Raw genomic sequence first — 121896 nt, forward strand, 5'->3', positions numbered from 1 at the left:
TTACCCTGCCTCTGCCCCTGCAGCAGCCTCATTCCTCTTACTCTGGTGCAAAATGGTTCTCCTCCGCCAGAGATACCAACTTTGTGATTTGCCAGGGGGTGCTCGACCCTTGCTCTCCCCCCACAGCCCTCACCCCTGCCCTGCCTCTTCCAGCCCCTGCTCCACTTGCCTTTTCCCGCCCTGTTCTGCCCCCACCCCTGTTCCTCCTCTCCCTCAGCACCTCCTGCATTCCGCTGAACCTCTGATCACTGGCAAGCTGGAGGTGCTCAGGGGGTGGGGTGGAGGGCAGAGAAGGCGCTGATCAGCGGGGCTGCCGGTGGGTGCTGAGCACCCACTATTTTTTTTTTTTTTGCGTCCATGCCTATGCTCTCTCTGGTTCCACCCTGTGAGTCCCTTATAGACTCCTGCTGGTGTCACCTGCTTCTTTTGTTCTCCTCCTGGTAACTTTCCATTACTTCCAAGCCCCCTTCCCTTCAGACAAGAGGAGGAAGTGTCTTCTTCTAGCTAGAGCATACCCATTATCCCATGGTGTTTTACTTTGTATAGAGTGCTGCTCACTCACCCATTGTTTCTGGCCTGGCAGCGACATGGCACACCTGTGGGCTTATTCACAGTGAAGCCACATACATGCAGGCATTCCAGAACACAGTAATTTCATGATACAATTTCAGTATTGCCAACCCTAAATGTTCAAAAATCATGAGTCAGGCTCACCAAAAATCATGAGATTATGTAAAAGTAATAAATTTGGTGTTTTTTATTTGTCTTCTGCTTTTTGAGCCTTTAGCGTGCCCTGGGGTCACATGTTGAAGCTTTCTCCACAGCCAGGAGGGCTAGAAACTTTAAGAATGAAGGCTGAAATCATTGCATAGCCATTTGACCCGAGGAGCTGGGGCTTTAAGGAAAACAATAATTATCATGAGACTTATGACAAAATCATGAGATTTCATAAAATCATCTGCAATTCAGAAGTGGTACAGACAAGAGGTGGAGTGACGCTCAGTACCCCTGGAAGATGCAGCGGGCTTAAACAGCACGCGCATCCAGCACACATACAAGCTATAAGTCAACCCTTGCTTTTGACAAAGGAGAAATGGCCTGGGGTAGAAGGAGTAGGGTTTATCATAAATGCTCATGTTCGCTATGAACCTGAGCCTCCATGCAAACCAGCCAGTGCAACCCCTCTAGACTGAACGAGTAGGGTTCATGGTCCCCACCAGCAATGGCTTACATAGCAAACCATTTACAACTGCCAACTACCATAAAAACTAAAGAATAAGAACTGGGCCTAGCAACTAGATGGCTCCCACACATATAACAGTCCAGACTCAGCTCTATGATGCTCACTTCGTTCTGGCCTGCTGGCACAAAGCAGCAGTAAACTCTGTGGAACTCAGCAGTGGCAGATTCCCTTTGTGCAAGAGAGTCTTCTGGTGGTGAACAGCTGCTGTTGTAGCTCCCATCTCACTCCCTCTCAGATCCCAGCAAAAAGGGGAATGTCCAGGAGACAGGGACATGTCCAAGTCAGCCCTTGCCCTAGTGATCACCCCAGCAACCAGAAATGCTCATTAGAAAAGCCTCAGGGGTTGCAGCTGAATTTATGTGGGGGACCGGGCTAGCAGCCAGACAGCTCCAGGATCAGGGGAGGGCATAAAGATGTCAATCAGTGATGAGCTCCCAAAATCCTAAGAACCGGTTCCCTACCGGGTCCTCAGCGGCACTTCGGTGGCAGGGGGGTGTCTTCACTCGCTCCGGGTTTTCGGCGGTAGGTACTTCACCTGGAGCGAGTGAACACCCCCCCCCACCGCCGAAGACCCGGTAGGGAACTGCACGGTCAGGTGAGTACAAGCTCCACGTTCCTGTCTTCCTCCCTCCCCCCCATCCGACCCCAACCCACGTCCTGCCCCCGATGCCCCCCTCCAAACCCACAACCCATCAACTCCCCCCCACTCCTTGTCCCCTCACCACCCCCTCCCGAAACTTTCCACCCTAATTGCCCCCCAGGATCCCACCCCCCGACCCAACTCGCCCTGTCCCCTGACTGCCCCGACTCCATCCACCACCACCCCGACAGACCCCCGGAACTCCCATGCCTACCCAAGCCCCTGCCCCTTCCAACCGCTCCCAGCCCCGGACCGGCCCCCTTACCATGCTGCTGTGCCACGCGGCTGCTGGAGCTCGCAACCCCACCCCCTTACCATGCCGCTCAAAGCGGCAGGAGCAGCAGAACTGCCCAGAGCGCTGGTGCTGGCAGCGTGGCGCGCTGGGGCTCTGCGAGGAGCGGGAAGAGGGGGAGGGGCCAGGGGAGCCTCCCCAGCTGGGAGCTCAGGCAGGACGGGCAGGACGGGCCGGCCCGCGGACCGGAGTTTGCTCTGGTCCGCCCCTTTAGGAACCAGTTCTACGCCGGCTTCTAAATTTAACAACCGGTTCTTGTGAACCGGTGAGAACCGGCTCCAGCTCACCACTGGATGTCATAAAGCCACTGTTGCCAGCAACCCCTGCATCTTCAGCTGTGCCAGGTGTGGTTCAGTTCTGCCTGGGACTTGGTCCTGAATTTAGCCACTTAGAATGTATGAACGGTATTAGATTGTTAGGAAGGCTGTTGCACCAGACCTACTTGTAAATATGATTACCTCTAGGTTTTCAAGATCTTATATTTGACCCACAGTATGACTTCATTGACATGAGGCTTTTGTGATCTTTGTTAAGTTAGTAAGCAGGAAAACATATATTTTGGTGTAGATTTAGTACAGTTATGTATGTTGAGTTTATTCTTGTAAATTAACACAACTTCCTAACTTCCAAACTGTAATTTATTTACACTGGATGCACTCCTTTCCTTGGAAAGGAACCTCCACTAGTGCTAAAGCGGATGAAACGTTTGTATTCAGTTCACCATGGGTTTCACTGACATGGCAGATTTACAGGGGTCATATTTCCATGTAGATGGATTTGCTTGTGAGCTAATTCTCCTGTGTTTTATTCACAAACATGATTTTTTCCCTACAATATCCATGCTTTTCTGGCCCCCAAACAACAAGTCATTGTTGCCAAAGCAACAAAAATTCTTCTCTCTGTTAATATTTATGTTCTCTTGTGAGCCTGTTACATTTTTGTAGGGCGGGGCTGGAGTATGTTCTTAGTTTATATTTGTGATATTTTGCATAGTTGAATGGTTGGAGGAAGGTTTGGAACAATGATATACGCAAAATAGGAATCCCCAAGCTGATATTTGAAATCTACATGCAAAAACACCGTTTGTCAAATACAGCCCAGACACTGATTATGTAATTTGGATGGCTTTAGTGCTGAGCCTCTGGCTTCCTTCCAGGCTCCTTAAAGAATCCAAATTTAAAAAAAAAAACATGCGCAGCCTTAAAAAAATTAACTGTAAAGCCCTGAACTCTCCAGTGGGAAAATCTATTTTTCCTGTTTTCCATTTTTAGCCATTCTCAGTTGGCTTGTTTGTTTGTTTATATGCTTTGAGATTAAGAGCTCTAAGGTCTCTTAGCTGCCAATTCTAATGCAGAAGGTCTTTTTTAGAGGCACTGCACCTCAGGATGGCTGTACATTGTGGGTGTGTACTGTATGTTCACTATGTGTCCATTCTGTCACTTGGCTACAGTACTATTTGTGCTGTAGTTTAAGAGAAGCATGGTTTATAAACTGTTGTTTCCTCTGAGTCACCTATAGCTATACATCTTCAGCACAAAACATTCTGTTTGCTTTTCTGGCAGCGCAGGAAAATAATCCAAGATTAACAAAAGGTGTACGAAAGTCAGCATAAGGGAAGTAGCAGAACTGAAATAGAATTTTTTACATTCACAGCATCCACAGAGGAGCACGTCTCTGATTTTCAGACATATCATGCAGCAGGGTTTTTTTTTATCTATTTATGTGAAAAGGTCAATAAACATTCAATAAATATTGCAGGAAATGTGGCCACAGTACTAGAGAAAGGAACACAACTAAGCATGTGTGGGCATTTAGGAAAGCTTATGTAACATTTCCTTTGGAAAATAAATAAGCCTAATTTCCAAAACATCACCAAGAATATCATCACTTGCAAACATTTCTTGGGAATAGCCTGCCAAAATTACTAAAAATATTCTAGATATTGAGCAGACATTTTATACAGCTTCCTAATACAATATTTTTGTTCCCTCTTTTTTAGTATTTATATTACAATCATGCCTCGAGACCCCACTCAAGGATCAGAATTCCATTGTACTGGGTACTGTAGCTCCTAAGTAGATAGTTCTTGCCCCAAAGAGCTTACAGTCTTGGGCCCAAAGCCTAAAAAGACTTACAGATGTGCTTACTTTTAACCCATGTGCTTAAAGGTAAACTCGTCTAATCTGCCTCTGCTTCCAAACTTTTGTGGGGCCCCGGGGCCAGAGCAAGTGGGGGGGCCCCTCTTCACCCCTTCTCCCTGCAGTCCTCCCTCCCCTTACTCCTCCCCACGCTCCTGCCGGAGAAATGGGGTTGGGGCATGGAGGCTTGCTGAGCTCCGCCTTCCCGGCGCTCCTACTGGGGAGCGGGGTTGGGGCACAAGAGCGCCAGGCAGGCAGACAGGGCAAGCCCCTGTGCTCCGACCCCACTCCCTGGCAGGAGCACCAGGCGGAGCGGGGCAGAGCATGGGGGTGCCCATGTTTCCGGGCCGGGGCCCTTGGCACGGACCCCATTGGCCCAGTGGCTAATCTTCCACTGTCTGGAAGTTTTTGCAAGACTGGGGTCTTGGTTATGACAAGATGCAACAGGCAGATGAAACAAACAGATGTGAGCAAACAGGGAGCAGGGGGGTGGGTGAGGAAACAGTGAAATAAGCAACTTTTGCATTGCAAGCAGCAGTCACAGCTTGCCACCTGTTTTGGTATATAGTTGGTTCATACTCAGCTTATTTTTGGTGACGCAGGATTTTATTTTTATCAAACTTTAAAAATTTAAATTGTGTACTGGCTTGAGTTTTTGAATATGGCCATCTGTTTGCAAATTAGTGCTGATACCAAGAATGCATCACTTCAGCTCCTCTATAAGAATTCAATGAACAGGAAACATCTTAACTCGTGAGATTTTAATGTACACAAAACTCTGCAGTAAACATATGTACAATTCTCTCTCCAGGGGCTGGCAGAGGCAGTGATGGGTCTTGCAGGGATTGGGAAGGTATGCACCACATCATCCAAAAGCAACCCCTCCACTCACCTAATGAGTATTGTTAGATGGCATCAAAGTTAGCCCTGTCCAGTTGTCCATGACCTAAAAGACTTGTTGATGACTTAGGACAGGAAGGAAGGGTTAATAGCAGAAAATGTGCAAATACAGCATCTCTGTGAGAATGAGGAAGAAGTATTTATACCATATCCTGCCCATTAATAAATTAATTACTCTTACACCAGTTTTATACTTGTGTGATTCCACTGACTTGCAGAAATGAGGAGTGAGGTGGGAGAAGTCCGGAGCGCACACAAGCAACACACAAAATATGCTACTACAGGAATTAGTGTATTTATTTAGATTTTTCAAAGCCGTTTAGGGACCTTAGCTACTCATCCTCCATTTGAAATTAATGGAAAACTGACTTTCTGAATAGTAGTAATGGACACATTGAGTTCTGTAGTAGAATTCTTGTGATGTTGCAAGAGTTTTCAGCTACAAATGTGTACAAAAGGTAGAGTCTACTCTTTATGTGCATTTGTGTGCCAGCATTCAGCTAGGGTTCAAGATTAATCTCTGCAAAAGTACCTGTACTCTTACCCTTCCACTTCAATTCCTCAGCTCCCTGCCTCATGACCTTTTCAATGTCAGCACTGGGTGTCCTAGAAAAATCACAGATAGATAGCAGGGGTCCCATTGGATAATGGGAGATGTTATTCCACAGCAAATGATCCCAGACAATGTATCAATTGTCACATGTCAAAACTAGGCCAAAATGATTTATTACTAGTATTTAAGATGAGTATGGTAGTGCCTAAAGGCTTTAACCCGGTTGAGGCCCCTTTGTGAATGGGGTGGTACAAACATAGTAAATGATAGCCCCAGCTCAAATAATTTTACATATAACTCTTCTCCTAGATTCAAAGTTAATTTACAGCTAGTGTCCAGTGAGAGGGTAAGTTATAAAAGGAAGCAATATGGGGTTTGAGCATTTTGAATCATGTTGCATACAGTGAAATAGATGCAGTAGCTGACATGCCAGAAGTAGTTAAAAACATGGTGGAAGCAATTGATTCCAAAGTAGTGTTACACATTTACACTAATTTTTACACATTCAAACAAAATGCCACTAAATAGCCACTTCTGCTTACCAAAGAACTTAGGCCCCTCTTCACTGTAGTATGTGAAGGAGCGCAAAAACAAGATCATTGTGTTTAAATAGGGCTAGAATGTGGGAATACAAAACATGGAAAGGTGGCTATGGGGTGTGCCCACTTCACCCCACTGTCTAGCCATCAAGAGCCCTTCAATGTCAACAGCATATTGCATAAGCTCCACATGGGACAGGTTCATGTCCTCCCCCTGGAAGGAAGTGCTGGGGAACAAACGTGCTCTGTACAATGTTCCCTTCTCTAATTGTAATTTATGCTGCTTCCCTTTTTAGGAAATGTGATCGCCCAGGTTGGACGGGGACACATGAGCGTTGCTGGGAGCTACAGATGGGACTGAGCCAGCTGTGCTGCCAGTATTGCAGGCAGGAGGAACCAACTGGTGTGTGGTTAGACAGGGGCAGCGTGTATCTGACTCCTGAGCCAGGCATTCTGGCCCTGATTTTCCTAACTGCACCCCAAGTCTGCAGATCTTTCGGGTTATTTCCTCTCGGTGGGTGGCTAGATGGAAAGGGGAGACTGTGGCCTGAACAATGTATTTAAAAGCAGAAGCATTTGCTTTATAAACCAGCCTGTGTTCCATCTGCGCAAGTGGAGCAGTCTAGTGTCTAGAGCACATCAGCAGGCTATTTATAAACAGAAAGCAACATCTTGGTATTCAACCCTACGAGAAAAAAAATGCTTCGAAAATACTGACAGCTGAATGGGGCTTTGCAGAGGGTGCTCGACTGAGTGGGGCACGAGTCTTGATTGCAGATGTCGTGTGCCCGCGGGGAGGCTGCACATTAACACTCACTAACTGCCTCGTTCCGATTCGTGACTCTAGAGCTACAGCGTCAAATTCGACCTCCCCTGCGCACGGAGTCGCGCCCGTTCACACAGGCAGGGGCTGCATCCCCGGTGCAGGCGCTACAATGCTTGGCTCGGCCCCCAGGGAACGCGCAGGGCCCAGCGCGTCCGAGCAGCGCGAGCCCTGCGGCGGGGACACCTGCCGCTGCAGCTCCACTGCCCCCGCGCGGCCTGCCACTGAGCAGCCGCGCGCTGAGCATGCGCAGTAACCACAGCCAAGCCGCGGCCCTCCGCGTGGGAGGTGGGTGGGGGACAGAGAAAGCGCTCCCGAGCGGTGTGTGGGCGGAGCCATCTGGCTGAGTGGGCGGGGCTATCGGAGCGGGTGTCCGATGCACTGTGGTCCCGCTCGCTGGTAGCCTCACTGTCCATGGTGCAGCCGCCGCGCGGGGTCCTCAGTGCCCGCCGCCGCCGGAGGGATGAGCCTGTGACCTCGGCGGGAGTTCGGGCCGCTCGGGGAAAGGAGCTTGATGGAAGCGATGTCCCCGCAACAGGATCACGTCGGGCAGGGGCGCTCGTCCTCTGTGAGCGGGGAGTCCAGAGCCTCCGCAGCCTCCGAGAGCAAGAAGGTGAGAGAGAGAGCCCCTCATCACCCCCCCAATGCACCCGGATCGCGGAGAGCCCCGAGCCCCTCATCTTCCCCCCCCAATGCACCCGGGTCGCGGAGAGCCCCGAGCCCCTCATCTTCCCCCCCCCCCAATGCACCCGGGTCGCGGAGAGCCCCGAGCCCCTCATCTTCCCCCCCCCCCAATGCACCCGGGTCGCGGAGAGCCCCGAGCCCCTCATCTTCCCCCCCCCCCCAATGCACCCGGGTCGCGGAGAGCCCCGAGCCCCTCATCTCCCCCCCCCCATGCACCCGGGTCGCGGAGAGCCCCGAGCCCCTCATCTTCCCCCCAATGCACGCGGGGAGCCCCGAACCCCTCATCCCCCCTCAATGCACCCGGGTCGCGGAGAGCCCCGAGCCCCTCATCCCCCCCCCCCAACGCACCCGGGTCGCGGAGAGCCCCGAGCCGTTCATCCCCCCCCCCCCGATGCACCCGGGTAGCGGAGAGCCCCGAGCCGCTCATTCCCCCCAGATGCACCCGGGTCGCGGAGAGCCCCGAACCCCTCATCTCCCTAGATGCACCCGGCTAGTGGAGAGCCCCGAGCCCCGCATCCCCCCACATGCACCTCGGTAGTGGAGAGCCCCGAGCCCCCCCATATGCACCCGGGCAGCGGAGAGCCCCGAGGACACCCCCATAATCCCGAAACTCCCGGGCGGGCAGGAAGCGCGAGAGCCCTCATTACCTTCCCCCTCCCCCCAATTCCCGGGCATCACTGCGGAGGAGGAAGCGCCGCTTCCCCATCCCTTATCCTATGCCCCTATTCGAAGACGATACGCCCCGCGCCCCATAGCGTTAACGCCCCTCCCTCTCCCATGGCAGCCCCGTCCCCGGCCCTGTCTTTGCAGGATGTCCCCGGACTCCCCCGCGGGTTGGCGCTGGCCGCGCGGTGCAGCTTGGTGTAAAGCTGTGGTTTGCCGGATCCGCTCTGGCCCCGGCTGAACGAGCCATTTATTTACAGTAATCGCAAAGAAGACCCACGAAATCCAACCTGCCATACACTGCGTCCCCCGAATGTGTTACTTAGGGCAAGAGGCTGACACTGCTTGTTTGAATCCAGGGGCATTTGTCACCCTCGGCACGGGTCGTTTCCCTGTGCTGTGTCTGCCTGCGACAGTGATGATTGCCGTTAGCTGTTTTCTCTAGTAATTTGCCATAATGATCCATGCTGTGTCTAAGGGAAAAGCCACGGGGTTTGTTTCAAAGGAGCTGTTGACATGAACGTGAGTGATAGTGGCACAAACCAGAGATGTCCGTATATGTTAGGTGGTGATTGAGAGAGACGCGGTTGAAGGTGATTGTTACTTATTAGATCGAGGCGACTCGGAATAGCTCCTTGTTCTGTAATTACTTTGCTCCTTGTCTGCGCTTTGTCCGGCCGGGGCCAGCGGGGGAGGACTCTGGACGTTGCCCCACGCGCTTTTAAATTGAAAGAAACAAGCAAGGGGTTTCCGGGGAAGAAAATAAGCGCCAATCGTGTTCCATCAGTTACAGGAAAATCGGACACAGCTCATATCCAAAGCCATCTTCAAAATCTCATTTTACTGCTAGAACTAGGGTTTGTTTGTTTCCTGGCCTGATTATGTGGATGCTAAGTTTCCATTGTAATATACAGCCAGTTAAGTTGTCTCTGCCATATTCTCACCACAATGTAAAATAGGATTGCCTTTTTCATTTTAGCTCTGCATATTGTGCATTATTTTTCCATTTGAAGCTCACTGAGAGAACCGAGGTTTCAGAGTGGTAGCTGTGTTAGTCTGTATCAGCAAAAACAACGAGAAGTCCTTGTGGCACCTTAGAGACTAACAAATTTATTTGGGCATAAGCTTTCGTGGGCTAAAACCCACTTCATCAGATGCATGGAGTTTGAATAGGAATCCCTTCTTGCTTACAGAGTTTGCATTAAAATGTCATTAAATTCATGCAAACAAATACCTTTTCCTTAGAGAATTACACACAATACTGCCAGATTGGTTCTTGGGATTATAATGCCTGGCTGGGTTGGGAATGCCCTTCATAAATCTTTCCAGCCCTAATTATATGAGGTTAGGAGGAGAGTGAAACCTTTTTGCTAAAGGACACGCTTGTATTCAATCTTGTGCTTAGGCATGGAACTTTATTGGCCACAAGAGCAGTGCGGAGCTGCAGGGCAGCTACAAATCTTAGTCTCTCCATAATGCTGCTCCACCTGAAGAAACAATCCTCATGGTCAGAAAGCTTGTATGTTACATCTCAATTGTAGGGGCAATAAAAAGTGTTGTATTTTCTATCTGTCTGACAATGAATGCAACCAGACTGAAAGTGCATGCTGCAGTACTGTAACCAGCCACTGTTCTGACCCAGTTCAGTGGCAGCAAGTGAAAATGTATAGATAAAGCAGGTATCCGGGGGTAGCTGTGTTAGTCTGTATCCACAAAAACAACAAGGAGTCCGGTGGCACCTTAAAGACTAACAGACTTATTTGGGCATAAGCTTTCGTGGGTAAAAACCCCACTTCTTCAGATGCACGGAGTGAAAATTACAGATGCAGGCATTATTATACTGACACATGAAGAGAAGGGAGTTACCTCACAAGTGGAGAACAGAATGTCAGCACTGGTTCACCACTTGTGAGGTAACTCCCTTCTCTTCATGTGTCAGTATAACAATAACTGCATTTGTAATTTTCACTTCGTGCATCTGACTAAGTGGTTTTTTTACCCACGAAAGCTGATGCCCAAATAAATCTGTTAGTCTTTAAGGTGCCACCGGACTCCTTGTTGTTTTTATAGATAAAACAATCACCTAGAATATTTTTGGCTAAGACCAAATGTAGTATCAGTGAAATATCTGACACATACCATTATGGGATATCTGCTACACCCCCTTAAACTGGAACTATATCCTGCCATGGCTGTTGGGGCTATTGATCTAATAGACACTTTCCATCTCTAAATACTATGATCTAAAATGTGGCCCCTGAAGGTTGTTTTTTTTTCTATTGTTCCTTCCCCATTTTCTGAATGTAATCTCTGTGCATATTATACCTTGCAACCTGTGAAAGCCCAAATGCCCTGTGAAATGAAGGGGAAACAAGAACAATAGAATGATAGGAAGCTTCAAATGCTGTGAGATTCGAAGTATTTTATTACAGCCTCCTATGTGTAATTCAGCATTTTGGATGTAAATAATATAAAGTAATAAAAAGTGCATTTTTATTAATGGTGACACTTTCCAAACACTCAAGGACAGACCTTGCTCCAAGGAGGTTACAGGCTAAGGGACTTTACCGCCCAAATTCTGCTCAGCCTCTAGCCAGTGCTGAGAGGGCGCAATGATGCTGGTTAGCATGCCCACTTCCCACAGATCCTGACAGCCATGTCAGGATTCCATCTAGTGGAGGCACACAAAGTGGGATATGTATGTTTGAAAAGAAGCAGCTTGTGCCTCTGGCTTGTAAATGCTGCAGATGGCATGTTGCATGCTAGGTGGGGGTAAGGTTGGTCACACTCTCGACTCTGCATATATTGGCTTTTGAGTTGATGATGTGGTGGCTTTTATAGGTCCACGTCCTTAGTGCTCTTTAAGTACTGCACTGGAAACCTGGCCTGCTGCATGAGTGAGGAAGAGGCTGCCTATGATCTTTCTATACTAGTTCAACAGAGGTCAAGGCCTGGCCCTAGTTTTGCATGGAATGGAATCTCAAATGAGGTATCGTTACTGCTTAGATACTACAGTGATACTTACTCTGTAAGTACCTATATATCTATGGTAATTATCTTACAGTGTGCATATAACAGAAGAATGGATGGAATCCTTCTTGTTACAGTGGGAGATAAACTCCCTTGTGTGCTGGTTACATATGAAATTATATGGGAGAGCAAGTTGGTAATAGATCAGTATAGAGACTGGTGACAATCTCAAAGATCAAAACAGGGCTAATGCAAATTGAGAGAGATTAATGCAAATATGATATTTAAGATTAAAGATGTTAAAATGGCTTTAACCTCCTGACATGAACCCTCTTGAAATAAGAGAGACTATCAGTAGTCACTAAATTACTCGTTCTTCTTATCATGACTGTATTTTACTCAGTCTGAATTAAGCTTACTTAGCAGAAATAGTTACGCTCTTCTGTGTTTCTCAGAACTCTATTTTATCTTAAGTTATTAGTTTGCATGTAGTTGTCAAAGCAAATAGAAGGAATGTGTGATTTCTGTTGAACCATAGGGCTGGAAGGTGGAAGCTGCCTATGTTTTGCTCCCAGCTTTGCCATCTACTTGTGTGTGACTTTGAGCAAATAGCAAAAGTTCTGCATGCCTCATCTTCTCTAGATGCAAAATGGATATAAGGAGTTACCTACATCAGAGATTTTCTGAGGCATCGTCAATCTATGTTAGAGACATTTGAAATACTTTGCACTTCTACATTTGATATAGAAGTGCAAACTATTATTGTTGTGCTTGTGAAAAATCCTAAAACGGTTTCTAAGCTGGTGTAAATTGGTATCGCGCCATTGACGTCAGAGGAGCTATGCCAATTTTTTTTGACTGAGGGCCTGACTTTTGAGGGCTAGTCTACACATGGTTTTTGTGTTGATTTGAGGATATTTGTTTCAAAACCAATATAGTTATATTGATGCAACTGTTGTGATCACGGGTATGGCTGTTGCTTACTATGCTAAGGAAGGAAGAATTCAGGTGATGCAGAAACTTGTACTTGGTGGATATAGTTAAAAAACTAGGGAGCAATATTAGAATAAGCAGGGGAAAGTATAACCTCCCCCTTTCTCTGCCTCTTCATCCCCCTGTAAAAATAGGCAAATACATGTTGTTGTTTTCTCTATATACCTGCCAATACCTGATTACATTGCTTGTATGTTGTATCCCTTTCCCATGCCCTTATATTCATTTATTTATTTTGGAGCGTAAGCTCTTTGGGTGCGGTTTATATCTTCCCATAAATTTGTATCTTGCCTAGTACAAGGGGGTCAGATTTTGGGGCCTTTGGGTGATACTATAATAATATTACTGCTAATGATAACTGGAATCCTGGCTGCCTAGGGACACTTCTCACAACACACTGTTATCCCTGTAATGGAAAATTACTGCATATGTTTAAGGTGATATGAGCAATTTTAAGACAAATGAGGACTGAAAATAGCATGTAGTTAAGATTAACTAAATCATTAATGCACTTGCTGCTTAGGAATGAGCCAGTTATATGGCATGTATTGATTTATGATACATAGTACTGTACCTAAGTGCCCAGCAATGTTGCTTTTGTCAAGGGTCCAGGATTAGTGATTCATTTTTGAGGGTGGCCATCCATGGGAAAAGTAGAACGTTATATGTCTGGCGAATAAAATGATGTCCCAGTTCCTGAGTTTCCTGGCCTTGTTTTTTCACTCCAACGTAGTAGCAGTCCTCAATAAAAACTGTAGTCTCCAGTACCTAGGAATTGTATATGTCACATCTTGTTTTGACTGAGTTGCTTGCAGTATCTAGGTACAAGGGGAATGAGTTAAGGAAGCAGAGGCAGCCTTTTTCCTTTTTTATATTCGTTTAAGGCTATTAGAATCCTTTGTCTGCTTCTCATGCATGTGTCTAGCAGATTTCTGTGTACAATCTGTACTCACAGGTAAGCTCTCATTTATGCTCTGTTAGTATTTATGACTCCTTTGTCTCCTCTTCTTCACCTGGAGACAGGATAGTTGCATATTTACATTCTGTAGCCTGACACATGTAACGAAAGGCAGAGATACCTTGGAATCTAGCTGTGACCTGCTCCATCTATGTCAGTACATCAGGGAAATGAATGCACTCAGTACAGTGAGCAAACATCAGACACCTGAGGAAGGTGACATGAGACACATGCTTAGTGGATGCCTATCATAACTTCTGAGACCCTTCCGGCCTTTCAGAAAATCCTGCCAGAGATTAAATTGAAGTTTGGGTGTTTGAGAGAGCTCCCCGTATTCTTTCAAATGATGGGAAGAAACTAGGCTTTAAGATGAATGTAAGAGGACGGGATTCACAGCTTTCACACCCGCCTGCATTTTGTTAGTTCCCCAAATGGGATTTCTGCCACATCAATACTTCCCCAGTAGCCACTTGACATAGACAAGAACTATATGAGGTTTGTCAGTTTTAAACTGCCACTGGGAAAGCTCTGCACTACAGGAGCACAGACACAACTGTACCAAGTGTTAATCCTCCTCTTGCTGTGTGTGTATATATGCATGCACTTGCCCGGTAGCAGAATAACTGGAATAAAGTAGAAGGGGAGGATAGCAAGGAAGTGCTGAAGCACTGCTGGCAATAGGACTTGAATATTTAGCATTCATTTTCGCTACAACCCCTTTCTCCATTTTTTTTGTTAGTATTCCTCCTTCCCACCAACATTTGAAACAACATAATAGGTGAGATCTCCCTGCCAGATTTAAATTAAAGCCATAAGAGTTTTTGATCTAGGGTAGTAGTATGACTGCTGATGCACATCTTTTCTTGCTCATAATTTCTCTTACTGATCTTCTGTATTCCTACCCCAACTTTGCTTTTAGTCTCTGTCTCTTACTGTGCACTCTGCCACCCCGATCATCCTCTTGTGTTGATGTCTCTTTCCTCTCATGCCTCTGTAATTGTTTTCTCCTTAGGGTATGTCTACACTACGAAAGTAGGTCGAATTTATAGAAGCCAGTTTTATAGAAATCGGTTTTATACAATCGATTGTGTGTGTCCCCACATAAAATGCTCTAAGTGCATTAAGTCGGCGGACCGCGTCCACAGTACCGAGGCTAGCGTCGACTTCCGGAGCGTTGCACTGTGGGTAGCTATCCCACATTTCCCGCAGTCTCCGCCGCCCATTGGAATTCTGGGTTGAGATCCCAATGCCTGATGATGCAAAAACAGTGTCGCGGGGGTTCTGGGTACATGTCGTCAGGCCCCTCCGTCAGAGCAACGGCAGACAATCGATTCGCGCCTTTTTATCCGGGTTATCTGTGCAGACAACATACCATGGCAAGCATGGAGCCCGCTCAGCTCAGCTCACCGTCACCATACGTCATCCAGCAGACATGGTACTGCATTGCTACACAGCAGCAGCTAATTGCCTTTTGGCAGTAGATGGTGTATTATGACTGGTATCCATCGTCGTCGTATTCCTCAGTGAGCTCGGTCAGAGGCACCTGGGCAGACATGTTTTGTCTCCTGGAGACTCAGTCCTGCCGGCAGTCCTATTGAACCGTCTTGACGATGATGGCTAGCAGTCGTAATACAGCACTTTCTGCCAAGCACCCAGAAGATGCCGATGGCTATCAGTCATGCTGCACCGTCTGCTGCCAGCTTAAGATGTAAAAAATAGATGGACCAGATTTGTTCTGTATTCATTTGCTTCCCCCTCCCTCCATGAAATCAACGGCCTGCTAAACCCAGGGTTTTGAGTTCAATCTTTGGGGGCAGCCATTCTGTGTGACAGTTGTTTTGTGTTTCTCCCTGATGCACAGCCACCTTTCTTGATTTTAATTCCCTGTACCTGTACGCCATGTCATCACTCGGCCCTCCCTCCCTACCCTGGTCCGTCAGATACTAGTTTCGCGCCTTTTTTCAGACCAGGAGCCATAGCTAGCACTGGGATCATGGAGCCCGCTCAGATCACCGCGGCAATTATGAGCACTATGAACACCACACGCATTGTCCTGGAGTATATGCAGAGCCAGGACATGCCAAAGCGAAACCCGGACCAGCCGAGGAGGCGATTGCAGCGCGGCGACGAGAGTGATGAGGAAATTGACGTGGACATAGACCTCTCACAAAGTACAGGTCCCAGCAATGTGCAAATCATGGTGTTACTGGGGCAGGTTCATGGCGTGGAATGCTGATTCTGGGCCCGGGAAACAAGCACAGACTGGTGGGACCGCATCGTGTTGCAGGTGTGGGACAATTCCCAGTGGCTACGAAATTTTCGCATGCGTAAGGGCACTTTCATGGAACTTTGTGACTTGCTTTCCCCTGCCCTGAAGCGCCAGAATACCAGGATGAGAGCAGCCCTCACAGTTGAGAAGCAAGTGGCGATAGCCCTGTGGAAGCTTGCAACGCCAGACAGCTACCGGTCAGTTGGGAATCAATTTGGAGTGGGCAAATCTACTGTGTGGGCTGCTGTGATCCAAGTAGCCAACGCAATCAAAGACCTGCTGATATCAAGGGTAGTGACTCTGGGAAACATGCAGGTCACAGTGGATGGCTTTGCTGCAATGGGATTCCTAAACTGTGGTGGGACGATAGTCAGAACCCATATCCCTATCTTGTCACCGGAGCACCAAGCCACCGAGTACATAAACCGCAAGGGGTACTTTTCAATGCTGCTGCAAGCCCTAGTGGATCACAAGGGACGTTTCACTAACGTCAACGTGGGATGGCCGGGAAAGGTACATGATGCTCATGTCTTCAGGAATTCTGGTCTGTTTCAAAAGCTGGAGGAAGGGACTTTCTTCCCGGACCAGAAAATAACCATTGGGGATGTTGAAATGCCTATCATTATCCTTGGGGACCAGCCTACCCCTTAATGCCATGGCTCATGAAGCCGTACACAGGCAGCCTGGACAGTAGTCAGGACCTGTTCAACTATAGGCTGAGCAAGTGCCGAATGGTGGTGGAATGTGCATTTGGACGTTTAAAAGCGCGCTGGCGCAGTTTATTGACTCAGATAGACCTCAGCGAAGCCAATATCCCAATTGTTATTGCTGCTTGCTGTGTGCTCCACAATATCTGTGAGAGTAAGGGGGAGACATTTATGGCGGGGTGGGAGGTTGAGGCAAATTGCCTGGCCGCTGATTATGCGCAGCCAGACACCAGGGCGATTAGAAGAGTACAGCAGGGCGCGGTGCGCATCACAGAAGCTTTGAAAATGAGTTTTGTGACTGGCCAGGCTACGGTGTGAAACTTCTGTTTGTTTCTCCTTGATGAACCCTCCGTCCCCGCCCCCCAGTTCACTCTAATTCCCTGTAAACTAACCACCCTCTCCTCCCCCCTTCGAGCACCGCTTGCAGAGGCAATAAAGTCATTGTTACTTCACATTCATGCATTCTTTATTAATTCATCACACAACTAGGGGGATAACTGCCAAGGTAGCCCGGGAGGGGTGGGGGAGGAGGGAAGGAAAAGGACACACTGCAGTTTAAAACTTTAACACTTATTGAAGGCCAGCTTTCTGATGCTTGGGCAATCATCTGGGGTGGAGTGACTGGGTGGCCGGAGGCCCCCCCACCGCGTTCTTGGGCGTCTGGGTGAGGAGGCTATGGAACTTGGGGAGGAGGGCTGTTGGTTTCACAGGGGCTGTAGCGGCGGTCTCTGCTCCTGCGGCCTTTCCTGCAGCTCAGCCATACGCTGGAGCATATCAGTTTGATGCTCCAGCAGCCAGAGCATCGACTCTTGCCTTCTGTCACCAAGCTGACGCCACCTATCCTCTTCAGCCCGCCACTTTCTCTCTTCAGCCCGTGATTCAGCCCGCCACCTCTCCTCTCGTTCATATTGTGCTTTTTTGCACTATGACATTGTCTGCCTCCACGCATTCTGCTGTGCTCTGTCAGCATGGGAGGACATCTGGAGCTCCGAGAACATATCATCCCGAGTCTGCCGTTTTCTCCTTCTAATCTTCACTGGCCTCTGTGAAGGAGAAACATTTGCAGCTGGTGGAGGAGAAGGGAGAGGTGGTTAAAAAAGACACATTTTAGAGAACAATGGGTACACTCTTTCACGTTAAATTTTGCTGTTCACATTACACAGCATATGCTTTCGTTACAAGGTCGCATTTTTCCTCTCATATTGAGGGCCTGCCGGTTTGGTGTGAGAGATCACTCACGCAGTGCCAGGCAACAGATTTTGGCTTGCAGGCAGCCATGGTAAGCCACAGTCTTTTGGCTTTTTTAACCTTCTTAACATGTGGGAATGGTTTCAAACAGTAGCGCTCTCATTTCCCATACCAAGCACCCGTTGGGTTGGCCATTTAAAATGGGTTTGCAATGTAAAAGGAGGGGCTGCGGTTTCTGGGTTAACATGCATCACAAACCCAACTACCCCCCCCCACACCCAATTCTCTGGGATGGTCACTTCAGCCCTCCCCCCACCGCGTGGCTAACAGTGGGGAACATTTCTGTTCAGCCGAGCAGGAACGGGCACCTCTGAATGTCCCCTTAATAAAATCACCCCATTTCAACCAGGTGACCGTGAATGATATCACTCTCCTGAGGATAACAAAGAGCGATAAGAAATGGATGTTGTCTGCATGCCAGCAAACACCAGGACCATATGCTGCCATGCTTTGTTATGCAATGATTCCAGACTACGTGCTACTGGCCTGGCGTGGTAAAGTGTCCTACCATGGCGGACGGGATAAGGCAGCCCCCCCCCCGAAATCTTTTACAAAGGCTTTGGGAGTACATGAAGGAGAGCTTTCTGGAGATGTCCCTGGAGGATTTCCGCTCCATCCCCATACACATTAACAGACTTTTCCAGTAGCTGTACTGGTTGCGATTGCCAGGGCAAATTAATCATTAAACATGCTTGCTTTAAAACCATGTGTAATATTTACAAAGGTACACTCACCAGAGGTCCCTTGTGTGCCCTCAGGGTCTGGGAGCACGCGTTGGGTGAGTTCGGGGGTTACTGGTTCCAGGTCCAGGGTGATAAACATATCCTGGCTGTTGGGGAAACCGGTTTCTCCGCTTCCTTGCTGTGAGCTATCTTCATTGTCTTCATCATCATCTTCCTCGTACCCCGAACCCGCTTCCCTGTTGCCTGATTCTCCATTGATGGAGTCAAAGCACACGGTTGGGGTAGTCGTGGCTGCACCCCCTAGAATGGCATGCAGCTCCGCGTAGAAGCGGCATGTTTGCGGCTCTGCCCCGGACCTTCCGTTTGCCTCTCTGGCTTTGTGGTAGGCTTCCCTTAGCTCCTTAATTTTCACGCGGCAGTGCTGTGCGTCCCTGTTATGGCCTCTGTCCTTCATGGCCTTTGAGACTTTTTCTAATATTTTGCCATTTTGTTTACTGCTACAGAGTTCAGCTAGCACTGATTCGTCTCCCCATATGGCGAGCAGATCCCGTACCTCCCGTTCTGTCCATGCTGGAGCTCTTTTGCGATCCTGGGACTCCATCATGGTTACCTGTGCTGATGAGCTCTGCGTGGTCACCTGTGCTCTCCACGCTGGGCAAACAGGAAATGAAATTCAAAAGTTCGCGGGGCTTTTCCTGTCTACCTGGTCAGTGCATCTGAGTTGAGAGCGCTATCCAGAGCGGTCACAATGAAGCACTGTGGGATAGCTCCCGGAGGCCAATAACGTCGAATTCCGTCCGCACTACCCCAAATCTGACCCGCAAAGGCCGATTTTAGCGCTAATCCCCTCATCGGAGGTGGAGTAAAGAAACCGGTTTAAAGGGCCCTTTAAGTCGAAAAAAAGAGCTTCATCGTGTGGACGTGTCCTTGCTTAATTCGATTTAACGCTGCTAAATTTGACCTAAACTCGTAGTGTAGACCAGGCCTTAGTTAGCCCTCTTAAATTGACTTTATTTTTGGGAAAGTCCTTGTAAGTAAATAAGTAAAAGTATGTTGCCAGTGTAAACAGTAACTCAGTAGTTTGCTAAATATTCACTTGATCTACCTTTATGGTAGATGAGCCCTGAGAAGGACATTTTACATTCTGTAAATTTATGGAGCACACAAACACACACTCACTACAGGCTAAACCTAATAACAGCTGAACTGTCAACTCACGAAGCAATCAGAATAATTCTGATTAAAAGGGGTCAAGAACGGGATAGAAAGTTATAAACAGCCCTGTTGTCCTACTGAAGAAATAGTGAACTTCTCGAGGTTTAATTTATTTATATTCAATGTGTATTGTATGATTTTGAAAAATATTAGATTAAGGCATGCAGAAAACAGAAATAAACAACATAAAGGGCTTATTACCTACTAAGTTATGAATAGCCTAGTGCAGCGTTTTTCAAACTATGGGTCAAAACCCCGTTTTAATGGGGTCACCAGGGCTGGCTTACACTTGCTGGGGCCAAAGCCCGAGCTCCATTGCCCAGGGCCAAAGCTGAAGCCCAAGCCCAACTGCTTCAGCCGTGGGCAGCGGGGCTCAGGTTACAGGCCCACTGCCTGGGGCTGAAGCCCTTGGGTTTTGGCTTTGCCCCATTTCTTCCACCCCCACCTGGGGCAGTTGGGCTTGAGCTTTGGCTCCCATCTGGGGTGGAAGGGCTCGGGCGAGCTCTGTTCCATCTCCTGGGGTCGTGTAGTAATTTTTGTTGTCAGAAAGGGGTCGTGGTGCAATGAAGTTTGAGAAACCCTGGCCTAGTGATACCTGTGCAATCTAGCTGTGAAATATACTCAGAGTGCTGATGCACAAGTAGATCTTGAAAGATAAACTGTTGGGCAGTGAGGAATATTTTGGGGCTTTTTTTTAGTCTTAGTAAAAACAATTATTTGTAAACCTTGATATAGGCTTCCTTAAAAGTCTGTAAACATGAATTAAGTATGACATAACTAAACCATAAGGCATGTATGTCCAGATATTTTTATTGTTACTTCAAACATCAAGAGGGCAGAGTTTGTATGAATGAAATCATTAACCGTTCTTATTGACGTAAAGATTTTATAGAGTGAGTTTTGTTTAAGGCAGGTTTCTTTTCATTAAAAGTTGAAGGGTAGGGTGACCAGACAGCAAGTGTGAAAAATCGGGATGGGGGTGACAGGTAATAGGAGCCTATATAAGAAAAGCTCCAAATATCAGGATTGACCCTATAAAATCGGGACATCTGGTCACCCTATTGAACGGTCCAGATTTCCCATGCAAAAGAGCAAAATCCTCTGCTTGCAGAACAGGTATAGCAGCAATAGTGTGTGTGAAGGTTGCAATAGCTAGCCACTGTGCTTCAATCCTCACCCACTTTTAGAGATGGAGATGTTAATTCAGTTTCCAGACACATACAATCCTTTTGATTCTAGTGAGTGAGTCAACAATGGTGTCTGCCTTTTACAGAGGTGGTGTTTGTGTTGTGGTCACCTATCAGCTAGGGATAGACTGAGTTCTTCGTCCATTTCACATAGATCACTGAATCATCCTCAAATGGTATTGATTTTTCTTCTGGGTTCAAACCATTGGCTTAGAGGCCAAAGGTTCCATATTTCATTATCAAGCTTGCAAGCCCTTCTGTTCCTATCCTCTCCTCAAAAAGCAAGTGTCTTATTGTCCAAAAAACGTCTGACATTCTTGCTTTGTATCTTGCTGGAATACATCAGCAATATTCATTCTGTGAACACACATACATTCTGTGAACTTGATTCTGCTCTAACTTTGTCATTGATTTAAATGGGAGCTGGACCGGATCTTTGATTTCTTTAGTACACAACAAGGTTCACGTATTAATCTAAATATGGTATTGAGTGAGTTTAGATTATTTGAGCATGACAAAAAACATTATGCTAGGATGATCACAAAAGAAGTAAATCAAAACTTAGTTGCATGTTGGGGACTAGGGGTCTGTCTGTGTAGAACAGGGGTGGGCAAACTATGCCCGCAGGCCACATCCAGCCCGTGGGATTGTCCTGCCTGGCCCCCAAGCTCCTGGCCCTGGAGGCTAGCCCTCGACCCTTTCCCCGCTGCTCCCCCGCAGCCTCAGCTCACTTGTTCCACCGCCGGCGCAATGCTCTGGGCGGTGGGACTGTGAGCTCCTGGGGCAGCGCAGCTGCAGAGCCTGGCCTGACCCGGTGCTCTGTGCTGTGTGGTGGCGGCGGCAGCGTGGCCCAGCTCCAGCCGGGCGGCACGGCTGTAGCGCTGCAGCTACTGGTGCTCCAGGCAGCGCAGTAAGGGGACAGGGAGCAGGGCGGGTTGGATAGAGGGCAGGGGAGTTTGGGGTGGTGGCCAGGAGGCGGGGGTGTGGATGGTGGTTGTGGGAGGAAACGGGGTTGAATGGGGGCAGGGATTCTGGGGGGGCAGTCAGGAAGGAGGGGGGGTTGGATGGAGTGGCAGGGGGCAGTCAGGGGCAGGGGTTCTGGGGGAAGTCAGGGGACAGGGAGAAGGGGTGGTTGGATGGGGTAGGGGTCCCAGAGGGGCCATTAGGGAATGGGGGGTTGGATGGGGCAGGAGTCCTGGGGAGGGGGGCAGATAGGAGGTGGGGGCCGGGCCACGACCCCCTCCCTTAACCAGCCCTACATACAATTTATGAAACCTGATGCGGCCCTCAGGCCAGAAAGTTTGCCCACCCCTGATGTAGAACAAGCTGAGGATCAGGGCCTTAAATAGTTTAATAGTATCAGCATTACGTGAGACTGGAGGGTGATGTGTAAAAATATTACATAAATCAGAATGGTAGAGCTATCAAGTAGCTGAAAAAGGATGTCTGTTCATTGCACTAACCTGGAAAAGAATGACACCTGTTTTGCTTCTCTAGATGCGCATAAAAATTATAAGATACCAGATGTAAGTGGTACAGTGTTTAATTATTTTTCCTCACAAAAGAAATCATATGTACAATGAATTTTTGTGTATGTTCTCTACTTAACAAATGCTCTGCTGATCTCTTTCCAGGCCTAATATAATGAAATGCTATGCAGAAATCATAATAAAGTGCTATATTTTCAGTTAGGTTTGTTTTGCTTAAAAAAAAAAAAGCTCCACTCAAGAACTTTTGTACATTAGCTTTTTCACAGAATGGAGATTAATGCCATAATTGAGCAACACAATATAAAGTGACTGTCCACTTAAACTACTAGCCAAAATTAGTTTAATGCCAGCATTTAGGAATAGACTTCCCTGGAGCAGATGACTAGGTTGATACTCAGAGTAAAGGCTGGCAGTTTTACTGCTCATCTTTCAATCAATAAGATTACAAGATCTAATTTGTTAAACGATTTGGGCCGGAACCTATAAATTAGCATAACGCAGTTGAAATCTATGGAGCTATGCTAGTTCATACCAGGTGAGGATCTGGCATTGTTTGTACAGTTTCTTTGCAGCGATAACACTTTAAAATGGTATTATAACCCCAACAGAAAACTTTAAGTGAAATTGAGATTACAGGTTCATTTCTGTGGTTTGAGTTTAAAAAAACAGAAACCCAAGAAACATAGCGATAAGGTAAAATTTAGAAGAAACCCACACTATGAAAGTATGTAAATGTACAGTGACACACAGTACCTTAACTCTGCCCCTTGCAGATGCCAGCCTACCATCTTTGCATGCAGAGTACTAAAAATGTGCATCATATAGGGCTCCGTGTCAGTCACGGAGGTCGTAGAAGTCACGGATTCCGTGACTTCTCGCAACCTCCATGACTTCTGCAGCAGCCAGTGTGGCTGACCTCAGGGCTGCCCAAGCAGCTGGCTCTGGGGCAGCTGCTCATGTGGTCCCCAGGGACAGCCGCTCTGGCTGCTGCTTGGGAGGCCCCGGGCAGGTGGCCCCATTTCCTGAGCAGCCACTGCTCGGCGGCCCACAGCAGCCAGAGCAGCCATTGTCAACGGCCCCCGGCAGCGGTCCCGGGGCGGCCAGAGCAGCTGCAGTTGGCTTGGCAGCCCCCAGCAGCTGGTGCCGCTGTCCACCCCACCCCAGCAGCAGCCCCCAGATGCACCCCCACCCAGCAGCGACCCTCCTTCCCCCCCAAAAAAAGATGTAGTCAGGGGTATTTATAGTACAACTCATGGACAGGTCACAGGCCATGAATTTTTGTTTATTGCCTGTGACCTGTCCATGAGTTTTACTAAAAATACCCGTGACTGAATCATAGCCTTATTCATGGGATATTGATTTTATGATGTTTCATATCTGCATGCCTCTGCCAGTGAGGATTTGTTACCATACTACTTTCCTTTATTTAAAAAAAAGTTACAATTTCATGATATGGACATATGGGATTTGTATATGGAGAAATGCTGGCTCCATGTCTATTGCCACTCCTCCCACTAATCCCTTGCCCTCTGCTTGCTCTTCATTGCCATACAGATTCTCTTAGGTCTCCTAAGTGCTGCCAGCACGAGACCTCAGGGTGTGTATGTGGATAAAAAAAACACGGGTAGGGAAGCTAGAGATAACCGACGTCTTGGGTGCAGCTCGCTAGACTAGGAAGCTGTCTCATTCCCCCACAGAATAGATTAATTAAATTAACTTAATTTTAATTGCGTCCCACTCTCTGTTCTTTAAACTAGGAATCTGTCTAAATCAGTGGTTCCCAAAGTGGGGTTCGCGAACCCCTGGAGGTTCGCAGATCGTTTCAGGGGGTTCACAAGAAAAATTTCATTAATGGCGGCCAGAGGACTCTGCTGGGACCCGTTGCAGGGCAGACATCCCGAGCCCCAGTTTGAGCGGGCAGCCCGAGCCCTCTCCTGTCAGCCAGGGAGTCGGCAGCCCAAGCATCGTGGAGAGCGGGCAGTTTGAGCCGGCAGCCCGAGCCCCTCTCCTGTCAGCAGGGGAGCCAGCAGCCCGAGCCCCAGGGAGAGCGGGGCTGGGCAGTTTGATCCAGCAGCCCGAGCCCCTCCCCTGTCAGCCAGGGAGCCGGCAGCCCGAGCCTCATGGAGAGTGGGCAGTTTGAGCCGGCAGCCCGAGCCCTCCCCATCAGCGGTGGAGCCAGCAGCCCGAGCCTCGGGGAGAGCGGGCAGTTTGAGCGGGCAGCCCGAGCCCTCCTGTCAGCCAGGGAGCCAGCAGCCTGAGCCTCGTGGAGAGCAGGGCTGGGCAGTTTGAGCGGGCAGCCCGAGCCCTCCCCTGTCAGCCAGGGAGCCAGTAGCCCGAGCCTCGTGGAGAGCGGGGCCGGGCAGTTTGAGCCGGCAGCCCCAGCCCTCCCCTGTCAGCGGGGGAGCCAGCAGCCCCGAACCCCAGCACTCCATGCGGGGTGCAGGTGGTAGCTCGGATCCCTGTCCTTGTCAGGCAGGGGAAGTTTGCATCCAGGGCAGTCAGCAGGGGGTCACGCTGAACGTGGGGGGTGGTCCAAGCTAATTTGTCCCTCCCAGGGCACCTTCCTCGGCGGAAGAAAAGCTGTTTGCGAGCCAAACCAGCCAGAAGCACATTGTAGCCAGTGAAGGAGTGTTAAGGTGTCTCAGTAATTGTCCTTCTCTCTGGAGTGCTGATTTGCTTCAGTGAGTGAATCTTCTCAGTTTCTAGTTTGTTGGTTGTTAGCAGTCTCGCTCTGTTATTTTTATTAGAATTTTGTACACAAGTTCAATGGATAAGTGGCTGAAAAAGGAAAGTGTAAAGATGCTGGAATCAGCTAGTGTTTCCTCAAGTCCACACTGTGGAAAATCTAAGTCTAATGATCATGATGGTCCTGGAAAGTCACTTACAAAGAAAAGAAAATATGACGATTATATAAAATATGGCTTTACATGCATTGGTGATCAAGAACATCCCAAACCACTGTATGTGATTTGTGGTGATGTTCTAGCAAACAGCAGCCTCAAACCTTCTCTACTTCGGCACCATTTAGAAACTAGGCATCCTGCACAACTTGACAAGCCTGTTGAGTTTTTCAAGCGAAAATTAGCTGAGAAGAAAAGTGACATTACCAGTTTTATATCCAAAGCAAGTACTGATAATGAAAATGCACTTAAAGTGTCATACTGCGTGAGCTACCGAGCAGCAAAAGCATCAGAAGCCCATACCATAGCAGAGAGCTTGATTGGTCCATGTATAAAAGATGTAGTTCATTGCATGCTCGGAGAAAAGGCTGCAAAAAGGATTGACATGGTATCTTTGTCCAATAATACGTTGTCACAAAGAATTAATGACATGTCAAATAATGTAGAGACCACAATTGTACATAGAGTGAAAAATAGTCCATATTATGCTATACAGTTGGATGAATCAACTGATGTAGCTAATCTAGCTATTTTGCTACTGTTTGTACGTTATGTGAATGAAGGTATGGTTGAAGAAGACTTGTTGTTTTGCCGACCATTGGAAGAACGTACAACTGGAGAAGATATCTTCAATCTGACTAATGCATATTTTCAAGAAAAGGAAATAGATTGGTCTCGTTGCCTAGGCATTTGCACTGATGGGGCCACATCAATGACGGGGAAGTATACTGGATTTGTAGCTCAAACAAAAAAGGTTGCATCAAAAGTCTCTTGGACTCATTGCAGCATCCATAGACAAGCCCTTGCAACAAAACGCATGCCAGAGGGACTGAAGGAAGTGCTGGACAATGTAGTGAAAATGGTGAATTTAATAAAATCATGGCCAACAAATTCCAGAATATTTCACATACTTTGTGAAGAAATGGGTAGTATACACGTCTGTGTGTTGACCCATACTGAAGTTAGATGGTTCTCAAGGGGTAAAATCCTTGTGTGCTTGTTTGAGGTTAGAACGGAAATCCTAGTTTTTTTTCAACAGCCATCCTTTCCACCTTGCCAGCTGTATGGAAAATAATTTCTGGCTCCAGAGCCTAGCTTATTTAGCAGATATTTTCTCAAGAATTAATGACCTAAATTTATCTCTTCAAGGCCTCAATATAACAGTTTTCAATGTGCAAGAGCGAGTTGAATCCCTGATAAAGAAGTTGCAGTTCTGGGGAAGTTGTTTGGAAAACAATCAAACTGAGTGATTCAGTAATCTTCATGACTTCCTGGTAGAACATAAACTTCAGTTGGATCAGTGCACTAAAACCAATATAATTGCACACCTAAAAGGACTTTGCACAACTTTCAGGGAATACTTTCCAGCTATGTCAGGTGATAATGACTGAATTCGCAACCCTTTTGATGATACCACTTTCTCAGCACAGATATTAAACACCAAGGAAAAAGAGAAATTGATTGAGATCTCCTGTGATTACGAACTGAAAAGGAGTTTCAGAAATCTATCATTGATCAACTTTTGGCTGAGTTTAAGAAATGAGTACCCCTTTCTGCCAGAAAAAGCTGCTGCAGTTTTGTTACCATTTTCAACAACATACTTATGCGAGAAAGCATTTTCCTCGTATGCACATCTGAAAACCAAATACAGAAACAGACTTGATGTTGAACCAGACCTGAGACTTTATCTTTCTCCAGTGGTTCCAGACTTCCAAGAGCTATGCAGAGCAAAGCAAGCGAATCCATCACACTGAGGAAATTTAAACTTAAATCCCTGGAAATATTCATTTTTAGGAGGGGGTTCACGAGATGTCACAATTTAGTGAAAGGGGTTCGCGGGCTGTTAAAGTTTGGGAACCACTGGTCTAAATAAATAAAAATTAGAAGAACTTTATAGTTGTGTTGAGCACTACTTTTAAAGTGTTTTCATTTACAAACAGATGGCCTGACTAACTTCAGTCTTGGGAAATTCTCCTTTTTCCTATGGCAAGGCTCTTTAGCGATCTATTTATGTTTTGAGGCCTCTCTCTGCAAGGCTAGAGACTTGAAAGCTTATGTCTACAGCAGTGATTTGGGTCCTATTCTGAACTTCCTGGAGTCTGATACTCATTTATTATTATTCTATGTTACTGTAGCTCTTGGCGGCTCCCAGTCAAGATCAGGGTCCCGTTGTGGTAGGCTGCCTGGTATTGCCAACCCCAAGCATTAAAAAATCATGAGTCAGCCTCCCGAAAATCATGAGATTTTAAAAAAATACTAATCTTTTTGTTCACTTTGTCTTCTGTTTCTTTAGGCCTTTGTGGGGTCACATTTTCTAACTTTTCTTCTCTCCCACGAGGTCCAAAATCTTTTTAAAATCATTGCTGAGACTCTCATTCAATCCCATGACTCCAGGAGCTTGGGCTTTAAGAAAACCACCAAATATCATGAGACTCGCGATAAAACTGGAAGTTGGCAAGACTGAAAATGCCTATAAAGACACAGTCCTTAGTCTTCGGAAGTTATTGGGTGAAATCTCTGACCTGTGTTCTGTAGGTCAGACTAGATGATCATGATGGTCTCTTCTGGCCTTAAAGTCTATGAGATTTGATTGTAATCAGGCAATGTTTGATCCTTTGCACAAGTTCTGAGCTAGAAGAATTCAGCAAAGAAGGTATTTTCTCTCTGTTTTCTGCTATAAAGTGGAAAAAAAGCACTGGAAATCTTTTTTAGGATGGCAGTCTATTAAACTTTTACCTGCATAACTTCAAATCAGATAGGCCTGGGACCAAGTTAGAATTCTTCTAACTTATCAAAATGGATAGTATTTTCTGTAGATTTTAGAGTTGGACCAGAAATCAAGCTTATCATGGAAATTCAACCATTGCTGTATAACAGAGCCTTAATACGAGCAGTGTCTGTTACCAGACAAATATATTATAACCAAACAAGCACACATTGCATGAATAGAAAAGCAAGTATAAAAAATCATCACAGCAACAAATGCACTGCTATGATTACTGATCAATGTCTCCCCGCTTGGCTAAAGAAAGGATACAATGGAGCATTGCATAGTTTTCCCTCTCCGTGAAGAATGTAATAGCTCTCTATGAGCTAAGATCAAGTGTAGTACCTGAACCTGCCCTAACAAGTTTTGTGCTATATTAAGAATACAAATTGTCAGAAGAATCAATAGTCCTCTAAAATGTTTAATAGTGTTCGGTGGTTATCGTTAGCATAAAGGAAGAAAATCCTGGATCACGACTGGCTGAAAACAGTCATGGGATGAATCTTAAGAGTTTTATTTTTGTTTGTTCTCCGTGGTCACCAATCCTGAGATCTGGAACAATGTTAAAGGAAAATTCTAGTGTTGCATATTTTTATATCAAAGCTTGTAAGAACAAACACATGTCTTAGAAGCTATAGATTAGGGGGATCTCTCTCAACCTTCAGTGCATGATACACGCAATCCAAGTGTGTGACAAATGACCAAACTGTGGAACACCTGGGTTTTGCTGCACAATGTGCCACGTTAGACAAGTTATAGTGATTTTGTTTAAACTATAGAATCTGTATTTAAGAATGCTTCTTCACTAGGTGAATTAAATACACCAGTTTTTAAAAAAGAAAACTGGAAAAAACAAATTCTACCATGACTACCAGAGTTGGGGTGGATCCTGGTTGCAAATCAGCAGAGTTGGAACCCTCCAGCCCTTTGGATCACCAGCACAGACCTCTATTAGTTGAGCTAAAAAAGTAACTTATCTTTTCTGAGGGCCAGCCATTAGAGGGGGATGTCACACATGCTTTGCCAACTAATTACTAGACATCAGAATGTCGGAGAGGTCAGGAAATCTAGGTTTTTTTCCTGCCTGTTTGAGGGGAATGGTAGTGGTTAGAACAGTGGTCTGTTTGAAAGTCAATGTAATGTGTACTCGTAAATCCTTTGGGTGCTTTTGAAAATCTCCTCTTTGCGGAAGAATAATCTTATTTGTTTTGCACTTTATTGTAATACTCAACTTCACTCAATAGAAAAATACGCTGCTCTCTAGAACTACTGCTATTTTTCTCTTTTCTCCCTCTTTCTTCCCCGTTCTTTGTCTTTCTCTATATCTTCCTTGTCTGTGTCTCCCCTCCCTTATTCCTTCCCTGCAGTAATCCCCAGTTTCTTCCCTGCCTTCTGTGAGTTCACTGCCATTCGCTTTCCCATTCTATCCAATAATCAGCAATTAAATAGTTAATGCTGACATTTAGTGTTATCAGTCTTTAGAGATCACACTCCAATTAGATTAATGGAGACAGGAGCCGAATGTCTGTATACATTCAGTTAGTGTTTAAAATCTCACCTCTGGTTCTTTTTGTTTCTTTTTTCCAGAAGATGAAGAGTCTGGCTCAAAGACGTCAGTCTGCACCATCTCTGGTCCTCAGCAAAGCACTTAATAAGTCCAGAACTATCACCAGGTGAGTTGATGTATTTTGCTGGTTGTACTTTTTCCAGTTCCTGAGCCCAAATCTTGAGATGTTTTTGACAAGCAATTATTCAAACCAGGCTAAATTATGCCTTCAGGCAGAGCCATATTGAGGAGTGGCAGGAGGTGTCCTTCACTGCTAGCTACATTGGCATAATATCTACTGGAAGGCATAATGCAGCCAGAGGTGCGGCGTGGTGTGCATTAAGAGGTGGCTCCTGCTACATCTTTTTAAAGGCATTTTCAGTGCTGCTCTCTAGCACAGCTGTCCTAATGCTGGCTGATATGCCAAGAGGCAAGCATAGCTGTTCTCCAGCCACACCCAGGCCTGCCTTATTTGAGCTCCTCAGCCCATCAGGCAGCATTTGTCAACCCCATTTCTTTTGCACTGGAAACCAAATCATGGCTGCCTGCTCTGGTGGTGGAATGGGCAGGGAGGGAGGGTGACTGGTTCCCTCTTTCATTCCTCCCCCCCCATGCTCCTAAGCAGCACTAAGTATAATTCAGTACCAGTTGCTGTATGAGCTAAGTTTCTATGATACATTACTGTACATAACTCTCCTCTTGTGCTATCGTGGCATCTTATTAACAATTCAATAGACTTTAAACCTGCAAAGTACCAATGTTTATGAAATAGTGAACAGTCAAGTAGAATGTTATTACGTCAGACTACATGGAGAACCTTACTGAGAAGCATAATTACGGAAAATTAAAGCACAACTATGCAAAGACTCACTTTCTCCCACACTGTGGTGTGGAATTTAGGGAATTAATGTGTGGGCCTTGGAAAATTTGCTGTTTGATCTACTTAATACCTGAATCCATGTTTATCATCCAGTGGAATTCCACAGCACTTGAAAAATCTGAAAAGAATTTGGAGAAAATATCAGAGTTGCAAAAAAACAAAGGAAAGTAAATTGAAAGTACTAGAAGCTGCTACAGGTCTTTTTATTGTATTTGAATCAAAAGGAGAAACAGAGAAAAAACTCTGTAAATGATGTTTATGCTATTTTGTGCAGTCTAGCAGTTCAACATGGGATTGGAAGCCAGGAACTCATGGGTTCTAGCCCCGGCTCTGACACTTCCTCTGTGACCATGAGCAAGTCACTTAACTGCTCTCCTTTAGTTTCCAGGTTACTTACCTTCCTCGTTAAGGAGTTAGTTATGACTCAGACTGTATGGTAACTCATTTTTATTATCTGTTATTTACTATTTCCTCACCATCTTTGCAACTGCCTTAAAATTTGTGATTTCACAAAACACTTTTTCATGCACAATTGAATTTCTCAAAGCAGAGAGGGGTGTGCATCTTCCTGTATACTGTGCGTGGTGACAGCTTGAGGGTGTGATTGGACACACAGGGACAGGCTCCCACAATACTTTGTCTTCAGAGTTTTCCTCAGCTTGTTGGCATCTAGCTCAATGTCTGTCCATCCCTGTAATCAGGGCCGGCTCCAGGCACCAGCTGAGCTTGGGGCAGCAGATTGTTTGAGGCGGCATTCTGCCCAATCCTAGGGCGGCACGACCGCTTTTTTTTTTTTTTTTTTTTTGCAGGGGGCCGGAGCCCCCTGCAGGGCAGTCCTCTTCCTTCCCTCCCCGCAGACCGGAGCAGAGCCCTCCCGCCCGCTCCCTCCCCTTCCCCCCTTCCCCCAGCTGGTCCCCCTGCACCCGTGCTCTACAGGTTTTTTTTTTTTTTTGCTTTGCCGTTCTGGCTGCCCCGTGGTTTTTTTTGTTTTGTTTTGTTTTTTCCTTGGGGCGTCCAAAAAGCCAGAGCCGGCCCTGCCTGCAATGATCCTGTGACTAGAGCCAGCTGTATCCGCAGTAGCTCAGTATCATCTCCTTGGAAGGGATAAGCAAGGGCTCAGCTTAGTTAATGTCTGTATGGTGCTTTCAATTTGTACAGAACTGTATAAAAGAGCTAAGTGTTATGTCCCACTGTCCTCAGATAATGGACTTTTCCAATAGTATGGGTCTCATTTATAATGATCCCCCCAAAAGTCAATCATTAGCCATTTCTACCAACAGAGAGTCCTAAAATTTTAGGACCTGCTCTGTTGAGTTCAGTGACAGAACTTTCCTTCACTATAATAGAAGCAGGCTTGTATCCTTAGAAAGGAATACAAGGTAACCCTTTGGATCGTCCGGTATTTTCATTTTTCACTGGGATTGTAATTTCTATCTTAGCCTATTCAGCTTTCCTCTTCTGTTGCACAAAATGCATTCCTCTTCATCAATAAACTGGATGAGTTTGAATTTCCTGCTCTGCTTGTTGTGTAAATGTTTAACTCTTGTGACGTGTTCTCTCTTTTTAAGAGAGCTAAAGAACAACAAAACAACTGTTTTCTAATCTCCAAATATTTTCTCTCTAAGCTATTTTAGCACTTAGTTCCCTTTTGTTGTAAGCAAAATCCATTATTCTCCTTCTGGCAGTGATCCCCAATGTCCGTACTCCAATACACTTACTTCTTAATGGTTGATTAATCACTTGTAGATAATAAGATCCCATGCAAAGTTGGCATACATCTGTGAGGTATTTTATCTGAATCGTCTCACCTCAGCAGCTGGTTCGCCTCAATATTTGTTGAAATTAATGAGCAAGTGCAAAGGTTTTATAAGGGCAGGAAATACTTAGAAACATGAGTCTGTTCATATTTCAATAGCAGTTTATATATCTCAGGTGTCCTCAGACTACATATGGCACAGCTTAATAAAATGCAAGTGCAGGGCAAACTTGCCTTCAGGCAATGTAAAAGTTATTCACAGTATTTTTTTTCTTTCTTAAAGAAACCATTCTGATGTCTGGAGGTGGTGGCTGTTTTAGCTTTCAGTGAATTACATATCATGGCAATTGGCAGAAATTTAGAGTACAGAAGAGTCTGAATGTTTTATAAGATGGTTGTTATAGTGCTGTGATCTAGGGCTGTGTGGCTGTTACTCTAGATTTACACTGGTATTATTCCATTGATACCAATGGAATTACTCCAGATTTACACCAGAATAACAGTAGAATATGGCCCATTGCCTCCAAAGGATGAAAATATTCCCTGCTATTTTTGGTTTTCTTCTTCTTCTCCATACAACCCAGCCTGTCTGTCTTCACAAAGTAACACTGGATGATCATGCTAGCACTGTTTCACGTATTTAGATGGTGCATTTGAAGTACTTTGAGCATGTTTTACACTAGAATTCTATTGAAAAGACTGCCCCAGTGGATCGTGACCTTGATGTGGAGCGGCATGACTGTTCCCAGGTTCCTGAGAGCAGTGCCGCTGGGAGTCTCGCACTCCGGGCAGGGTCATCCAAAGTGGAAAAGTGAGCTTCTAGATGAACATAGAAAAATAACCAAACAGAGTGAGAAGCAGCAATCGTGGCCAGAGAACACAGGAGACATGACATCAACAATGCTGTACCGAGTGAGACTGGACATACAGAAGGACAGTTCAAGGAACAGCGTGGTAGTTAAACTTTGTTCTGGAAAAAAACAGGTGACGATGAACGACGAATCCAGGGCGTTGGTTTTGTCATCAAAAACAAAATTGTCAACCAACTCGCAGAATTATCAGTTAGCATCAATGAATGACTCATGACCCTCTGCCTTAAACTTGCCAAGAACCAGCATGCAACATTCATCAGTGCATACACTCCAACCCTTGATGCTGATGAGGAAACCAAAGAAGGATTCTATGCCAACCTTGACCACATTTTCTCCACCATCCCCAAAGAGGACACATTCATACTCCTTGAAGATTTTAATGCAAGAGTTGGACATGACTCGGAGCTCTGGAATGGCATGATCGGAAAGGAAGGAGTGGGTAAGACCAATTCTAACAGAATTCTTCTCCTGGCAAAATGCACAGAACACAACCTAATTATCATGAACACCATGTTCCGCCAAAAGAACAAATACAAGACATCATGACAACACCCGGGGTCTAAGTATTGGCATCTGATCAACTATGTCATTGTCCGTGATTGTGATTGTGAAGACGTTTACATCACCAAAGTAATGACAGGTGCTGACAATTGTTGGATGGACCATCACCCCATCTGCTCCATTACTTCCATCAAAACAACAAATGTGGAAGAAATCAACCAGACAGAAGATCAATGTTGAGAGTCTCAAGGACCCAACTAAATGTGACCCTTTCTTGCAGTGCGCCCCTGAGAAACTGATGAATACCAAAACTGAGATGGAGAGCCCCGAAGATCACTGGAAAGCACTCAGATCAGCTGTCTATGCTGTATGTGAGAGAACACTGGACTTCTCAACCAGGAAGCACCAACATTGGTTTGATGAGAACGATCAGGAAATCCAAGATCTGATCAACTGTAAGCACAAGGCCTTTTGTGCTTAGCAAAATGACATCAATTCCAAGCAGAAGCCATACGTCCGCCATCAATTCAAAGCTGAGGTTCAAAGGAAAACCCATGAAATGAAGAACAAGTGGTGGGAGAACAAAGCAAAGGAGGTCCCAACAACTCGCTAACACCCATGATATGCACTGATTCTTCAACACCACTAAAGCCCTCTGTGGACCCAGCACCCAAGAGCTAACCCCCCTTAGATCCAGGGATGGAGTCACCCTCCTCAGGGAAAATTGATCAATGAATGATGGAATGAATACTTCGAAGACCTCCTGAATCATGACTCCAACATTGACAAAAGCATCTTTGATGGGATGTTGAGGGATTAAGTCAAGGGTGACCTTAGAACTTCAACACTCATTGAGGTAAAGGAAGCCATCAAGCAGATGAAGAACAATAAGCCATCTGGACCTGAAGAAATTCCTGCCAAAATCTTCAAAGAAGGAGGAGAAGAACTGGATCACCAGTTTCATGCCCTAATGTTCAAGATTTGGAATTCAGAAGAAATCCCAGCCAATCTTAGGTATGCCATGATCATGACCATCTGCAAGAAAGAAGACAGAGCGGATTGTGGAAACTATTGAGGAATTGTCCTGTTGTCCACTTCCAGAAAGATTCTTGACAGAATTCTCCTCAACTGGCTGCTTCCTCTTACCGAGGAAATCCTCCCAGAATTGCAATGTGGATTCAGACTATCTCAAGGTACCACCAACATGATCTTCACCACCCACAAAGTTTAGGAGAAGTGCTGCAGACAACATCAACCTCTGTACATGAGCTTCACTGACCTCACAAAAACATTTGACTCTTATCAGTTGCGAGAGTCTGTGGAGAGTTCTCCTTAAATTTGAATGCCCACCAAAAATTGTTGCTGTCCTCTGACTCCTCCACAACAACATGTCTGTGATGGTGGTCAGCAACGGCTCCAAAATGGATCCCTTCCTAGTCAAGACAGGAGTCAAGCAAGGCTGCGTCTTGCTTCAACCCTTTTTTCCCATCTTCCTTGCTATCATCTTCCTTCTCATTGCTGACAAGCTCCCCTCCAGACTTGACATTCAAAACAAAAGGGACAGCAAGCTCTTAGACCTCAGTCGCCTCTGATCCAAGGGAAAAATATCACAAAATCAGTCAATGAACTCCAATTTGCAGACGACTGTGCCCTGTGTGCCCACTTGGAAGAAGATCTTCCAAAAATAGTCAACGTTTTTTCTGAGGCCTACAACCAACTCAGTCTCGCACGCAATACCAGGAAAACCGAAGTACTCCACCAACAGCCTCCAAATCACTGGAATCCTGCTCCTATAATTCAGATCAATAGAGAGACTCTGGAGAACGTTGATCACTTCCTTTACCTCAGCAGCTATCTGTCATAGAAAGCTGACATCAATGAGGAAATTCAATACTGCCGCCTATGTGACAGTGCAGTTTTTGGACGCCTGAGAAAATGTGTCTTCAAAGATTGTGACATCAAGAATCAAACCAAGCTTTTCATGTACCAGCCCATTGTTATCCCTGCATTCTTGTACGGTGCTGAAACCTGGATCACGTACAGTAGACACCTCTATATTCTTGAACGATGCCATCAACAGTGCCTCTGCAAGATCTTTTGAATCAAGCAGGATGACCAATGCACCAACATCAGTGTTCTGTTCCAAGTCAAAACCTCCAGCATTGAAGCTATGATCATATACCACCAACTCTGTTGGGCTGATTATGTTCTTTGAATGCCAGACAATTGACTTCCAAAGCAGGCCAGCAGACAAGGGGCAGGCAAAAGGTGCTTCAAAGATGCCCTCAAAGCCAACATGAAGAAGTGCAATGTTGACATAAACCAAATTCAGGTCAATTATACTTGGCCCTGAGAATGGTGTGCATTTGAAATCATCTTGTTTACTACTGGGTACCATTGTGGTTCAATCAAGATTGCATGACTTTCTGAATGACATGTTCTAGAGATCCACCAGAATTTGTGGGTTTGAAAAGGGAATTACTGGGTGAAATCTAATGGTCTGTGTTATCTGTGAGGTCATACTAGATGGTCATTGTGATCCCTTTTGACTCTGAAATCTATGAATCTCAAAACTCTTTTGTATGGAGGACTTGAGACTTGTCTGAAGCCAACTCATTCTTTCAGACAGGAAAATTGTTTGGAGGGATAGGAGACATTAGATGTTAGTATAGCTATCAGGTTTCTGAGCATTCAGTGAGCTCTTGTGAAGTGACACCTGCTCCCACTTGGAGCACATAGTAGGTCTGAAACTTAAGTCTGTATTATCATTATTATATATAATTTGTATTAATGTAGCATCTAGATCATGGAGCAGGAACCCATTGTGCTAGGTGCTGTACAAACACAGAACCAAAAACCATCCCCAGCCTAGAAGAGCTCACAATCTGAGTATAAGACAAGAGACAGCAGATGGATACAGACAGACTGACAGGAGAGTACAAGGACACAATGAGACAATATTGGTCAGCATGACAGGCAGCGGTCTCAGTGCTCCAGCAGCCTAACCATTATCAAGATTTTTTTAAGCATCACAGCAGAGGAGAGTTGAAGGAGGGATCTGAAGGAGAATAATGAGGTAGCTTTGCATATATTTTAGGGAACTCCTCTCAAGAGGGAGGGACAGGATAGGAGAAAGAATGAAGGTGCTGGTTTGAAAGTGTAACAACGGAGGCTGGCATCATGGGCCAGCATTAACATCCTCATCTATTTCCTTTTTCTAATTATCTGTTTCAGCAGAGCATTGAGGGTCAATTGTGAAACTCCCATTGATTACAACAGGTGCAGAGTTAGGCCAACACACTGAGTGCTTTTTGAAAAATACCCCCCTAATTGTTATACTTCTAAATGAAGCTGACTCCTTCTCCCATGAGAAGAAGGCAGAACTCTGGCAAGCTGTAACACACTTATCTAATTTCAGGAGATTTTAGAAACAGTTTCATTTTTGGATCTACTTGACAATTTGCAAATAGACTCCTGCATGTTCAAGTGAAATTGTCAGAAACGAAACACACTGAGTAGCACAGGGTAATTTTGATAGGCTAGGAGCAAAGATTGTGTTAAATTTTTAAACAGTATTTTTAGAAGGCTTATAAAAAGAACACTTCAGTAGACCTCAGAAGGAAATAGATTAGAAAATAGTCCTCATTTGGATTTTTAGGTTTATATTTGAAGATGCATAGGAAAAAAATGTAGATTTAAGGAATTTCCTAGGGGTTTTTTCCTTCCATTAAGTAGAATCAAAGTTTCATGTTTTGTGGAAACACTGCTCCTTTTTCTAAATCACAATAAATGATTCTGACACGTTATCTTTGAAGGGTCCTGGCCAAATGCTAAGTATTCCTAGATAACTAAGATCGTATGTATTATCTAGTAATACATGCCACTTGGCTCTAGGCAAATACATTGTGTTCCCAAAGTCTTGGACAGTCTGTTCCTAAGGTATTAATCAGAAGGATAGTGGATGAGCCAATCTGTGTGACTAGATGAAGACAAAAATAGAGATTTAATAAATGTAAATTGCCAGAAAGCCTTTACTATTCCCTCTTCCCTGGGAAGATCAGTATTCAGTGTTTTATCGAAATCAGGGTGTGAGGAGGAAGGGAATAAAGGCCGATGTTGTTAATTAATGTGTTAAACTTTTATTTCAGTTTGCAACTATGTGCTGTATTTTCATTCGTTCTTTCTTAGATAAAATACAACCTGTGCATGTTTGGTGATGGTTAACACCTCACATTAATATTAGAGTTAGATTCTGCTCCCATTTGACTTCAGTGATGCAGGCCCATAGTGCATATCATACCAAAATATTTTTCAATCATGTTCATGTACAGGAATTGCTTCACTTGGCACTGAGACATAGCCAGCTCTGGAATGTGGCAGCTCTTTACTACAGCAGCATTGCTACCCAACTGCTTAGGACAGGCTGTGAAGAAGAATATTGTAATGAGCAGGGATTATCTTTTTGTTCTTTGTTTGTACGGCGCTTAGCAGAGTGGGATCCTGGTCCAGAACTGGGGCTCTTAGGTGCTACTGGGATACCAATAATAAATAATATTCAGTCAAACTGCAATCCCAGTTGCAGTGGGAGTTTAGGTATGCACAAAATGTGTGTGCGTTACTGATATAATCAAATCTTAATAATTGTATTTATAAAGCAGCCCCAGCCCAAGTGCTGGGGGAGGAAATCTGTGCAAAACTAAAACAGTACACAATATTAACACATCAAATGTAGGGATACTGTTGCAGGAAAAGAGGGCAAAAATGAAGATGAGCAAGAAAGGTAATCTTGGGGCTAGGTGAGGTCACACTAAGAAATACCTTTGTGGGAAACTGGGAAGATTTAAGGCCTTTAAGTGAGGAAGAATTGGCAGAGATGGATGTTGAGTAAACAAATTCCACATTCCAGAGCCCACCACAAGGGAAGGTGTGATCCCTGAAATGCAGAGATAACAATTAGAAGTGGGCTCAGGGATGCGATTTCTGCTGTACCTGGGGCCTACACAATAAGGGCTTTTGAAACAGCAGTGGCAGGTTAAAGTCAGTCTGTCACTTTACAAACAGCTGGTGTGAATAATTGGTTGGTGTTAGATCATTATGTTTGCTCAAACCAGTGAGCAAATGTGTGGCTGTATTCTGAGCTGCAAGTGATGGAGAAGCCCTGGTGAGAGCCAGTCTGAGAGAATTACACTAATTTAACCTCTTAGGTCATCAGGGCAATGGTTGCTGTCACAGAGTTGTCACAGGATAAGTAAGGGTGTGACCTGCACAACTGAAGAAACACCTCTTTCACTGCACGTCTGGACATGGAAAGGGCATTGTCAAAAGTGACCCCAAGATTCTTCACCTCCTGAATTTTTCCCATCAGCAAGAGAGACATAGCAGAGAAGCAAACCCTCTCATATGGATCATCCCCCTCCAACAGCAGAGCTTCTGTCTCCTCAGGGTTAAGGGTGAGATAACTGGCAGTATTGTCCAAGTGTTCCTCCAAGGCAGAAATGGAATTTTGCGGGATTCAAGGGACAGGAAAAACACAGTTGCAGACCTATGATTCTGCATTCCTGGGTTTAGAGTGATTTGTCCAAGAGACATCATATGTATTGAACAACATAGGAAAGAAGAGACATTTTGCAGAACAATGAGAAGGGGAGGGAAAAGTGTAAACAAAAATTCCCAAACCAAAGGATTAACTGCTGCCAACTCTTGTGTTTTTTATCGCAAGTTTCATAATATTGTTTCTTTCTTAGAGCCCTAGATTCTGGAGTCATGTGATAATGAGAATCTCAGCTTTCATTTAAAAAACAAAACAGAGCACCACGCAAGTTTCTAGCCTTTATGGTTATGGAAAAAACTTGAAAAACGGAACCCTAAAGATTCAAACCACAAGGCACATAAAAAAACCGTTTAAAACTTGATTTTAAAATCCTCCCCTGCCTCATGATTCCTGAACACTTGGAGTTTGCAGTTCTGGGTTAAAAACCTGATCCAAATCTTACTAAAGTCAATGGGAGCCTTTTCATTGCTTCAGTGGGAAATGATTCAAGCCTCCAAAAAGAAAAGGACCTGTTATGGGACATACCACTGAATCAGCGCCCTAGATAAGCCCTGATTCAGAAGTGTACTTAAGCACGTTCCTAACTTTTAGCATGTGAATAGTCTCATTGACTTTAGTGGGGCAACTTGCAAATTTACAGTAGTGCCTTGCTGAATAGGGACTTTGCTTAAGTTTGTGATAAGCAATGTACTGCTTAAGCTTTAATGCAAATATGCAGAAAGTGATTGGAAAAATATATGTAGCCACTTCTATAAAGTGTCATTCTTCCCTCAAATGAGCTCAAGATGATCACAATCCCGCTTTACATATAAAGTTTTGTGATTAAGACACTTCCAGAGTACCCCAAAATAATAATAGTATTTGAGCTGATTGAAAATTATTCCCCTTGGAAATGAGGGTTATAAAATTTTTCTGTGGGGAAAATACCTATTTTGGAAGAATTTCCCATTAGGAAGATCAAAATGAAACATTTCAGGCCAGGTCAACATTCATCTCTGTGTGTGCCTGAGCTGCCGTGAAGCCCCATGGGAGTTGTAGTTCCCGGTCCCTTGTGCCCCCATTGTACCGTCTCCCATGGCCTTGCCCTGTAGGTGGCTCCCATAACAGAGCAGCTCAGCTCTTTTGAGCTCTCAGTGGGTTGACAAACTGAAACCTTTTGGATTCAGGAATGTTCAAATTGGGAATTTCCAATTAGAAACTTTTTCTGTTTTTTGTTTTTGTTTTGTTTTTGTTTGTTTGAGCATGAAATTTCAACTTTTTGTCCGGATTCAGGATGTAAACAAATTTCAAAATATCTGAATTTCCCATTGGACAAAAACTCTATTTTTGATTAGCTCCCATTAATATGGAATGCTTTTTTATCCAATACAGACAAATATGAATACACTATAGAACTGCCTTTAAAAAACAAACAAACTTGTGTGTGTATCAGCTTGCTTCTCGACTTAATACAAAGCCACATATTTAAAATAACCTCAAGTAACGATGATAGAGAACAAATTGTGACATTTAGGGCACTTTCAATTCATGTTTCATCTAGATTAATTATGATGCTGGAGTGTGTGGTTTTCTTAAACTGTGCACTTGGACCCAGATGTTATTTTTCTGCAGTACTAGTTAGAGGAAAATATTATTAAAACTGTTAATAAGGAACAAAGGGAACTCTTGGGCCTCCAATGGCCTTTGAATTCAATAGATTGGAGTTTCCTGTTCTCCTCTGCATGTGTTTGTGTTGCAAAATGCATCAGTTATTCATTTATTACATACAAACTGGCTTACAGTTATGTGTTTGCATCTGGAGATTGAAATGTGCTGCTTCTTTTAGACTTAGCAATATGCTGGGGGTTTTTTATTAAAAGGAAAGGAAGAGAGGCAAAAAAGGGAGGAGCTCAGAAGCAAGTTTTCAGAGTGCTTCAAGTTCAGATATAGAAGTTAACTTTACAATGCTGGCCCTTTAGAACCTAAGAACGACTGTACTGGGTCAGACCAAAGGTTCGTTTAGCATAGGTGCCAACTCCAGGGGTGCTCTGGGGCTGGAGCACCCACTGGCAGCCCTGCAGATAAGCACTTCCTCCTTCCCCCAATGCCTCCCACCCGCCATGGATCAGCTGTTTAGCAGCAAACAGGAGGCGCTGGGGGGGAGAGGGGAGGAGAGAGGGCAGGCCGGGCTCGGGGAGAGGATGGAATGGGGCGGAGCAGGGGTGGGAAGAGGTGGGATGGGGCAGGATGTGGGCAGGAAGAGGCGGAGGCTAGGGGGATGGGGTGGAAGCGGGACCTGGGGCAGGGTGGGGGAGTGGAGTACCCTCCTCCCCCTCCCGGTAACTTATAAACACGGCTCCTCTGCTATCTAGCCCAATATCCTATCTTCTGACAGTTGCCAATTCCAGGCACTTCAGAGGGAATGATCAGAACAGGTAATCATCAAGTGATCTATCCCCTGTCGCCCATTCCCAGCTTCTGGCAAACAGAGGCTAGGGGCCCCATCCTGGCTAATAGCCATTGATGGACCTATCCTACATGAATTTATCTAGTTCTTTTTTGAATCCTGCTATAGTCTTGGTCTTCACAACATCCTCTGTCAAAGAGTTCCACAGGTTGACCGTGCATTGTGTGAAGAAATACTTCCTTTTGTTTGTTTTAAACCTGCTGCCTATTAATTTCATTTGGTGACCCCTAATCTTCTGTTATGAGAAGGAGTAAATAACACTTCCTTATTTACTTTCTCCACACCAGTCATGAATTTACAGACCTCTATCATATCCCCCCTTAGTCATCTCTTTTCTAAGCTGAAAAGTCCTTCAATCCAGTTCCCCTTTAGAATTTTGACTGTTTTAAGTCAAAGATGGTGAGTGGTTACATCCCATGAAAGGAAGGTTCTAAACTCTCATTGTACTGTACCCACATGATTTTAGATTGTTCTTTGGAGAAGAGACTGGTCATTTGACAAAATGAGCATCTGTATAGCTCTGATTCTTGTTAATAACATCTCAGTCAAATGACTGTGTTTATGCATAGCAGTTGGGCAGTGACATACCTGAAGAAATCTGGGACTGACAGAGGTCTTTGTGACATTTTGTCTTAGGTAAATAAGGGGAAAGCAACTAATGATATGCAGTCATCAGTGTCCACAGCTATGAAAATTGCCAGTATTAAATATTTGTTGAATTCTGGACTGGTGTGGTGTTGCATCACCTCTCTGGGTCACATTCTGATGGAACATAAAGTGTTGCTGCCTCTAACGAGTTCTAACTATGCATCAAGTACAATAATCTACTTTTTTTTTTTTTTTAAATGTTCTCATCTCTGAGTGCTTCTCAGGTTCCTAGGTCTGCATGGTAGGGTTACGTGTGGACTTCAAGAATATTTTCTGTTTTTTGTCTCCGTAATGGAGGGGGACAGTAAGGTGTGAGTCATCCCTGCACTGACTCATTCCTGTGCTAGGCTTCAGCCAATCTATAAGCCAGGAGCTGGTTTGGTGACACTCAGGATGGGTATGTCAAGGCTGATTCCCCACTCTGGCACTTTGAGTGCAGAAGGTGGGGGCCCACAAGGATTCTAAAAATTTATACTGGCCACTCCAGGCTTGTATTAAACTCCCAAGGTCACAGCTTTTCAGTGACCTTGGATGGGGAGATGCTGCCACCACCCAAGTGCAAAACCCCTTTGAGGACACAGGAAGGCGCACTTGTGAATTCCTTTCTGTGGGGTACCTTCAATCCCTTTCATGCCCCCTCTGGGGATGAGCTGAGAAAGATAAAGAAAATCAGCTGTTGCCACCAGCTAATTAAACAACATGTGCACAAACCTCTTAGGACACAAAAATCCAATCCTGTTCTTAAAAACAAAAAGAAAGAAAATACATCTGGAAACTCAGGCTATTGCTAGATTAAAAAAAAAACACTTACAAGGATTAAGCATCAAGAATAACGTTCTTGAGGTCCAGCTTAAAGGTTACAAGCAAGACAAGCATTTGGGGTTAGCACAGAGGAGTCCACAAGCCATAAAGAAATAAGAAGAGATAAACCTAATCGCGTCTTCCTAGTCATTTCTTGATCTACTTACATATCTGGGATTTGAAATGGGTAGTTTCTAGGTATGATACCAATGATTTTTCATACCTGGCCCCAAGTTTCTTACAGCATAGTTGCTCTATGTCTGCTTCTCCCAGAGAACAACAACAGACAGACAAAAGAGGAGTCTTGTTTCAATTTTAAATAGTTCTAGCCTTCCCATTGGTTCTTTTGGCCAAGTGCCCACTCACTTCCTTTTACCTATGCATTGCAGTGAGATTTTTAATGCTTTACAGGTAGAGAACAGCTACAAAGAAGGATTTTATAGCTAACTGGCTGGCTGGGTCCATAAAATGGAGTTACTCTCCCCTTCTTGATTTATCACAGGATATATAAGCCTCACAGGAGAAACAGCAACTAAGTCTGCTCAAAGTCACTTCATGGCTTGGAACTCTCTGCTGCCTGATAGTGGTAACAGACTCCACAAGCCTTAGCCTGCTCCAGCCTTGCTTCTGATCCAGCCATATTCCTAGTCCTACTCCAGCCTTGCTCTTACTCCAAACCTGTTCTGGATTCCTGATTTTTGGCTCTGACCATTAGGCCTGACCATCCCCACCACAGTTTCTGACTGCGACACTGCTTAGAATATACATGCCTGGGTGCCTTTCCCTCATTCTGTGCCTTCTCCTGATGCTCTATTAACTAAGCTGTGGTAGAAATCTTTGTCAAAAAGTTGGATTTTGCATTGTACCCTGAAAGTAGTCAGACTCTGGATTTGTTCAGCCTCCCCTGGGAACTTGTTTTATCACTGATTCCCTTTGACTGAGAACAGTTTCTCTGGCTTGCACACGCTTTCTCCTGAGTTCTGTGAACAGTGTTTTCCAAGAGGAAAACAGTTGGCTTGGTGGGTGATGTATAAAATCAAATACCCATTTTCACCAAAGAGTCAATAACCAGACACTGGCATAGATCTGGCAAACCAAAAGTGGCAACAAATATAAAAATAGGTGCCATGCAAAAAGTTCTTATCATGCTGCCCCTCAGAGCACAGAAGGCCTAATTCTCCCCTGCCTTAAACATTATCTGCACCACTCTGCACATGTGCGATTGCACAATGGTGCAAGGCTGTGGAGAATTAGTCCCTGTACGTCTTCTCTCCCCCTACCTAGATTAGCATGAGATAGGAATCTTCAAAGAAATAGATCTAGAAGCTCTGTAAAAAAGACTAATTTCATATATAGGAATTGTAAGGAAGTCAACAGATGGACACAGTTAAAACTAATTTGTCTACTGCGGCTCAAAAGGAATCTGGGTCATACACATGCAATAGCTAGCAAAGCCAGAGGTATCAAGTAAATCTCCTCACTGCAAAGGGATCATTCATATCTCATGGGACTAGCTTCAGACTATGGTTTAAAGCCCTTGAAACAAGCCAAAGACAGATTCATTCCCATTAACGCTAAGATTAAGTTCAACAAGGTGGCAATCAAATCTTCAATGGGACATTACAGTTTCAGAGTCCCAGCCAGACTGGCATCACGTTGAAATGCACAGTAGTTTCTCAAGCTAGCTAGAGATGAGGCTGGATCCTCAATTTAAATTTTCGGTGGAGCTATACACCATAGAGTCCCACTGCTGTTGGGTACTTACAAGCCAGTGATGGTTGACAGGTAGCAACAGACTTCAGTGAAAGCAGAAAAAAACTCTTCTCTCCTGATGATGGGGATGGGGTCATGTCTTACTAGAGGGGTGGGAGGAGATGCTGATCGGTAGCTGACCTTCTGCAGTGTGGGTCAGTTCACCCACCGGATATCCTCCTGCCACTGGCATGCACTAACCTTCTTCTGTCACCCTCTCACTCAGCCAGGACATGATCTCTTCTGGCCTCTCTGGGTGATGTGAGACTCCCGTTGACTGAGTCCTCATAGGAGAGGAAACTGGACTGGAGCTCAGTGTAATTCTCAAGCACCATTATCCTCAGGTGTCCTTCCCCTTTCTCACCTGTGTTGCCCAGCTATGGCTCCCAACTAGGGTGACCAGATGTCCCGATTTTATAAGGACAGTCCTGATATTTGGGGCTTTTTCTTATATAGACACCTATTACCCTCACCCCGTCCCGATTTTCCACACTTTCTATATGGTCACCTATATGGACATGCAACCTCTGGGCCCCACCAGTTCATACAACTATCACCATCTCTGTCTTGCTATGTGAAAAGGGCTTTCGGGTGGCTCCACAGAGACTTCTGTCACTCCAGACTAGAACATGTAGGCATCTTCCTATAGCAAGTATCTATGGGAAAGGATAGTCAGGCAAAAGTACAAGGTCATATAATTTATTTGATCAGCAGGCTGTACTGAGACTTGGTCAGGTAGAGGTTGCTTCAGAGGTCAGGTCAAACTTGCAGTCAGTCTACACAGGAACTTATGGCTGGGAGAGGGGGAGGGGGAACCATTAAAACCAGCATGGATGACTAAAAGAGCAGGTGGCCAGTGTTCAAACCAGTTTGTGGAAAGGCTTCCCAAAAGTCCTATAAACTTTCTCACTTCAGTGGGGTTCATAGTAGTTGTCCGCCAGTGGAAACAATTCACTAACGCTAAGTGGAGGAGGGAGGTAGAAGAGAGTTGTCCCTATATGGGCTTCTCCATTATAGCTGGCCTTTTATGGGAAGAAGAGTGAGGATTAAGAACATAAGAATAGCCATACTGGGTTAGACCAATGGTCCATCTAGCCCAGTATTCTGTCTTCCATCCCCTGTTGTCCACTCCCAGCTTCTGGCAGTTGGAGGCTAGGGACACTCAGAGCATGAGGTTGCATCCCTGACCATCCTGGCTAATAGCCATTGATGGACCTATCCTCCATTAACTTATCTAATTCTTTTTTGAGCCCCCATTAAATTTTTGGCTTTCACAACATCCCCTGGCAATAAGTTCCACAGATTGACTGTGCGTTGTGTGAAGAAATGCTTCCTTTTGTTTGTTTTAAACCTGCTGCTTATTTATTTCATTGGGTGACCTCTGGTTCTTGTGTTATGAGAAAGAGTAAATAACACATCCTGATTCACTTTCTCTACACCATTCATGATTTTATAGGCCTCTAACATATCCCCCCTTAGTAGTCTCTTTTGTAAGCTGAAAAGTCCCAGTCTTTTTAATCTCTCCTCATAGAGAAGCTGTTCCATATTCTTAATCGTTGTTGTTGCTCTTTTCTGTACTTTTTCCAATTCTAATATCTTTTTTTGTGATGGGGTGACCAGAACAGCATGCAGTATTCAAGGTGTTTTTTGAAGATGTCTGGGAGACGCAAGAGGGGAAGGGACATCAAGAGGTCATGGAACAGGTTCCCACTGATTCTAACAAGCTTCAGGACATCAGCAGGTAGCCATGTGGCACTGCTGTCACTTCAACCACTCTGAGTTGAGTCTTGCTGTAGGAGCCACCTGCACCAGCTGTAGGTGGCTCTTTCAGTCCAATTAGCTTCCCAAAGCATTCTGGAGTAAGGTTGGGCCAGCAGCTGTTTCATAGACTGTTGTTGCTTTGCCTGTTTAAAAGGCAGTGGGATAAGTAGCGAGGAGGTAGTGGGTGGGCTGACTGTCTCCAGAACAGACACCCTGCTGAGGGTGTCCTCTTGAAAGGAATGGGGGGATGGTGCTTCCTATGGAGCCTGGTGAGCCGTGTTTGGGAGCTCTGAATATCCAAAGAGGAACCATAATGAGAACAGGGTAGTGGGAATTAATCTGTCTTTTCTAAACACAATGGGCCAAGTCCATCTGCACTGTAATGCCACTGACTTCAGTGGAGTTTCAGCAGTGATTTATCAGTCTGATAGGTGCTGAATCAATGAGCTCTGTCACATCAGCGGGCTGACAAACAATCTGGAAGAGTTTAGGTCTGGTTACTTAAAATGAAGTAAGAGATCGGCTGGGGAAAGAGTCAGGTTTGAATGGCCATTTGGACAGACTGGTAGAGCTTAGCAGCCTATGGCAGGAAAAAGTGTATGATGGCTTTAGCTCCTCCTCACTAACTGACACGATGGTACGTGTCCTAAAGGTGGCTGATTCAGGTTTTATAAGATCATATAAAGTATCCAATTCAAGCAGGAAAGGGTTAAATAGTAACAAAAGTGAACATAATATAGAATCCCAAGAGAAGAAAATTAAAGGAAACAGGTAAAAAGAGTGAACAGAACCAGAGTTAATATTAGAATATTTAATGCAGGGATTTATCGCTTAGCAATCCTGTTTAAGGCTTTTTATATTTTGTTACTTTGATAGTTTATAAATCAGTAAGTTTAGTAATTCAAGACTCCTGAAAAGGGCAATCTGCCAAAAGGCCTGAAAATTAACAGCTGTTGAAATCGACTTTAATTTTACCTGTCCAGGCTCAAATGTCTTTTATTGCTTTGGACCAAATGATTGTGTTTTGTTTTGTTTTGTTTTAACACAGTGGCCTATCTGGAGACAGTTTCCATGAGGGGCAGCTTGGGGAGGAGAGCTACTTAGGACAGCAGCTGGAGAATGGAATGTTCAGTGGCTGAAAGGGAATGAGCTCATTGGTATGGGACTCTTCTCAGCCCCTAGCAGCCTGCCTAGCATTAACATACACCAGTTTATTATCTGGTAACCCGGCTAGGCGATTAGTCTGTGGTAAGCAGTTTGGCAGTAATCTAGAACTATTATGGATATTAAAAGTAATTTATGTAGTTGTCCCAAGTCCTGCCTTACCATGCGCTTGTTTCCTGGTAGGCGTGGGCAGTGGGATATGCTAATCATTGCCACAAACAATCCCACTGCACCTTGTAAACAATCTGTGGCTGATTTGTAGCATGAAAAGGGTGTTTTGGTGAGCATGTAAATTCTGCTCCTCAGGGCTGCTGTAAATTGTGTTCTGCATTGACTCTTGAGTGCCCTTCCATGCAGCTGGGATCACCAAAGTGTGGTTGTCCCTTTACCCTGTCATGGGATGGATGGATGGGGGTGGTGTAGAATTGGTGTAGCTGGTTCTACACCACCTAGGATTTGCCTAAGCTAGGGGAATCTCCTATGGGAGATTATGGGCTATGGGCTAAGTCATGATGGAGGCCAGGATCCAGCCCTATATATGGGTTTTTGGTTTTTTTTGGTTCTTTCTATTTTTACTTTGTGCAAAAATCACTTTTTTGTGACTAAGGGAGTAGAAGGAACAAAGAAATCTTTGCCTGTGTAAATAGTGCCTGGAATGGCATCTCCCTGGCGTAACTGTTATGGGAATGCCGCTCCAAGTGGTGCTGCTATGTCACTGAATAAAAATGTAAATTGCAGTTGTGAACAGAGGATCGATTCTTCTGAAGGCTAAAAAGACTTTATTGCCTTCTACATGCAAAGATGTCCTTGCCTAAACTTTCCCTCCATCTTTATAAGTCCTCTGACTTTGTAGTTGATCAGTATTGAAGCTCTGTAGCAGAGTTTGCAGAATATCCACACAGCAAGTATTTGAAGTCTCGAGTGTTCATTAGTGCTTTAAAAAAGCTAAATTATTTTCTGCTGTAAATTGTCCGAGCTCCATCGGAATGTACCGTGCTAACTTGCACCAACAGAATTTGGCCCTTTGTGTTAAACTTGCAGAGTAAACACCTTGCAGCTGTTTGTTAAAACTTTAAAAAAAAAAAAACTGGAAGTGAACCAAGCCACATGTGTATTTTCCTGACTCTAGGCACCACACTATAGTGCGTTCTTGCTGCACAGAGAATGTTGTCATTTCAGCTGTGTAAAAATGACTTCAGTGAAGTTTGTTTTCATTTAAGCTGCCAGACATCAATGGCAAAAGGTGTGGAGATATATTTTTAAATAACATATTTCACACTAATAGCTATGTGAATATTCTATTGCATTTCTGGTTCCTTCACTGCCTTTCAGGAAGAGTACAAAAGAAACATACTTTAAGCAGTTTGACTTTATAACTCTTGCTAGTAATTCCGTGTAATAATATTTTGGCATAATGCAAAGATGAGACTTTAAGTACTTGTACAATTAGTTTTTTCAATATGTAGTTGAATTAAAACCAACAAACCAGTACTGGTCCAGTGAATGAATGAAATATCAGTGATATTTAAAATAGAACTGCATTCAATACATTACATCCTGTTCAGGAAGTAATAGAAATAGTAATACCCCGAGAATAAGGGTGGGTTGGTTGGTTGATTTGCAGTTTTTAATACAAGGCAAATCTCTCAAGCTTAATTGTATGGAAGCTACTGTAAACTGGGTCTGAATGAGCTCTCCCCTGACATCTAGTGTTGAGCTGGGGAAGAGGACTTCAGGAGCTGACCTTGGCATGGGCACACTTACCTTGCCTAGGTGCTCAGCGTGATGGGACTGCTTTGCCCAAATGATCACTTTTGGCTGGTGTTGGATCACAGGTTACTTTGTTATCAGGAGGAGGGGTACTAAAGGGTTGTTATCCTTGTGTGAATCAAGGGCAGCAGAACTGTGTTTGGCATACTCTGATTGAGGGACTCAGCCTCATCAAAACTGCACTCGCTAAGCAGGGGACAAGAGTGCCAAAGCCCAGTGAGTGGTGAGAGGGTGGGGACAGGTACTTGTACCTGGTTGTGTGGGTGCTGTATAAGGGTCTAGACACCATTTGACCCTTCCTCTCTCCAGTGTGTAATAACACAGCTGATTAAGATTCAACTGACAGTCTTGTTGCATACCAACAGAGCCGAAATCACTGATAATCAGGTCTAAGCATTCGGCCTGCTTTGAGACAGTGTCTCTTCCCAGTCTCCATTAGCAGTGAGGCTCCCCCACTAACAGCTGAAATCACCAAGAGCCGTGTTAAGTGGTGGGACCTCAAGACATCCCAGAGAGTGCAGAGTGGAGCAGCGAGTGGCCAGCAAGGTGGCTGACACCAGAGCAAGCACCTGGATGGCAGAGCAAGCACAGGGCTCCCCCCACCAGGGTGGGAGGTGAGCTCATGCAGATATACCTCTAAACTCCGGGTCTTCACTGACCAAGGACAACAGCTATGAGTGGGGTGCAGTGGAGGGAGAAGGGAGAGGCACATTAAAGGAACTTTTGGTTGCTGGACTTCAGAACCTGACCAAAAGGACACTGCCCAACATACTCTGGGGTGGGTCTTTTGCTCATTGTTTTATGTTTATGAATCCTGCTTGCAGCATTTTCCCAAATTAATGCTGGGTTACTTTCCTCTTTTTATTAAGAAATTCTTTTCTGCACTCAAACTCTGTGCTTGCAAGAGGGGAAGTATTGCCTCTTAGAGGCATGCGTGGGGTGGTATGTAATTGTCCCAGGTTACTGGGGAATGGGGCTCGAGCCTGTTTGGTGTTGTATTGTTGAAAAGGAACCCCTAGATACTGAACACAACCTTTGTTGCTGCAAACTCCAACTGGCAGAAGGGTTACACTACCGTATATGACTATGTAATGGTTAAGGAAATCTGCAGTGTGTGCTGCACAAAATAAATTAATTAGCTTTTTGGAATTCAGCACTGGTTTCACAATGAGCAACTTGAGCTATGTAAGATTTACTGCTGACTAACTCTCAAAAATGGATTGGCTGCCCTTACAATGAAAGAATTTTTGTGCTTGTGTATCCAAGTCTCCTGTATTACTAGTCAGTTTAATATTACAGCAGCATTGTAGTTTTCCACAATCACCTCTTCCACTTATCTCTTTCAGGAAAAAAATACCCTTCTGGGCTGATCTTTGTTTATTCTTGGCCTCATGGTGTGATATATGTATTATTATAATATAAAATGTGGTTCAAACTTTATATATAAACCCCTAACTCAATGGAGAGTTGCAATGGGAAAAGGCACCACCTCGTTCTCTGTGTGTTTGTCAAAGATAAATGTGCATGTAGAGAACCATATCTAACTGGACCAACCAACAAAACCAATCTTGACTTGAAGTCAGTGGGAGCAGTGAATGCTCAGCATCTTTTAGGCCCCAATCCTACAAATTGTTCCATGTGGGCAGATCCCTGTGTGGAGTCCCACTGAAGGCAATGGGACCTCTGAGTCCACAGCACCTGGAGCAAATGGAGTTCTGTGTGGGCATAGGGCTCTGCAGAACAAGTACAAGAAACAGGCCTATCTTTAGGGTCCCACCTTTCAAAATCTTATCCTGTATGCAGAAGACCTATGGGGAACAAGGCAGCAGGAGCATAGTGAAGACCTGTCTAGTTGGATATCGTTAGTATTCCGAAGCCATAAAACATTGGCCAGTTTTTCGCCTTTTCCTCCTAACTGATATCTTTGATGGTTTGAGAAAATGAGAAGCTGCTTAAACTGGGCTTTGATAGTTATACGGCTGTTCTTTAAAGACCGGATTACCTGCTGGGAAGTCTCAGGAATAGTCCTGCTCTGTGTAAAACAGTCCTCTGCTGCGCTCTCTAATTCTTTTTGACACAGCAAGCGAGCCTCTTCAGCTGTGAGCTCTAATGACTTATCCACATGCTAGGGGCCAAATTTACCACTGCTGTTCGCAGGCCTGATTCCATTATCTCACACCCGCTTATGCCCATGGTGAATTTGATCCCATCACAGAAGAAACTCTCATTACATTTTTACACCTATTGCATGATGATCTGCTACCATGATATTGTCAAGACGGTCATAATACGTGTGCAAGACATTAGCCAAATGGTCATTTTACTGTTACGATGAAACAGGATAAGTGTTGAGGTCTTGAAATGTTAACATTTGTTTTGAGTGCAATATAAACAGTGTATGGATGGGTACTTTCTGCTGTGTTGTGGGTTTGGAGGTTTTTTCCCCCTCATATGAGGACTGCAATCCATACTAGAGCGCTGCCTTTTGGTTTGTTCAAATACTGTTGTTAATAATTAGTTCTTAGACAGTGACCCTGAATGCAAAACCTCTAGCCAGGAAATATGGGTAGAATTTCTGTGCATTAAAAAGTATTTCTAACAGGGAGCCAACATGGTTCCTAAGCTCCAGTTAGCAGTGCCTGCCTGCCTCATATTTCTTTTAACAAGTCTGGGATTAAACTTATGTTGAAGGCTTCTTCTCAAAGGCAGTCTTGTGCAATTGAGGATATGAAAATGAGACCATAACAGCGCAAAGGTTGTCACGTGCAGTGACAGAGCCAGGTTTTGCAACTTTTTGCAACTGGGTGGTCAATGTGTCATTGGTGGCGCAGGGTCCGGAGGCATGGGGGCTGCCCAAAGCCTGTAGCGCTCGGCTCTTAAACAGAGCCGGAGGCTCTGCTCCTCCCCTGACTCTTCGGCTCTGTTTAAGAGCCAAGCTGCCCGAGCGCTACCGGCTTCAGGCAGCCCCCATGCCTCCGGACCCTGCGCCGCCGGAGCCCGGGAGGGGAAGTGCCCGGCTGGCGGCTGGGGTCTGGAGGCAAGGTGGCTGCCTGAAGCCCATAGCGCTCGGGCAGCTCGGCTCTTAAACAGAGCCAAAGAGTCAGGGGAGGAGCAGAGCAGCCACGGGTGGTGCACACCGATAGCAGGAGCTCTGCCAGTGTAGGCATGCCACTTCCTTGAATGACATTAGCTATGCCAACAAAAGTCCTCTTCCGCTGGCATAGCTTCATTTACACTTCGGGTTTAGTGGCACAGCTATGTGGGCTAAGGGGTATGATTTTTTCACTCCCCCGACTGACATAGCTATGCAAGTGTAAGTTTTAAGTGTAGACCAGGCCTGTGGGATGCCTATTAAACTCTGCTAGCAAGAATTTCCCACCTATTACCACCACCAGTCCACTGGTGTAAAGAGAACATCAGGCAGGCACCAATATTTTTACCACACTGTTGCCTAACTCTGCTCAGCCCTGCTCAGAAGACTTGTGGCTTTTTAAATGGAAAAAAAATGTGTGAAGGAGCGTGGTGGTGGGGTAAGACAGAGGAGGAATGAGGGAGGGAGAAACATTTCCTCTCCCACCTTTCCCACTGGGCAGAAAAAGGGAGGGAGAGAATGTAAAAAACAAAACAAAATCAAATTTTCTATTTGAATCTAAATAAATATTTTAAAATACACATTTTCCTTACATTGAGAGAGCCACTTAAATAGTGCTGAGACAGCATCCCAGCCAACTCTCATGCAATCCAAGCCTCATGGGACCCTGCACCTGCTCTACTAGCAATGCCATTTTTCTCATTAACTAATCGTTTTAACCAGGGGTGGCCAACCTGAGCCTGAGAAGGAGCCAGAATTTACCAATGTACATTGCCAAAGAGCCACAGTAATACGTCATCAGTCCCCCATCAGCTCGCACCCATTCCCAACGCACCCATTCCTGCTCACCGGCGGCCCAGCCGATCAGCGCCTCCCCATCCCTCCCCGCACCTCCTGATCAGCTGTTTCGTGGCATGCACGATGCTCTGCGGGGGAGGGGGAGGAGCGAGGGCATGTCAGGCTCAGGGGAGGGGGCAGGGCCTGTGGAAGAGCCAGGGGTTGAACAGTGAGCACCCCTGACCCATTGGAAAGTTGGCGCCTGTAGCTCCAGCCCCGGTGCTGGTGCCTATACAAGGAGCCGCATATTAACTTCTGAAGAGCCGCATGTGGCTCCAGAGCCACAGGTTGGCCACCCCTGGTTTTAACCAATGCAACAGGGTTTGCCATACACGTTGGGTCTGCACCAGCACACGCTGTTCTAATTCTCAAGCCCTTGGCCAGAAGAGATGAAGTTAGGTCCAAGACTTCTTTTGTAAACAGAGCTTATTTTGTAAACAGATCGGGTGACCAGTGGTGGAGTTAATAGGGGAGCAGGAGAGGCCTTTAGATGGATGTGTGGCACTTTTCAGGCATATTATGCAATACACAAGAGGAGGAGTACAACATACATTTTCATACAGAACAGGAGAGTGAGTCTGCCCCTCACTCATATTCGGCAGCAGCAGCTCCTATCCTATGGGGCAGGGCCAGCTCCCCACTCTGGGCTCTGTGACATGTCATCCAGGGTCCCATGCACTAGGTCGCAATGCCCAGAGTGGGGAGCCCAGCCCCGGCCCTCGGGACAAGTGCTGATGCTGTTGGATGAGTGCAAGGCAGGCTCGCTCTCCAGCCCACCGCACCACCAATACTGCAATTGTAGCATCAGCAGCTGGACACCAGTTCTGCTGAACCAGTTGGTGGCTAAAAGATTCCCTTTTTACATACAGTGTAAAAGGTTAGAGTAACCCTCGCCACAGTGATATGACCAGGTGGACAGGAGTCAGTTACATGGGAGGGGAAAACCCTCCCAAAATGGCTAACACTGGCTCCATCCCGACAGTAACTGTAACACATTTAGCAGAGCTGTAAAAGGGAATAACTTCAGTAGTTATTCTCCTAGCAGCACTGTAAAGGAGCGTGGAGGGATTTTATGTTTGTTGTTCCTGAAACTTATTCACAAAATTTAAAAATCATCTGAAGATGCATCAGGATTTAGGATAGAAGACTGGGAGTCAGAAAACATGGCATGTATTCTTGACTTTACTCTTTGTCTTTGGGAAAGACACCTAACCATGCTGTGCCTCAGATTCATCTATTGGTTAAATAGGAATAATTCTTACCTACCTTTGTAAAGGGCTTCAGTTATACAAGATCAAAATGTTGTTTTATTTCATTAGATATCAATTATGCAAATTTGTGGTGCCTAAACTCTAGGGAAAACTGACAAAAATAACTACCAAGTTCTTATTCTAGAGAGGAGGCTAGAAGAGAAGATAGGCTCTCTGAGATTAACCTAAAGCTCAGATCCAAAGTCCATTGAAGTCATTGTAAAGCCTCCATTGATGTCAGCAGGGTTAGGATCGGGGCCGTAGTTGTTACTTAACAGATGCTATGTTAAGTGTCTGTGTAGAGCAAAATATTGGTATTGTACTCTGTTTCCCTTGTGAATAAACATTAAAAACTACATCTCTGTTGCACTCCGAATGAAAATAAACATCTCAGTACTTACATCGTAAAGATATGGTTAGCTCGGAAACCCTCATGACAGCTATGGGGGTGAGAAACATTGGTTGGCTGTGTTTTTGTGCTTCCTAGTAAAGAAGCCATCCTAATGAAGTGGGCATTGAGATGTTTGTTTTCATACTGAGTGCAACGTCATTGTTTCTTTCAACAGTGAGCTGATTCTTCGTACTGACTCTGAGTAGCCCTTACACCTCAGATTGTAAAGCTCTTTAAAATGACACTGAACAGGTGCATATTCTGATTAATTTAAAAATAGTGAGTGAAATCCAGGCTGTATTGAAGCCAACAGAAAAATGTCCATTAACTTCAGTGGGGCCAGGATTTCACCCTATCATTTGAATTCATCCTTGAATAATTCAGAAAACAGCTTTGTGGACTTTCTTCAAACTTTGCAGCAAAGTTCACCTCTTGACTAAGAACATGCTTTGGAAATTTCTGCCGCAAGGATAATATGTTTTGAAAGTAATAAGCAACTGACAATAGAGAACAGGAGTACTTGTGGCACCTTAGAGACTAACAAATTTATTAGAGCATAAGCTTTCGTGGGCTACTGCCCACTTCTTCGGTGCATCCGAAGAAGTGGGCAGTAGCCCACGAAAGCTTATGCTCTAATAAATTTGTTAGTCTCTAAGGTGCCACAAGTACTCCTGTTCTTTTTGCGGATACAGACTAACCCGGCTGCTACTCTGAAACCTGACAATAGAGAGTTAGAATGGAAATGCCATCTGAACCTTAACTATAGCATTACAGAAGCAATGCTACACAAAGAGAAACAAGTGTAGATGTTCTCTTTGAAGGATATCTTTCTAGAAAAAATGGAATTGGATATTGCAGCAAACAGAATTTGTCTGCCAAACAGATTACTAGAAAGCTGACTATTATTCTATTATTTAAAAAAAACCCTGTAGTAATAAAAGTAAGCAGTAATAAAATAATTTGTAAAAGAACAGGGAAAAAGTCTTTTAAAAATAATTCACAGCCATTGAGCTATCAAGACAGCAATAAATGCCTACATTGAAAAGTGATTAGTGATTTCTGAGTGTGACTATTAAAAGTGGCTTAATTTTCAGAGATGAGCATTCTAAGGTGTACCAAGCTGATCAACCAAAAACTGAGGGTCCAAAATAGCCACTCATTTAAGAAAATTTAGGCCTACAAGTATAGTTAAACTGTGTTTTAATGATTTTCTGACATGAAAGAATGCCAGTACAGTGGAACTTTGGTTTCATTCATCTCCTGTAACAGGAACAGTTCAACTATATGGGTCAAAAATTACTTTCTAAAAGATATTTGTATCAATGCTGGAGAGTTTTCCGCTCCCTTGCTATGGTTGGTCAATGGGGCTTTTGGTTATAAGGGTCCAACTGAAAGTAATACCTTCGATTTTTCTTTGTTTTCAAAGAATGTCACCTTTGTTTGGTGCCACTGGTAAGCAGTGTTGCAGCATGTGGGAATGCTGATTGGGTAAAAAAGAGCCATGGTAGTCAAGGTGCAGGTCCCATTTGGATAAATAGCTTAGGTTTTTGCATATCTTCAAACTAGAAACAAATATAATCTGCCTGACCTGCAACAGCATTGAAATACCTAGTAGAACTTTCTCTGTTTACCTGCGTGATGGAGATTTATGAATGTCAACATGGGCTGCACTGGAAAAGTTCATGATGCCAGGGTTTTTCGCTGATCAGGAGTCTGTATTCATGGACAGGCTGGAACACTATTCCCCCAAATGACACTGTAATAAAGGGAATTACAGTCTCCTCCATTATTCTGGGGAACCCAGCATACCCAGCATATGGCTTGAAATGATTTCCATTATGTACAGGGTTTACAGTTTGGTACAAATTGTACCAAATTGTTCCAGCACCCCTGGATAAGAGGGTTGATTGCATGCAATGTACTTATGTACCTGACTGCTTATCAAATGGGGGAGGGGAAAGAGGGTTGACTCACAGTGTGGATTGATGTAAGGAAATGATCGATGTAGCTAACGATGTATTGAGAAATATTGTTTGCATACTAATTCCTAGTTGTCCCTGATTAGGTTTACCTTTATTATTTGAAATACACATTGTATGATGTGATGTAGTGATAGCAATACACATTCTTGATCAAATAAAAGGCTTTATTTATAAACATTAACTCACTGACAGGCAGGCCAGCTGCCATCACCATACCAGAACAGCATTAACCAAAAAAAGTGCAAACAGTGAAACCATGTACAAGCAGAAACAACCTATTGTTTCATGTTCCCTGACCACCACCCGCTTCTCATTTCCTCTTCTTCCACATTTGCAGCACACTTTGCATGGGGGCGGGGGAAAGAGGTGGTAGAGGCATCCACAGGGGTGGGTGTCAATATGGAGGGCTATATGGGGACAGTTGCTCTGCCCAGCTGCTCAAAAGGGCCCAGTTGCATGGGCCACCCAGCCATGGAGTTGCCTGAGCTGTTTCTGGACTGCCGCACAAGGTACCACAGAGGGGACTCAGGCCAGGGTGTGGGTGCAGCAGGAGCTCATAGTCTTGTGGCCATTTGTGATAGCAGCCACTCAAGCAGTTCTTTTTGCTGAGCTCTGTCATCCTCCCTTTGCACTGTTCCTGTTTCAGGAACTGCAAAGCAAGGATATAAAATGTTACTTTTCCAAATTGAACTTCAGTATATTTTGAGAGGGATGTTTCAGGCCACAGAAGCTCCCGGACACAGCTGGGTTAATCACAATGAAAGAAGTCAGAGACAATGGTAAGTTTAAAAAAAAAATCAAAGCTGCTTTAAAAAAAATTGTAGAACAGTTTGGATTTGAGGGGGCAGTTGGTGGCCATGCTACAGAAGGATTTTCTCTCATTTCAGGCCTTCCACAGTTTGGCGAACATTAACAGTTCTTGTGGGCTCGTGGCAAAGGGAGATGTTGTTGGTCCCATGCTGCTGATGGGAAACCAGCAGTGTATGCAACCAAAGTCTTCCATGTATAGTGACTGAGCAGGTCATCTATAAGTGGTGTGGGCTGGTCAGTTACTGAGGTGGCCCTGGAAAATAAGTCCTTCCCCAGTATGTCACTACCTATCTGGAGTTCCTGCTTCAGGAAAAGTTTGCAGCTATCAGTACCTGGGATTGGGTCAGAATTCAAGAAGAAATTAACAGGATGCTCTGTTAGCTTCCGTATGACTTAGCATGTTATGACTGTATGCAAACACACAGAGCTCCACAGTCATCCTCCTTACCCCTTTCCTCTCCCCCGGTACTTTTCTGGACAAAATTTCAAATCCCATTTGTATGTGGGATGAATGATTTTTTGTCATCTATGAACTACATGGAACTGAAATGGACTAGATTTGGAAACGGAACACAGTTCCACCTTCCCCTCCCCCCATAGTACACTGTTTTCAGGCAGTTCTTTACACTGTTGAGCAGCATACTTACTGGTATGGGACTGTAAGTTTGTTATATTTAAGAAACAGGAATGGCCATAGCAAAAATCATCACCTTTCCAGTAAAAATTCACTTTCAAGGTGTTTTTACTGTTTGCATTTCCTGGTCACCGTTTTGAACTCCCATGGGGTAGAGCGGAGGGGCTGGGGGGATACCAAGGCATTGGCATGTGATCCACTATTAGCATACACATTGCAAGACAGGGCTTCTAACAACTTTTGCAATGGTTCATAGAATGGAAATCCTTCCCATTCCTTTATTAGTATACATTAAAATGGAGCCAGAAACTTATCAAACTACGTGGCGGCTTCTGTTCCTTTTGTGTCTACTACCAGTTCTGCAGCAGGCTGTTCCTCAGGTTGGCTCAGTGCTTGGCACAGTGCCCCGCACGCAGTAAAACACCTCATTAAATGGACATGATGTGGGCAAGTTGCCCAAGGTGCAGTTCTGGTCCCTGGTTTTCTGGTACTCCGTCTTGAGCCACTTAATCTGCTCCCTGCATTGGTCACTGGATCAGTTAATTTATAACACTGTCAGCTTCTTGACTATTTGCTGATATGTGTGGTCATTGCTGCTACTCTTATTAAAGTCCACTGTTGTGCTGGCCTCACACCAGAGATTCAATAAAATCTGGCTGTGCTCCTGAAAAAGTCTACTTCTGGTCAGTCTCCACTGCAAAGAGAGAAGGTTCTCGGACGATGTGTTTGCAGCTCAGTGGTCAGAAAACAGTGGAAGGGTTAAGTGCTGACTCGCTGAGCTGCTGTACTACAACAAAGGGGCTGCTTCAGTTTCCTTGGAGTCAACTGGCAATTCTTGGTATAGAGAGGACAAAGGAAGTTGACCTATAGGATTGTGGGATACTTTTGGCAGACTCCCAGGACCTGAGTCAGAGGGGGCTGCGTCTACAGTGCAAAGTAATAGGGCTTGAACCTGGACCCTGGCTTGACTCTGGCTCAAACCCTCCACCCCCACAGGGTCCTAGGACCCTGGTCTGAGCCAGAGATTTGTGTGTGAACAGAATGGGGGGTTGGGCTCAAGCCGGAGTCTGAGCCCAGGTTTGCATTTCAGTGTCTACACTGCAATTAAACACACACAGCTAGGCCTGTCAGCGGACTCAGGCTTGTGGGACTCAGGCTTGTGGGGCTGTTTAATTGCAGTGTAGATATTGGGGCTCAGGCTGGAGCCCGAGCTCTGGGATTCTCTGCCCTCATGGCATTCTAGAGCCCGAGCTGAAGCCCGAGCCTGAACATCTGTAGCCCGAGCCCTGCGAGACTGAGTCAGCTGACATGAGCCACTTGCAGGTGCTTCACTGCAGTGTAGACATATCTTCACAGGCTTCTGTTTGGTTTGGTTATAATAACATATCAGCATGTTTTTATTCTAACAATTGTCATTACTCACTTCAGAGATAAGTGGGCATTGCGTCTGCATCGCGTGCATCCTGATGGAGGAACTCCGCCAGCCCAAAGCATGAATCACTTCTGCTTCATTTTCTGGGCTGAACACTAGACGAGTGGGTTTATATAATGGAGTCCCTGATAACGTGGCCACAAGTGTTTAATATGCTGAATAACCAAAGTCCGAGGATTTCAAAGGACAGGAGTCAATGAAGTGATTCTCGAGTGTTTCCATAGTTACCCTCCCCTGAAGTACTGAAACTCCCGTTATGAAGCTCTTAACCCAATGTTCAGAACTGACCTGACTGAAAATCCTGGAATATCACAGCTCTTGGTGTGTGGTTGTTTAGGTGACAACTGGAGGATGCTCCCTGTGTCTGAGGTAATAACTTCTCCTGGTTCTAAATACATTCTGATACTGAGCCCCCAGTACTGTGCTAGGACAGAGTTTCTCAACTTAAGGGTCACAAACAGGGGTCACAGCCACGCAGGGTTGCTAGAACAATTTGTATAGTGGGGGTGCTGAAAGCCATTCAACCAAACTGTAAACCCTGTATATGATGGAAACCACTTCAAACCAGGGGGTGCGACAGCACCCCTAGTTCCAACACCTATGCAGCCACCTTGCTCTCCCCCTATTACCGGATGGGTGTGTGTGTGTGTTTGGTCCTGGCTAGATGGGAGAGAAGTGCTGGATATAGAAAGGGTTGAGAACCGCTGTGCTAAGTGTTTGACATGTAAGGAGATTGATCCCTTCCCGGGTGCCCTTGACATCCTTAAGTATTACTGGAGAGGGTGCGGAAGGGCTGTGCTGCAGCTCTGGCCCTGAGAAGGCAGTCTGGCTTAGCTACCATAACTTCAGGGGGCTCCTGAGCAGCCCACGCTGGCACAGCCTTTGGAGAGGGTTCAGCATTCTCTCCTGCACCCCTCGCCAGCCCAGCTAGCTGACTAGTTCAGGGCGAATAGGGCCAGGCCCTTTTTGGGCAGTTAATGCCTATAGGGGCACTAGGAAGGAGCAGGGTTGGCAGCACTCCCAAACCACATTGTGGGAGAAGGTGGGGCTGAAGAGTGGCTCATTGCACCATCCCTCACCTTGCCCACTCACATAGTGACCTACCCACTCTTGCATTATACTAATATGAGCTCTTTCTTCTCTCACCCCCACCTCTCTTAACACTTCTTCTGCATAGGAAGGATTAGGCCCTACTCCCACAAGTAACTTTTTATTTTTTGCACTATTCATTTTTAAAGCTCCTGCTCCTCCCTCTGTCCCAAATAAAATGAAGGAATGATTTTTTAAAATGCAGGTCTTCAGCCACGACTAGGATAAATATGGACTTTCTCTGGCAGCTCCTCACTGCCTCCTTGCAGATCAGTGAAAGTGAGTCACGCTCATGTAGGCTGATCAAAGCGCTTGTCCTTTCAGCACCAGCTGTTGGATTTCCTAAATCAGCATTACTGCTGAAGCCCTCCAAGTAATCCAAGTGCAAGCAAGGGGTTACAAACACAGGGAAGCAGCCAGATTGTGCAAGAGATTTGGGAAGGCCTATGACCTTATTTGAAAACACTTTCTCTGCTTGCAATCTTCTTTTTGCATGTCTCTCCTGTACATTTGTGGCTATCCTCTTACAAGGTCCATCCTCCTGCCATTAACGTCAGTAGAAGTTCGCCACCAGTTTTCATAGGAGTAGGAACAGGCTCAGTCGGAAAATGCTTTACTTCTGCCTCGCTCTGCCCTGTTTATTCTTAGCGAAATAAAAGGCCACACACCCTGGGATGTGTTTTTCAAAAGTGCTGAGCACCCTCAACTCCAGTCAAAGTAACTGGGAGCTGCAGGTGCTCAGCATCACTGAGAATCAGGCTCTGTCTGCGTCACATGTATTTCACGTTCTCTGCAATGGCAACAGGATTGGGTAGCAGATAGAGAATTACGTCTTGCAAGAGGCTGAGCACCTTCTGAATGGTACTGAATACCCTTAACTGCTGCTGACTTCACTGGGAACTAAGGATGTTCCGCACCTCCCAGAGAAACTCATCATCTTGTAGAAATGGAAACTTCGCTTTATTAATATACAGGGAGTTACGCTTGTAAAGAGCCAATGCAAAATGACCTTTTCTGAATCAGTTTGAAAATTCTGCCACGAATTTACAAGGATCTGACGACAAACTATTGATATTAGTGATAAATGCAATGGGAAAATAATTTAGACTTGGTTAATAAAACAGTATTAAAAGCAAGCTGCCAAATTCTGTGCAGTTTAGGTCCTACATTATACATACTTTGACAGTTGTGTGGTCTGTCACTAGTGCATCCCAACCTGATTGTACCATGTTTATTTTTTCAATATTGGTCTCTGTGATTCTCAGTATGAGTTTGCAATTTTAGAAAGTTATTCAAAGTCCCACACACAAAGATTGCTCAGATGTTCCCTGCTCCAAGGCACATTGATTTATGGGGAACCTACAATATGTGCAGTATTTTGTTAACAGTCTGATACAGAGTTGCGGGGGTTGTGTTTTAAATTATTTGCTAAGTGCTAACAATGTGCTTGGTGCTGTACAAGATGCACAGGTGACAGTGCTGCTAAGCTGTGCAAAGCAAAAGTCAGCGTCCCTGCAATATTTTAGTTAGACTGTGAATTAATGAAATATTTTTCTGTCTTTTCAGCAATTGGTGTGAGAAATCTCTGCCATTCTTCGTTATTTTTGATTTGCTGATTTGCTTCCCTTTATTCCTGCTGCAGGGAAAGCTGCTTCTCCCCAATCAGTCCGGAAGCATGTCCCCTTGTGCAGTCCTTTATCTGCCCCAACAGAGCCTTTGTACTTGATGGTCATGTTCAGTTGAAGACGGGCCTTCAGACCCAGGAACGGCACCTTTTCCTCTTCACAGACATCCTTGTTGTTGCCAAGTCCAAGTAAGTATCATTCCTAAGGGAATAGTCTTGCAGAGCAGCACCCCTCCTCAGTACAGCATCCAGTGAATTTCCCTAATGCTATCTTCAGTAGTGAATCTTCCCTGGATTTCATGAGAGCTTCTTAGTCTGCCAATGGGAGTTGAGCTCCTAACTCCCTTAAGTGCTTTTGTACACTCACAAATCAGTCACTCAGTCCAGACTAGAATATGGTAAAGGAATCATAAACTTGTATGTTAATTCAATATGGGAGGGTATTTTAGAAGTGCTGCCTTAAGCTGAGAGTGGGAATGTTGTCTAGTGGATAGAGCGGGAGTTAAGCATCTTGAGTTCCATTCCCAGCTCTGTAGCCAGCTGTCCGAACTTTGACAAGTCATTTAAGCATCTTGGATCTCAGTTCATTCATTTGAGAAATGTGTATAATATCCCTACCTACATCACATGGTGTTAAAGATTTAATACATGTCTGGGAAGTCATTTGATATCCGCAGATGATTAACATTTCTATAGAACATTTAATATTAAAGTATTACAGTGAGCATTTCTGTCCTCTTTGAATTATCTTCCAAATACTGTTTCTGGTGCAGCAAAATAGAAGGTGGTAGTATTGAGGAGTCTGGGGAGCTGTTCATGTGTAATCAGGCTTGTTGTTGAGCTCAGATTATTCATTCTACCATTCACAATTAAATCAAATTTACAAGATGGATCTAGCATGCTAGCCTCTTTCAGCAATTGTGGTTTAAGGCAAATCTTGAGAGTGCTTTCACTTGTTTATGCGTTAAGGAAAAATATGAAAAACACTGATGTAGCTTCGTTCTCTGTAAGGCACCATGTACTTCCTTTTAGGAGGGTGGATGGTTTAAACGTGAATATTGTGCTTGTTGCAATACAGCTTTCCCCTCAAATGGCTATTTCAGAGGCTCTGGGAAGAGCCAATATAAATCCATGTTTTCCATAGACATCTGAGCCATGTCTGTCTGAATCACATATAGTAAACATAAAACCCCTAGTTGAATTCCTTCACTTTGTGGTATGACAATAAGGGATATTTTATTTCCAACACATATCACTATCCATGGGGTGGTGAACATCCATAGGGCTGGATCCTTCCACTTATTATTATTTATTATTTGCACTGCGGTAGCAGCCAGGGGCCCTAATCGTGGATCAGGGTCCCACTGTACTGGGTGCTGTATAAGCAATGTACTAACTCATGTTGAGCAGTAACTTACTACATGTGTATTTATTATTAGTAGTAGATTTGTATTACCATAGTGCCTACATGGCCTCTAGGGAATGGTAGCTGAATACACAGCACTTAATTTAACGTGGAGGAGAGTCTAAAATTTCTGAAGGAGTTGGAAAAATGAAATGTTTTTTCCATGTGTGAATTTGATACAAGTTAAACCAGCTCAAAGTACTGTAATTTAGGGTTTAAAGAGGAATAAACAGAGCGGGATTCTGGTAATAAGAAAATGAGCCTCCATTCCTATTGGTTGTTAACGATAGTAATAAGAACAATATTTTGAATATTACTTGTTATGTCTTGAAGTACCAATTGGGATATGATCTCTCAAGCTGTTCTATCAGCAATTAATACACCTCTACCTCGATATAACGCTGTCCTCGGGAGCCAAAAAATCTTACCAAGTTATAGGTGAAACCGCGTTATGTCGAACTTGCTTTGATCCACCAGAGTGCGCAGCCCCCCCCCCCCCCCCCCCCCGCCGGAGCGCTGCTTTACCGCGTTATAGCCGAATTTCTGTTATATCGGGTCGCGTTATATCAGGGTAGAGGTGTATTTGAATCCTATATCGCTAAAAAGTCAACAGTTGCCAAAAGTTATCATGCAGTATCATCTGAGATACTGTAGTTATTTCTTATTCTAAGTAGTACATAGGGGAAACCTGTGGTGTATCATGGACCAATATATGGTGATAAATGTTGACTTCTTCATGTCTGATGTGAACTTAAGACTGTAGTGCACCAGAGTAAAATCTGAACTGAAATGAGGATCCTGTTGAATTTGACTCAGCTACAAAATTATTTCCCATAAATGGCTAATCTGTAATATTCTTCTGTGTTAAGTACTTCCCTAGTTTTGGTGGCTGCATGTGTCTAAGAGACGTCTTTGTCTTTCTTTGGACAAGTGTTACTCTATATTTAGAGGTACTCCTAATTTGCAACATATGTGCAGGCTCAGCCCAAATCAGTCACTCTGAAAAGGAATCTCATTTATAATTAGGTTTTCATTATCAGTAAATGGGTCCAAGTTTTTTCTTTAAAAAGTCCCCAGCAGGCTCTCAGCTCTCTGATTCCACTCCTGTGAGATGGTAAGCACCTCTGGAGAGGTGACGAATACCAGTTGCCCCCAGTAAAGTCTGTGGGAGTAGATGGCGCTCAGTACCTTGCAGGAGATGTTTAGAGCCTCAGCAGGTTGGGAAAGGAGATGTGCTGTATGGGTCAGTGGATAGGATGGGGGTTCTGTTCCCATCTCAGCAAATGATTCTGCATTTGACTTTGGGTTTTTACAAAGTATCTCTGCAAATTAGACAGTTAACCTTTTGGTTCATCAGTTGAGCAAACTGTAAAAAAAAAAAAAAATAGTGATAATATGCAGATGCTGGGGTGCTGAGGGCCATGCCAAGTAACTAAAGAATTAAATATTTGCTGAATTTTTTTGAGTTCTTTGAGATCCTCAGATGACCAGTGCAATAAAAGGGCTAAATATTATCTCAGAGTTGGAAGGGACCTCAGGAGGTCATCTAGTCCAGCCACCTGCTCAAAGCAGGACCACTCCCCAGACAGATTTTTACTCAATCTCCCTAAATGGCCCCCACAAGGATTGAACTCACAACCCTGGGTTTAGCAGGCCAATGCTCAAACCACTGAGCTATCCCTCCCCCCGTTCATCACTAGTTGTTATTCTGTGAAAGCTTTTAGTCTGTGCAGCTCGTGGACTCAGTTTCCTCTTCTGTTTTTTACCCCTCCCCATGAGATATTTACTTTGATGTTTCATGTGTAAGCATTGGACCTGATCCTCCCTGTGGTTGGAGAGTGTTTCAGGTGGCTCCTACCTAGTGGTCACAGTTCACTACAGGGGCTGTTACGCCTAGTAGTGATGGTTCAAGGTGCTGGTAGTCCCGCCTAGTGGCTGCTGCCAGGGCAGGAGCAGTGGAGCCTGGGCTCTCCCTCTTCCACCGGGTTCCGACTCAAGGTCCTCTGAGGCTGACTCAGCTGCTCACCTGCGTTCGTGTCATGTTCAGCTTTGGGCTTCTGGTCCATGTCCCCTCCACTGGGTGCTGTGGATCCCTTCACTCACTGGCTCAATACTGGCTCTGCTCCAGTCCTCTCTGGCAGTTCCCAGGGTGTGTCCTGCTCCCTGCTTGCCTGCCCCAGACTGAGCTGCCTGGCTGGCTTTTAAACCCCTCCTCCAATCTGAGCATGCCCGGCCATGGCGTGGGGGCAGGGTCTCTTTAGCCCAAAAGTGTTCCTTAACCCTGCGATCGGCGGGTGTTGCAAGGAACTCCTGCCTAGTAAGAGGTTCATACTCCCCTTCATATTTATGTTGAGTAGAACTTTCCTTGCATTTTACGTAATACGTCCTGCTCAAAGTGACTAAGAATGGCAGAATTGAGAACTTTAGGGTTATTTGTTGTTTGTGTCCACTTTTATGCAAAGCATTGATTTAAGCAACTTGTTCCCCACCTTTTACTCATTCCCCCTTCTCCCGCCCCTTTGTTCCCCAAGCCTCCAATTCTAAAGAAGCTGAGCACAGGATTTTGTACATAAAGGAGGGAGAGGTTTAAGAAACAGAAGATACTGCTTCGCTTCACTATGTGATGTGTGGTGTTCTTTGCATCTAGGCATGTATGTTCTCCATGGAGCTAGTCTGGAAGTAGAAGGGTCCCTGTGTCACAAAGACAAATCACTCTCTTATTCTATTTCCTGTCACTCATGCAGAACTAGCTCTCTCACTCGTATGACTCCAGCTTGGTTTTCTCATATCCCAGAGCACTCGCATAACAGACCTTGCATTCAAGGTGTGTGTGAGCGGGAGGGAGTAGAGGAGAGAAAGCATTGGTGAGGGACCTGGGAAAGAGATTGGGATTTGGGAACATCCAGATAAGTGTGTTTCCTGTGACTGTAACAAAGGATTAGGAGCCAGGAATACCCTAGTTTCTAACAGAGCCACTGATTCATTTTTATCACCTTGGATGAGGTAATTTGAGCTCTTTGTGTCTCATTTAACCCAGATATAAGATTGGGTACAATACAAAATTTGATTCTGCAAATAAACTGTCCTGGCTCTTACGTGAGGAAAAATCCAAGCTTTATGGTGAGTGTTTGGGTTTAAAAAAAAAAAATCAAGTTATATTTACTGCCTCTCAAGAAAATGTAGATAATTTGGGGGCATTTTTCTTCAATCTGGACGGGAAGTAAAGAGACTAGTTGATGCCCAGTATGTAATGGATGCCCTGCTTAGCAGGGAAAAGCAATTGAATGGCTTGTTGGAGTTGTGGATAAACTCAGTTTTTTAGAATGTGTACATATCAAGATGGAAAGCATTTGTTGTGTTTATATAACACACAATGCCACCAAAACCCCATGCACACACTGAAGACAGAAGGCATCCTGTTTAGCAACCATTGGTCAACATCCTGTAGTTCAACCAAAGGTTGGAATTTCACTGACTGTGATCCTACCAGCAGTCACTCTTCCTGCTGAAGGCTTTTGAAGCCACACAGAAGAATCAGATCCCTTTTTAGGCTGACCCAGTTTTATGCAAGAGCTGCAGTCTCAGACAGTAATCCACTTATCAAGTCAGGCAAACTCCACAGCAACAATTTCCAGGCAGACAATACTTTACAGAGCTACAAAGTCAGCTTGTTAGAAGCAAAATAACTCTGAGAGGGCCACACAAGGGTCCCTTTCAGCTACTTTCACTATTGCCAAAGTGGAATATCAAAGCCTTAAACTTAGTCCATGGTTGTGCTATATCTTTGGGCACACACAAGTAAACCCTCCTGTTCTGCTGCGGCCACATGAGGATTTAAGCCATGTTTACTCACTGTTGGTCAGCTGTATCTCTACAGCTGATAGTTTACAGGTGTTTCTCCTCTGCCAGCCTTGTGAAAGGAGAACCTATGAGAATCCAGATAAACTGAGACTGGGGGAAAAGAGAATACACTAGTTAGCTGATTGAAAGATCCTTGATCTCCAAACCAACATTTCTATGTGCATTGTGTTGGTAGGAGTTCCTTATCTTACACATTTGTTACCATATGCCAACAGCTACAGATAGGTGCTTTAATGCAGTTTGTGTCTTTCTGTTTTTAACAAAGATTTCTAATGATTCCTCACAGGTGTGTTGGATGGGATGTAGAGATAGAAGATTCCCCCTCAACACACACATTTGGTTACTGTTCTGAAGTCTGGCTGCTTTTGGGAAAATTAGTAGGAGGATAAATAAATGGAATGATGGTAGCAATTTCCCAGTGGATCCATTAACATTTTTGTCAGAAGCACCTATTAAGGAGATTAACTAACCTAGTGAGAAGTTAATCTTCCATCTGTTAATAGCAGCAAGATACTGAATTGCCATTTACTGAAAGCAACTAGACTTGCCATGCTGGTATGAGAGAGGTAGGCATGTATTAGTGTACCTGCGCCTTCATGTAGGGCTCAGTTGTGTACCATCTAAAGTTAGCAGTTTTGCTGTTGACTTCACTAGGAGCAGGATGGTGTCCTATATCTGCAATGTAAAAACAAGCATATTTTAGAATGGTGTCAATTTGTTTTCTTGAAAACAAAATCCATCTCTCCTTAGGCCAGTCAGTCTCTTCCCTCCCTATTGGTTAATATTGAATTTTGATGATAGCTGATTTTGAACTGACCAGAAAACTCTGATATTTGGCCAAGAGTCTCAAAACTGGGTGCCTAAAATTAGGCTCTAATGACAGTAATTAAGCACTTAAATAAGTGGCATAATGTTGAAAAGTGCTCACCTCTCATTGACTACAGGAAGGACCTGGCAGATGGGGATGAAAATGGGGGGAGGGCTGCCTGTGAATGGGGGGACAAAGGGATAGGAGGGGGAGAGAGGGGAATTACTGAGACTCAGTGGGTGGGGACCCAGCTCCAGTCTGGGAAGGAGGGTCTGGGGGATTCCTATCTGCTCTACAGTCCAATCCTGGGGGCTGCAATGATGGGCCCAGCCCTTCCGGGCCCCACTCTTGTGTCCGAGTTTACACAGGGATGGAGCCCCCACAGTATTTCCATTGCAAAGGCACCAGAGCTCCCTGGTTCCACTGGCCCATGGATGAAGTAATACTTCTCTGACTCTGTTGACTTTAATGGGAGTGACTTGGTGCTCAGCATGTCTGAAAACCAGGCCACTTACTCAGGTACCTAAACATAGATAATAGTTGACAAGTCTGGCTAACCCAGGCAGATGGTGGAGAATTTACACCAGGGACTCCACTCCACCAATTGTGGTCAGTAAAGCATCTCTGTGTTTGTGTGGGCCCCTGCCAATATTCACTCTTGGTTTTTTGGGGATCCAGCACTGGGGTGTTGTAAATGTTAAGAGAGTAAAGTACCAGGCAAAGTTTGCACCTTACCAGAAAATGGAAAAGGAAAGACTGGACCAAAAAATGAATTCCTGATGTAACGCCGCAGGTGTCAATGGAGTTACACCAGAGATAACTTTATATTATTAGATCTTATGCTTAGTTCATTAGACTTCACTCCTGTCCTTGTATTTGTAAATTTTTTAAACAGTTCATTCCATGGTCAGTCTATGCACAATTACGCAATATTTTTGACAGTAGCTCTTACTTGCTCTGTAAAAAAAAATCCAATCATTTTATGAGCAAATTGTATCAAGTATTACAGATTTAAGAGAGGTGAGATGCACAGTGGGTTACGCATCTTTATGGCAGAATAAAAATAAAGATATGATTTTAATATGTAACTTCACAATATTCTACAGACATTCTACTTCTTTATGCCAGTGGCTATAGAGATATGCATGCAGGATTCTTTTTACATTCAGCTGTGGATATTCACATTAATGCTGGGTCATCTGTGGTGCAGTATCCAGCCGCAGTGGTTTTCAGAATTTAAACTGAAAACGTCAGAAATCAGAGCAGTGTGAATTTAGCACAATCCTTTTAAACCCATGAGGTTCAAGTCCTGTCCCATTTCAGACTTAAATAGTTCAATGTGACCTAAATTAAATACCTTGTAAATGAGACTAATCCTGAAGAAGGTATTTCAGATCCTCCACAGTTCTAAAACTGTTTATTTTGTGTATTTATTTCTAGAGCACTAATCACCATAGTATCTAGGCACCATCCCCGTTCACCTTCACGATGGTGAACTGAGATGATGCACTCTTGTTTGCAGTGCTTGGCTCAACACATCCTGGTGGCAGGCAGGGAACTTTCTGGGATGGGCCCTCATCTCTTGAAATCTCTTTTCCTGCTTGTCCAGAAGAGGTGGAGTTCGATTTTGTAAACCGATCTGTTAACTCGGCCTTTTGCCTGTGGGGTGGTGATGATTACAGTGCTTGCTTGTAGTGACTGTGGGTTGCATCTATAGAGTTGAGTTGGCTGATATCAACTAATTTGTTATGCTTTTAATAATTTTGATATAGTGTAGGGCTAGGACAGCCAAGGGACATCTTTATGTGGAATGGAAAGTAAATTGTATTTATCTGTAAGCACAAAAGCCCAGTAAAAGATTGTATTTCTCTAACTGAACAAGTATAATCTGTCCGCTAGCGCTGATGGAAGTTACACGTCAGCACCACGGTATTTAATAAGTTGGGTTCCTCTGTTTTCATGTTTCTAATAGCTGGCATTTCTGCCAACAGGTCACCATCTCATTTCAAACTAAAGAGCCAAGTGCGTCTCTGTGAGATGTGGACGGCATCCTGCATGGAAGAGGTCTATGAGGGCAGCACTAACCCGGAAAGGTCCTTTGTTATAGGCTGGCCCACCACCAACTGTGTTGCTAATTTTAGGTAGGAATTGAAAAGTGTATTTGCTGCTTTATTAAATTAGGTAGGTTAGTAATGTAATAAAAATATTACAAATGACGTGTTGTCTACACATAGGCCTGGAAGCCAGGATCTCTGTGGCTCCGACATAGATTCCCTCTGTTGCCTTGAGACAAGTCAGCTAATCTCTTTGCCTCAGTTTCCAGATCTCAAAAAGGGTGGCAGTGGTACTCACCTAGCTCTTATGGGTGAGGAGAAAATTGAAGATTTGGCAAAGTGCTGTATGATTTGTGCTGTGTACATGCTTGGTGTTAACTGTCTGTCTTGGTTTTTAAAAAATATTTCTGTAAATACCTTGATTACTTAGTAAGGCTAACTACCGAACAGGCACAGCCAGGCTGTCAACCCTTTCCAGGGGTCAAAGAGTCTATCATATGAGCCTGCAAAGGGGCAGAGTTTGCATTGAGTACAGGCAAGAATCATTCAGTAAAATGTTGACTCAGTTCAGTTTTTTTTAAACTGTGCCAGAGAAAATAAGTTCAAAATTCCTCCTAAAACAGAAACGCTGAATATTAACGGGCATGAGCATTTAAATCTGTTTCTGCATGGTCTTCGCTGTGAGGGCACACTATGGCCATTAAGGCAATTCTGGCCATTAGGCTGCTTTTAGTCTCTTCAGGAAGGCTCCCCTGTAACTTGGGAAAAAGGAGGAGACCTTTCTCCAATAAATCTGTGGTGTCCAGCTAAGCTAATTGGGCTGAGTACCATAAACTGGATTCTGCCCCTTAATGGAGAGCAAGAGATGAGACCTGTAGTTCTGTTTTTATATTACATTGTCTGTAACCAAAGAGACTGTTCTGCATAAATTGTTCTCTGTAATACCGACTTTTTTTTTAACAGAATAGGTCTGAAACAATGCTGAAATTTCTATTTTAATTAAACTCTTGCCAATAAAAATGAGCTTTGATTTAGAGACAGTAGCCTATCCTTTAAAGCTAGAAGGAAACAGTCTGGTGTGACAGTGACAGCCTTGTCAAAAAGGAATCCTAGATTGTATGTAAGTGGAGTGATTTCATGTCCAGAGGTAAATAGGAGATCTGAAGAGTTTTATACAAGTCGCTAAGTAGAGATAAGTTACAAGAGAATCTGCCAAGCAATGAAACCAAAACCAACGTTCAAAAGTTTATCAAGTGTATGTTTCTGAAGGAGAAAAATTGACCGGGGATTATAGTTCCCTACATATCAACACCAAAAATTTGGAGAACTGATTTGCAGAAGCAGGAGTGGGAAAAATCTTTTCTTCTTCTAGGGCAGGATTTGGATCAAGAAAGTTTGAAGTAAAATTAGGTTAGACTCCTTATTACTGTAATTATCCTAATAAAAGAACAATCATACATATAACTGGATAGCTTAGTACCCTTCAAAGTGTATGGGTGAGATAAAAGTTAAAAAATCTTGTGTAAAATGGGTCCTCAGTCCTCACTGGGGCCTTTTAAGTACTAGCCTACTGTAAACGATTAATAAGACAAAGCATCAGAACGGGAGGAGCTTCACCAATCTTTATACCAGCAATACCCTTAAACTCAGGAATTAAACACCTAAGTGTAAAGTTAGTTTTTTGTTTGGGTTTTAACAGCCTGTAGCTTAGGAGCCTAATCTTGTTTCCATTGACTTCCTTGGCAGAACTTTAACTTCTGTGGTGAAAAATTGAACACTAGGACTTTACCCCAATACAGATCATATTTTTTCAATTTGCAGGGAAGCAGGTTTTCACTTAAAGTTGCAAATCATGTCAGTAGTTGTCAAGGGCTCCCCTGAGACAGTTGCCCCATTGAGTAGGCTCATTTCAGGTTTACAGACAATAAATTAACACTGAACTCAAAATAGCTACCTGGCCATTAAAGACTATTATTTGATGTGGACTTTCACAGAGATCCAGAGCAAATGCTGTCAAGGTTAGACCCCTGACTGGTTACTTGAGTTAAAGAGAGTGAGCCTTCCCTGTCTTGGCTTCACCCAGAACTGGTCCCTACTAGAAGTAACCAGTCCTTTTAATCTGTCTGTTTGGCCCTGATTGGCCTTTGCCTTCTCCTGGCTCTTCTAGGCACCAGAGGACCAACTCTGTCTGGTTCTCTCTAGGCAACCTCTGGAGCTCTAAACTCACTGCTGTCCCCTTCCAGCAGGACAACTCCTTAGGACAGGGGCTGGCTCTAGGGTTCAGCAGGAGCCTGGTCACTCTGTCACAACAGTTCTTTAACACTTGCTTGTTGTTCGTGGCTATGCCAATGAATCTATATGCTCGTCCATCTTGGTTCTTATCGGTTTTACTTTGGCACTTGCATGCTGGCTAACTTCTATATTTGTCACTCTTTTATAATCCTTGCAGTTCCCCAGAGCAGAAGGAAAAGTGGCTCTCTTCCTTGCAAAGGTACTTTATTTTCCTACTTTTATAATACTCATAGAAGAAATGGAAAAGACTCATTCACTCATCTAAACTATCAGTTGCTAATGCAGGATTGTTCCCTATAGTGGACTTTCTAGAAAGAATGGGCAAAATCCGTGCTAGTTTTGGTTTTCCAAAACCTAATCAGTCAAGAGGCATTTTGGGGGAGGCTTGAGTACATGGATCTGGTTTTGTCCCATTTCAAATAGAGATGGGCAGAAACTTCATTGGCTGGGATTTTGTATTCCAAAGTCAAAGTTCTGGGAGTTCAGATCTGCGTCTGTTTGTCTGGCTCCGCAGACTTCATGGGTTGGGAGTGGATCAATCATTCTTACTTGGAATTATTTAGACTTCCGACTTTTTTTGTCCAGTTGCTTTAAATGTTCTAAGCAATGGGGCTTCAACCAACTCCCTTAGACTATTTTACAGCCTAATGCATCTTGATGATGGGAGGTTTCTGCTGGTGTAAATTTACCCATTCTTAATTTCATCCCATTCTCCTTAGTGATGTCACCCTGTATCGTCCTCAAATACAGCTCCTTTTCTTCCTTGCTATTTACACCCTATTCATCCTTGTAGGCAGTTGTCCGTGGTCCCAGGTAGTCACTGGATTATCCTATAGTGATGACGATTTAATGTACCAGTCACCAGGTTTATCCTCACTTGTTAGGGTAGTTTCCTTTTTTTGAGCTGGATCTCTCCCTCCCACAGCAAAACCCATGAGAGAAAGAAAGCTGCACAAAGGAGTCCCCTGTGAGGATTGTCCTGACCGGTTGGAAATAGACCACAGGTCCCACCAGTGCCATTGGAGTGGAGGCCATGTACCACTATGTGGCTGGCTCTGTGCCACCAGCCACTCTGGCCCTGGTCCCTGGCAGTGAGGCTCCAGTGGGGGCTGTGTTACCAGGACTTCTTCTACCCACAGATGATCCCCAGGACCCTCCTAGGCGGGGATCCCTGCCATGGAGGGGGCTTTGCGGAAAAGGTAGTGCAGCCCTGGGATGCGTATTTTCCTATTGGGGAATCTCCATAAGGTGGGGGGAAAGGTATTCCCAGATCTATGGGGCACGCTCCAAATGATCTGGGGCAAGGAGAGGGCAGTGGTGTGGAGATGACTGAGACCCCACTTCTGTCCAGAAGAGAGGGAGACCCATGTGTGCAGGGATTTCCTTTGTATGCAAATCTGGGGGAAATGATTGGGCCCTTTACTAGCAGAAGGATGCTTTTCATTTTGGTGGGCTGCCCAAAAAGCAAACCATTGTGAAAGCAGCATTTAGGGTTCAGAGGGGCTTTAAACCTTGCTTGTCTATTGCTTATACTGGTTTCCACCACCTATAAGCTTTATTCATGCAAAAGTGTAATATTTTATTGGAAACCCTGGTCAGTATCCATATGGAATATTATTCTAACAACATAGATGCATCATTTCCACCTAAGATCTTTGTGCATATGATAACCTTGCAATCACCTCTCTTCTTTATACAGCTATTATTTGGGTTACTAAATAAAAATATTACCAATTTTGTTAATAACAATGAAAATGGTGTGGTCTTTGCTTGTTTTGTTAGTCGAATCAAAGAAGAGAAAGAAAAAGACTATCCCAAGAACATTCCACTGAAGATCATTGCGAAGGATGTCGGAAATTGTGCATATGTAAGTGTTTCTGTGCTGAAAAAGGGGACTAATGCTTAATGGCAAAAGACCTGAATGATGCTGAGCACACATAATTCCCAGTGACTTCAGTGGGAGTTTTAGGACCCCAGCCCCTCTCAGGATCCAGCCCACGATAATGTATTGGGCCATGGTGAATAATGAGCTGAACGTGAGCTCCCAGTGTGATGATGTGGCCAAAAGGAGTAATGTGACCTTTGGATGAATAAACAGGAGAATCTCAAGTAGGGAGGTTATTTTAGCTTTGTATTTGCCACTGATGCCTCCGTGTCTGGAATTCTGTCCCCAGTTCTAGTGCCCACAATTCAAGGAGGATGTTGATAAATTGGAGAGGGTTCAGAGAACAGAACAGCCACAAGAACGATTAAAGGATTGGAAAGTAAGAATGGCCATACTGGGTCAGACCAATGGTCCATCCGGCCCAGTATCCTGGCTAGATCCCAGTATCAATAGCCAATGCCAGGTGCTTCATAGGGAATGAACAGAACAGGTAATCATTGAGAGATCCATCCACTGTTATCTGCTCCCAGCTTCTGGCAAACAGAAGCTGGGGACACTCAGAGCATGGGGTTGCATCCCTGACCATCCTGGCTAATAGCCATTGATGGACCTATCCTCCGTGAACTTATCTAATACTTTTTTGAACCCTGTTATAGTTTTGGCCTTCACAACATCCCTTGACAACAAGTTTCACAGGTTGACTGTGCGTTGTGTTTTGTTTTAAAGCTGCTGCCTATTAATTTCATTGGATGACCCCTAGTTCTTATGTTATGTGAAGGAGTAAACAACACTTCCTTATTCATTTTCTCCACACCAGTTAAGATTTTATAGACTTCTGTCTTATCCCCTCTTAGTCCCCTCTTTCCAAGCTGAAAAATCCGTCTTTTTAATCTCTCCTTATATGGAAGCTGTTCCATACCCCTATCATTTTTGTTGCCCTTCTCCTGTACCGTTTCCAATTCTAATATATCTTTTTTTTAATGGGGTGACCAGATCAGCACATAGTATTCAAGATGTAGACGTATCATGGATTTATATAGAGACATCATGATATTTTCTGTCTTATTATCTAATGGTTCCTAACATTCTGTTACCTTTTTTGACTACTGCTGCACATTGAGTGGATGTTTTCAGAGAACTATCCACAGTGACTTTAAGATCTCCCTCTTGAGTGGTAACAACTAATTTAGACCCCATTGTTTTGCATGTATAGTTGGGATTATGTTTTCCAGTGTGCATTACTTTGCATTTATTATGATTTTAAGGAAAACGTGCCTTATAACAGGGTTTCTCAAACTTCATTGCACTGTGACTCCCTTCTGACAACAAAAATTAGTACACGACCCTGGGAAGGGGGACTGGAGCCTGAGTCCCACCGCCCAGGATAGGTGGGCCAAAGCCCAAGCCCCACTGCCCTGGGGGCGCCAAAGCTTGAGGGCTTCAGCCCTGGGTGGTGGAGCTCGGATCTTGACTTCAGCCCCAACCCCCAGCAAGTCTAATGCCAGCCCTGGCGACCCTATTGGGGTCCTGACCCACTTTGGGATCCCAACCCGCAGTTTGAGAACCATTGCCTTATAGTGATGGACTCAAGGAGCTCAGTCTATTTAGCTTAAAAAAGAGAAGGTTATGGGATGACATAGGGAACAAATATTTAATGGGCTCTTCAGTCTAGCAGAGAAAGGTATAATGTGATCCAATGGCTGGAAGTTGAAGCCGGAGAAATTCAGACTGGAAATAAGGTGTACATTTTTAACAGTGAGGACAATTAACCATTGGAACAGTTTACCAAGAGTCATGGTGAATTTTCTCCATCAGTGACAAATCTTTAATCAAGATTGGATATTTTTCTGAAAGACGTGCTTTAGAAATTATTTTGGGGAAGTCCTACGGCCTGTGCTGTACAGGAGGTCAGACTAGATGATCACAGTGGTCCTTTCTGGCCCTGGAATCTATGAATCTGTGAAACGTTTCCTCTCTATTCAATACATGCAATCCTGTCTTAAAAATACTGTTCTGGGATTGAAATACTTTCATGGATCAGGTGCGCATCTCAATAAGTAGAAAGCAAAGCTGGAGCACATTTCAGAGCAATCCTTCTGAAGTAGTTTACAGTTAGGCCCCTTGAGTGATGCTTGTACGACATGCCCTGGTTTTACTCTCGGGCCTGATCTAGATACAAAGTTGTACTGGTTCATCTGAAAGGGTGATTTTTGTACTGATTTAGCTAAACTGGTGTGACTTGGTTTGTGGACACTGTTAAATCAATTTAAATCTGGCTTCCATCAGCTTAACCAGGGATCAGTGTTCACATCACACTCCTCGCCAGTACCCGGCCCAAGCCGGGGAAGCTAACGAAACCAGCGGAACCAAATTCGGTGGTTAATCCTGGTCACGACCTATATCGATACATTTTCAGGAAAAAAACTAAACTGATACAACAAATTTTAAGCCAATATAAGAATGTCCACGTAGGGCGTTGCACCATTTTAACTCCGTTTTTACCCAGTTTAAGTTGAACAAGTGCACTTTCTGTACGTAGACAAGCCCTCCAAAAACCACTAGCTCAATCATCCATCCATCCTGTCTGTTTCTATCCTCTCCCCTCTAAATGCTGCTTTAAAAATCTGTGTTTTATGTTCAAGAGCCTAAAAGACAGTTGCTGAGGCAATTTATGTTTTGTAGAAAGTCCCTTAAGGAGACTTTTCTACCGGAAGAGGCAATCTGCAGTTGTTAGAATGCTATATCTGAATAAGTCCAAACACCGAGTATTCCTCCTTTCATGGGAAATCATTGAGAGCACAACAGCTAGAATTACTGGATCCCTAAACACAATGTTAATAAACAGTGGTGCAAACAGTGAATCAAGCTGGGCTCAGATATTTCTGAAGAGGGGTCTGTAAATCTTTTATGTACATTCAGAGTGGGGCAATAGCTCAGAATCTTTCTAGCTTAAAATTAGTTCATGAGCCAGAGTTGGCTGTCCGAGCCTGATAGTCCTAGAAATGAAATCTAGCAGTCTAGATATTATCAGTAATGAAGCAAAAGCATATCCGATGGAAACTTCATAATCTAAATACCTCTTATGTATTACGGTCTCTTGTGTATTAAAGCAGCTGGGGATCCCAGGGAACTGTTTCATTTTGTGGGAGGAGGGACATGCAGCAAAAAACCATTTTATTATATTCTAGCCCAAAGCAAAACTTATGCAAATGTGTTGACCTACTCCTAAGTGCCAGATGCCATTGCTTTGGGGAAATGTTAAATTTTTTATGGTATGAGCATTCAGTTATGTCCTGAAGCAAACATACAGTATTCTCACTACTTTACTTTAATTGCCATGGCAGCTTGTTACTATCAGGGGCTATACAGAAGGACATTCCAGATCTTTGTTTAAGGCAAAACATCATGGGTTTGTTTTACCTGGAAACGTTGTGTCCAGTTTAAAATTGATATGCTGTATGTGTCAGCAGGGTCTAGCAAACTGATTCTGGGCAAGGAGTCAAGAGTTCAAATCCTGGGTTTGACACCTATTCTCACTGTGACGCTGGACCTCTGTGTCTCTTTCCCCCCATCTGTAAAATGGGGTCAGTAACACTTATCTACCTCCCAGCGGTGTTGAGAATGAATTAGGTCATGCTTGTACAGTGTGTTTGAAATGTAGCGCTCTGGGTAAGGCTACATCTACTCTAGAAGTGCTAAAGAGGCACAGTTGCACAGCTTCTGGTAAAGACTCTCTAAAGCCACGGGAGAGAGCTCTCCTGTCGGCTTAATTACTCCACCTCCCATGAGAAGTGGTAGCTATGTTGGTGGGAGAAGCGCTCCTGCCGACGTAGCACTGTCTACACCGGTCTAAGTGTCGTAAGTTATACTGAAGTAAGTTCTAGTGCAGATAAGGTCTAAGTGTTTTTTGGTTGGAGTTGGGGAAGAGACAAGGGCATAAAGATTGATTGGAATGGGCTGGAGGGAGGACATGAAGGTAAGATTAGAAACCATGTGTCATGGCGATGTGAAAAATAAGACACGTAATTGAGGATGTTCCCCTCAAGACGGCAGGAATAATATTGATGCTTGGCAGTCAGTGGTACTGGTGTTGCAAGATCATTTGAGGAAGAACAGCTTCCAGAAAGCAGGACTTCCAGGAATGACTAAAATCAAAACACAGCAGTGCATACAGAAAAGGGACTTCAAGATGGCCAGAGTGCTCAGCTCATCCCCTGTGTCAAACCAATGTCCTGTTTCTATTCATTATACACACCTGAATAGGAATAGTATGTTTCATATTGTTTATCATTAAGTTTGGAGGATGTTATGGAGGTAAAAATATGACTGGATTAGAGATTCCCGAGATGAAGCATTTCTGCTATCAAACAGAATTTGGCTTTGATGCATATACATGGGAAGTGAGTGACGGGCAGTGATGTGAATGTCACTGTTACTATCCTTTCTGGCTAGATCTGCAGTAGAAAAGTGAATTATTAAATGTTAATACACTGACCATTTGTTCCATTGAACACACTCACTTTATCCATTCTGAAGTGTTCCATTCTTTCCAAAGACTCTTCTTATATCTATATGTCCCTGCATTAACTCACCTTTTATTTGTCTTGTGTAGAGGGAAAGTGCAGTTCTTAGTGGCTGATTCAGCTGCGTGTTTTAATGCAGGGGTCTCAACCACAAAATCATAACCACCCTGCCCTTCCCATTTCAGTATTTTGGAAAGTGGGGCCAGGTCCAGGTATGGACAGGTCTGAGAGCTTGTTCTCATGCACAAAAAGCATATATTGTTTATTAGCTAACATCTTATCAGAGTATCTTGCACAGAGTTTTTTTTCAGCACTGTAATTTACCACTATTCTCGTGCGAAGTCATTGGGAGGATGTTCTTGGCAAACACTGTAGTCTAGAATGCCAATTTTCCCTTCCCCTCTTTTCTCTCCACAGTCGAAAACGTTCCCTGTAACCAATGCTGATACAGCGAATGATGTGATTCTTACAGCCCTGCAGCAGTTGGGGATTAACGTAAGTCCTTGCAATCAAATTTGATGACTCTATTTATTTATTTTTAAATCATATCAAATCTTTACTGCTTTTACCCAAATTGAAGACATTGACACCAATTACATTGGTTACCATAAGAGGCCAGTGATTCTTAACTGCTATGGAGGCGCATATTAGTATAGTGCTTTTCATCCACGGATCACCAAATGTATTATAGGTATTGAGAGAGCCTCCCAACACCCCTGTGAGACACACCCCACATTCGTGCTGGTTATTAAATTTATTTTGCAGGTGGGTGAGCTGAGGTGATCACAAGTTAAGAGCTCCATACAACTCCTGTTGAAGACTGAAACTCACCTTGGGAGCTGGCTCTGGCCTTATTGGCCTGATTTGTTTTCAAAGTTGGATGTGCACAATTAAATTTGCAAATATGTGTGTACAGCTGTGTGCCTAAATCTTACATCCAAGTACTGCTCTTTGATACCTAAACTGGGTAGTTGTCTGCATGTCCTCTTTGGTGTGGAATTGCATGTGTAAAACTAACAGACCCCAGTTATTGGCAGGCGGGATCGAACCTGGGACCTCTGGAGCTAAATGCTTGAGCCTCTACTGCATGAGCTAAAAGCCACATGGCTCTTAGCTAAAGCTGTAGAGCAGACTCATTAATCTCTCTCTAAGTGGTCTCAGTGCCACTAGATGCGACAGAGCACCACAGCCAGGAGGTGCGTGGGTTACACACATGCACCTACATCGGAAGTTTTTCCTTAATGACTTGTCCGAGGCCACACACTGAGTGAGTGTCAGGGTCGGGAATAGATGTCAGGAGTTCTGACTTCCCTATCCCTCTTCTCTCACTATTTTGCAAAGTGGCTCTGACCTGTACTGGCAGTAGTGGAAGTCTGTGTATGAGCATTGGTTGACTGGGTGGTTAATTTCTTTCTTTCAAGTGGAACAAAAATAGAAACAACGTTAAGTAAAATAGTATAGCTCTTCATATATAAGCCTTTTTAAAATGGCTTGGTCGTGTGTGTGTGTGTGTGTGTGTGTGTGTGTGTGTGTGTGTATCCTGAAAGTTGGGTCTGGCCAAGCAGTTCTCAACACAGGTTCAATTATGGAAAGTTAAATATGGCTGAATGCCACCTTCATGCTCCCTTGGGTCTGCAAAGGGTCCTGACACAGTTTAGAGCAACTTTAGGGCTGCTGTAATTTACACCAGCTGTCAGGGTTTCTAAGGGACTATTCTGTTGGCCAGGGACTTGAGCACAATACTCAACCATACTTCCCAGCATGTCTCAAACTCCCGTTACACCAAATCAGACCCTCTACACCACGTGAGGATTTCCCCTTTTGCCTAATTAGGGTAGCTCTGGGATCCTTTTGAACCACTGCAGTGAAAAGAGGTTGTAACATAAGTCAAAATCTGGCGAACTTTCTCTCCCACCCACAGTCCAACATAAGGGAGCTGATGCAGTATGACAGTTACAAGTCCATTTTCTTAATGCACTTTATTTTTACCCTTTATTATGCTTGGCCATGTCTGCAGAGAAATCATTGGGCTATGAAGATATTGACACTGCAAAGGAGTGTTTTGGTTGGTACGAGAGAAGGAGTCGATAACTGTTCCACTGTTAACCTCACATTAGTATTCCATTGTACGTACCGTACCTGAGCTTTAGCCCTGGTTTAATGTATCAATTTGAGCAGGAAAAAAATGAAAATCTATCTGGATGATTTAGATTCTTGGTTGCTGTACTACTCTTCTAAGTAAAACAGCACACGTTTTCTCTGCACCGTGGTGGCCTAGCAGCTGTTTTATTCTGAGCATATCACACACCAGCAATCTGAGACTAGCTTAAAAAGAAAACACACAAGCCCCATCCAATAATTGTTTCTGTTAGATAGGTGGCTTTTCCTTACATGACATGACACACAGGAACAAACATCTGAAAAGTAAAGGGGAGGATATTTCAATGGCAATTAAAGGAAATACATTTCCCATCTTGTGTGAGTAATGACGCTATTACTGTGCCTGACCTTGCTGCATTTTGTGCAGTGTACTTTTTTCTGGGAAAACCCAGCTAATTCCTGCAAAGTGTCGTCGTTCGGTTGGTCTAAACCAGGAATTCTCAACCGTTTTTCTTTCTGAGCCCCCCCCCCCCCCCCCCCCAACATGCTATTTAAAAACTCCATGGCCAGCCTGTGCCACAACAACTGGTTTTCTGCATATAAATGCCAGGGCCAGCATTAGGGGGTACCAGGCAGGGCAATTGCCTGGGCCCCATTCCACAGGGGTCCCCACAAAGCTACATTGATCAGGCTTCAGCTTCATCCCTGGGTGGCGGGGCTCAGGTCCTCAGACTTCAGCCCTATGTGGCAGGGCTTTGTCTTTCTGCCCTGGGCCCCAGCGAGTCTAATGCTGGCCCTGCTTGGCGGCCCCCCTGAAACCTGCTCATGGCCCCCTAGGAGGCCCCAGACCCCTGGTTGAGAACCACTGGTCTAAACTATCAAGCTGGTCAGGAAAGGGGGTTTGAGGGTTGGAAGGTTCCTTTAAATTTCACACACCAGCATCCGACGAAGTGGGCATTCACCCACGAAAGCTTATGCTCCAATACATCTGTTAGTCTTAAAGGTGCCACAGGACTCTCTGTTGCTTTTTACAGATCCAGACTAACACGGCTACCCCTCTGATACTTTAAATTTTGAGTTCCTAATGTTTCAGTAACACCAGGATTGTCACAACTGTGCAAGCAAATGGACTTGTATTGCCTACAGGGGCAACATTTGTGATTGGGAAGGTCAGTCAGTCCCTCAAAACTGAGTTCACCAGCCCCTTCCCCCGCACTACATCTCCTTCCTATATATTTTACAAAGAAAAAGTAAATATTTTTTGTGCTGTTCAGCTGTATGTATTTGCTCCTGGCTTCTGGCCCTGAGGCACCAGGGATGTCTCCAGAGTCTATTTATTTTTCTTCTTCCACATGCTAACTAGCTTGGCAGCAGTGCTGATGTGGCCCAGAAAGCTGTACTTCTGTCAGTCGCAATGAAAGTGGCTACGGCTTTCTGGGGTGGATCCAGATTATTATAGGTGGGTGCAAGAGGTGGTGGGTAAATCTATTTTGAAGAAATTTGGAGTCTGTCTTAGATCAAAATAAAGTACCACTGGGTATCTGCCAGATTTCTATAGCCAGGACACTCTCTGCTTAAGAATGCTGTAGCGCAGGGGTTCCCCAACTTTTTGCATGCATGACCCCATTTTGAGACTTACTATTTCCTGTGACCCTTGACAGCAATGAAGTAACATAGTGACCAAGGAATCCAAGGACTTTACACATTAAGTATGTTATTTAATGCTCTCTAATGTGACACATGGGCTTGTGTGTTGCGACACAGCTTCTCAAAGTCCGGCGTCATGGTAGAAGTTGCACATTTAATCTCCGATGTGACATCAATGGTAGATCAATACTGAGACTTGATGGACACAAGTGCCCTGAATCCAACTTCACACAATTATGTGCTTGCAAATGGCACCATCAGTTTCAAAGTGCATGTTGAGAGTACAGGATATTCATTCTTGATAGGGAACCAGAACTCTGGGAGAGAAAATTGGGCATATGTTCTTCGCAAGAATCGATCGCAGGAAATTTCGATGAGCTGTTTGATTTCAGCTGCTGGCAATTCCGTGGCATCAGGCTTGCACTGAAAGGGGCTTTGCACCCAATCATATTTTGTCACCTCCAACTCAGGGTAAACTGTCTCCCCTCTGGTCCAGGTACTGTGTAGAGAGAATTGCCAGTCTGTGAACTGTGAGTCTGAAAGAGGCCTCTAGAAATGGAGGACTCCAAGCAGTCATTCATGCTGCTTGGAGCTAATCCTTAACACCTCATATTGAACAGTATAATAATGCAAATAATTCAGAAGTTTGGATGTTCTTATTTGGGAATTACAGGAGTAGTCACCCTCTGGAGAGTTCCCTTGCTCATAGTCTCAAGGCACAGACTCTCATATTACTGTAAGAAACCTAATACATTCCTCTCCTAATGGCTGGTCATTTTGATTTTAAAGGGCTCTGAAAAAGACTATCAGCTGTGGGTGAATTCGGGAAAAGAAGATGCTCCTTACCCACTTATTGGTGAGTTTTTGGGATGGATTTGTTTTACATTATTAACTGTCCTATTAGAAATAAATAAAAAATGTGGTTTCCTATTTTTAATACTTCCCTGTCCTGTGGGTTTGCCTATCTTAAGGAAGACCCCAGACACAGTTGAGTTTTTTGATACTTTTCTGCAGAGAGCGCTCTTGTGTTGTACCCTCTTAGCAATTGGAAAGTACCGTTTCTTTCTCCCCGAGATTTGTTATTTTACATTTTATAAACCTTGATCTAGCCCAGGGGTCGGCAACGTTTGGCACGCGGCTCGCCAGGGTAAGCACCCTAGCAGGCCGGGCCAGTTTGTTTACCTGCTGATGCGGCAGGTTCAGCCGATCGCGGCCTCCACTGGCCGCGGTTCACTGTCCCGGGCCAATGGGGGCGGCAAGAAGCGGCGCGGGCGAGGGATGTGCTGGCCGTGGCTTCCCGCCGCCCCCATTGGCCCGGGACGGTGAACCGCGGCGAGTGGGTGCTGCGATCAGTCGAACCTGCCACATCAGCAGGTAAATAAACTGGCCCGGCCCGCCAGGGTGCTTACCCTGGCGAGCCGCGTGCCAAACGTTGCCGACCCCTGATCTAGCCCCTCTATTCACACACCTTCTCTTTCTCATAGAACCAACCTGCTTTGTCATGTTTTCTCCTATATTGCCATAGCATACTTACAGGGTTCTCAGTCTCAGCAGATTCCTGGGGAATGGGTTTGCTAATGTACTTATGTCCTCTCTGCTGGCAGGCTTTCCCCCTTTGCAGGAGTAGAACAAAATATTGGGTTTTTTGGTTGTGTGTGTTTTGTTTTTTTTAAACAACCCCTCACTGGTTTAGTAAGTAAGGTGATTAGATTGAGATTAGTTCTGGCCCATCTCTCATTTAATTCAAGAACTGATTCCCTTTCCATTTTTGAGAACCTTCCCTCCTTGGAACGTCGCATTGTTTACGCTTCATAACATTCTGCAAACGAACAGAAACAGGGAACAAGAACAATGTGCAGGTTTTCCCCATTCTCCTCTCCCAAACCTAACTGCAGCTAAATCATAGCATTCCTTCTCAGAGCAGCCTTAACTACAAATGCTTTACTGGCATCAGACAACATTCATATTTATAAAATGTCTTAATGTGTGCACCTTATAGACAATGTAAACTGTTTTGTCTTTGAAACATACCAGACTGTCATTCAGCATATTGTATGTAGTTTAGTTCAGACATAACTGCTGATGTGGCTTTATCTATAGGATCATAGAATGTAGAGATGGAAAAGACCTTTCAGTTCATTGAAGCTCTCCTTCTGCAAGTACAGAATATAATCCTTTCAATAGAAGACCTATTGGATGTTAAACTGATACTACACTCGATATTAACCCAAAGGTTTACTTGGAGAAGTTAAGGGCCCAGTTTTTATCTCAAATTCTGCCTGCTGATGTGCATCTAACTGCAAGTGTTTCAGCTTTGTTCTGCCTATCATCCTTAATCAAGATTGCATCCACAAACAGATTTCAGGTTACTCCTGGTCTACATACAGTTACACCAATTTAACATCACACCTTCAGTTCAACTTCTGTGTGTGTAGACAAGCCCTGAGGTAGTTCTTCTAGTGGAGTGTTTGTATGATTACACCGAAATGAATAGACACTGAATAGTCCCCGAAGACTCCAATTGACCGTGGACGACTAGTTTCAGCTAACTGTGTGATTAACATTTCCTTCCTATTTCAACATCCTACAGAAACTGGAATTGTGTCCCTTTTTCCTGCACTGATGGGTGTCCCAGTTACCAAGGCCGGGGAGGGGAGGTCACTTTCATGTTGAATCTAACACTTTTTGTGTGTTTTTAGCAAATAATGGCTTCCAAAGCAGATAATGGCTACCAGGACTTTCATTTCTTGCCAGCTGCATGTGGAAAACCAGTACCTAGATTTTCTGCAGAGAAAATAAAGCAGTAAAAAGAATAAATACTGGATTCCAAAATTGTCAGTTGTAATTTTCTGATGGGCATTTGCACAATTTGACTAACAAAATTGGCCCGAATTTTCTTGTACCCAATGTAACTTTGACTACCAGTGGAGTCAAAAATGACTTATGCCAGCAGAAATGAGAGGAGAATCAGAGTAGCTTTATCCTGAGGTTACCAGGAGAGAGAGAGAGTTGCAAGCCAGTGTACAAAAATCTGCTTTTTTTCTAAAGTAGATTGAATTTTGCTGGTCCCCAGTCAGTCCGAAATAGATGATTTTGATTTCTCTTTGAACAGGACACGAATATCCCTTTGGAATTAAAATGAGCCACATTCGAGATGCTGTGCCCCAGACACAGGAATCGAAAGACTGTGCCTACCCTCTTGACCTTCATGGGTCCTTCTTAATGGAACAGCTGCCCCGAGAACTGCAGTGCCAGTTTATACTGAAGCCAAGTCGTCTGGCCTTGTGCGAGCAACTGAATGGTAAGTTGCTCCCCTTACAGAGGCATCATTCATTGAGAGAGTCTTCAGGTTCTCTCTCTGTTATAGAAAGCGGTCATGTGATGTGGGCATAAGATGTGGTGAATAGGGTCCAGATGTATGTTTCAGCTATATGAGAAATTTTACACTAGAATTCTCTTATTTGAGTTCACTGTATTTTTTTACACTTTTTTTTTTGAACCAGGTTAAGTTTTTATGAAACTGCCTATCAAATGGTTTTTCCAAAACCAACAAAGCAATGGCCAAATCTCCTCCAGGCAGCCTGTTCGCTTATTTTAACAGTCTATTTGCTGATCAGAAAAATCATGTCTCCACAGGCCTTGCTTTTCTATAATGAGGCTGAACAGTTTTGTGGTTAAGGCACTGGAGTGGGACTCAGGAAATTTGGATTAAATTCTTGGCTATGCCCCACAGTTTGTGTCACCTCAGACAAGCCCCTTAGTCCTTGATGCAGCAAGGTGCTAACTTTAAGCACCTATTTCAATGGGACGACTCACATTCTTTTTTTTAATTCGCTTATGATTAATTAAAAATATAATATATATATATGCAGAAAAAACAAGCATAAAGTACTATACACAAACTTCTCATAATACAGACATGTTTCATATTAATTATTTGCTGCCTAACCTTAGCTATACTTGAAACATTTAATTATATCTATAATATGAACGATTAAAATATAAAGCAGCTATTTGTATTACACGATTTACAAACAAAATTTGTTTATAAAAAGTCCAACAAAACAAAGAAAAATTCTGAATTTAGGATAAAGAAGAGAAGCCAAATTCAGAGGAGGGGGATAGAGATGGGGAGGGAAGGAAGTAGGCTGAGTGGAGGGGGAAGCGAGGGGCACCCATTCATTTCTTGCATATGATTGTTTACACTGGGGCCGACCTGACTTGTCTCAAAAAGGGTGCAACACCTCATTAAAATCTCCTGCTATGACGATTGATTCTAGTGGGATATTAATTAGTTTGGGGAGAAAAAAATAATAATAAAAAAACTTGTATCACCTATATTGGGTCCATATATATTAATCAGAGTGTATATAGAGCAGTGGTTTTCAAACTTCTTTTCTGACAATCCAGTTGAAGAAAATTGTTAATGCCTGCGACCCAACGGAGCTGGGGATGAAGGGGAAGGGGTTGGGGCGTGGAGGTGAGGGCTGCGGGGTGGGGCCAGGAATGAGTGGTTCACGGTGTGGGAAGGGGCTCTCGGCTGGGGGTTGGGATGCAGGAGGGGGTCAAGGCTCTGGGCTGGGGGTGCAGGCTCTGGGGTGGGGCCGGGGATGAGGGGTTTGGGGTGCAGGAAGGGGCTCCAGGTTTGGGGGGGCTCAGGGCTGGGGCAGGGAATTGAGGCTCGGACTTACCTCTGCTGGCTCCCAATGAGTGGTGCAGTGCGGGTGCTAAGGCAGGCTTCCTGGCACCTCGGACCGCACTACACCCCGGTAGCAGCCAGCAACAGGTCTGACTCCTAGGCGGAGACGCGCAAGCGGCTCCATGTGGCTCTCGCCTGCAAGCATTGACCCCGCCCCCAGCTCTCATAGGCTGGTTCCCGGCCAATGGGAGTGTGGAGATGGTGCTCAGGGTGGGGGCAGCGCGCAGAGCCCCATGGTCCCCCCGCCTAGGAACCGGATCTGCTGCTGGCCGCTTCCGGGGCACAGCGCGGTGTCAGAACAGGTAGGAACTAGCCTGCCTTAGCCAGGCAACACCACCGATGGGACTTTTAATAGTCCAGTCGGCGGTGCTGACCAGAGCCGCCGTGACCCAGTGCCTTCCATTATGCGACCCAGTACTGGGTCGCGACCCATAGTTTGAAAACCACTGATAGAGAGAGTCCGAGATCTTAGCCTTCTCCAGCAAAAATCTATCACCTTCATCTTTATTTACATCTCGAATTTGTAAATTGAGTCTTTTGTGAAACAATATTGCTACACCTTTGGCTGTAGAGGAGAAATCGTTAAACATCCCTTCCCACATCTAACCCCTCCACAATTTCTTTGCCTCCAAGTCATTAAGGTAGGTTTCCTGTAGGAAGATAATATCTGCTTTCAGCGTTTTTAGGTGGGTGACAATTCTTTTTCTTTTTATCAAATGATCAACCCCTTTTATAGTCCAGGAAACACTATTTATAATATTAGCCATAAGGAGTGTTTAGGTCAAATATCTCTTTATCAGGCACCTGAATAGTGTCATTGCTTGGGTCATTGTTACTTCCAGATCTTAGGAATGGTATATCTGGGTTTCCCTTGACTGCCGTGGGGGCATGAAGGGGAGGGGAAAGGGGAGAAGGTAAGGCAGACCTGGAAAGGTAAAAGATAGGTATAATGTGGGAAACAAATAGGAAAAACTGAATAAAAAGAAATGAAGTGGTCAAAAGTGATCACGGATCACTTAAAAATACATAACCCTTATCCAAATCGAAATAGTACCTCAGTCCAGGAGGTTTACAAGGGGGTGACCTCATCACTCTGCCCCCCACCTCTTCAAAACACCCATGTGGGGTATAAGCTGGTTTCCCTCTAACTTTATAAAGAAGAAATAGTCTCATATCAAGGGAGGGAATGGTTTCTGCACTGTTCACAACAACAAAAGGGGAAGAAGGCTAGTGTCTAAGGAACAAGTCTATAGGAGATACATAGGAAAGGTATACAAATAGTTTAACCTTATTCTAACATAACGGGATCATTTGCAGATAAGTGTTCATTGGAAGAACAGTTCTACCTAAACTTTACCCCCTAGAGTTTTGTCCACACTTGAGTATTGTGTGAACTCCATTGCCCAATAGCTACATCAGCAATGTAAATCAGCTTAACATTTATTTCAACTCATTTAACGAAAATAAAAACTAAAATAAACCACCTGAACTAATATTATTGGAAAAGACAACTGACCTTCTCATACTCTCAGTCTCAGTAATTTGGTGAATCATAACCAGCAATAATAATTATTCTTGGATAGGATTTTAGGAGATCAGATTTATTCACCATGGAGAATTGAACAGATTCATCATTAAACTGAAATCTTTATTCCATTGTTTAGATCTGGTATCTCTTTTATAAGTGTACATTTAGGGCAAATGGATTGAATATTTCCAGATTTACTATAAACCCTGAATCTCTGAATTAGATGGGGATGAAACCAAGTAAAATCATCAGGCAGGAAGATTTTTTTTAAAGGGGGTGGGGGTGAGATAAGGGGTTGGAAAAGGTACCAAGAGGGAGAGTGCCTCAGATAGAAAATAGCATCACCCTGCTCTGTTGAGCCTTGCCGATCCACAGTGTAAGGGGTCCCCAGGTCCGAGGCAGTGATTTGCTTGGAGTCAGGATCTCGAGGTAGGTGGTGCTCCCTGTGCACTGAAATCATGAGTATCTTGCCTTCCTCTTTAACTTTGAAAGTAGCAGGGAAGGAAACGTAGTAGTCCAAACCCAATCCTTTCGCTAGGGCTCTTGATCTATTGAATTTAGCCCTTTTTTCCAGCATATCCTTGGTGTAATCCAGGGGAATCATCAGCCTGTGTCCTTTCCATGTTAGATCTTTCAGTTCATGGGCTTTTTTAAGAATGAGTTCCTTAATATTGTATTTTTAAAATCTTACAATTATGGCCCGGGGCTTTGCATTTGGAGGGGGTTTGGCACAAGATAGCGGTGAGTGCTCTCAAGCTCTAAGTTTGATTGGGGACAGAGACAAAAGTGCTGGCAGGATGGTGGATAAACATTCCACAGGCCTCCCTTTTTCCAGTCCCTCTGGGAGACCCACGAGTCTCAGATTCTTCCCTCCAGATCCTTAACCTTCTCTTGTGGTGCTTTAATAGTTCTTTCCTGTTGCTCTGCAGTTATATTCATACTACTCACTGTGTCTTCTTGTGAGGAGATTCTGTTCTCAGCATCCTCTACTCTTGAGGCCAAGCCTCGCAAATTAGCTTGGAGCGTACTAGTAATATTTTTGATCTCCGTTGTATCGTCATATCTTTTTCTCAAGATAATCTGCTCACTTGAGATTTGTGGTAGCCAGTCCATATTTTCATCTGGCTTCAGAGAGGCAGCCTCTCCCTGGTCAGCCATCCTGGTTGCCCAATAGCTTCTGCTTTTGGGTATTTTGTAGAAAGTCTGGAGACGGAACAGGGTCCATAATGGTATTAAATCAAAAGAAAAGAGCTGTAGAATAATATCTGATGAAAATTAGATGGGGGGGGGGGGAAGTGATGGTGTTGGATTTTTGGAGGTGAGGAAGGAAGCTGTAAAGTGAGGCATCCACTGTCCTTCAAGTGGCTCCCAGAAGCAGACTACTCACATTCTTAAGGTTAGGCATGTACTTAAGTACATCTCTGCTTCCATGAACGGGGATAATAATACTCTTCCACCCTTTGTCTGTCTTGTCTGTATCGGGCCCAACCCTGCATACTCTTGAACACATGCTTCATTTTGTGCAGTGACCTCAGTGAGACAGTTAAGCACACAAGTAAGATTTTTCAGGGCTGGGGCCTTAGACTGTAGACTCATTGGGGCAAAGACTCCCTTAATATGTGTTTTTTACTGCACTTAGCATACTGGGACCCTGATCTCAGTTGTCACCTCTTTGTGCTACTGTAGTATTAATAATAGTAGAAAATCATATATATGTAGAACTTCTTCATGTGCCTCACCAATTATTTTTATTTCCTGGATATAATTGCTCAGAGTGTATGCCTAGAACACCATTTTTAATGTATCTAGAAATTAAATATATGGGGGTTTGGTATGTGTATGTATTACACATTACACAGGAAATTTAATTGCATTTTATATATAGTAAAATAATTTCCTTTCTACTCCCCCTCCCCCCCCAATGTTATGCAGCATCTATTACTTCATGGCATATTTTAGGAATGAGGCAATTAGTAAACAGGTGTGATTAGGTTTCTAGGCCCAGCGTGGCAGCTGACATTGACTGGCAAGAGAAAATAGAAATGCCAATCAGCTCTCTCAAGTTCTAATGCAGACCCGTTATCAATAGCACTGTGTAAACTACTGGAGAGAAAGCAAGACTGCCTCTGGATCTGAGGCTAGGGGCAGCCCATGGATGATGCACAAGCATTGGGCAAAGTGTCAGTACGAGAGGCTATTGATTTATTTTTCCACTCTCCTCCTCAGCTGATTGAGCAATACATCATTTTAAATTGCTTTATCGGTTTGCAAACCTGATTAACTTGTATGCTGCAGGATCCACTCTCCTTTCCTCTTCTTGGCTCCCACTCACAGATTAGTTTAGGAAATGGATAAGGACAGCAGCACAGAGGCCAGTAGCTGATCTTGAAATCAGCAGGCCAAAGGCTATGTGGCTGTTGTTGTTATGTAACTGCCAGGCACAATTCTGTCTACGTATCAGAAGAGTTCACAACAAAGGGCAAGGTTTGTATGTCTGGTAACAGGTCTTATGGCTCATAATGCTGCCCCTCACTATTGTGGGATTAAGCTCAATTTATTCTCTTTTCCCTGAAATAGGATAAAATAGTTAACTTAGAAACGGAGTTTATACAGTGTCCACTAAAACTTACAACTGAATGTGTAGCCAGTTAGGGATACAGTTGGCTCTAAACATGGTGGTTGTCCACGCACAACATGGTTAACATACAATTAGCAAGCACAGAGGCATAAGTGTTTCAATCATGTCACACTAAGCACTGGCAAAGGTGAAATACTTTCACATTGCATAGATCAGTGGTTTTCAAACTTTTTTTCTGGCGACCCAGTTGAAGAAAATTGTTGGTGCCCTTGACCCAACGGAGCTGGGGATGAGGGGTTTGGGCTGTGGGAGGGGCTCAGGGCTGGGGCAAAGGGTTGGGATGCAGGAGTGAGGGTTGTGGGGTGGGCCTAGGAATGAGGGGTTCAGGGTGTGAGAGGGGGCTCTGGGCTGGGCCAGGGGGTTGGGGTGTGGGCGGGAGTCAGGGCTGGGGCAGAGGGTTGGGGTGCGGGGGTGAGGGCTGCAGGGTGGGGCCAGGAATGAAGGGTTCAGGGCTTCGGGGAGCTAAGGGCTGGGTTGGGGGGTTGGGGCATGGGCTTACCTCAGGCGGCTCCCAGTCAGCAGCGCAGCAGGTTTGCAGAGGCAGGCTTCCTGCCTATCCTGGCACCGCAGACCGCGCTGTGCCCTGGAAGCAGCCAGCAGCAGCTCCGGCTCCTAGCCGGAGGTGTGCAAGCAGCTCTGGGTGGCTCTCGCCCGCAGGCACTACCCCCCCAGCTCCCATTGTCCGTGAGCTGGCCAATGGGAGTGCGGAGCTGGTGTTGAGGGCGGGGACAGCGCACGGAGCCCTGTGCCCTCCCCCCCCTCACCTATGAGCCAGATGTGCTGCTGGCCATTTCCAGGGCGCAGCGCGGTGTCAGAACAAGTAGGGACTAGCCTGCCTTAGCCGGGCAGCACCGCCGACGGGACTTTTAACGCTCCTGTCAGCAATGCTGACCAGAGCCGCCGCGACCCAGTGCCTTACATTCCGCGACCCGGTACTGGGCCGCGACCCGCAGTTTGAAAACCACTGGCATAGATTATACCCCCTAATAGCACCATTCTGTACAAGTTGGCCGCTCCTCCTCCTCCTCCTCCATCACTATGCATTAGGACATATTTGAGTGCATTGAGCCATGTGATACTGGTGCCACACTCCCTTATTGAGGCAGTATGAATTAATTGCCTGGATTTTCCCATAATGCACAGGTACACACAGGCAGCCTGGTAGATGGTGACATGTGAACACAGTTAACAAATGATTGTAATGTGAAAAAAAAATTGCTGTGTGGACAGAATTCAACTCTGTTTATTGTAACTGAGTCAGATGGCTGTGCCATGACCTGGTTACAAAAACATAGTCTATGTACAGCGAGGAAAGGACCTACACATGCGTGTTCCTTCTTTAGGGGCTTTATAGCATATAACGTTGATAACGAAGTTAATTGCATCATCATGATTAAAAATGCTTGTAAGCTCATGTCTATCAAATGAATATCATAAACATATATTTACTTAACATTTAACTTCAAATATTTGAACAGTGAGAACTGTTTGTCTGGCATCCAAACTGTTCTTTAATCATCTGGTAAAAAGGAGACCAGAGTACAGTAGATTGGTCTCATCACAAAAATAGTCTCATAAACTTGGAAGGATTCAGTAGTTACAGATTTGGTCCAAAAAAGACCCCAAATGGTTCAATAAATTCCAGAGGTTTTATTTAGTATTCAGATTGTTTCCTAGGCCTGGTCTACACTAACCCCCCAATTCAAACTAAGGTACGCAACTTCAGCTACGTGAATAACGTAGCTGAAGTCGACATACTTAGTTCGAACTTACCGCAGTCCAGACGCAGCAGGCAGGCTCCCCCGTCGACTCCGCGTACTCCTCACGCCGAGCAGGATTACCGGAGTCGACGGGGAGCACTTCTGGGTTCGATTTATCGTGTCCAGACAAGACGCGATAAATCAAACCCAGAAGTTCGATATCCTGCTGCCGAACCAGCGCGTAAGTATAGACAAGCCCTTAGTAGTTCATGAAATGGGGGAAATCCAGTCACACTGTGTAGCACCATGTTGATTAGAACACTGCACGTGAATAGGACTCCCTGCACCTAATGTAAAACATGGACAGCTCTGATCCTGAAACACATCAGTATCGCTAACTCTCACTGGGCCAGATTCATTAACTCCGAACTTATTTGCAACCAACGTGCTATAATGTGTTCCCCATTTTGGCCCAGAAGAACCCAGTGGCACCAGATTGTTCTCAAAATAGCATCCTCCACATACAGTGTGACCTCCCATGCAGCTGCATGGAGGACTCCATTTTAAAGAGCAAAACAGTGGAGGACCGCGCAGTGTGACCTCTTGCACTGTATGTGCATGGCCATACTGGCAGGGGCTGAGAACCTGAACTTAAAATATCAAGACTGCACTGCTGCCCAGAGGAGACCCTAGGAATACAAAGTTTGTGTTCCAAAGTATGGAAGTACTGCCTTCAGCACAATGAATAAGCTGCCTGTCTCTCAGCCATGTCAGAGCTTCTCTCTGTATCTTAAGCAAAGAAAGACCTTACATGTCTCTCCGTCCTCCAGCTCTTCTCCTTGATATCTCCCATTTCCCTTGAGCTGTAAATGAACTAATATTGGGGTAGCTTTACTGTCCTTAGAATCTCTTTGTGGCCACACAATGTTTCTTTGTGCTGCTCAGTCATTGTCAATTTTTGACACAATGCTGGTGTTTCATTGTTTTAGGCTACTTGTTGGTTTCTGTCCCAGTGTTTTCAAGAATGTTGAATTGGTCCTCTTCAAATAGGAAGAAATCTTCTCTGGCTTGACAGTGAGATTTAAATGCTAACAAGCCAGTGGCCAAGTGGAACAGCTGTCTCTCCAGGACTTTGTTCTGGTGGTGGCTCTACAGAAAGTGTTTTTGAGGGGGATATACCAGCATCAGAAGCGGACCTCATAACACCAGGCTTAGGACTCTCGCTTAGTTTGACCAATGAGCTATTGCCTTGCGGAGCTGGAGATAAAGAAAAGTTTCCATTGAGATTGGCTCAACCACTCTGCTGTCACAAAAGAAAGGCTGAAATGTTCTTAGTTGCAACATTGTTCATTTACTTAGACACATTTCTGAAATTTCATAACAGTTTTTCACCAGCGTGGGGGTGACCTGGCTAAATTCCAGATTGGGTAATAATTCTGCTTACCTAAATTCCTCCTATAGTTTTACCTCTGTTCCGCTCCCTGATCTAGATAATAATAATAATTGTTGGAGTGCACGGTTAAACAGATGCTGTTTCTCTCCCAAATGGTGGCTGCATTTCCTTGAAATGGTTCTTTTTTTGTTTGCATAATTTTTTTAAGTGCTTTGGCCTCTTGGAATTGAAGAAAATAACATGAAGCTAGTAATTGTTCCTAATTTTTAAGATAAATTCCCTTAAGTTTTAATATATTATTCCTTATTCTGCAAAATAGAAGCTCTCTTTAATTTTTCCTTTCAATGGGCTCAATGTATTTATTGCCAGAACAGAGCATAAGTATGTACTTGCTATTGTAAAAACAGAACTCGCAGTGTAGTAAACCTTAGCAAACCATAACAAAAATTGAGTTTTTAGACATTAGAGGTTAGTTGCTTTCTTCCAAAGCATGACATGTGAAAGCACAATCTTAAACTTTGTCAGGCTTATCTTTCATGAAGCTTCGGTTCGTTTTAAATTTATATCCTCATTTTCTTTATGGAAAGTAGTTTTCATCAGCTTGTAATGTTAAAATATTCAAGTTTTGAGTTACTCTAACTTTCCTGTCTAATTGTAATGAAATGAATTCCCCCACTCCCAATGGGAACGTAATCTCCTACAATGGAATGATGTATAACAGAAGCCACTAGTGACGCTAAAAGCATGTGTGATAAAGTATGCGATATAAAAGTCTATATTGTACTGAAATCCATGCTTATAGAAGTAACACGCCTGGATTCTAGCAATGTAGAACCCTTCCGCGGGATGAAAGACCCAACACATGGAAAGGTTCATAGAGGTTTAAGGATCCTGTAAACCTGAATCAGATGACTTTGGAGAAAAAAGAAAAGGGAAAATGTGTGTGTGTGTGTGTGTGTGTGTGTGTGTGTGTGTGTGTATTAGTTTTTCTATCTCATATTTCCACCATAAAGTTGCCAACACAACCCTCCAAAATACCCTTTGCTGTTAAGCCAGAATTTATATAGAATGACAGATAAACATGAGGGAATCCATTTTCTATTTAAGATTGCCTTGGTTTCCTTCTCTTTGTGCTGTAAAGAAGAGCTTCCGTCAGTAGTGCAGTTCGGAGCTTTCACTGTTACCGTACCTCATGAAAACCATCAAAAAGAATGAAGAATAACCAAGCCCATTGGTGTGTTGTCATCATGATGACATGCCAGCTGGAAGACATTGATTAAAGAGCAGGTACTGGTTCTTGAGCATCGGTCGGCAAATGCTTGGAGCAAGAACACAGATACACTCGCTCTGGGGAAAAAGAGTCGGAAAGGCAACTGGTTTTTTCTGTTGGCTGTTAATGCTCCTTCCCCCATCAGCTTATTCATTGATGTTAGTTGTGCAGAGGCTGCTCCAGCCCATTGCCAGTGGGAACTGGAATGTCAAGGTACAGCAGCCAGCAAGAGAAGAATTTCTTCTTCAAAAAAGAGGCTCTGTGGTTTTTGTGCATGTGGGTGGGAACAATCTAGATGCATGTAAACTCAGTGGGCTGGTTTTCTTAATCATAGAATCATAGAATCATAGATTATAGGACTGGAAGGGACCTCGAGAGGTCATCGAGTCCAGTCCCCTGCCCGCATGGCAGGACCAAATACTGTCTAGACCATCCCTACATTTAGAGGTAAGAGTTCCGGCTGCAGTCTAGCAATGCAGTGCAGATCTGTGTGATCCTTTTTGAATGCTTGGATAATAAAGCATGTTCTCTGTGTCTGCACACCAATGGAATAGGCTGAGCCAGACCGAGGAGTTGGTTGTGTTCATGAAACTTTTCCATCTGAAACCATAGCAACCACTACAAAAGTAATATTAGAAACAGAACTGAAATACATTTCTTCTAATAAACACCTCACTTTTTCCCCAGAACTAAGCCAAAAGCCATTTAAAAGGAAAAAATCGATCATAAACTGGGCCTTTTGGCGTGGTCCGGGCACTCAGCTGGACAATATACCACTGTCTCCAACATCTCCTGTTCCAGGGAAACTCTTTGGTCTGTCGCTGCCAGCCATCTGTGAGAATGACAATCTGCCCAAACCTGTCTTGGTAAGTCACGGATTCTGGGCTGGCTATTAAATATTTGGGATTTCTTTGCATAGGAAATGAGAAGGTTGGGGGTTAGGTAGCCAGGACACTGAAATGATCCTCCATAGAGAAACCAGGAGGAAATGTTCTCTCCAGTTTTGAGCCGGAACTTTGGCTGTCAACACAAATTGCAGCAAATGTTTGTAAAATGTGGTCAGACCTGGTTAATACAAATCAGTCTGCAAATTGTATGTAATCAGGCTGAAGGTTTTTTAAAACTAATCTATCTTTTCTGCATGGGTCTGGTTCTGTAACTCTCTCTCATGCAAGTAGTCCCTACTCCTCAATAGGAGTATGTACTACTCAACAGAAGTGTTGTGGAGTCAGGCTCCTACGTCTAAGGGCCGGATCTTCAGCTGGTGTAAATCAGGGGAGATCCTGTGAAGTCAATGGAGCTACATCAATTTACACCAGCGGAGGATCTGGCTCTTATGCTTGCCCTTGGTATGTTCTCCCCACATCACTCAGGGATGTTCATACCAGGATTCTTCAGGACATTCCAGAGCATTGTTTGTTTTCTAGCTGCAGTCTTTACGAATGTTGATAATTTTAGGGTATCCAATGTAACCCTCCAGAGATGAGCTCTAGTTTACCTTAGGAATCTATTCTAGAACTATTAGGTCCTTCAAGCCCAATGCAGCCACTGATGTGTTCTGAGAATCATTCTCAAACTTGAATCCTTTTGGAACTTTTGTTTGGGAAAAGTAAAGTTACTAGGTGCACGGACATCACTTGGTACAATTAGTAGTTTGAGTCTGAAAAACTTACGTTGTTTAAGTCCCAAAAAGTGACTTTCTTAAAATTCATGCAGCATTCTTGGAGAATGAAACACGGCATCTGGGATGCTATATGGAGAAGGCAAAGCTGAGGGTGGTAAAGCCCCACGCAGGTTGCACATCTCTGCTTTAAAGCGTTATAACCTGCATTCTAAATTGAAAGGGTTGTTTTAGTTTTTATCTTACAAAAAGCAGGTCAAACCATTAACTCGTCGCCCTAAAACATTGACCAGTTTTGTTTCTTGGCCAAACCTTCGTTCTCAAGTTGAGATCTTGCATTGCAGGATTTAGCTCATTTTTAACAAATGAGCTCCCAATCTTTGCAAAGAAAGGGGAAATACTGCTCTGAGTACTGCTGGCTTGAATGGTGCCCCTATAAAGGTATTTGCACGTAGATGGACAGTTGGCTCCCAACTTCTGAAAGAAGAGGAATGTTAAAGAAGTAGACTTTAAAAATAGTTTCCATTTGGCATATTTGCATTGCTGTGCTTCAGGAAGACCTACCCAGCAGCCCAGACTGCAAAATTAGCCAAAAGCTACTTTTCAGTGATTACAGTTCTAATAACTCAATTTAATGATAATACATTCTCCACCAGCCACCATTCCCCTGCCGTCGGCTCAGAGATCCTTCCTTAAAACAAACAGTCCTCAATTGCTTTGTGACCTACTTATTTTCCTTGTTTTAAATAGTTTGGTCTTCAGACAAATGTGTGTGTATATATAGAATATATATCACTATTTTAAAAAAAAATTCCTAAACAAAACACTCCATGGAGTAAAGTACTGGTCACACAGAGTAAGGGTGGCAGAGTAAGGGCTGACTCTTAATTAGGATTTAGAAGTGGAGATTAATATGAAATGAGAAGTACCCACTAGCTATGATAAAATTATGTTAGGCTGTTCAGGCTACAAATTGATCATCAGCTGGGCCAGAAGCCTTAGCACATAGTTTGCAGCAATGCTGAACAAACAGGTGACTGGAGGTTTGACACCTCCCTGTGAAGCATCTGGCTGTAGCCACTGTCAGACAGGATACTATGCTAGATGGACTATTGCTCTCTTCCTGTGCAGCAGTATAAACTGGCTGATATTTGCACAGTGCTTTGAAGAGGTAATGTGCTAGATCAGTGTTGAGTAATATTATTATATTGGGTGAGGATATTCGCACAGCTTGTTTAAAGAAATGTTTTCTCAACTCAGTGCCACAGACCATAGCTTTAATGAGGGTTGGGTGGCAAAGCCCATGGAATAGAGAATATACCCTGATGTGTTTTTGACTTGTGAATCTTCGTAGGACGTTTGCACATGTGGAAAAGGGATAAAGCCACATCTTAATAGTTAACAGATAAAGAAGCTATATGTAAGGAAGGCTATCTGGCTTTTTAATTTTGCACAGGACATGCTTTCCTTCCTTTACAAAGAGGGGCCTTTTACCAGGGGTATTTTCAGACGCTCAGCAAATGCGAAATCCTGCCGAGAGCTCAAGGAGAAGCTTAATTTGGGAGCTGAAGTGCACCTAGCTTGTGAATCCATATTTGTGACTGCCTCAGTGTTTAAGGTATGCAAAGAGCTTTATTTCTCTCTCCTTGAGGGCCAGGGGTGGGAGGAGGGATATGACAACTAGTCAATTTGTTTTCTGCAATAGGAGTTTATTTTTATTTTGTAAAACTTGCCTACGATCTCATTTAGAACCTGATCCTCCAAGTCCTCTAGCTCTCCTTAAAGTCTGTGGGAGTTCTTTGCAGGCTTGGGCCCTTATTCTGTAAAGATGCTATAAAGTACAAGATTCTTGTGCTTCCCAAAATATTCTGGTTTATTTCTCTATGGATTATCTTTGCATAAGGACTAGTATGTTAATAACAGTATTGTTTCATGCAGAGAACATCCAGAATTCATAACCAGCCTATTTGGGAGAGTTTTGTCTGATGTGTATTTGTATATAAATCTCAAATATGGACTAGCATATTTGCCCTGTTGTTTTATTACCCTTCACATGTTTACGTACAATGGGTGCTTGTAATCTCCATTGATATATGTTCAAGTAGTGTCTCTAGTAGGATTTTTTTAACAGAGGCCTTGGCTACACTTGCAAGTTACAGCGCTGTAAAGCCTCCCCCAGCGCTGTAACTCACTCCCCGTCCACACTGGCAGGGCACTTACAGCGCTGTATCTCCCTGGGTACACCGCTGCAGGTACTACACATCTCCAAGAGGAATAACAGCTGCAGAGGAGTGGCCACGACTCATGGGTGTGATTGTAAACGCTTGCAGCGCTGTACTAATCACCTTGTCAAGTGGCCGATCCTCTCCATTCTTGTGACTGGCTGCAGGAATGCGGAAGTGCCGGTTTCAAAGCTCGTATCACAGAGAAAATCAAACAGTTTGCAGCTTGCTTTGAGTGAGTAAATGAATGAGCAGGGGGCCGGGAGTTCGGAACTTGCAAAATAGAGAGCTGACATGCTCCAAAAAGCACTCTCTCTCCCCCCACACTCCCTGTCACAATCCACCCCACCCCATCCCCCGTTTTGAAAAGCACGTTGCGGCCACATGAATGCTGGGATAGCTGCCCATAATGCACCGCTCCCAACACAGCTGCAAATGTGGCAAGTGTGGCCACACCACTGCTCTGGCAGCTGTTAGTGTGGACAGACTGCAGCGCTTTTCCCTACTCAGCTGTACGAAGACAGGTTTACCTCACAGCGCTGTACAGCTGTAAGTGTAGCCAAGGCCAGAGAATGCTATTCCTTTTGCTGCCATTCCTGATGCCTATGAGTTGTTGCCTCTCATCATGTTGCAATGGTCTGCCCTCTAGTGGTTGGAGGTCTTAAAATGTGCTGCTGTTACTACTGACAGTAAATGGAAATTCTCCATTAGCTCAAGAGATCTTGAACAATTCAAGGAATGAAGTTAGATCCCTGCATTGGGGTTTGCACGGAATCAAATTCCTCCTTGTGCTGTGCTGCTGCTGTTAATGTTCACTGGAAAAGAGAGACGCTCTCTGGATAACATGAAGACATAAGGAAAAGCACACCTGTTCCTTTTAAAGAAATCAAATGGTGGTTGTGGGAAATTGGTTTTGGAGTGTACAGAAGAGCAGAAAATAAGACCTGAATGTGGAATAATATCTGTGCTTGTAAAGATGGTGAAATATCTTCCCCAAACTTCTGCACAAAAGTGTTTTGGTTTCACCCTTACAAATTGTTTGACACTCTCCAGATTTTGTTTTTCTGCACAATTTGACACTAGTTTCTTCGTCTTCAGCTAGAACGTGTGAAATTTGTATTCTCAATACCAAAGCCATTGAATGAATTTGACTCATGCTTGCACCTTTGCACAGGAAACACCACTTAAACCCTCAAAATAGTGCCAAAATGGTGCTGATCCTCTGCCCTGGCATACGCTTCACCTCACTGTGCCCATTTTTCACATCACAATAGGGTTTGTTTTGTTTGTGGAAAAGTGGCCTGTTTGAGGTTTAAAATAAACATATGAAACAGGGCAAATTTTGGGGGGTGAAATGAGCCCCCTTATTTTGTTTGTAGCAAAAGGGGGGGGAAGCATTGTAGTACTTTTTTCCATTTCATTGCATCTAGTGCTCAGTCCTGCAAAGTGCTGAGCAGTGTGGCCCTCACCCAGCAAAGCATTTCAACATGCGCTTAACTTTAAGCATATGAGTTACCGTATTGGCTCCAATGGGACTATTCCTGTGTCTCAAGTTAAGCAACTGCTGAAGTGCTTTGCTGGATCGGGACCCTGTTTATTACCGCAAATTTTAGGTGGAAATCCTAATTTTCATTGCAGTCGTCCCAAAAATAGATGGGGAAAGAGGGTGTACATGTCTGATGTCAAAGAAAAGCCTGTTTTGTGTAATATGCATCATAGAGATGGTTCAAAAGTTTATGTGGTAAAGCATGACCCCATTTAAGGTTGGCAAAGTCAGTGGGATCTGCTGAGTAAGTGCTAATTGTACATTTAAGCTGCTAGGAGAGTGAATTTTCCTGCCACTTGAAAACTAGACAGAAAACTGAATTCATGTACCGTGCTCTGGGGGGACTCCTCCCTTGATTCACCTTGCTTTAATGTTCTTTGGAAGTGCCCACCTCAGACCTTGTATGTGAACAGTTTCCCCAAGGTGTGAATCAAACATCAGTGAAGAATATTTCCTGCCACTTGAATGAGGGAGCCATGCAATATGCAGCTACTCTGGTTCATTATAGGAACACTGGAGACCAGAACTGAGCTTTGTGTCTGTAATTCAGGGAAGTACAAGCCTTATTTTGAAGAGAATGAGCAGGCAGAACTAACTTACGTTAATTTTTGTCATCAAAATCAATCTGTTCGTTGGCAGTCCTGTGACAGTCACAAACTGAACACAAAATAATTAGTACATAAACACATGGTAATATGGGCCTAATTCGGCACCACTGAAGCCAATGGAATTTTTATCAGTGATTTCAATGGCTCAGGATCAGGCCCTATAGGAAAATTATTGTAAAACTTATAGCTTGTCTACACTAGAAATTTGTACCACTTTAACTGTACTGGTACAGTTAAGGTGCCACCGCCAACTTGTGACTGCAGTTATATCAGTATAAAGTGTTTTATACGAGTGTAGCTACTCCCATACAGGAAGGAGAATAACTGTACCAGTATAAGGCAACAGAGGGTCCTGTGGCACCCTTAAGACTAACAGAAGTATTGGGAGCATAAGCTTTCGTGGGTAAGAATCTCACTTCTTGCATCTGAAGAAGTGAGGTTCTTACCCACGAAAGCTTATGCTCCCAATACTTCTGTTAGTCTTAAAGGTGCCACAGGACCCTCTGTTGCTTTTTACAGATTCAGACTAACACGGCTACCCCTCTGATACTTGTACCAGTATAAGTTGCCCTTATAATGATATAACTACATCCACACTAGGACTTTTAACTATTTTGGTTAAAAATTACCACCCCCCAACCAGCGTTGTTTTACCATTAAATCTTATAAGCATAGACCAGGTCTTACTGTGACGTGTAGGAAAGCAGCTATGCTTCTGTGGTCTTCTCTTCATTCTTGGAGTGCAGCAAGGGTGTGCTCCTTACTTAGCCAGATCTGTGACAAGCACTGTAAACATTTTACTGGGATAAATGGGGATTGAAGATAATTAGATGATTAGTAAACTGCAGGCGTCTCACAGTATCCAAATAACTGGCCCCTGAGCTAATTCTCTGGTAAAGTGAAAACAGATAAAGCATTAGAAATGCATCCCGTTTGACAGAAAAGGTTCAGGAGAGGGTATGAAAATATTAATCCTAAACATAATGCAAAATGTTTCTTAATGTTAAGAGATTTACTGCTTGACTTAGCGGCTCTGTGGAATAAAATGCACACCAGCCAGTGTTGTCCCACCAATACATTTTCTCAGATCTGTGTAGCTTATCTTTTTTCCCCACCCACACTGCTAGCTCACATGTTTTTATTGTTCCTCTCTTGGAATAAGGATTTTCTTCGGAACATCCCAGGCAGCATTTTTTCATCCCAGCTCTGTGATAAGTGGGTCTCTGTAATGGATCAAGGGAACCATGAAGAGAAGATAAAAGACATCCAAAGGTAGAGTTATTTATATTGCAAAAAAGTGGAATCCTGCAAATTAGACTTTTGACAGGTCCCAATTAAGGAAAGCATTTAAATGCGTGCTTAAATTACCCCCAATTCAGGAAAGCACATAAGCACATGCTCAAGTCCCATTGACATAAAGGGACTTAAGTACATGCTACAAGTTAAGCACATGCTGAAGAGCTTTCCTGTATAGGGTGCTTTCCTAAATCATGTTCTTGGTACCTATGTGCCTGCTGTGGGAGTATGTGCCAGTAAGCAGATTTCAATCATTTCCTTTCACCAAGACCACAGGAGAGTGTTTATAAATATGCTCCCGAAGACCAGGACTTCTGCCTGCTACCAAAATAGACTGAGGCTAGGTCTACACTACCCGCCTGAATCGGCGGGTAGAAATTGACCTCTCGGGGATCGATTTATCACGTCCCGTCGGGACGCGACAATCGATCCCCGAATCGGCGCTCTTACTCCACCAGTGGAGGTGGGAGTAAGCGCCGCCGACAGAAAGCTGCAGAAGTCGATTTTGCCGCCGTCCTCACAGCGGGGTAAGTCGGCTGCGATACGTCGAATTCAGCTACGCTATTCATGTAGCTGAATTTGCGTATCTTAAATCGACTCCCCCCTGTAGTGTAGATGTACCCTGAGTTTGTTTTGGGTGGTGCAGGAGCTTTGGCAAAAGGGGTGCAGCAACTATTCAGTTCCACTCTTTTTTATTTTATTTTATTTTTTTGCATTCGTTTCAAACTTCAGTGACTGTTGTGAAGCCGGGATTGTGTCATAGTGAAATATCGGAGTCTGGCCATGGTGGAAGCCCTGTTGCTGAGGATATTAAAATTAGACTGGGCAAAGCACTAGTCCATGCAGGCAGGAGGGTGGACTAAGTGACCTATTAAATGGAGCTCTGCCAATTTACGTTAACAACTGGGTATCCAGAGCAAATGACTGAATTTTGCAACTGAGTGAACCAGTGAGTTGACAATTGAACAAAAGAACAAATAAAAATCACAAATGGTACATGTGCGTTTATGTGACAGTGCAGTGTTCATTATTTCTTAGACTAATTTACAGTATATCAGCAATTGTTCTGAATTACACCATATTAGAGGAACACACTGAAGTTTGAGTAATAAGAGCTCACTGTGGTACCTGCTGGGTCTTTTCTTAGAAGCTATTGAAATAGTAACTATTTCCTGCTCTAACCAGTAATCCACATTGCCTCCCTCCGATTTCTGTAGTTTCATCAGATGCTAACTCTAGTAAGTGGCGGGGAAGTGCTTTCTTAAATTGCTCTTTATGGGGTTTTTTTCTTTCAGGCTAATAGAACAACTCCCCAGAGCCAATGTGGTTCTTTTACGTTACCTCTTTGGAGTACTACACAGTATAGAAAAGCAATCTGAAGATAACCAGATGACGGCATTTAATCTAGCTGTGTGCATCGCACCCAGCATGCTGTGGCCTCCTGCTCCCTCTAGCCCTGAAACAGAAAGCGAATTCACCAAAAAGGTGAGTGAAACCTCAGTTTTGCTAAGGAATCTCTATGTTCAGAAAGGTGATAATAATTAGCACCTACACAGATCAGTGCTTCTCCTCTTCAAAGCTCTCTGCAAACATTAAATAATTCATCCCCACTCTGCCCCTGAAACAGAGGGAGTGAGATCATAAATATCCAGTGCATTTGTAACAATCACTTCCTCCTAGGGATGCTGTTTGTTTAAGCTGGTCTTAGAACAGTTTTCTCTGTATAATCAGAGGAATGTAGGGTGAAAAAGGACCTCAAAAAATGATCCTGTCCAGCCCCCTGTACTGAAGCAGGACCAAATAAACCCGTAAGGCGGTTGGGGTGGAAAAGATGCACAGGAAGGAGTTGGCTTAGGGCCTCGGGAAGCATTGTCCCCAAGGAGAAGATTGTAAATGGCAGTAGGGAAGGAGCCGAGTGGGATCCAAGCACAATCAATCTATCCAATTGCCTCCTTTGCAAGATAGCGCTGCTGAAGAGGGTGGGATCTGGCACCATTTGGAAGCTGTTCATAAAGGCAACAATATGGATGAGCCTAATGAGAGGGATGCAAAAGCAGAAACTTGTAAATACTAGTTTGAAAATCCATCCATTGTAGATTCATTTCCAGCTGTGGGGGAAGAAGGGTGTAGATGCAGAGACCCTGTAATGGCAAAATTGGAGGCAGTTGCCTAAAGGTAAAAGAAATTTCATCTGCTGGAAGCCCATTTATCCTTAGGGAACTAACCTCGTTCTTGAAGTGTGTGTTGCCGGGGGACTGGCTATTTTCGTAGGGCGTGGGTGTGGTGATCTGCTAGGGGTTACTGTGCCATAAAGGCAGGAGAGTTCCTGGCTACTGGGAGGTGAGGGCAGGTCAGGATGCGTGGATGGAGCAAGTGCCACCCCATTCCCCTCCACATTATGCCCTGTCCTCCCAATGTGATCGCCTACTATCTGCCAGTTTCCTACCCTTCCTCTGGTCTGTGCTACAGCCTGGGAGAAGTTGCTGACCTTGGAAGGCCATGCTATGGGTGGGATGAACTAGTGCAGAAATGACTGCATGCCAGAGCCAGCGGGTGAGAGGAGGTAGCCAGGGAGCATGAGGCCTGCAGGGATGGTGTGGGAAGTGATCTAGTGCTTAGTGAAGGGGGCTAGAATTGGCAGAGGCTCAGTCTGTGCAGAGAGAGAGCAGGACCTATGGTGAGGGAGGCTACAATGGTGGTGAGAGGGGAAAACACCAGGGTGGGGGGTGCTAGAGTGCTCGTCTCTTATAGTGCAGAGCCCTTTATTACTCTTAGCATTAATATGAGCACAGGGAGAGCAAGGATTGGTTTCATAATGAGAGGTACTTACATGGGGCCATTCAGATGTTCCGGGGAGTCCAGAGTGACCTCTTATAGATTTGGCTGTTCCTTTATCAATCTCCTAACAGTTGTGTTGAGACCAATGGCTGGAAGTTGAAGCGAGACAAATTCAGACTGGAAATAAGGTAGATGTTTTAAGCAGGGAGGGTAATCAACCATTGGAACAACTTACCAAGAGCGGTGGATTCTACATCACTGGCACTTTTTACATCACGATTAAATGTTTTTCTAAAAGGTCCTTTAGTTCAGACAGGGAGTATTTGGGGGAAGTCCTATGGCCTGTGTTACACAGGAGGTCAGACTAGATTATCATAGTGGTCCCTCTGGCCTTAGAATCTCTGAAACATGTCCATAGGAGCCACCCATCTAGACCTGCTTTGGAACAAATCACTATCTGCAAAATTTAGCACATGCTGGGTAAATCCAAGGCAGGAGCACCATATACAGCATCGGCAGAGAGCCTGTAAAATGATATTTGGGAACAACCTTTTCATTCAAAGGAAAAGCACATAGGATTGGTTGGTTTTTGTTACCAGTCTATACTCCTCTCAACTCAATAGTTCAAGAACTGTATAGAGATCTCATTGCCATTGATTTGTTGCAGGTTTCTGTTCTGGTACAGTTTCTAATTGAAAATTGCTGCAGGATTTTTGGAGAGGAAATTTCCACCCTCTTTGGGGACATACTGATACGATGTGACAACAGAGAGGATGGCTCAGGTAACATATGTTTCATTCATATTAGCTAAACCCAGCCAGTCAGAAGATTCAGTACATTCTTAGGAAGGTTGTTATTTTCCATTCATATAATCTGTCCATCCAAAATATTACCCAGATGTACACAGATGTGTACACAAACATGCACTCTCCCTTAGTCAGTGATGGTGATAGTTGTGTGATTTTTTTTTACCATGCACCTTATACTATCTCAGTCACTCTTTTCGCTCCATTTGGCATGATCTACATAACTCACTTTGCATCTGAAGAAGTGAGGTTCTTACCCACGAAAGCTTATGCTCCCAGTACTTCTGTTAGTCTCAAAGGTGCCACAGGACCCTCTGTTGCTTATAACTCACTTTGCCACTCATGAGTAATATGGTTGTCCCAAACTTCTCATGTATTCTCTCTAGTGTAATATGGCTAAATTCTCCCTCAATTACACCACTTTAAATCCATGGGCTTGAGTCTACTTGCTATGCCGTAACTGAAACTAGAACCTCTCATTATATATTGGCTATAAATCTTCTACTTTCTGGAGCACAATAAAATTACACCCTGGCTTCTTCACATATCAGAGCAATTGAATTGAATGTTCATAACATTACTGATTTAATAGCCTGTAATTAATGTATTATCCATAGGTTGATTACTAGGGAGTATCCATAAATCCATCCCTATTCAGCACAGCACTTAAGCATGTGTTTAATTCCCTATGCTGCATTGGGGGGGCCTAATAAAATGAATTTCTATTCTATCTTAAAATGATCATTTTGGAAGAATTCTAAACTTTTCCCATTTGGCCAGGTGTCAGTTCTAGGGACTTTCCAAGGACAAACAATTACCGAAGGGAAAGAATACTTTTGAAACAAAATGTAACTGTGTCGTCCGTGTCATTTGAGGATGGACATGCTAATGCTGCTTTCATCCTCTTGCAGATCTCTCTTCCTTTCATCTGAATGATTCTTCCTATGACAGTTTGGAAAACGAGCTGAATGATGATGTTGACTCTTCATTTAGTGACTTGCTCAAAAAACGAGGTCAAGATAACAGGAGCCGGGACTCAGTTTTGACTCTGAGTGATTGTGACTTGGACCAGCCTGAGGTGGAAGAAATTAAAATTCAGCTGCCACCCAAATCAAAACCAGTGCGAATTTCTACTGGATCACACCACGAATCTGCATTACAGGATCAATCTGAGAATGAGTCTCTTTGCTCCAGTACCTCTGGCTGCTCATCAGTAACAGTCCCGGATGCTCGCAAAAGCTTGAGAAGACAGAGACGCTGCTCAGAGCCCACGATTGGCCTTCTTGCCTCTAAATTCAGCCACATCAGTGGGGTTCATGAGAACGCAGTACGTAAAGCCAGCTGTGACGCAGTGCTGTCGCATGTAGATGAAGACTGTCTCAAGCAGCTTCGTTCATTACAGGTGGAAGGGCAAAAGCTTATTAATCAGAGTTTGGTTATGGGGATAGATGTGGGTCAGAGTGGCACCGTGGACCAAAATGGTGAAAAGAAAGACTTGTCCAATTGCCTCCTGCCCCCACCCCTGCTGAGATTAAATATTTGCTCAAGAACTAGCTGTTCTAGTTTATCTTCTCCCGGAACATCCCCATCTGGGTCCTCAATGAGTTCCTTGGACAGTGCTTTCTCTCAGTTTTCAGACTATTCAGTATTTACTCCAACCGAGACCTCCTCTCCTTTGGATTGTGCTTTTCAGCCTCAAAAGAAACATGGAGAGCTTTCTCCTGAATTTAACCCTTTCTCTGGAGTACACCTAGGTGCTGGCCTCAGTTCTTTTCCTAACCAAGCTAGCAGCAGCAGCTCCGTTGGTGTTAGAAAAGAGAGTCAAAAAAGCCCTGTAACTCTTCATCCCAGCACATGGCTAAAGAACGGAGCCTCCACAATGAAAAATTGGACTCTCCGAAAAAAGGAAAGAGTGTCCAAGCAAGAGGAGAAAAAGAAGAGTGTTGTTAAAATAACTTTGGAACCACAAACGGATTCTTCGGATGCGTCAGAAGATAACTTATGTCAAGAACAACGGCAAGTTTTAAAAACACTTATGTCAACAGGAGGAATTAATGCTGCGGAAACAGTCCAGGAGGGCAACTTTTCTTCTTTCCGGGGGGGTGGACAGCTATGCAGCTCTCCACTTTGTTCAGGGGAAGCCAAAGACAAGAGACTAAAGGCGTTGGGGCTGTTGGCTGAGCAAAGCAAGGAGGAGGAAGAGGAGGAGGCAAACTCTCTATTTGTTCAGTCACATAAAAGACAGCTGTCCAACACTTTCACTCAGTGCACAAATCCAGGGGCTGAGCATGCCCATGAGCCAGAGGATGTTGTCAGTGCTGGACATGAACTTTTCATCAAGGACAGCTTAAGTAAGACTGTGATTTCCACAGACTTAGGTGGCCAGCAAGTGACAAACTCCAAGAACAACAAATCTTTGCCAAGCACTGAATCAAAAAATATTGATGATGAGTCCAAAAGGGGCTTCTCTCGGTCTCCAAAAACCACAAAGACAGTTGATGACTGTTTGTTTAAACCTGATGTTAATAAATGTCTTCAGAAATCAGAGGAAGGGACCAAGGCCATGGTCCAAAATAAAAAGGAATGGCCAAACAAGCATTGCAGTGATTCCAAGTTTGAAGAGCTTGACCAAAGGTTTTTTGCCGAGGAATCTTATGTTTAAATCACCACCTTTGGGACTAATGTTGGATCTGCTTAGGGTTTAATACCCCAAGAAATGAACTTTCACGGCGGGGCTACAGAACTCATCCTGTCATTATGGGAATTATCAAAGTAACTTCCCCACATACAGATATTGTGATTAACTACCTTCCTAGAATCTGGGAAGGTCCCAGAAAATTGTTAAGAGAGGCACTCAGATCCAAGACACTAGTGAGTGCAGTAGTGTGTTTGACATAGAGGCCTCCTCTTGACCACTCGTGTTAAGCTTTGTAGATGTAAGTCCGTGTCCTTTGTGGTTTTGATGCAGTATACATGGTCAGCATAGATTCCATAACTGTGGTATTCTACTACTGTTTTGAAACTATGATGGTTATTACTTTCATTGCTCTCCAAGGAAGAAGTGTCGTGCTTTGTATGTTAACAAAGTAACTGTTCAGTAGTTCCAGTCCTCTCCGTCTTGCAGCAAAAGAAGAAAAACAATGTAAGCTTGAAAAAGAAGTGACATTAAATGCTGAAGCTTGTAACTAACAACTCCCAACTCTGTGTGTTTCGTTTATTGTACTCCATTGGGTGTTCTTTTTATGTTTAAGTTGTGAATAGTTTATTAATATTGCTGTAAAATGGCATGTATTATTGCAAGCAGAACACATGTAATTTTATTATGCGCTATCTAAATCATCTTATAATATATTTAAAGTAATGCATTATCTAAAATGCTTTGAGTTTGTATAATATATCTTGATAAATTTTGCTATTATATATGGTCTGAAATAAATGTGTATTTTTGTACTTGCAGAACTGCTGCTAACTTTACAAATTCCGTTTTTGTTGTTACGGCACTGGTATTGGTGTATGCATTCAATGCTGTACATTAAATAAAATCCATTCTGTCATAAAGTCAACCAAAACAATTTTCCAAGTAACCCTTCAGTTCTCTGGCTTTAAAGTCACGTTTATTTACCAGTGGATTGTGATGTTAATGATGCTTCTTAAAAACCTACTTTGTTTTCCCCCTTTTTTTTATCTCTAGATTTTGACATTTGCTTCTGTAGTAAATGCTTTTGTTTTGTTTACTAGAAGGAGATGGTATATTTCAGTTTTGGCAAAAGAGAACAAGCTGCAATGTGAATACAATTCAATAGAACTTTGGAGGTCAGGTCTATGGGTTCTTTCTTGCCTAGTGATATCAATGGGAATTTTGCATGGGAAAGGATTGCAGGATTTAGGCTTTACTTTCTGTACAGCACCATGCATATAAAGTGTATCTCAAACATTGCAGAACTCAACAACCTGATAATATAGTTAAAGAATAATTCCTCTTCCCCTTCTGCTATTCCCTAAGAGGCATATTCAAAGGAGAATCAGGTGTTTTCAGCTGAGCTCTAAAATGAAATGAAGAGTCAAGGATAGGGAGAAGCAAAAGGTAATGTTTTCAGATAATGTTGTTTGTAGTGTTGTAACCAAGTTGGTCCCAGGATATTTCAGATAATAGACGTTTGGCTGGGTAATGGATCCTGTATGAATATTGGCAAGGTTTTACAGAAGGCTAGAAGGAAGGCCAGTGCTTCTGGAATGGTATTGATTCAGTTAGTAACGTTCCCTTTTTAAAAATGGCTTTCACCCACTTCAAATAGTATTGATCAGTATAATAATTTTAACACTGTGTTGTATTCAGTCACACTGGGGCAAGATTCCAAAAGCACCAATGGGACTTAGGCACCTAAGACTCTGAGGTGTTTTTGAAAATGTTACCTGCTGTCTAATGCCACAAGCAGCTGCAAAGAGCAGTCTATGGAAGCACTGCACCATTTCACCAGGCAGAACAAGCAATCTGTCTGCATATCTGTCAGCTGGAATGACTAAATATGTTTAAGAATGTCTCTTGTATTGAAAATATCCATTCCAAGGCTTACTGTTTTGGGACCTGAACTTGCAAATAGTTTATACCCACGATTGTAGCTACATCTACAGAGACCCACTGAAGGCACCACGACTTCAGGCAAGTAAAACTGTTTGTGGGATCAGGCTCGTAACCACCATCTGTTCTCTCTCATCGTCTCATATATATATATATCTATATCTACAGTTATTTGATTAGAAGTGTAGTACACAACATCTGACCTTAAAACCTTCTCGTTCACAAGGATAAATTCATGTGTGTGTGTTCTGGGTCCTCGTATTTATCAGCACTACAACCCATCTCCCTTTTTAAAAGAAAACAAAGCCCTGATGCTATTTTTAAATGACAGAAGGAGCCACTCTGCATTCCTTTTCAAACTGCTCAAAATTGCATTGCCAGGCAATTTTCAATCAAGTAGCAAACATTGATTCATTGCACCAATAATAAATGTTAATAAAAACAGTCTTTGCAACATAAGCATTTTGTATTACCAGTCATATCTTGCCGCAGTAATTTTTTCCTGCTAGTCTAAAGTAAAAGTACATTCAGTGCTGCCTGGATGTGAAACCGATTGAGAGTTTGCTCTTGAGCTACATGTCATGGCATAGTGCTTTCAATATTACAAATACAGTGAACAAGCTGGATGTTGGATCAGTACAGTTTAAAATGTAGAATGGACTGTAAAAGGCATATACTCGGACACTGCCACCCCCAACATAATGACTGAGAAACTTGATTGGATCCACAAGGTGCTGCACAGCTTTAGGATAAAGGGGGAGTGTATACTGGGATAAGCCCCGCCTCCCTCTGGGTGCTTTGCTGCCCATTGGCCAGCTAGAGAGATGTGCGTTGATTGTCTCATGCTTCCCACAATCATTTCTTTAAATTCTGGCCTGGGTTTTATCAGCCTCTTGTCCCATTTTAAGTTGAACCCAGCCTCGGTCTCCAGGGTTATATAATACAGGGTGCAGTGGGTCTGACTGAACATCTATGTAAGGGGTTGTGAAGGAATTTTTTCTCATAGGGGCCAAATGGGCTGTGGCCTAGTAGGTTTTTTCACCTTCCTCATACCCTCATGGAGACACCATGAGGTGAAATGTTGTCAGAGTTTAATGTGAGGAATCATGTGAATGTTAGTTCATCACAACTTGTGTCCAGTGCAGATTAAAAAGCCAAACAGCCAGTGATCAGACAGTAAGAAACATGGGATTTTGTTGGTGGACCCCAGGTCTATGGAAAAAGGAAGACCTGAAGTCCTTGCAGACAGGGATCCTTTCCTGGTACCTTCTGTCCCCTTTGCAGGGGGAAGTTGAAAGGATTCAGCAGAACAAGCTGAATCCTTGGGGTAAGCAGTGAAGAGTCCATGGTAGGTGCCCTGAGTTATGGCTCTATGGCAGGTGCCCTGTAATCCTGCATTAGATTCCCTTAAATGTGTAGAATGGGGAGATGGGGCAGATAGTGCCCGTCTCCCATGTTAAATTCTAATAAAGCTATAGCCTGCCATTTAAAATCCAGCCCTGTGTCTGTCCTCACTCACAGACATTGTCCTGATCAGTTGCAAAGGCCCTGACTTAGAAAAGCACTTACACAAATGTTTAAGTCTGTCCCTGTTCTGGAATGCACTTAAGCATGTGCTTTCCTGAGTTGGTGCTAAAAAGAATAATAATGCTTAGGACTTTATATAGCACTATACATCTTCAAAGTTCTGTTCAAACAATAACTAACCCCTGAGAGGTGAGCAACTAATTATCCCCATACAGAGCTTACGGGAGAGCTCTACTCTTAAAAGTGGCTCTAAAAATGGCATTGTGGGGTTGCATGTTTGTGGCTCACTGATTCCAAATCAGATTTGCTCAGTTTACAATTGCAAATTTTTTTTTTCTAACTCAACTCTGCAAACTCAACATGGGATCTGAGAATCAAGCTGGGTTCTTCCCTTTTTACACATCATCACAAGGGTCTGCATGGCAAGTTATACCATCTGTTCTCCTGTGCCATTCCAGCTGCCCCAATCCCAGGCTGAGTCTGCAGGGTGGGCTGTAGTTAACAACAACAAAAACCACCATATTTTTACTTGTAAAAAAAGACAATCTTGTCTGCAGATGACTGACTCACAACATGGAACTCCATTATGCCATTTATACAGTCACATAGAAGAGCACATTCAGGGCCCAGATGTAAGTGACCCTTGTGCATAAAGAAGGCACAAAAAGAAATAGTAGCTGCACAAAAGTCTCCCGTAATTGTAGTCTCTGGGCTCTGGAGTGGAGAGCTTGCTTGCTTCTGTTTACCCCGTGAGAAGTAAACTGAAAAGTGGGTGGAGTCATAATGGGTAGAGCAGATTATGCCTCTGATGGGGTAGCAGGAAGCACAAAGCATCAAGAGAAACTGTACCTGCTTGAGGCACATTCCATTTGATGCTCTTCCAAGAGGAGTCCCTTCTATCCAGAGCTCTGGCATAAATGCGACGCCCTAGCCCTGAGCAAGTGACTGGTTCCAAGTGTCAGGCTCATTCTCCTAGATGTGCTGCCTTTGCAGGGGAAAAAATCAGATAACATAAGACAACAGCTGACTCTGTACTTAAATCAACTGAGTGCATCAAGCAATGACTTAGATCAACTGAGTGAATGATACAATGGACTCAAAGTTTATATTACAAAAATATCAGATTTGTTTTTGTAACATTTAATGTAGGGAACCAAAGCGTGACATGAAGATTTTTGGCCTACCTATATCATATGCATGAGCTGGAGAGGAATTGCTCGTGGACTTCAAGCCCATTGGAGTCCGATAACATTTGCACAGGATTTCTTTTCTATCAACAGCCTTTTACTGAATGAGTTATGTGGTGCTAGGGAGCAAAGTGAATGAAACTGTATCTGAAAGGGTCAGATGCAGCCATAGAGAACTTTATAGAATAGTCATAGTATTTACTCCTATGCTACAACATGCGTGGAGGCTAACAGTGTACAAAAAGCTCCCTACCCCACTACAAATCAAGGGAAAATCCAGGTTATCTGCCAACTTACTTTCACCTCCATTCTTTACAGAACTAGTATGGCTGCAAGTAGCATCTCATCTTAGGCTAGATATAAACTTAAAAGTGATGTCTGCATAGCTACATCAGTCAGGGGTAGGAAAAAACCACAACCCTGACTGACCGAGCAATACTGACTAAATTCACAGCATGTCCACAGCTATGCTGATGGAAGAGGGCTTCTGTGGACATAGCTAATGTCATTTGGGGCAGGTGCTGTTCCTACACCAACAGAAGAACTCCGCCAGTCCATGTAGGCTGCATCCACACTAGGGGCCTATGCTGCCATAGCTGTGCAGGTATAGGATCCGTAGTGTAGACATACCATAGTGAGGAATCCTTGCTTTTTTTGGATAACAAAAGAAAAGGAAAAGAACTTCTAAAGCATGTAAGAATGGAAGAGACACAAAGATCTGAGGGCACAAAGGAAAATAGACATAGGGGAAACATAAAAAGAGAGAAGAGAAGATAAAGACAGCTCATGCTTGAGAAACTCCTAAGAATATTTTCCAGGCTGGAAGAACTACTACTTTCCAGGCCTATAAGGTGAGAGAGGAGTATATTTCCCAACGGTCATGACTTCTAAAATCTGTTTTACACTTGGGTACTTGAAAGCTACAGCGTCTTCTTTTGCCAGAACCTGAAGATGGGCAACAAGGGCTGGATCACTCGATGATTATCTGTTCTGTTCATTCCCTGTGGGGCATTGGCCACTATCAGAAGACAGGATACTGGGCTAGATGGACCATTGGTCTGATGCAGTATGGCCAGTCTTATGTTCTTATGACTTTACTTTTCTTCACTGAACTGCTCAACTGTCCACTGAAAAGATTTATCCTTACATTTCCCAATGGTTGCATGCAGGTACTTAGCCTCACAACTCCTGTGGAATCTCCAGGGAGTTGAGTGGCTAAAATCTATAGAACACCTTGAAAATATAGGTGACAGCAGATGCCATAACTTATTTCTGTATTATTTGTATAACAGTAGTGTGACGGGTTCGGTTACAGAGACCCCCTTGGGACAGTCACCTGATGGGCTGAGATTACCTGTGAGGCCGTTCTCCCTGTCAGCTTAGGACTCCAGAACCCTCTCTCATTGAGCCAGACACACTACTCTGCTGCAACACAGACCCAGGGTCTGAGCCATGCCCCCAAAGCTGCAGACTTTAACCAAAACTGCTCCGCAGGTTTCCTACCTCCAGCACCCAGACACCCAGCTCCCAATGGGATCCAAACCCCAAATAAATCCGTTTTACTCTGTATAAAGCTTATACAGGATAAACTCATAAATTGTCTGCCCTCTATACACTGATAGAGAGATATGCACAGAGATAGATAGAGAGATATTGCTCCCACAGGTATTAGTCACCTACTCTGGGTTTAATAATAAACAAAAGTGATTTTATTAAGTATAAAAAGTAGGATTTAAGTGGTTTTAAGTAATAACCGACAGACCAAAGTAAGTTGCCAAGCAAAATAAAACAAAACACACATATCTAAGCTTAATACATTAAGAAACTGAAAACAGGTAAATCTCATTCTCAGAGATGTTCCAATAAGCTTCCTTCACAGACTAGACTCCTTCCTAGTCTGGGCCCAATCCTTTTCCCTGGTACAGTTCTCGTTAGTTCCAGCTCAGGTGGTAATTAGCGTTTTTTCATGACTGCAGCCCCCTTTGTTCTATTCCATCCCCTTTTATATCTTTGGCACAAGGCAGGAATCCTTTCTCTCTCTCTGGGTTTCCACCCTTCCTTCTAAATGGAAAAGCACCAGGTTTAAGATGGACTCCGGTATCATGTGACATGTTCACATGTCCTGTGAGACTTCATTACTCGCTGGCACCCATGTATATAGGAAGACTTACAAGTAAACATAGCCATTTACAACCAATTGTCCTAGTAATGGGAGCCATCAAGATTCCAAGCCACCATTAATGGCCCACACTTTGCATAATTACAGTAGGACCTCAGAGTAATACTTCATATTTTTAGTTTTGGATACAAGAATGCTACATTCATACAAATAGGGTGAACACAGTCAGTAGATTATAAGCTTTGTAATGATACCTCACAAAAGACCTTTTGCATAAAGCATAGTCCAGTTACATTATATTTACACTCATAAGCATATTTCCATAAACATATGGAGTGCAACATCACAAGTAGCACCTAGAGAATCCAGCCTCATTGCGCAAGGCACTGGTCAAATATGTAACAAAGACAGTCCATGCCCCAAAAACCATACAGTCTAAATAGAAGATATATCTGTTTACTTTCAATCACGCTGTGTGATCAAGTCATGGAACCCTAAATTGCTTCTTGCGGTGGAGTATTGGAACTGGAGCAAATGTTAGGTTTAAGTTAAGTCCTTCTAAGGCCTTATCTACACTACATAGGCTCTGCTGATACAGCTGTACTGGTACAACTATACAAGCAGAGCCTTCTAGTGTAGCCGCAGCTTATGCCAACAGAAGATGTTTTTCTGTCAGCATAGTTACACCATAGTTACTACCTGAGCAACACTAGCTGTGCCAACAAAAACCCACTTTTGTCAGTGTAACTGTGTCTACATTGGGAGCTTTGCTAGCATACCTCTATCAGCTGGGGGGGAGGTGTCTTTTTCACTCCCCTGACTGACGGCTATGCCAGCAAAACCTTGTAGTGTGGACCTGGCCTAAGAATCTTCATGCTACTGCTCTGAGCCTGCAAACATTCATATGCTGAAGTTGATGCATATGAATTTTCCTATTGACTCCATGAGCTACTCATACATAAAGCTGATCATGTGCAGGATGGGGCCTACATCTCGGTTCTCAAAAAAAGAAAATAAAAGTAGAGGTAGCATCACATCTCGAGGGATGGCTCTTGTAGGGTTACCATACGTCCAGATTTTCCCGGACATGTCCAGCTTTTTGGTCCTCAAATCCCCGTCCGGGGGGAAAATCCAAAAAGCCGGACATGTCCGGGAAAATAGGGAGGGGTCATGGGGCTTGGATCCGGGCTTGAGCCGCTGGGGCCGGTGCCGGAGCCGCTAGGGGCGGCGGTGCTCGGCCGCTGGCTGGCGCATCTCGCCCGGGGCCAGTACCGGTGTCCCGGGGGCCGGAGCCGCTCGGCCGGTGCCCTGGGGCTGGAGCCGCTCGGCTGGGGCCGGTCCCCGTGCCCCGGGGCCCGAGCCGAGCTGGAGCCACCGGGGATGGGACGGGGCCGGCGCGCTCGGCCAGAACTGGGGCCGGCGCCCCAGGGCCGGAGCAGAGCCAGGCCGGAGCCGCTCGGCCGGGGCCAGTGCCCATGCCCCGGGGCCCAAGCCGAGCTGGAGCCGCCGGGGTGGGCCGGAGCCGCTCAGCCGGGGCCAGCATGCTTGGCCGGAACCAGGGTGGGCCAGCCTGAACCGCCAGGGCCGGAGCCGCTCCGCTGGGGGGCCGGATTGGGCCACGCCTCCTTGCGTCCCCCCTAGCCCCAGCCCCAGCTTACCTGCTGCCTCCCTGTTTCAGGCTTCCCGCGAACATTTGATTCGTGGGAAGCAGGGGAGGGGGAGGAGCAGGGGGGCGAAGTGTTCAGGGGAGGTGGCGGAGTTGGGGCGGGGACTTTGGGAAAGGGGCGGAGTTGGTGTGAGGCCGGGGCGGGGAAGGGGGCGGAGTTGGGGTGGGGTGGGGCGGGGCCCCTTGGAGTGTCCTCTTTTGTTATTTTAAAATATGGTAACCCTAGCTCTTGTAACTAGAAATAAGCTATTTTTATCCCCAAAAAGTATTCTTCTTTGCAGTAAGTGTTACAGACGGCCTGGGGGCCTTAGCAACTTGGCCTCTTAATCAAGAAATCTGTAGCCTTATGTCATATTGGCAATGGGTGTGCAGGGAGTGTATATATACAAAATGCTCATCAGATTGCATACACGGAGATATAAAGGAACTGCTGAATCCTGTTTGAATGGCTGCTGCCACACTTTGCCAAGGTTATTCTCCATGTTTGGCACCGGCAGCTTCTTTTTGTAAATTAAGGGAACCCAAAGATTATAAAATGGTGCCTGGGCTAATAAGCATTACAATTAATAGATATTTATAGAGTCAGAAGCTAATATAACATGCCACAAGCGGAGGGTGAAATGTATTCAGATAATATACTTCATTATAACTCCCAAATTATCTTAGTCCTTTTGCAATGGCTAGTGGCCTGTTTACTTTTTTCATATGTGCTACTCTAATGACTGTAAAACACACACTGGTGTATTGGTGGGCTAGAGGGTTAGAGTAGTTAGCCTTTCATGTTTATGGCCCGAGTTCAAAGTAAGGCTTAATGTTACTGTTGAAAAATGTGGTGTTTGGTCACATACAGATCACCATGCATTCATTATTAAGGCCTCAATCCTGCAACAGTATCCGTGCTAGCATCAAGGACCATCTGTGATGAGGTGTTGATCCCACACAGGTGAACAAAGGGTTAACCGGAGTCAGAGCTCAGTTAACCCACCTGGAATGGGCCAGGCCTAACTCACAATGACATCCAGTTGTGGGGGAGCAGGGTGGTGCAATAAACTGAGGCAGTCGGGAGCAGGCAGGAACTCTGCAGTTACGCTCCTGGTAGTAGAGAGTGAAGAGCTCTGTAGGGACCACACTGGCTCTAGCTGGATAAGGAGAAAGTCCGTGGAAAGGCTTGGTAGGAAGAAGTCCAGGGAGGTTGCCGCAAGGATTCAGGGGAAGTGAACCTTGCTAGTGTCCCTGGACTTACAACCCTGTGATGAGGATGGGCCTGGGTTCCCCTGGTCAGGTGGCATGAAGCCCCTGAGAAGGAGATATACATCCCTGCTTAGGGCTTCCTGTAGTTCACAGACCGCTTGGCCTAGAATCCAGGGTGGCAGACTGGACAAAAGGAATGGAGATTGGGAGTACGGGGGTCGGGGGGGGTTGCTGGACCAGAAGGGGTGGGGACTAAAGCATGACCTGGTTGGAGTGTTGAGGCACAAGAAAGGGCAGACCACTGTGGGACCAGAGCAACTGTCAGCGGGGGCGCTACACAAGAAAGAACTGCTATGCCATGTTCAGCCAGAAGGAGGTGCTCGGTAGTGAGTCCACTCTTCTACACTGCCCATTTGGCATGCTGGTCAGCCTACAACTGGAGTGGAATGGAAGATTGCAGATGAGGCCTACGACACAATGGCAAAGCGGTAGGGGCTGGCAGATGGAATAACGGAACATGTGGAAAGCCAGTACTGAGGTACGTTGGCTGAGATAAGAGTGTTATCTGACTCAAGTGTTAAGTTGCTTGCTACTGTGATCTATAAATTCACTCAAATTGTTTGAATGAACAAAATTTTTAAACGATTTTAATAACCACCAAAGGACACGGCTGACTTGAACTCTAAGTTAGCCTCAAGATGTTTATCTTTTTCCTGTTGCTGTGTGAAAGGCCCACAAAATAAAGAAAACTGACTGATGTGACAGGAGAAACAGTGAAAGTAACTACACAAAAACTGGTGTCTAATGCACAAAGTAACCAAATGGGGAGGGGTACAGATGTTTCACCTCCAATTCCTGCTACAGCAATTTTACACACCATTTGCAACAAGAGATAAGATTCAAACCAAAGTGATTCTTTAATTGATGGCATCCCTTTATCAGGTCTCTAAATTACACAGCCTTTGTTAATAGTTACTGTTCTTGGTCTGCTCACAACTGGGGGAGGTAATGTGCCTGAACTGCCAGAGAATTGGACTGGAACTCCAGTGACTAAGTACTACAGAAAAAGGAGCAATGGTCTCAAGTTGCAGTGGGGGAGGTCTAGGTTGGATATTAGGAAACACTATTTCACTAGGAGGGTGGTGAAGCACTGGAATGGGTTACCTAGGGAGATGGTGGCATCTCCATCCTTAGAGGTTTTTAAGGCCCGGCTTGACAAAGCCCTGGCTGGGGTGATTTAGTTGGGGTTGGTTCTGCTTTGAGCAGGGGGTTGGACTAGATGACCTCCTAAGGTCTCTTCCAACCCTAATCTATGATTCTACTCTCAACTTTGCCATGGACCTGCTGCATGTTGCAGAGGATAAACTCTTTGGGACAAGGACTGTCTTAATATGTTTGTAGAGCTCCAAGCACAAAGGGGCCTCTAGATGCTACTGTTCTACAAATAACAGAACAATTATAAGTTATTAACCCCTTCTGTCCTATTAAAAATTTAGTGACCTTTCTGTATTCTAATTAGCTAGTGAAATTGTTTTGTTACATAGCATTCTACCATGTCATTCCTTTATACCTGGTGCAATAAGGGGAATAAAGTTTGGTGGCCCAGTAGATGGTTTTCCCAGACTCTTAATTGTAACAATTCACAATTGTAAGTTGCCCGTTTTTGAAGGGAGCAGTCAAAGTTTGGAGGAGAAATTGGTGACAGGTATTTCTTTGATGCATTTACAGTCCTTTTGTGTTCAGAGACACAAATCAAATAGCAGGAAATACATCTTCCCATCCCTACCTACTTCCCGCTGACCCAAAAAACTTCTCCCCGGGTTTGGTCCACGGTCAGATCCCAGGCTTTCAGATGTTCCTTCAAGCTGTCTGGGTTTCTCTCTGGACCTATGTGTTTTACACCCACCCCACCCCATACAAGACATATAAGAAACTAGTTTGAAAGAAATAGGACTGCACTGATATTTTGTCCTTTGGCAGGATTACTGATGCCATCTTGTTCAAGATTAATATGGCAAATAAGATTTAAACTATTTACTGTTCTAAAAAACCCCATGCTTATGGTAATTGTGTATAAATGAATCTTCATCTGTCAAACATGATTAAAGCTGGGAGCGTGCTCGTGCCATATAGCTCCTACCGCAGTGTTTCTGAAAGTAGCAGTGTTGCTTGGTCACCTTCTTTCACTTTGCATTGATATATACACTGAATTGTGCAAAGGCAATCACAGAATAGGAAACCCAGGATGCAGCTTGTTCAGGTGCAAGGCCCAGGTCTGGAGTGAAGGTTTGGCTAGTTGCAGAGAGGATATTTTAAACTCAGAAAAGGTTCATCTCCCTGTCATGGGACCAGGGGTGGAACAACAAGAGCAAACAGTTACCTGGCGGTTCAGGTCTGAATGCAAAAATCATTTTCTGTAGGTAGGTTTTAGAGCTGGCGTTTGGGGGTAACCGAATTGATACCAATTTAGCAGAAGGCTCCAGCTGCGTTTCCTTCC

At 44.2% G+C, this 121896-nt stretch overlaps 1 protein-coding gene across 7 annotated transcripts; it reads left to right on the plus strand.

Moving 5' to 3' along the window:
• Positions 1–7453: 7453 nt before the first annotated feature.
• On the plus strand, positions 7454–110699 carry ARHGAP20 (Rho GTPase activating protein 20). 7 transcript variants are annotated; one of them, XM_024105818.3, is made up of 15 exons: positions 7454–7741; positions 29450–29535; positions 62469–62639; positions 70516–70665; positions 73028–73069; positions 74653–74737; positions 79696–79773; positions 83815–83881; positions 86138–86326; positions 96941–97119; positions 99331–99492; positions 103413–103522; positions 104842–105031; positions 106992–107106; positions 108042–110699. In XM_024105818.3, exons 1-15 carry the CDS (start codon positions 7643–7645, stop codon positions 109790–109792), a joined length of 3474 nt encoding a protein of 1157 aa, XP_023961586.2. In that variant the 5' UTR covers positions 7454–7642; the 3' UTR covers positions 109793–110699. The 7 variants fall into 7 exon arrangements, with proteins under 7 accessions (XP_023961586.2, XP_065437530.1, XP_065437529.1 ...); XM_065581458.1 differs by lacking the exon at positions 99331–99492; XM_065581457.1 differs by lacking the exon at positions 79696–79773.
• Positions 110700–121896: the final 11197 nt, after the last annotated feature.

This window comes from Chrysemys picta, chromosome 1, assembly GCF_011386835.1.
Source record: "Chrysemys picta bellii isolate R12L10 chromosome 1, ASM1138683v2, whole genome shotgun sequence".
In the NCBI taxonomy this organism is placed as follows: Eukaryota; Metazoa; Chordata; order Testudines; family Emydidae; genus Chrysemys; species Chrysemys picta.

Coding starts and splice junctions, on each gene's coding strand:
- ARHGAP20 (XM_024105818.3), top strand. CDS start 7,643: ATGGAAGCGATGTCCCCGCAACAGGATCACGTCGGGCAGGGGCGCTCG. Junction 97,120..99,330: donor ATCTGCCCAAACCTGTCTTG/GTAAGTCACGGA, acceptor AATTTTGCACAG/GACATGCTTTCCTTCCTTTA. Junction 105,032..106,991: donor AAAGCGAATTCACCAAAAAG/GTGAGTGAAACC, acceptor GATTTGTTGCAG/GTTTCTGTTCTGGTACAGTT.